Source organism: Anser anser, assembly GCF_964211835.1.
Source record: "Anser anser genome assembly, chromosome: 2".
NCBI lineage: Eukaryota > Metazoa > Chordata > Aves > Anseriformes > Anatidae > Anser > Anser anser.
Genome location: NC_139721.1, coordinates 135,544,087 through 135,688,265, shown reverse-complemented (window position 1 = coordinate 135,688,265; position 144,179 = coordinate 135,544,087). Strand labels below are relative to the sequence as shown.

General features: G+C 38.5%; 4 protein-coding genes and 1 long non-coding RNA gene across 11 annotated transcripts in view; 3 read left to right on the top strand and 2 right to left on the bottom strand.

Moving 5' to 3' along the window:
* COL28A1 (collagen type XXVIII alpha 1 chain) overlaps window positions 1-27,201 on the bottom strand; it is a 64,960-nt gene extending 37,759 nt beyond the window's left edge. Inside the window, exons 1-16 of one of the 2 annotated variants that reach the window (XM_083826911.1) lie at window positions 26,875-27,200; window positions 25,827-25,983; window positions 24,681-25,240; window positions 22,916-22,936; window positions 22,210-22,266; window positions 20,815-20,868; window positions 20,233-20,274; window positions 19,504-19,530; window positions 18,493-18,537; window positions 15,827-15,871; window positions 15,143-15,196; window positions 4,679-4,747; window positions 3,986-4,054; window positions 2,606-2,674; window positions 1,592-1,660; window positions 2-70 (exon numbers count right to left, since the gene is read on the bottom strand). In XM_083826911.1, the coding sequence (XP_083683037.1) occupies window positions 2-70; window positions 1,592-1,660; window positions 2,606-2,674; window positions 3,986-4,054; window positions 4,679-4,747; window positions 15,143-15,196; window positions 15,827-15,871; window positions 18,493-18,537; window positions 19,504-19,530; window positions 20,233-20,274; window positions 20,815-20,868; window positions 22,210-22,266; window positions 22,916-22,936; window positions 24,681-25,240; window positions 25,827-25,959 (1,383 nt within the window). In that variant the 5' untranslated portion in view covers window positions 25,960-25,983; window positions 26,875-27,200. Of the gene's footprint in view, window position 1; window positions 71-1,591; window positions 1,661-2,605; window positions 2,675-3,985; window positions 4,055-4,678; window positions 4,748-15,142; window positions 15,197-15,826; window positions 15,872-18,492; window positions 18,538-19,503; window positions 19,531-20,232; window positions 20,275-20,814; window positions 20,869-22,209; window positions 22,267-22,915; window positions 22,937-24,680; window positions 25,241-25,826; window positions 25,984-26,874 lie in introns of both variants that reach the window. The other variant, XM_083826912.1, reaches the window with a different exon arrangement.
* On the top strand, window positions 26,002-32,527 carry LOC310895481. The gene is made up of 3 exons (XR_014580729.1): window positions 26,002-26,300; window positions 28,879-28,952; window positions 30,549-32,527. It is a non-coding gene; the product is annotated as an uncharacterized lncRNA (long non-coding RNA).
* Window positions 32,528-37,531: 5,004 nt separating this feature from the next.
* On the top strand, window positions 37,532-50,525 carry MIOS (meiosis regulator for oocyte development). 5 transcript variants are annotated; one of them, XM_083826914.1, is made up of 11 exons: window positions 37,532-37,708; window positions 38,529-39,895; window positions 40,101-40,199; window positions 41,129-41,386; window positions 42,568-42,737; window positions 43,625-43,690; window positions 44,317-44,475; window positions 45,317-45,469; window positions 46,612-46,816; window positions 47,928-48,057; window positions 48,295-50,525. In XM_083826914.1, exons 2-11 carry the CDS (start codon window positions 38,599-38,601, stop codon window positions 48,389-48,391), a joined length of 2,634 nt encoding a protein of 877 aa, XP_083683040.1. In that variant the 5' UTR covers window positions 37,532-37,708; window positions 38,529-38,598; the 3' UTR covers window positions 48,392-50,525. The 5 variants fall into 5 exon arrangements, with proteins under 5 accessions (XP_083683040.1, XP_083683042.1, XP_083683039.1 ...); XM_083826916.1 differs by having other exon boundaries at window positions 38,465-39,895; XM_083826913.1 differs by having other exon boundaries at window positions 37,532-37,762.
* A 5,882-nt stretch (window positions 50,526-56,407) lies between these two features.
* Window positions 56,408-59,366, bottom strand: RPA3 (replication protein A3). The gene is made up of 4 exons (XM_083826921.1): window positions 59,201-59,366; window positions 59,048-59,122; window positions 57,456-57,564; window positions 56,408-56,978 (listed from the first exon to the last, which is right to left on the bottom strand). The coding sequence occupies exons 1-4, from the start codon at window positions 59,300-59,302 to the stop codon at window positions 56,896-56,898; spliced, it is 369 nt and encodes a 122-aa protein (XP_083683047.1). The 5' UTR covers window positions 59,303-59,366; the 3' UTR covers window positions 56,408-56,895.
* Window positions 59,367-59,394: 28 nt separating this feature from the next.
* Window positions 59,395-140,092, top strand: UMAD1 (UBAP1-MVB12-associated (UMA) domain containing 1). Of its 2 annotated transcripts, none has more exons than XM_083826919.1 (4): window positions 59,395-59,509; window positions 65,493-65,605; window positions 120,371-120,456; window positions 138,501-140,092. In XM_083826919.1, exons 2-4 carry the CDS (start codon window positions 65,524-65,526, stop codon window positions 138,756-138,758), a joined length of 426 nt encoding a protein of 141 aa, XP_083683045.1. In that variant the 5' UTR covers window positions 59,395-59,509; window positions 65,493-65,523; the 3' UTR covers window positions 138,759-140,092. The 2 variants fall into 2 exon arrangements, with proteins under 2 accessions (XP_083683045.1, XP_083683046.1); XM_083826920.1 differs by lacking the exon at window positions 59,395-59,509 and adding an exon at window positions 59,657-63,264.
* The last annotated feature ends 4,087 nt before the right edge of the window (window positions 140,093-144,179 follow it).

Sequence of the window (144,179 nt, the reverse complement as noted above, 5' to 3'; positions counted from 1 at the left end):
CCTGGCTTCCTGGATTGCCTATCCCTGGTGGTCCTGCCGGGCCCTGTGGTCCTACTTGGCCTTGTTCACCCTGTATTGTATAAAAAGTATTCCAGAGAGCTAGATTGCAATAAACCATGATAGCTGATTAGTACATTTAATTTAAACACAGAGTGGTAGTCCCCAAACTGTATGATCTTGAAGTTTGCTGCTTCTGTTTGAGTTAAATGAGAATTTTGAATGCCTTAAAGTCTGCTTATGGCAATTCACCTAACACAGGTAACACCTCTTCCTTCCTGCAAACTCTATTTCATTTATAACAGTAAACAATCACATCTAGAGGGATCTGCATCTTATCTTTTCAGACTGAGATTAATTTTGCAGATTTTCTTGTATTGAAATATACAGTTGCTTGCACAGCACTCAGAAGAAAATCTTGCAAGTGTAAAAGAGCAGCTAGAGGGTATTGTTTTTAAAGAGCAGCTAGAGAGCATTGTTGAAAAATCTTTGTCAAGTGGTATTGTAGAGGTATTGCACAGCACTTGAGGATGGAATAGAGGAATTACGGGAGGTCATTTGGGTATTGGAAGTGGCACAGATCCATGTAGGTGTCCGGCAAGTGGGACACCAGTCCCTTCAAAGCAATAGTTAGTTTAACTTACACCAGAAACCCTTATGTACTGAAATGGTCCCAAACACTTACTGCCCTGGCCATCACTGCATTTTTCTTCTACACAGACATGGGAATAAGACAGCTTGTTCCTTCACAGGTCATCAGTCTTCCTGTACCTAAAGCCTCGAGCGAGATGGTCTGGCAGGTGCTCATTGACCATGCTTCTCACAGATAGACCATCTACGTTGCTCTGAAGATCTTAGAGATCCATTTGACTGGACAGTAAGATGAGTAAGTTCAAATCAAACTCCCCACATCTGAGAAACATACCCTGTTGACTAAGCTGCACGTAACTCCATATGGGAATGTCATCTTCCCCTCTCACAGAAGCCAAGCGTGGGACAGTGAGGAGAGCAGGAGTCATGGGGACATGAGGGAAGGCATAAAACAGGGAGTAGGAATAGGGCTACATCACTAAACCATGAGAAGGAAGATCTGGATCACTGTCTCTGCTCTACATGACATTTGGGCATTTTTCATCAGTCATCCTCAAGACCTATGCAAGTTACAGGCCAGAATCTCCTCTGGCCAAGGGAATTACAATTGTTCTGGATTCTTCTTTGAGAATCTGGGTGCCAAAAAGCTAACAAATTTCAGAAGCTAGCATGTTCATTGCCTGTCCCAGGTCCGTTAGACTAGATAACCCAAGGTTTATTTAATTTTTTTAAAATATTTAATTTAAAATATTTTAAATACAATATTTCCGAGATAATTTTAGGAGGAAAGTCAATTTCTTCCCCCAAACTCCAGCTGCATAGAATACCGTCCATAGTGCAGTTAACTTGTATAGATGAGTGCTATGAAGTTTGTGAAGCTGCATTGAAGTAGTACCTCAGATCCAAGCTAAAACATATTCTCATGTTGTTGTGTGAATAATTCATCATTAATTTACTATAAATATAACTATAAATATGATCAGGAAAATACTCTGTGTCTCACCTTGTCACCTTTGATTGATTGACCTGGCAGTCCAATTGGACCAGTTGCACCTTCAGAGCCTTTTTCACCCTAGAAATAAGTAACAGTTTTGTAACTGTATATGGGAATTTATGAAGGAAACGATCCAAGACGAACTGGTCAACACAATGTGGGTAATGAGGAAAAAAGTATTCCTTTGCAAACAAACAAGAAAAACAGCCAACGGAATTATTAGTTTTACAGAAAAGCAATTCAGTTGCAATTCATAACATGCTTCATCTGTATTCATTGCGTCGTTGAACACAGGACTTCAAAGGGAGAAAATGAAATACTATGAAGTAGAAAAGTACATTTTGAGAATGCAATAATGCGTTCATTTTGTAAGTAGATAGCAGGTCAGAACCTTCTGGTGCAAGGACATGGCTAACGTCTTTTCCTTAAAAGGAAGAAAAATCTGCTTTGCTTAGTAGCTCAAGGCTCTGGAGAATCTTGAAGCCACTCAAAGAGGGATACACTTTGATGAGAAACCCAGTTATGATTTTACCATAACTCTTTGCTTGTTTGTACTTATTTTTAAGAAAAGGAATGTTCACACATATTAAATTGGCACGTGCCCTTATGAGGTAACTGTCCACAGAGACTCATATAACCCAAGTTTTAGCTTCCAAAAATGGTAAGACAGAACAAAAATACTTCCTGAATGTTTGCTTCCAATAAAAAACATAAATAGCTAAATAGTCTTTCAGAAGACAACTTATCTCATTAAGCTAGCAAAAAAAGGTATCTTATTAAATACATAAATAAGAGAATCATTAACTTATTACATTCAGAGGGACACTACAACTCTTTTGTAATCATCTTAATAGAGCTTTTGAACTAGGAGGGGTATTCAGAGAGCACAGTGATTCAGAAGACCAAGATCCACCATATGATATTTTGTACAACTAAAATGATCAGTGCTCTTAAATAGCTTAGGCATTAAAGCAAATTTGTCCTATGATTAAATAATTTTAAAAAACATTTCCATAAAACTACCTTTTGTCCTTGAATGCCCTCTCCTGGTAGACCTTTCTCACCTGGCAGACCATCAGGGCCACGTGGTCCCTGTAAGAAAAGAAAAAAAAATCAGCTGATATTAGCAATTACATTTCTTACTGACATTTTGCCTAATTTGCTAATATAGTTCCATGCAACTCTTATGACACTGATAAGTAGCAACACTTACACAACAGCTGGCTGAGCCCAGGCAATTAAATGAAGTGTAGTAAACCTTAATTGGAGGATTTAGATAAGAAGAAGGTAATGCTGAAATGATCTGAGTGACATAATGTCTAAAGACTCTATCCTTAAAACCCAAATGAAATTGTGGGTTAATTTATAATAAATATATTTACTGCTTTGTAATTTATTCCTTATAATTTCATGTACCTGAAATGGTGAAAATCATTAATTTGAACTTTTTTTTTGTTTTTTAATACAAAATGACTGGATAAACATACACAAAGAGAAAATGCCAATTTTTGTTTACAGAAACACTGAAATAATTCTTTTGTTTTGTAATATTTTTGGTTCTTCCAGAAAATTCAGCTCTTTTATTATTTAAAGCTACTGAAGAGTTTTTAAGGATGATCTTGATTAAATAAAAATGTTCCTACATTTTTTGTGAAAAATATATTTTATAGTCACAAGGAGACTTTCAAAAATAATACTAGAATGAATTCTAACAATCATCTACATTTGTGGCTTCTTAATTAACAATCTTGTGATTATTAATGAAGTAAGAAAACTACCATTTTATACTCTAACCAGCAGGAAAAAAGAGCCACCAGCAAGCACTAACTTAACAGTGGAAGAAAGAGTACAATCCTTTGCTAAAATTAAAAGCAGCTTCCAAGGAGGCTATTAGGAGAACTGTTTCTCAGAGCTACAAAGAGCTTGCTAAAGGTAACTTACTGTAATTCAGAAGAGAAAGATGTAATTAAAAGCATATAATTTGGATCTTTGTTTCTGATGCAATTCAAATTACAGACTGGAGTTGAGGAACATCTCAGATCTTGGATTTTCACCGTCTTAAAATTTGATTTTAAACGATTTTTAAATATCTCCTTAATTCAAACTAGGAAGGGTATGCCTATTAGTATACAACTCCATGTCCGTCTGAAAACTGTATGCTGTAATCTCGCTCACATGGACCATGCAATTTTTTATTTCACCAAAACTTTTTTGGACATGACTTAATTCTCCTACTCCGGCAATTCATGCACAATTACTGTTGCAATATTAGGCTGGCATAGCTGCTGCTCTAAGCTGTGTAGAACGGCTTATGGAATCAGTACCCTATATAGCTGCTGTCATTCAATTAAAGTTGCTTAGACTTATTTATTTTCACTTCCAATTCATCTATCAACGACTTACAGGTAATCCTGGCTCACCAGTTCCAGGAGGTCCTGGGAATCCAATTTTACCTTCTCGACCTGTAGCACCCTTGTGAGAAAGAATATTACTAAGTTCAGTCTTAATTCAACTTGACGCTTTTGAAAAGCTTAACATTTATATATAGATGACTTAATCGTTTCATTAGAAAAATCGGAAATCAAATACTTAACATCTCTTGAGGTAAAACAAACATAAATGATGATTTAGAAACATTTGAAAGTACATTTCAATTAACACTCAGAACCTTAGATTGTGTTTCAGTCCTCATGCCAACAGCAAAGGATTTAAGAATATCAGTTCCCTAGTGAAGAAATAGCAAAGCAAATCTGTCACTTGATTGTATATCACAGTGACTGAGATGTATTTCAATGCCTTGAAGAATGATTATTCATTAGTGCAATCATCTGCTAGTGCTTGACTCTGATCTCAGGTATTTAACCCTCATTTAAATGGCATTATTTCTGGCCTATTGTTTCAGTGGAATCATAATCAAAACTTGGGGTTGAAGGAAAAGCAGGTCTGTCATCTCCATTCTACACAAATACACAAACCAGTATTATACAGGTTTTATATTTAGATTATAAGAGTTTGATAAAACTGCAAATGAGAACTTTCATCCAAAAAATGACTGCCCACAGTTATCACTTTCACAGACATATAACTGAGACTTACCTTGGGTCCTGGCTGTCCAACACCAGGGAGTCCTGGCGGACCATAGGGACCTATAGGACCTTGTTCTCCCTAGAGGAAAAAACACAGAAACAGATTATTAAAGCAATAGTCTCTTTTCGTAATCAAATTCTCCCAGAGTATCTGTCCATCACAACCATTCAGGGCTATAGAAATATGTATTTAAAGTAAAAAACAACCAGCCAACCAAACCAAAAACAAACACACAAACAAACACACAAACAAACAAACAAACAAAAAAAAACCACAAAAAACCCCACAACTGTTTAAAGCTAAATGTTTTGGTTAGTAGCAAGGCCAATATCCTGGCCATACAATTTTCTGGGATAAATAATAAAGTCATAAAGCCATTCAAAATGTGTTTCTTCCTCATATATCTTTGGTCTTGATTTTACTCAATAATTTGGTATGTGCTTCCTTCACTCCTTTTCTTGCCAGGAAGACAGGCATTTGGAAATCCAGCTGTATTTATGCTTTATACATAGGACTAAATAATTTTCCAGTAGCAATGGCTACATATCACAACTGTTGCTCCTATTGCTGTCTTTGACTGAAGCTCCTCTTGTTACATTTCTACAAAGCCAATGTAGGGTCAGGTGAAAATAAGCATCAGATCTCCCAAATTAACAGGCATTTGGAGGCATAAGCAGGAGTGAGGCAGATAAAACACTTTGAAGATCTGAATTTCATTGCCTGGAGAACCTGTCACAGACTGATACTACAAATACTAGTTCTGACACATTGGAGGATACATTTTGAAACCATTGACTCAGAAAATAGTTAAGATCTAATTTAACCTGAGTAATTTTCTGATTAAAACGTTGTATACCTAATACAGTAATGATTTCCAATCAGTTACAAATTTAAGTGCTTGACAGTTCTCCAAATCAGAACAAATCCAGACAGCCATTCACAAATACATATTTAATCCATGCACTTCACATAATACAACCACTATGATGAATAGGGTCTGCACTTTGATCTATTTCGAAAGTTAGTACAACTGCTATGATATCCCCTACGTGCATTTGCTCTAGGACCCTGATATAGAAAAGGTCTTTAAGCATGATCTCACTGGACCTACTTGTGTCTTTAAATACATACTATTTCTTCTATGTAGGAACACTAAAATCTAAATACTAACAATTTCTTCAAAGCTTGATGATTAGACGGAAACTGAAGTATTATAAGAACTGAAAACAGATGAAATCTGCAATATTGCTGGGACAAAATTCCAAAATACTTCAGCCTCCTCATCTTAACAACAGTATGCCTCAAGTGCATTTTCACTGACTTGATGTTTATATATTATATTCACTTACAATGAAGACCTGCAAATTCAAAGATTATTTAGAATTCCTTATAAATATGATAGTTTGGGAAAATAATTGTTCTAAATAATGGAGAAATTAAAGGGAAAATATCTTCAGGACCTGCCTTTTGCAGGAGTAAGTGCACTAGCTTTAAGTCATAAATGACAGATTGCAGAATAGCTTTGTGAGTTTAGCTATTCAACATGCACTAAGGGTTACTGTGAGGGACACGTTATCCATGGAAATCTCTAGGCAAACTCTAATGCTTGAGATCAGAGTCTTCACCTTCTTTGTAGCCCTCCTTTGGATGCTCTCTAATAGTTTTAGAGTGTGGCACCCAAACTGCACACGGTACTTACGGTGAGACCACACCAGTGCAGAGTAGGGAGGAAAATCCCTTCTCTCAACCTGCTAACAATGCCATGCCTGATGCTCCACAGGATACAGTTGGCCTGTTTTGTTCATAGCTGTTTTTTTTATCTCCTGTGTCTGTTTTGAAACTGACCAGAAAAAAAAAAAAAAAAAAAAATTCCTCAAATGGCCCATCATCTAGACTTCCAGTTCTTCCATGGAATTAATTTGGCATTGAACATGCTGTCCTCTAAATTCAGCTGATCAAAAACAATTTTTATTAACTGTTTCCCATCAGCAGGAAATTTAGGGAAGGCCAAGAATAATACAACTAAAGCTAGCATTTGCATCCTCTTTAATTCTCTTTTCAAGCTCTCTGTTTTAACATCGTTGTACTTTAGCTGAATTTCAGGGCTTTCTGGGATGATTCTGTTTAGACAAGAAGTAGGGAAAATATGTAAGGAAATGTTTATTTCTTTAGAAAATGATATACACTAAGAGCAACATTTTCAGGAGGGTTTTCATGACTTAGAAACGTCCATTTCTTTTCCAACCATAGCAATTTTGACTACTGAATTTCATTAATGCTGACAGATCACAATCAGCTAAGTATTGATGGAAGTTCAGCTTCTGCATCAGCATGTAGAAGTGCATTGGCCGAACGGTACCAGCAAAGTCCAGTGCCCGCTGGTGTGCTCTGCTTCCCAGGCAAAGGCATCCCTATGGGAGCTGCACAGGTAAAACTGTTGTATTAAGGTTTCAGTAGAAAGTTTTGCAAACAAATTTCCATGCATAGAGACACTCTCCAGGACAGAGACACTTCTGCTGTGTTTACCTGCAGCTGTGCTTCTTGCAAAGGTGATCAAGATATACAAAACATGGCTTTTGGAAGAATGTTAAGCAAAGCACAACAGCCTAGTGCCCAAGAAAATTTGCTTTTCAGCTTGTAGCCTCCCATAACTCACTACCAGCTCTTATTTCAGTAGCTCTCTAATTCACTAGTGGAGCTAACAGATACAGCCTCTTGTGGTTTCAGGGTCTGGTTATAATAAAGTTAGGGATGGACTTCTCCACCTCAAGGCAGAGGTGCCTCAGACAGAAAGAATGAGACACAGACCACTGTAAATGCTGGCACTTTTAGAGTGGCAGATTGGAAAACTGACACAACATAAATAGTTGATAATTGCTACCTTCCAACTTCCTGAGTCTGATCAAAAGCCTACTGAAATCAATTCATTTTGATTCAAAAGGCTTTGGTCAACTTGGTTTCTTTGTAGGAATAGGGAAGTCCATAAGGTGACAAAGCAGTTGCTTTGGCTTTTCTCTCTCCTCCTTTATCCATTGCCACTAAGAATCTCTCCCAGTACTCTTTTTAGTATTTTGCAAGATTTACTTAAAACATGCTAGTGTGGTTACCATTCCTCCTACTAAACTCACATGCTGACAAGATGATCTGGCTTTGACAGCTGCTGGAGGTGGATCCCCACTCTGGCTTCCAGCCTGAGCAGCCATAGGCTCCAAGAGGAAACACACATACACAAGAGGTGCCCTCTCCCACTGCTACTGCAAGAAATGGTGCACACATATTCACACACAAGCCAGCTGTAGCTGCTGCTGGACTCACTGTTTGTTTTCCCTACAGGCAGAGCTGTAGATTCATGTTTTGACGAGGTGCTTCACTCCTGTGCCCTCTCACTCATTCATTCACACAGGTATGGGGTGGCAGCCATGGCCAGGCAGTGAGCAAAGTGTTAGCTTTTCAAACTCTCAGTCGTCATCTCTACCACGGAAAAGGCAGCCTGGGGTGTGTGTTGTGCCAGGATGAATTAGCATGCCACAGAGAAAAAATGCAAAAGATATGTGCAAACTTGAAATATATTACATAAATATACCAGATTCCAAAACAACAACAACAACAACAAAGGAAAAAGAAAACCAAAAGCCAAAACCAAGACAGCAGCATGCTAGCCTACTAGGCATAAGTAGGCTACTTTCAATACAGCGAAAGCCACTAATCACACTAGCTACATTTGTCAAAACTAAACCTAAGAAATCGTGTAGGAACTTGTTCCATTCTGAAAAACAATGTTTGGTAAATAACATCCTCCTAACTCAGCTGAAATAATAAACCATACCCCTTTGTTGTATTTGGAAAGTGTCTTCCAATTTTTTTTTGGCCTGTTGTCCAAACAGACATCGTGTTTCATATCTATTTCTGACAGCTTCTGACAGAACTTTCCAAGGACAATAACTCTGAGGAATGCTTCCTATTACAATTTATTTCTTCCTGCCCAAGTTTACCCACATGCTAGGGCTATGCTAATGCATGCACTGTCTTGATGGCAGTCCCAGAGAAGTTAACATTTTTCCAAAAGCTCTTCTTTAACCACGATGAAAACATTATCTAGTTTTTTTTTTTTCTCTCCAATAACTGATGTCCTTTAACCAGCTTCGGAGCAGCTTTTTAGTTTGTTTGTTTTTCAGTAGGTACTGGTGCAGACACTGTAAGTAGGCATTATAATAAAAAGAATGTAGAATAGCATGAAAATTTTGGTTTTGTTAAATGTTTTACTCCCTGATAGGGGAGGATGTCTGAAGATTAATGAGGGGAAAAAAAAAAAAAAAAAGAGCCTTTTTCCAGACAAGGTGCAAAATTGGAAACTTAAACTATTTCTACCTGTTTTAAAGACTATATATCAATCATATGTTCATATGGCTATTAGCAAGCCTCTCTTTTATCTTCTACATAGTGCTACAAGAAATGTGAAATTTATTAAAACAACAGAGCACTGCCAATAATAACATTACCTACACTCAGAAGGAAAATTCTACTTTTCAAAATAGCTTCTTTGTAATCATTCTCTTTGTTTAACATTCCACTCAAATCCTTTTTTCTCTTTCTATTGGGATTTTCCTTCAAGTTGCATTTAATATCAGCTAGAGCAATAGGAAGGAAAATTTCACTTCATCTGAGATCAACATTTTTACATATTAAAATTGTACCATTTTAAGCTTGGAAAATACATAACAGTCTACCCCCCAGCAAACAGTTTGCTATGTTATGATGAATACCAGTTAGTGCCAGCATAAATGGCTTCTTTACTTTTAGGAAAGCACATACACACTGCAAGGCACAAAAAGTCTGTATGTCAGAGTCGATATTAATGACTAAGATATAACAAATAAGCTATAATGAAAAATACACTTTCAAATATGATGATCTTTTTGAACATTTGAAACAACAATGGAAGCAGATACAGATATTTAATATATATTACTGATATTTCATATTTCTAAGGTAGTTGTGCTACATTGAAACTATACTTCTTTATAGAGAAACTGGATTTTTCAGTCTCCTGGGAAACATATAACTTGCCAGATAAGTAAGGAAAGAATTTGTAAGTCATGAGAGAAGCAGGAACCCTTAGCAGTTCATTCTGGGACACATTTTCAGGGAAATCTGCAACAAGGGATTTTTCATAGAAGCATTATCCCAAGATGTTTTCATGGAAATAAGTGCTTTGAATACCCACATTCAAACTCAACTATCTCCTTAAAAGTCTGAATACACATCTGTTCTTACAACTTTAGCTGGTAATTCTTTGAGAGTTTTTGTTAAAAGCACTCACTTTAACAGTGGCTTTTAAAGAATGTGTTGTTCTCAATCTTTCCATGAATATATCAGGGTTTATAGAAATGTGTTATTTATTGCCAGTAGCTGGTCTAAGAGTTTAAGCAAACAAACCCAGTGTTATTTTTGAAATGATAACCATACAAATTCCCTGTTCATTACTTCCTTATGAGTGGCTACCTTAGCCACACAGGTCATGTCCACTTCCTGATTTTATGCCCCAACTTTATAATGTGTAACCAAATCATTCTGTTTGTAAATTGTCCACTGAACTTTTGAAAATTCAGTCCCTCACTAATAGATTTTCAAAATTGCCTTGAATACAAACACTCTTACAGAACCTCACTTGTGCAATTTTACAGAATGTGCTTTTTTAGATATTAAAAAAATAAGCAAGTATCTAAATCAATTAATGAAAAGCTCAGTAATGGGCATATGCATGTTGCAAATTCATTTATCTACCTCCAAGAATACTAGGAAAATGTGGATCCGCACATTTTACATTTTCAACCCCAATGAGATACGTTAGCTTTGCAAAAATGTAAGCAGCAAAAACTTAGGACTGAGAAGTTTTCTTGATCAAAATAAATGGCATTACATTCACTCTTAGAATTCCTCTGTTTTCTAGAAAAATCATGGTGATTCTATTTCCTTTTAGAGAGGAAACTAAGATGCACAAATGTTTTCTGTGTTAGAATATTTACATTTTTTTCTATAACCCTTTGTTATTACTATTGAACGGCATAGGTGTCTTCTAATAAGAATATAAGAATATAACATAAGAGGTAACAAATAAATCCGATGCAAGTAAATGTCGTAGCCAGTTACAATGCTATTTTCCTGTATTAGCCAATGCAGATAAGAGATATGTAGAACAGCAGCTCTTAAATCACACAAAGCAGGCTACTAGAAATGTTGGAAGTGAGATGGGATTCTCTTTGGATAATGCTTCTGGACATTGGTGCTTAGGGCAGAATATATTACATTTACAGAGCAAGTAAATGTTTTGTTTTCATCTATAGAGAATACTAACTTTACCTCCTGTGTCCCCTTACGAAAGCCTATGCCTTCCTGTAATAACTTCAATGTGATCTTTGAGAAGCTAGCCTAGCAAAAGCAAACACTACTGATTTAATCAACATACCATCTGTTAACAAGCCATCTAGCCGACTCCTGGCAATCCAGGCAGCAATATAGGATATTACTGGAGCAGAACCAAGCACAGCATGGCTTTTCTCTTTGCTGACTTTATATTTCTAGTACTTTTAATCCTTCTGTAAGTGAGATCCTGTCTTTTCTTTGTTTCTTTGTTTGTCTTTGGGAAACCGTTGTTTGCATCAGCCAGCAAGATCATACTGTAGGCCAACCATGCTTTCATAGTGAGACAAAACACAATCAGTTCTTTACTCATACAAGCTGCAGTTTGACAAGAGTCAAAAATGTCTTTATCACAGGTAAAAGTTACAAATCAAAGTTCTGCAATTTAATTAATTGGGTGTGGTAACTTCAAAAGAACTACAAAAGCTTTTTCTTTTTCTTTTTCATTTTTTATTTTTCTTTATATGTTCTACAGCTGGATAGAGTATGTAGTACGCTTTGATGTAAGTTTTTGTTTCACGTTAGAATGCAGATAATATGTTGTGGTTGATGAAGCTGAAGTATGCCTTAAAGTGAATGACCTTCAGCAAAGTTGTAAGAAAATATAAAGCACAGCCGTGAATGGTATTCTTTCTTGGTATTTTAAGTTAGCGAGAGAGAGAGAAAAGATAATCTAGACGTTGGCATTAACAATATAATTGCTCTTTCGTAAATTTAACGTCTTCCTAGTGAAACATCACTGATAAACACCAGAAAGTCAGTACAAAAAAAAAAAAAAGAAAAAAAAAACAACAAACAAACAAACAAAAAAACGGAACAGGGAACAGGCCCAAAATGACTGCTCTAGAAGACAAGAGATACAGAGTGAAATTAGCCAGTTCCCAATTCCTAACTATTAATAAAATTTCCTGTTCCTCTCTAATGTTTTTCTTTTAAAATGATCATCTTTTATAATGAGTTGTAAGTTTCCTGTTATCATGTAAGTTCAACATTTGGTTAAATATAAATATATTTAGTCAGGGAAATAAATAATAATATGGCATAAGGAAAAGATGAGTTAACATGTATTATTATTTATATAGAAGCAGGGTTTAAATTTGTCATTTTAAATGTCTCAGCATCTTTATGGAAAAAGTTTATATAGTAATAAAACTATTTAGATTTATTTGAGATGCTATAACTTTGCAGAAACGCAAATAGAGAAAGCTTTTTAAAATTTTACTTAATAACAAAAGCTGGTTTTAGTTAATATCACTGAACTGTGTTCTATGCAGCATATAGGCTGTTCTACAAATTCATATATGACCTTGGAAAGAAGGCAAAAGTAAGGTGACACAGTTTAGTTTTGTAATAAAGAGGTTATTTCAGATAAGGGCTAATTGCAAAGTGCATCAGAAAGACTTTCAGAGATTTAAGATGTGGTTCAGCTTCATATGAACACCCCTAAACTTTGGTGTCTACATGGAAACAGGCTACAAGTGGAAAGCTGTTCAATGTAAGTTGTGGGACTTTGCAAACAATTCAACTGAGCACTGGCAATACAATAAGGCAGCCTCATATTGTGCAAACAGCAAGAATTATACACTGACAGATTAGGCAGCATTTTAAGAGAGAATAAGAGAATGCAGATGGATAACAAAGGAAATAAGTAATGAAAAGTTCCTTCTAGTAATTTCTTGGATGATGTTTCTGGACTCTATGCTACATTGCTTCAGACATATCAAATTTAAGCAAATAAATTAAAGTTGCAAAACCAGCAACCTTCTCCTGCTGGTGTCTGCCAGAGCCAGCAGCACAGACGACACCATCCCCAACTGTGTCCGCCACCCAGCACTGCAAAGCAGAAGGGTTATGGCACAGCATTATGGTCAGGGGTGGACTGAACTGGCCAGATATTTGAGTGAACTGTAGACTTCACAAATGAGACCCAAAACATCTGTAGGCTGAGCTTGATCTGGAGTTTATATTTTTAGGAACTGAATCTCTCCTTTCAAACCTCAACATGGCCCACCAACAATGAATATAAATGTTCAGCAGTGGTGTTCTGCATTATGTCATATTGATACTAATGCCATGAAACTGCCTTCAGCTCTGCTAAACCAGGGTGAAGTCACTAGCTCGGCTCAATAAGCAGAAAGTATTAGCATGGAAAGGCCACGGGTACAAGGAAGTGCACTAAGAATAGCCTTACTTATTTTATACGAGATGGTTATAAATAACTGCTACTTTTCAGATATATTGTATTATGTGTCATGAAAACTAATTTTAAAAGAGCAATTGACTAATCTTTCTGTAAAGACAAAAGATATTGGAAAGATCGCTATGTGTCTGAACCAAAAAAGGCCTTGACCTTTACCAGCTGAATGGGTGTTTATTAAGCTATGAAGAACTACTGATTATCTGTAGTGATCATTGAAAAATTTTTCACTCATCTCAGATAAGCTCCAAAATGCCAAAGGTTGGCTTTGGCACTAGGTAGGGTCAAGAGATAACCTCTAAACATACCTATGTTTCCTCTATATTCTTTAGCTTTAAGTATAATTACATAAGTGCAATTAAACTCATCTGAGAGTGTTTTTATTATCATAGATGTCTGAGCCTGAAAAACCTCGGCTAGAGATCTTAGTCAGCAAGTTGCTGAGTTGGAAGCTGAAAAACAAGGAAACTTTCATACTGAAAGTCTGCAGCAAAAATGAAGAGGCCATAAATATTGCACCCAGGTAGAAGAATTATAGAAAGCCAGCTACAGGTATTTTACAGATAGGTAAGTGTATAAAAAGACTGACAGAACAACAAATAACATATTACAAATATGGTTTAGTGTACAACAAAAGTATCTACAGCACTATCTTGGACTCATCAGTGTGAAATGACAGATAAAAAAAATTACTGTCATTTGCCGCACTGAAATTAAAGAGAGGCATGACTTTTCCACCACATTCATGAATAGCTTCTTTCAGACCCTTTATCCTCTTTCTTTCCTCACTTCTGAAATATTCTGTAGCAATTTTCCTAATCAAGCATTTTGTGAAAAGATGAAGACCCAAGAAGTATGAAAAAGCACTTGTCAGGAAGAGGAAAATCATGGTGGATGCCAGTATTTCAACCTTTTTACCATAAATATTTCCCACATCTAAGTTTATTTCTGTGAATCTTCAAATTAACTTGTTGCCTAAGAAACAAAACATGAATGTATAAATGTTGCATCCTTGGCAAATTGTTCTATGTGAATTCAGTTGCCTTGTAAAACTTAGATATGGCATTCTACTATTCATGCAGTGGTAAAATGTCCTTGTCATTACACCCCATATTTTCAAACTGATACATAAAAGATCTTTCTGTACCGAACAATGATGTTAATAACTGTCCTGTGGGCAAGATAACTGTATTCACATAAAGCAGTTTGCCAAAGGTTTGAAAGTCAGAAGGCTGCCTAAATTAACCGGATACCTTACCCATTTTTTTTTGCCCGACAAGCTGTAGTCATTATCTCCACATGATCTATTTTCAATATAACTAAGGCATTAATCGTCACCAATTCTTACACCCTTATCAATTTTAAAGTTGTCCTGAGCTTTTACAGTATATAAGCAATATAAAAGATAACTTTAAAAACTCAATCTCAATATTTTATAACCTCCATCTAAAATCACTTACAGTGTTTAAGCACAAGGCGTTTTACTCAAAGATATTCTAGAGAAAACTTCCCAAGTGATGGCAGAAACAAAGACATATTCAGATGGTTTAAGTTCCAAATTCAGTTGCCGTGGCTCTAGGTCCCTAGTAGCACCCAACTGTGGCCCTACAAAATGCTCTCCCAAGCTCTGATGGCTGGGCTCAAGGACCCAGGTGGAGCTGTATGTCCCAATGAGACAAAGCCTACATACCACAATGACACTACTGTGCACCATGCAGGTGATCTACGTAATTTTTGTGCAAGGGACAGCACTAAAAAAACCTACTGAGGAAAAAAGTGCAGTATAAAGATTCCATGTGGATTTTCTGCATCCTCTCTCCTTATATAACACCTACACATACACAACTACATCTTACCTTGCTGCCTTGAATGCCCTTCAGGCCTGGCTCACCTGGAGGTCCACTGACACCCTACACAAAAGTCAAAGTAGAGAATGAGTTTTCTTTGAAGATGCACGTAATGTTTCTCTTGAATTTGGCCTGAACAGGATACAGTAAAATATAGCACAATGCTAAGCTCTGCTTCATATTCTGTAAAGTGTCCAGCATGCTGGAACTCTATTATTAATGTTCATTAACCAATGCTGGCAGAAAAGATACTCCATACGAATTGCATCATTTTTCTTACTCTTTTCCCAGTTTTTTAATTAATCATGTCAGATTTCAGTCTCTCCAACAAAATTCTGTCTCTCTGGCTGCCTTGTATTTCAGGAAGACCATGTTCAGGTTTCCAAGAAACATATAAGATGGATTTAACAAGTTAGGGTATGACTGGGCATGATTTTACACTAAGGGCAAGAGGAGAGCTCTACAGTTGGAAAGCCCAAATGCACCACTCACCTCTGAGAAGTTTTAAGTAGCAGGAGTCAAAAATTTTTCTTTGAAATTTATCTTTAAAAGACAAAATTTGCCAGACTCTGCCATCTTGGTGCCTCAGGCACCAAACATACTGCTCTCCACAGAATTGTCAGGTTGTATGTAGAACAAACTTACAGAAAATAATGTTTTTTCTTTCTATTTCTTACCTTTTAGTTCCCTTACCTGAGGTCCCCGAGGTCCCCTTGGGCCAAAAGGACCTTCCAATCCCTGAGAAAAAATAAGATTCAATTATCATATCAAAAACAAGTTGCAATTACCTGCTACAAAGTATTGAAAACTGCAGTGCACATGTAGTCACCCATCTTTCTCTCTCTGTTCAAGCATTTTCTAAGGAGTCTGTTTTCTCTCCACGATACTGCTGCTCTCCTTCTATATTCTGTATTGTTGGTTACATTCCATTTTCAATAATTGGCTAAAATACTTACAGAACAAACATTGTGTGGATGGCTACTTAACGTCTTAGCTATTTGGTTAACTGGTTGTTCTTTGCCACAGGTCTTGAAATTATATTTCTACCTGTATATTAGATACAGAATTCTTATTAAAAAATAAATAAAAATTATAGTGCTTATACCAGAGGAACTTCAGCTAATTTTGTCTCAGTAACCTAAACTATAGCAAGGTAGAATCACACTAATAGTTTGCAAAAATCATTTTAAAATGCCATATTTAATTACTCCATCAGCTGTTATTTCTCCATTTAAAGAGCTGTTACCAGCTACTGCTACTGCAGATAGCTCACAAATCTTTTTGCTGCACTATTTTTCTTCAGTCACCAGAATGCTTTTTCTATGGGATTTCTCTTCCAGTTGACTCAATACTCAGATATAACTTTTCTAATGAAAGAATAGTTCTCAGCAGATGGGGTACCTGTCTTTTCTTTCTTTTAATTACTGATATCTCTGAGTACAGAGGCATCAGCAGGCTGTTGCATTTTTCATAGCACATGGCACATTTTGAACCTCTAATAGCCCTAGCAAATTTATCAGTGACATCTATGCAACCAAACTCCCTCTACTATCTTCATGTACAGATTCAGAAGTTCTAACAATTCTGTACTCCCAGGCATTAGCTCCCAGGCTGAGTGCCAACTGTCATAGAGCGGACAACCCCATGCAGTTCTAGCTCATTTTACAAAAACCACACAAGCCATAGATGGCACGAAAAACAATATTTTGGTGTCATGATACTTTTGGTAGAATAAAAACATATGATTGGAGGCAGTTTTTATTTCAAAGCTGAACACAAACTTTCTGAATTTCAAGCTTTATCAGCTTTTAAAGAAACTGAGACTGATGGCATCAAAGCCTCTGCCAGAGTCAGTTTGATTAGTGGGATGGGAAAGCTGGTGGTGGGGGAATGGAACATCTTCAAATCAGACAGTGCTGCCAATTATGCTTTAATACCCATCTCTGCAGTTTAAAGATCCAGCTTAGGATATTGAAGCTATTCTTCATCCATTCGGGCCCATCTGCTCTGTTTCTGATGATTTTGCCTGGCATAAATTTCTTTCATAAAAAGGAAAAAAAAAAAAAAAAAAAGAATCATTATGTTCTATCTTCTGCATTTTGTAATGTGAAGCTGGGAATTATGGAAGTGACGATAATTCTCATTTGCTCGCTGAATTCTTGAAGTCCGTAATCCATTTTAACATCTGATCCTCTACAGATGTCAAACTTTTTTTTTTTTTTTTAATCACTGTCCTCAACAGAAATGAAACAAGCAAATTTCCAGCAGCCCTGGCATATGGTTTCTACATCCAGATTTTTGGCTGATTAGATTATGTTCTTTGCCAGTTTCTGAACAGCTTCCTTTTATCTTAGTACGCATTTCACATAACCCCATGCTATTTCTCACATATTGCCTGGATAAAGAAGTTAAGAAATTATGGTATTTTTTATTCTTGTAAGAAGGCAACTCTTTCACATTCTTAATAGATGTTTCAGCCTTTTCTGACTCACTTGCTGACATTTTGTACCCCAGTATCTCACAACATACACAAGATCTTTCAATTTTTATTAGTACAATTTATTATTTTCTTTGCAGCAAATACTGCTGCTTTAGATATTTCCTAAAGCCTATCTGAAATTCATCATCAAATAGCAGGTGCCAGAAATAGTGAGCTTTTCAAGTTGGTCTTTGATAATGGCAATCATAACGTGGATGCTAAAACTGAATAAATGTTTTGACAGAACAATCAATTCTTAGCTAGTTGGTAGTACCTAACGCTAAACATAAATCAGTGATTTGTAGAACTTGCACAAGCCTCTTTACATGAACTCAACATACATGATTATCCCTATCAGGACTTCACTATCCTTCCATCTTTTCATTGTAAAATCCATGTAAAATCCACATTCACCTGAATGAATTTTGCACTTCAAGTTAAAAGAAGAGAAACAGATAAAAGTGTAAATACATATCTGCACAGAAGGTCTGACAGACTTCTCCTTAAAGTTGTTCAAGTTGTATAAGAATCTGTTTCCACTGTAATGTAACTACACGCTTGAATTAAAATTTACATTTTAAGGAAAAAGATCTAGTTAACTCTGTAACACCCTCACAGTCCTTTGTAAACAGAGCTTGGTGTTAGTTAGGACAGCCTTCGTTTTAAGTATATGACTACATTTCTTTTGCAAAATGGAAAAAAAATATGGTAAACTGGAGGTTCAGTTTCTATGAACAGGATTTTTAGCGTGAATATACCTCTACTACCAGGGAATGTTCAATTTTTACAGTAATCTTTATGAGCTATGTTTATGAGTATGTCACATGATTTTCTAATATCTCCATCAGCATGCAATAGTTTAAATAAAAATTGTACTTACTCTTTCGCCTTTTATTCCTGGGGATCCACATTCCCCTCTTTCACCCTTAATAAGAAATTAATAGGTTAGCAACTAAACAAGACTTCTTGATTACATCAGGGGAATTAAAGACTGTGCAAGCAGTTCAGCAGTAAAAGAGGTTTAGTAGATTTTGAGGACCTGAGAGTTGCATCCTTAGATGCCACTGTGGAAGATATGGTGTGCTGTACTTATGATGCATGCTTTTGCTCCCTGAAAATACCTACAAAATTTCCAACCTACATAGCAAAAGGGTAATGTATTAAAATCTAATACGCTTTTCTGTATTTTTCCACCTTGCTGTGCTGTCTCCAGAGAGCCTGTCTCTCTATATATTTTAATTTCATTACTGTGATGTTCAAGATTTTCCTGAGTAACAATTACGAGATTGTATGAATGGAATGAAGAAATAGAATTACTTGTCAAAATGGGATTATCTCCATTTCTCTAATGGCCATGATGGTTAAGACTGCTATGATAATTTTGGCTTTGGCATTAGACAAGTCACTGAACTATATAATTTTTTAGCTCCTTGGAGAGCCTATCTTGATATTTGGTTTGGCCAAGCATTAGCTCTTTAGAGAGACAGTTAGCTTCCTTGTGGTAAGTTTTTTAAAAGCTCCCAAGTGACACATCTTTTTTATTTGTAATATACAATTTCACATTCTTTCTATTTAATTTGTTCTTTGATCCTCATCTTTCTTATTCTTCTGAGCAGCTTTATTTCTGGTCTTTTGACATTTTTCATTTTATATTTAGATTGTATTTTTAACCTTTTACTTTTTATTTATTCATTTATGTATTTATTTTAATTCCAACAAGCCACTATGCAAATTTAGGTAAATTACGTAAATTATGACTTTACTTCCAGGAATTGCACTGGGAGCTCTCATGACAAAAAGACGAGACTAGCTCTTGTTTCCATTTTTTCACATACACTGTCAACAAATGACAATCCATTCTTACACTACTTCCATTCTGTAAAAATCTTACCTTTTCACCCTTATAGCCAGGAGCTCCCTGTTTGAAAAAATGAAAAAAAGGGGGGGGGGGGGGTGGAATCATAAAAGAGAATGCACAGGCATAACACACTGTTAATTTACATAGGAAAAAACAGTAAAGAATTATGTTTAAGAAGTTTAACTATTCATGAAAATAAAATATCTCTCTGGAATACCTCATTTAACTTGTAATTATCTGAAAATTCAGAAATGTGTACTTTTTCCTCATAACACTGGACATAAATGTGCCAGATTAGCAGTCTTATTAGATATACACTACCATTTTAAAAGGATTTTTAAACTGAACTGATCTTTTTTATGGAGCAGTGTTAATCTTTCTACTGCGAATCAACAAGAATTCAAGCTTAGAAATATTAGATATCAGAAGCCAGAACTACCTAGATGCTGTTAGTGATGACATCTTCAGTTTCTTCAGGAAAATTATAATGCAAGTCAATGCAAAATCACCTAGCACCAGAAGTTCCTTTTGTCTGTAGCATCGTAACTCTACAATTAAGCACGTGGTTAGACTAAAGCAATTTTTAATGTGTTTTCCTCAGTATAGATGCTTCTCTAAACTAGAACTTAGTTTAGGTGTTCTAAATAATTCTGTAAAGTGGATGTGTGAAAAATTGAAAGAAAAAAAAAGTTTGTTTTCAATTCAGTGGAGTTAAACTGTTGTATCCTGTGATGTCACTGTGATAACTGTGATGTCACATACCTCTTCACCTTTTTCTCCATGATCTCCTTTTTGAGCATCACCCTATTGGAAGCAAAGGAATATAATTGAAATATATAGGGCTTTTTTATTTATTACTATCACACTAAAACCTAGAACACTGTTTAAGGATCAGAAAATGCTTTTCCTATTTAGGAACATCCCACTTCCTCCCACAGTCAAGAACACACCAGTTCCCAAACATTAACACAGTCAACTACTGTCAGTAGATGACAGAAATCTCAGTCACCAGAGCAAGCTGCTCCATACAAGGGATTTGTGTACCGTCAGAAAGCTCTGTGGAGCTTAATGAGCCTTCAGACAGATGCAGAGATCTCTGCTAATAGAGAAATACTTGAATGATAGGCATTGTTAACTTGGTAGTAGTTTAGTTTCAAATTTTTCTTTCTGCCTCCTGAAGCAGCTAACTAAAAATCTCTCACAGCAAAAGTCAATCTTTTAAATCACATTTTACCGTACCTCTTCTTTGCTATTTTCACCTGTATGGTTTGTACAAAACTGGATAGAAATTTGCTTTGTTGCTTTTTGTTTAATTCTGTGTTTGTTTGTTTAAACTCTCTTTACCTTGTTTCCTTTTGGTCCAGGCTCACCTTTTTCCCCCCTGTTTCCAGCACTGCCCTGAAACAAAGCAGGAAAATGTTATTATGATTGTATGGAAAGAATTCCCTGTTCCTCTAAGACTGCAGCTTTGGGGCAGGCCAAAATTATTCTTGAATAAGTTAAGGTATAAATCCATACTGATTGAGGTATGGCACATGTGGCACTATTTTCACTTAGTTAAAAAATTATAAGGTAACTGTGATTTATTTATTTATTTATTTGTCAATGTTCAATGATAAATACATTTTCTACCTTCAACTTTAGCAAAACAGAACATTTCAAAGTCTAAACAGCAAGGTGTCACAGAAAACATGATACAGTTTCTCCTCCCTATTTTTACAGATGTACCCATCACTATCTGTTCCCCTCTACTTCACAAAAGCTGTGCATAGAACATCTTAGTGTCGATATTCATCAGCTCTAAAATAAAAAATTAGTAGACACCCTTAGATCTGTTTGGAGGATCATGAAGGCGTGGAATAGAAAGCTCAGTGTATACATATACATACATATAAACTAATTTATATGTACATATGTATATATATGTATAAAAATTGTATATTAAATTAGGTTACATCTAATCACTTTGCATAAAATACCTAAAAATTTCTGGATCTTAAATTATCAACTGGAAGAAGGGGTTTTAGTTCCAGGTGGACATTATCCAGAGGCAAAAGACTGGATGATAGGCCCTGCTGTCATAACCTGCTATGGATGTTTGGTCAGTTGCTTGGGGTCCAGGGAGAAAGGTAAAACCATTTATATGTACCTTGGCTGTCTCTGGGGAAGCTATTAAAGATACAAAAGGGATCAGAGAGGTCATACGCTCTGAACTCTCACTTCTCTGTTCTTTACCAGAGTCAAGAAACAGTTATGTGCTAAAGTGGTACAAGAGACAAGCGAGTGTCAGAGGCAGAGTTTTAGACTTTTCTTCACATATGCCATCACTCTCAATCTTTTGAACCTTTATACCTACACAAATAGAAACTGCTGGTGGAAACAACCCTTTGTCTAACAGACCTTTTCTTCCTTGTATCAAGTTTCAAAAATAACTTCTTGATTTGGGATTCAAAATCACGCATAGAATGTTTACCCAGTAATATAAATGTGTTTCCAAGGCAGTATGTGATTATAGATAGATACATATATCTATTTATTTATTTATTTTAGCTCTTAAAATGTCAGTGGCCTTTCAGGAGATTTCAGTGATATGCTATGATACATTACTTTTGCTTACCCTATATGCACAGCTAATGTCCTGCTTTTATAGACATAGTAACCCATTATAGTATTTTGAATCATTGATCTCAATGATTAAAACATAAATTTCCAAGGTTTTTCAAGTGAATGCATACTTACAGGATCACCTTTGTCTCCTTTTATTCCCTTTTCACACACACAGTTCTTCTGCATACACTAAAAGGTTGATAGAAACATTAAGTAGAACATTTCCAAATGTATTATTTCAAATTTTGTAAGCAAAAAATCTGCTTTTGCCTAGCGACATGGTACAGAACATAAAAATAAATAATATGCTAATAACTATCTCCTTTATAATCAACATTACACTTCTGTATAGCTCCACCAAAATCAGCTGTTTCAATCCCAAACTTTATTTATTACACAAACAAATAAATCAATTACTATTGTAACTACAAATATTTAAGGTTGCGTATACCTAGTTTATAATGGTGTGAAATCTTATGCAATTTCTGGACAATTTTGACATTGCTATTTTTTTCTAATGTGACAACTAATGAACTTTCATGTGTTATACCAGTCTTACTCCACTTCGTTAGGAAGGGTTCTTTATGCCTTTAGGCCTTACTACTGACATTACCCAATAACAAACAGAAGCTGTAGATTTATCAGGAACAGGGGGGCAGAAATGGATAAAAATGTGAACAAAAGCAACCATGGTAGGAAACTCTACTCAGGAAAGGAAGGGTGGTTAATCTTACAGCACTGATGCATCACAGGAGAAGCAGAGATCAAGAGAAAAAGATATGCTCTGGTATTAATAAGAGTAATCAAGAGTAATAAGAGTAAAACTCAAAAAAACTACCTGCTTCTGAAGTAAGGCTTCCTGGAAAGAAAGAAAAAATATATATATATATTATTTCCATATAGATTTCATTTAGCAGTGTAGTAATTTAACCATTTTTCCTCTCTAGTTTACAGAATTTGCAAGGTGAATGGTAAAGAAGGTGAACACCTTCAAGCATCATCCCTTTCTTACATGGTTAATTACCAGTCTATGCAACCGGTCATACAAGAAAGGATTCTCTGGTATGAGGAGGGAGTTGCTCCATCTGACCCACAATGACCAGAAAGCAAATGGACAGCTAAATAGACAATATTAAGAATCAAAGCTAAGAATGGGAATATGAAAAGACTAATGAGCAATGGAAGCTCTTACAAGGATAATAAGTATGGGAAGGACTCAATGTTTTTATCAGTGTTATGCATGACATCAATAAGCTTTTAAAGTCTTAACGTGCTCACAGACACGCTCCATGTGCTGGGAAATACCCTACCCTTCAATGGTTATGACAGCAGCTGTGCTATTATTGTCCAAGCACACAACTCCTTGGAGAACATCTGGAAGGAGGAAGCTCCCTCAGTCCTGACTATTAATGTGACAGAGACATACACCACAAAAACATTCTTCCCCAGAGCACCATTCCCTGAGATCTCTGGAAAGAGTTTTCATTCTCTAAATGTATAACTTCACAGGTATACACGTGTAACAACATGAAATATTTTAGAAATGCCTTTTGCTGCCTATATCTGTGAGATCTCTAGCCATGTGCACAACCTAGTCATTTGTTTTCAAACATACCAGCTAGCAAGTTTCCATTTCTGATTTTAAATTTTCCAAATCAGTTTTACCACCCTCAAGAGAATAATAAAAAAAGACATAAATTCTGTATTGACTATTCCCTTAATTGAATTCCCTAGTGAATTTTCTAAAAATTATTTTCCTCCAAATTATCTTAATTTATTATGTGCAAAGTCTTCTCTTACTCGAAAGTACTTTCTAGCATTTTAAAAAACAAGGGGTTCCTAGGCCACCCTAACACTTTGCACATTAGTGCTTAAAAGCCAGAAAGATCATGTCCAGCTGATATCTATCTTACTGCAACACTTTTGTTTCTCCTAAACTAAGAAATTAATTAAGCAGTATTTCTTACATTTTCTTATGTGTGTCTTATGTTGCGATAGAAGGGCAGAGAGCTAGGTGCCCTTAAATAAATAGAGTGGTAGATTTAGAGTATTTTGGAAACCTGATCCCACTGAAGTCAATAACAAAAAATTCCTGTTGCTTCAGCAGACTTTCCTGAACTGCAGTGGTGAAGGCACCAGCTTTTGACATATTCCAGTGACTTCAGTAGACATACTTCAATACAATCTGTAAAGAGAAGTCTGCTCACATCTCTTCAGGATCAGGATCATACTGCTTTTGTTTGTTACCTCTTATATCTGCCATGAAATTTGAAAGTTGATCACTCTGAGTCCAGAATGAATAGTTCTATCACTACTCTGAGTAGTAGAGTTACAAGCCTTGACTATGGTCAAACTAAATTGTCAATCTTAAGTTGGTTCTCAAGCCAATAGTTACTGACCTTCTCTGCTACCAACCATGGAGCCCATCTCATGCAGACATCCCACACAATGTTTAAAATCTTCCTGAAATCCCAAGCCTGAGGTCAGCTCCAGACCCCGTTTGACCTGCAAGTCTCTGCACTGGGTTCAGGACTTATCTATCAAAGTTAAATGAAATCTGCCATGGATAGATGGGGAACAAGATTACAATCAGCATTACTTACCAGCTCTGATGCTACATCATCTATCAAGTTATTATCATCCAGGCATAAGACTTGTTTAGAAGATGAATCACCAGATATCATACGCAATTTTTCTTCTTGAACGTTTTTCTTAGAAAGGCCAATGGTGAAAAAATATATTCCAAGACTCCTAGCTGCTGCAGCTATACCCTGGATATTAGGGCTGTTTGGATGATCCACACCATCAGTCATCAAAAAAGCCACTTTTGCACTTCTTTTACGACCTTCAGTTTTAAGCAGCTGAGTGGCATTGGAAATTGCATAATAGGAGTAGGTTCCATGGCCAATGAAGCCCAGAGCCTTGATTTTCTCTTTAAAATTCTGCACATTTTTCCATGCTGTAAAGGGAAGATCAATGCTGACTGTGCTGCTGAACTGCATACCTGCTAGTCTGATATTGTACTTCTGAGATTTAACTGGTTTCATCTGGAAAATGTTGTCAGTTAAGTTTTGAATAAAATTCTTCTGTAAATTAAACAACTGATTTTTGGCACTTTCTGAACTGTCCAAGATAAAGACTATATCAATTAGACACATATCACCTGTAATGAAACAAGAAAGTTTTATGAGTGATGGGCACACCTGCATGACAGATTTCAGATAATTCTCTGCAACAAACCCAGTCCTAAAGCCATTTCCCAAATAATTCCTGTCTTTCCAGTAAAAATTCCAAGAAGAAATTTCATTGTAAATGCCAAGAAAGTCTACTGAAGTCAAGTAATTTGATTTAATCTAATTTAATTCATACGAGTATTATTAAAGATGTCTATAGACTAAGACTTTCATAGCAGTATTATTAAAGGTCTATAGACAAAGACTTTCAGATTAGGGTCTTAATGGGGTTGTGTCAGCATTTTAATTGAATTTGTATAATTTTTCCACATGCAATTTCAAATAGGCTACTTATTACTTATCTTAAAAGAGGTATGAGGGTCAATGAAAATCATAGGTCCAAGTGGAGTGCCTGAACAAGTAAATGTGGGATACACCACTGTTTTGAAGCCCAATAATCAGAATAAATCATATTTTATAAATGCATGCATAAGTTTTCAGTTACTAGTTAATTATCCTGAAATATGAGGAGGCATGCAACATGGTCAGTCAGAAAATTTAAGAAAACTGTTTTACCCTCATCGTTTTGCACAAGAGAATTAGATTTTTTTCCTTTCTTTCTGTTTTGCCCATATACTATCTGGTATGTTGTCATAGCCAGAAGTAAAAAGCAAAAGAAAGAATGTTTGTTCCACATAGTGACTTTCATCCCAAATTAGATGACTTTTCCTTCCTGTTATAAGAAAAAAAATAAATATCTATGAATAATTCATTAATAAATAAAAATAAGTAAATACACATACTTTACAGACAGAATACAGATTTGTGGGAAGCACAATTCTAGAGGCAACATCTAAAAAACTATTATAAAACGTCACGAGGAATGTGATTTAAGCCAAGCAGCCAGTGCAATCCCAGCTGTAGCTCACATGTATATTATAGCCTGTTTTACTGGAGAATAAATACAGGTACAACACAGTGCTCCCTTTTCTTTCTAAAAAATGTCAGTGCTACCTTTACACCTCAGAAAGAAACATCTCAGAAAGAAAGGTAAAAGAAATTTTTATTAACTTATACTGCTTTTAACATATTTTGCTATTAAATTAATTATATGAAAATAGCAGAAATATTATAGAAAACATTGAATATAGTTTGTCTCTAGAAATCCTTAACTGTTAGGAATAAACAGATCTGGGTGTTTTGGAATGAGATAAATTACCCAGGGCTGGAACATCAGTATGAACAATTTCTTATAAAAAACAATAGCTTAGTAGTGAAATTCAGTACATGAATGTATCATTAATATACAAGGCTGTAGTAGAATGTGTGCAGTATTGCCTGTAAAGACAGTATGCTATTATAATGACAATACACACTAATAAAATCAATACTAGAATCTTTAAGTCAGTGATTCAACATATTTCTATAGAAAATTGATATCTATTGAAATAAAAAATGCCTTTAATTCACAGTAATTAATTCTAGAAATCATTAATAACAAATACGTTACATTTAAAAGTCTTTCCTAAATACTATCTCCAACTCCATCAAGCAGTTACATATACAGAATCCATCCGTGTAATGCTCTAAAAATATGAAAAGAATAACTTTATAAGTCTCTTACCTTCAAAGTCATTCAAAGAGCAAACTGTGGACTGAATAAGCTGTCAGTGTAGAAAATATGTCCAGCAGGTCATACTGGAAAGTATATATTTTTTAAGAAAATACAGGAATCTGTACATAGTCTATCCACTTGTAAATGGCTCTACCTTGCATCTAGATCCTTTATGGTCCATTATTCCTGTTTAGTTGACCAATGTTTAAATGAGAACAGTCAGGCACTTAGCCAGTGCTGAGTATTTTGTTAAAGGCACAGTGTCAGTCTAGGAGCACGAGTGTTCTCCCACGTTACCAAACTGAACTTTTACATTAAAATACTTGCTTCTAAACAATTCGCATCTTTATCTATCACTTTGTCAGCTACATCTCTTCAGCTTCTCTACATTAATGTCACAGTACTGGCTAGATCAGAGATGTGACATTAGTATATTATCGCTTACAGAATTTGGTTTGCAAACTTGCCAGGAGCATGAGCACGTCTCAAAGGTGGTAATTGCATTAGCAATTACAATAATAAAAGACAATTAAAAAAAAAAATCTTCCGAGCTGTTTTCCTCAGAATTTTCTAAACCCTCTTAAAGGATCACATGCAGGCAGGTCATCCAAAAATAAGCTGTCATTTTGGTAATATGGGAAGGGAGCAGAAGTACTGCAAGAGAGGACTCAAAGAATAGCCAGGTTCATTGCAATAAAGAGAAATACTGAGAAATCCTCATTTTTGATTTTTTGGTACAGTTACAGACCCTAATATCAGTGTATTTGAATGTCTTATAGGCTAGTGTTTCTCCTAAATCTTCAACAGTTATTGCAATGTTTGATCTCTCTGACCGCAGACACTGAACCAGGTTGTGTTTGACAAGCTATTGCTTTTTTAAAATGGTGTAGATGAACACATTTTCCTATTTCTTTTCAGTTCTCTTGTAGAAAACTGTATGAAAGCATGCTTGTTTTGCTTAAAAAACAGTAATGCAATATGCTAACTAGGATCTTCTAAGTAACCATAGTCCATTTCCTGCTGATCTTATTAAAATTTCAATGAAGGATCTATTGGGAAAGAACAGAGGGGTGGGGATCACTGACCAGTGAGCACAAAAAGGTCTCTGCCTTCATTCAGGCTAGTAGAAGCACTCTTTAGGAAGGGTCTGAAGATGATCAAGGGGCCGGAACACCTCTCCTGCAAAGAAAGGCTGAGAGAGCTGGGGGTGCTCAGCCTAAAGAGAAGGCTCTGGGGTGACCTCATTGCGGATTTTAAGTACTTAAAGGGGACTCATAAAAAAGATGGAGAGCAACTCTTTGCTCAGTCAGATAACGACAGGATGGGGTGGAATGGTTTTAAACTAAAAGAGGAGAGATTTAGATTAGAGGTTAGGAGGAAATTCTTCACTCAGAGGGTGGTGAGGCACTGGCACTGGGTGCCCAGAAAGCTGTGGATGCCCCATCCCTGGAGGTGTTCAAGGCTGGATGGGGCCTTGGCCAACCTGATCTAGTGGGTGGCCACCCCTATGGCAAGGGGGTTGGAAGTAGATGATCTTTAAGTTCCCTTCCAACTCAAGCCATTCTATGATTTTGTGATTCATTTAGCACGGGAGCAAGGTCTCCTCTGTTGTTACAGCCAACATTTTCTGTATCACCTACTTTCTGCTCCTCCATGGGTAGGTCCCTTCTTTTGAAAGATACTCAGCAGGAATTCACAATTTGGCAATAATTGCCGGCACCTCTCAGCTGTGTTGCTACAGAGTGATGCCAGCTCCCCTGTCTCACAAGCCAGTATCTTTCACTGCTGAGCCAAATTAATGACCGTTTGTTGTGCAATGTATAACTTCTTCCAAACTTGCAAATCATTTATGAATGTTCTTCACATTCTGTTCCTGAGGAAAAACAGGAATAGGGCTAGGGGGTTTCCTTTTCCTTCTGAGTGTATATTGTAAATCTTAATTAACAATAAGGTAGAAGAAATTGTTATCATTGAGTGCTGTTTTTGTCTCCATTTTATTCATTTCTGAAAAAGAAAAAGCTATGCAACCAGTTTGGGGAAAGCGGTCTAAAGACATCTATGCAGGAAATTTACTACATAGTAAACAGGTAAATGAATTTACAGATCACTATTTCTGAATCCCTTTGGGTATAACTTTTACGCTAAACAGCTTTAACTTCTTTGAAACTGTAAGTGCTTTATCCCTCCTACGCACAGTTGTGAGTCCACTGTAGCTAGCAAGCCTTATGTTCACACTCCAGCTCTTCTCTGCTTAGTTTGCTTTGGATGTACAATCAGGATCTTTATATTTCTGTAACAGGATTGTAGAATTAGAATTAAGTGTTTTATTTTTTCTCTATTCTTGCCAGTATATAGCTTTATATTCACTTAGAGACCAACTCTAATGGAAGCAATGTCTTCATATAGATACAGCATCATTTTTAACTCAACTACTACTTCTTGCTAAGCTGTTCAGCACTGTTTCAATGGCTGCGCTGAACCAACTACAATTTCAGTTCAGTGCATCTAGATCCCCATGGTACTGAATCTGCCTAAATGCACTCATTCCATGATCACACTAAAGCTCTCGGCTGCAATAAAGGTTTTATCTGTGAAACTTGTCTTGTATTGCTATTGAATTTTGAGTCCTGCAAAAAAAAAATTCCTCAGTTTCTGCATTCATGTTAAATAACTTTTTCTATTGGAAAAAAAAATAAATAAATAAAAATCATATATCGGCTTTATTTCCTTGTACAATACCTGTCCTCTTTAAATACTTCCTGCTATTCTACTTACTGCAACTCAGAAATGATAAAGAAGAAATAAAAATAAACAGAGAGAGGTGAAAAAGATGAGAGAGCTTCTGAATGAAAAGAGACAAATTACGTTACAAATCTTTCACTTGGACAGCCACAAATCAATGTGAGTATGATGCAGATATATAAAACCATGAAAGAAGGTTACTTATTACAAGAATGTCATATGTCAAAAGACTTGAATTTTAGTTCTATTTGGTCAATGTTGTTAACCAAATTTGACTGCCCTAAATTTACTTTTTTTTTCCTTTTTTTTTTTTTGCCACTAAGTTCTTCACTCAATGAGTGAAAGAATTGTAAACTATAAAGAATTTGTAAATTAAATTGTAAACTATAAAGAATTGTAGATTTTTTCCAGCTAGGAAATAGCTAATTGATGTAATTTAAAGTACACATTTTAAATAGTTTTTAAAAACAAAACAAACAAACAAACAAACACTGTACCTAATGCTTCAGTTATCTTAACTCAGTGCCATTGTTATTCACACACTGTGTAAGGTAAGGCCTTTTTAAAACCGGACTGCAATAAACATAGCAAAAGGATCATTTATTTGCTCAATTCAACTTATGTAAACTATAAAAACCTGAGATATTATTCATGCTGTCTAAATTCTGCCCTCTGGTGTATCCTAATGATAATGCATTATGATTACTCATTGGGTGACACATTCAGCATTTGATCAGGACACATTTAGTAAATATGGCTACTGTCTGGGTAAAATATATGTCTCCTTGTAATAGAAGGTTAAAGCTGAAGACTAAGATACTAAAGGACTAAGATACAAGGATTCAAGGAGGGAGGATATCTCCTGGAACAACTGTTTTCACTCTTTAGTTCCTATCTGATTCTGATAAACTAAATACTCATTTCAGATACTTCTCTTTTAGATACACAGACTGGGAGTCCCAGGACCTGATATACGGATGTTAGATATGCAGCATTCTTACTGAACTCTTAATGGAAAATTCAGAAGCAGTTAAACGATCCATGACACCAATCCTACTAAGGATTTCTCAGGATCAACAAAACAAAGTCTTGTGCTCCTAAATCACATAGGTCATAACATCCTAACAGTTTTGTTTGCTTGTTTGTTTGTTTGCTATAAACCACCACCAGCTATAGTGTTGGAGTAAGTCTCACATGCATTAGAAACAGTGAGAGCAAGATTCACCAACAGCAGTGGTAACTGCATGCTATGAAAGAGAAGTTGCAAGTGGAAGTGATTTGTGAGTTATGTATCCTTTTTTGCCACAATTTGTGAACCTCTTACAACTCTTTTCAGGTTACTCAACTAACTCTTCTTCAAACTGTAGAGTTAAAGAAACACATTCTTTTGTTCCCCCTGTGCACACCAAAACAGCAACATTTGCAGTGACTGTGTTTTCTACCTCCTCTCCCTACTCACTATGTAATGATGCCTATAACATTATTGCCATTGGGCAAAAAGCAACATATGCTCTTACTAGTTACACTATATGTTAATAGCATGCTTGCACTATCATTAGGACTCAAGAAATGAGTAAGGTGTCAGGTATTTAAGTTGCTGATTCCCTCATACCTAAAGAACTTCCTCTCAAAATCAAAGTTAGCTAACATGATTATTGAAAGTATTAACTAAACTAATTTCCTATACTTTCCTGTGAAAAGTGTTAGGAACATACAAACTGATCCAATCTTTGTTATAAAAAGAAACAGCAGGTGATTATTGGAAACAGATGTGAAAAAGTCAGTATGTCTGACTCCAACAGTAGCAGAGGAAGTGATATGATGAAAAATGAATAAGCAATGAAATTATAACCATTAAAATACAGACTGCCAAATTTTATCTTCGATATATGATATAGTACTCTATTTGAATTGCTTTTAATTTTTCCACAAATTTTGGCCTACCTCATTTATCAAAATCATTGCTGAGATCCTAAAGATGATCATAATTAAGGAAAAAGTGCTGTGTTTTCATGAAGAAAATGCTTTTAAAATGGAAGGAACATAACGATTAAACCTAAGTAAACTAACTGTTGTACTATTAGACCATGTTTGTGGCTCAAATTAATAAACCCTCTGATATATAACTCATGAAAAATAACTTCTTATGTAATACAAATTCTCCAATATGTTTAGTGGTAAGAAGAAGCAGCCAACAAACAGTAACACAAATGATGGGAAAAGCTACTCCATTCACATGTTTGCAAACTAGAGGTACTGAGTACAGGCAGATTATTAGAAAGATGGAAAAACAATGGTCTATCGTATGTTTTCCTTTAGAAGTTTTGCAAAGCTGTAAAAACGTTGGAAAGACCATTAAAATGATTCAAGAGAGAAAGTAGGAAAACATTTAATCAGGAAGCCAAAAACGTTTCCTTTGTTTTCTTAAAAAAAAAAAAAAGAAGGAAATATGAAAGGCAGCTAAAAGAAAGAATTAAGATCCTGACTCAAACAGAGCCAAAAAAAGAGTAAAAAATGTGGCAGTTAAACATTTCCAGGCCAACTATCAGTGTGTGTATCTGAAGTAGTAAGGTATTCAGAGAGAATCTGAAGTGGTCTAATTAGTATTTCAGCTTGTAATTTCTATTTCAGACAATTTTAAAGAGAGTAATAAGCAAAGGAGAAGAGGTAAAAAGTGTACTGCCTCATGACCTACAGAAAAGCAGGTTCTGAAATGCTGAGCACCGGGGAACAAGGAAATCCTTGTTTTGTGTTTTTCCAGTTAATTTGGAAAAAGCAGTCTTCCCTTTCAGCCACATGACATATGGTTATTAATGCACTGTAAGCAGCACATACAGGCACATCTTCACGGGCCTAGTGCCTGCTGCAGAGACAGGCAGTCAGTGCAGCTGGTCAAGTCACCCCAAACATTGTGCATTGCTTTCACTCCTCCACGTCTGCACAGACAGACTTCGTGATAGACTTGGAGGTGCTGCTGCTTCATCAATTCCAGTGGGTCCCGGGAGCCCAATTTTTCCTTCTTGGACTCTTTGACCCTTAACAAAATGAACATTAGAGTCATTGTTGTTTGAGATGGATCTTCTTTCTACGTCACAGAACAAGACTAATCTCTTTCTTGAAAAATTTGATTTCTTCTTCAAAAAACAAAATTTGGCCCTTTCGAAACTACAGTTTAGCGGAAGTCAACAGTTGGAGTGTTAATTTAGCTTAGGATGCTTGTGCAAATATGAAAATTTGGAATTACATCATATTTAGTTTCAAATCTTAAGGACCTGAATTTGATGCATTAGAAAATAAGAATGTTCATTAAAATCTTACTTTGTAGAGACAGCACTCGGAAACATACTGCAGCCGATTACCTTAGGCCCTTGACTTCTTGTGGCAAGGAGTGCTGGAGGATCATAAAGACCAGGGGGCCTTGCTATCCCTGAAGGTACAAAAAAAAATAGGAGGGTGGTGTTGACTTCAGATAATCTGCTCATTTGTTTCCTCCTTTGGTATTGAAAAGGTATCTAACTATGTTTGTGTTTGATTGGTAAAAATGGCTGTTCCTAAGACCGCTACCACTACTTCCATTGAGAGGACCTTCAATCTGCTTGCTTATAATTGTAACAAACGTAATTTTGGTACTAACACTTTTGACATCATGGTCCTGGTTAAAGGTTCTTCCTACTCTCCCAAATATTCCAAAACAACTTAGTAAAGCTGGGGTTCTTCACCATGAAAGTATTTTCACAACTTTTTCTTGTTGAACCCCTCAGTGAGTGCCTAGAAAGAAGAGCACTCACCCACCAAGAAGTTACTTTATTTGGTTTTCTCCTCAATTTGTAGCTCCTGGCTTTACTTTCTGCTCATTATAAAAATAAGACTCTAAAGGAATAATTCCTAATTTCCACATGGGTTTTCCTATGTGTATCCTAAGCCTTATGAAGTTTAATGGAGGCTGAGGAAATGAGGAATAGTTCAGCCTTATGTTACAGAAATTAAAATTAAAAGCTTTCACACTTTCTAGGTGTTCTGCTTGAGATTTTCACATTTTAAAAGGATTCTATAGTATCATAGAAATGGCACTGTCCACCATAGGGAAAACAGAGCAACGTTCCTTTAAACTATGCAGAACGGATTTTAGAACTAAAGGTTCATGTTCTGACCCAAGTTATCTCTCCTTTAGTCTCTACCCTGCTCTTCACTGACTGTACTGTTTCATCTGCTCCAGAGATGCTTGTGTTCAGGCAGTCATGCATAAGTGGTGTAGGAAGATTCCGTCCTCACTTTGCCAACATACAGAGCTAACAAAACATGACAATGTTTATGAAATCTCTGTCACAGCAAGCAACTCTCCATAGATTTCTGTCTCCCCTCCAAAAAGACTGCAGAAGTTAAAATACCCAAAAGGAGATAAGACTCCTTCCATCAACTGCAGACAGAAAAAAATCAGGGACCTTATATCTACAGTAGCTAATGAAAAAAAAAAAAAAAGTGTTGGGCAATTACTTCCAAGGGTACTCTTCATTTTGATGGGAAGGGATTTTTTTTTTTTTTTGATTCAGCACAGAATTATTTAACAAGCTGTTTTCAGCCTGTTTGAATGGTTTCAGTCTCTTCATCTGTTGGAGGCGTACTTTGTCAGTCATCCTGGTACACTATGGAAGCTGCCACTTTGGCTACTTGAGGAGCTTGCCAGAAATTCCAGCAGCGGGGGAAATGAACTGGCAGGTCCTCAGTAAAATGAAAAACATATCACAGCACATATGGAGGGCCCAACTGAGCTGCCAACTGTGCCAAAACAGCTCTGTGACCTGCGCCAGATGTGAAGCAAATTCTTGGAATTACCAGAATGCATTATTTCTGCCTCCAAAGGTGTACCATTTATCAACAAAAATAGATTGCGTATGAAACACAAAATGAACTCTCAGAAAACTGTAGGAGTATTTCTGTACCTTACTTTTCAATTACTTGAGGTCCCTGAGGTCCTTAAGAGCCAAACGGACCTTCCAGTTGCTACGTATAAAGAAAAGATAGAAATAAAATATATTAATTTATTAACACCTATTAATAATTACTAATCATAATGTTGGATTTTCAAAATTCAAAAAATAAATTTAAAATAAAATGCATTCAGCATTAATTCTTACACATTAGTTTAACAAAAAGAAAGAAAAAACAATTTTAAAACAATATGCCAATATTCTGCATTGAAATATCCTGAATCATCCTCCTTCATAACTATTCAAATCTTTTGATGCCATTTATAGCTTCTTCTTAGTTCATTATAGTTTCTGACACTTTATAGATGGCAAGTGCTTGTTTCATAACTATGTTTTACAGGCTACATTAAAAAAAAATCCATAATTGTCCCCTCTCTCCCCTGTAAGATTTTCTTATCTGCTTTTTTACATTCAGAAAACATTATGAACATGTCTTGCATAATATCCTGTTGTCTCACAAAACACTTTGGCTGCCTAAAAGCTTCTTACAAGTTTAAGGTGTTTTATGCCTTTTTCATATGAGATGAACTCCTTCCTCTCTTGAATGAAGTTTCAACTTTTTTTCCCTATAATAATTCCCTTATTCCTGAAGGGATGTTACAAACCCCACAGAAGGCAGAGTTTCTTATGCCTTCAGAACATTACCATGTCACAGCCTCATTTTTCTTTTGACAAACCTAGTTTGCCTTTAAGCTCTTTATTAAAATACTTTTCTTAATGACTGTTCTTGAGGAATTTACACACACTTTCGTGTTGTCTTTGATACAGTATATAGAATGAAAGGAAAAATACCTAGGATTACCAAAGAGAGGATTCAGTTATGATTCATGTGATCTGAGCAATGACAATACTTATTTTTCAGTATTTCGTACTTAGTATAATGTAGGCAATTTAAAATTTATCCTATGTGTCTAGATAATGAGCGTTCAGCTGTTTCTCCTCTAAGCATTAATGTGTACAAAATCAAAAGAAGGCTCTTGTTTGACATCTACAGAGCTTGGATTAGACTCCATATCCACTTATAATTCCCTTTACAGAGCACATTTGAAAACAGTGAAGCAAAGGACACATCTAGAGAGCATTTATAGAACACATGTATAATTACTGGCAGGCCATGTAACACTCCCTTGTATTAAGGTTGCCCAATATTTCCTATTTAAGGCTCTGCTTTTCATTGTTTATAGTTTTATGCAACTTTAAAGACATAAACTGAAACTATTTGTGCCAGATGTCTTTCTAAATTTTAGCCAAAGCAATTCAGTCATTTACAAGATGAAAGCTAACAAAAAACAGGTGTTTTTCTTGAGTTAAAAGTATTATTTTAAAAATAAAATCTCCACCCTTAATGTTTTGGAGCAGTAAAGTATACTTTGGAAAGTATATGGCTTAAGGAGGAGAAAGAAGATAAAAGAACGATGTACTTGCTGTAGCTCATATGCAAATCTACTGAATTTTGTCCCAAATGTAAGCCTTTGAAAAAGGTAATCTGAACTCTGTCATAAAACACTTAGACTAGAATGGGGAAAGAACTTGGAAAGAGAGGAGATAGAGGGACAAAATGCAAAAAGGTTGGACATGCAGGTGACCGCCACAGTCTGTCCTTGGTGGAGCATATTCCTCTGTAGCGCCTGAAATCAGACGTTTTACCCAGACTTTTCCATCCCTCTCTGGGGATTGTCAATATAAATGCTAACAATCTCATCTTCCTATCTTCTACTTCATTCACTCTAGAGGTGGAAGACCTCAAACATTACCGAAGGATAAAATCTGATCTTAGTGAAGTCACTGTTTTCTGCTGTGAACATAGCTCTAGTAATAGCAATTCCTTCTGAAATACAGGCTTTTTTCTTCTGAAGAATCTCTTCAAAGATGCTGAAGTACAACATAGTTCATACCACCCAAGTGTTTTAATTTAAATGTGCAACTTACTCTGTCCCCTTTTAGCCCCAGTGGTCCACATTCTGCTGTTTCACCCTATAAAAAGCATTAGTAAGTTTCATATTTGAATGGGATTTTTCATATAATTTTTTCATCTGCATAGAATATAATGTTAAAGTTTATTTTAAGGATTTCTATTATCCTTAATAATCTTTAAGTATATTTTAATTTTCTTTTTTTTTTTTTTTTAACACGTTCTTGTAATGCAAAAAATCTGGTATTTAGGGAAGACTTTGTTCAGCACTGAAATATTTCACTTAAGATGTAATTTTTTTCCATCACACGAACTAACAACCCCTACAAAGTTAAAGAACAGCGTATGTTGTAATATAAAACTCAGATCTTGCAGTCTCTTCTTTTAGGCCAAGCTCCCTTTGGATGATCCCTCTTGACATTTATATAACAGGCTAATTCCCATGGTATTTGTGGCCTTTGCCTGGGTGAAATTTGTGGGGACAAAATACTTGACGGGGGGAAAAAAGAGAGTTTTCCTGGAAATGAAACTGCACAAGACTGGTTACAAGGAAGGACTAAGGAAAAGCTTGTGTCTGCAAAGGGAGAAGTCCGGCTGCCACAACCTTCTTGGCAGGCAATAACCAGAGTCCTCTTGGCTGTGCTGCCATTTGCAACAGGTGTGCTGGTTTTCAATCACACTTATTTTTGGTGTTTTTTTTTTTTCAGTTGCACTATTATGTCACGATCACTATTAAAGAAAATAGAACGATTCCATACAAAATTAACATTTTATTTAGGACCCCCCCCCCCCCCAAGCGTCCCACCAGAAAACCTCCTGACACCGTTTCTTTATTATTCACAAACGGCTCCCTCTCCTTGTTTGCAGGGGCTTATGGCACACCTATGAGGAAATCTGCACGTGCTATGCTGCCATGAGGAACACACGGAGAAAAACAGACTCCAGCCGAGGCACCGCTGACAGAAAACCTTTATTTTTGTTTTTCCATTGAGCCACAGCCGAGGGCCCACAGCCGCCCTCCCGGCACCGCCTGCCGTGACGTCACCCGCCCGCCGCCATTTCGGCCGGCCCCCGGAAGCGATCGCGCCCCGCGGCCGGCGGTGCCCCGGCGTTTCCTTCCCCCGCTGCCCGCGCAGCCGGAAGGCGCCGCGCGGCTGCCGCTGGGTCCCCCCGGGCCGCTGGGGCCGGAGCGGGGCGTGAGGTGCGGGGCGGGCCGGGAGCGGGGCCCCTGCGCCCCCCGCAGCGGGGAGTGGAGGTAGGGGGAGGGCTGGGGGAACCGGGCGCTGCCTTTTGTCCTCCCGCAGCCGTGGGGGTCCCGTGGCGTGCGGGGGGCGTCGTGTGCGCCTGTAGGGGCGTGCGGTGGTTCGGGCTGCTGCAGGCGGCGGTGGGAGTCGGCGCGGTGTAAGTCTGTGTTTGCTAGGCCGGGTGTTAACGAAGGCGTGGGGACGCTGTGGCAGAACCGTGGGGTCGCAAAGGTTGGGAAAGAGCCGAGATCGGCCGGGCTGAGGTGGAACTGGGAGCAGTAGAGCAAGATTAGGAGCGGAGAGACATATATTTATACAGCTCTTCAAATAGGGTCAGGCTTTAGGCAAAACAGGGAGACTGGTTTCTGTCAGCCAGCGCACTGCAATTAGGCAGAGACGTTTTCTACATGTTTTAGGGAGTGGCTCTTTACGGGCAGCACACCCACACACGGTGCCACACCGTGTTTTGCTTAATCCTTCCTTCCCTAATAACGAAATAGTTCTGCTGCGGAGTTTGTAAACACAGCAGACCCTGTTGTCTGTTTGTAGTTGGCTGTGTTGATTTTTTGCCTCAGTCAGCGTAATCAAAATCAAAGCGTGCAGCAGGGAAAGGGGTGTGATGTGGGGAATGCTGAGGGTTTGGGCCTGAAATGTATACGTGACAAATCCTGGGGCTAAAAGTAATCCAGAACCGTCTTTGTGTTTGCTTTAAGATGATCTCAGATGACAAAGGAATTGGGATTTTGATAACGTTCCTACAAATTATTTTCTCAACAGTTTCCATATGAATGGATATCACCTGAGTCTTCCTGCAAGAGTTTAAATTGCTGGTAAACTCACCCTAAACATGAGTGGCTCCAAACCTGATATTCTTTGGGCCCCACACCATGTCGACCGCTTTGTTGTGTGTGATTCGGAACTGAGCCTTTATCACATTGAATCTGCCGTAAGTTCAGAACTCAAGGCAGGGTCCTTGCGGCTGTCAGAAGAAACTACAGCCACGTTGTTGTCCATAAATTCAGATACACCATATATGAAATGCGTGGCTTGGTATCCAAAGTATGATCCCGAATGTCTTCTTGCCGTTGGACAGGCCAACGGCCGAGTGGTACTTACTAGCCTTGGCCAGGATCACAACTCAAAATCTAAAGATTTGATAGGCAAAGAGTTTGTTCCCAAGCACGCACGGCAATGCAATACCCTGGCATGGAACCCACTAGATAGTAACTGGCTTGCTGCTGGATTAGATAAACATCGGGCTGACTTTTCAGTACTCATCTGGGATATAAGTAGCAAATATGCTCCAGAGACTGCGGTTGCTACAGAGAAAGTGAGGCTTTCAACAGGCGATCCAGAAGTGGGACTGGTAGTAACAAAGCCACTTTATGAATTAGGGCAGAATGATGCTTGCCTCTCTCTTTGTTGGCTTCCACGGGATCAAAAGCTTCTTCTAGCTGGAATGCATCGAAATCTGGCTATCTTTGATCTGAGGAATACAAGCCAAAAAATATTTGTCAATACCAAGGCTGTCCAAGGAGTGACTGTCGATCCATATTTCCATGATCGTGTAGCTTCCTTCTATGAAGGTCAGGTTGCCATATGGGATTTAAGGAAGTTTGAAAAGCCTGTTTTGACCTTGACAGAGCAACCAAAGCCTTTAACAAAAGTCGCATGGTGTCCTACAAGAACTGGGCTGCTAGCTACTTTAACAAGGGATAGTAATATCATTAGGCTGTATGACATGCAGCATACTCCCACGCCTATTGGGGATGAAACTGAGCCTACAATCATCGAAAGAAGTGTCCAACCATGTGAAAACTACATTGCTTCGTTTGCCTGGCATCCCACGAGTCAAAATCGAATGGTAGTGGTGACTCCCAACAGGACTATGTCTGACTTCACAGTGTTTGAAAGAATTTCTCTTGCATGGAGTCCAGTGACATCATTAATGTGGGCTTGTGGACGACATCTATATGAATGTACAGAAGAGGGAAAGGCTAATTCCTTGGAAAAAGACATAGCAACCAAAATGCGGCTTAGAGCGTTATCGAGGTATGGTCTTGATACTGAACAAGTTTGGAGAAATCACCTCCTAGCTGGAAATGAAGATCCCCAGCTGAAATCACTTTGGTACACTCTGCATTATATCCTTTATTTTACTGTAATTTATTTTAAGAAGTAGCCTACACTTTATATGTAAACCAGTTATATGAAATGCATGAAAGTCTTTGAATATAATACAACATCCTCTAAAAACTTTGCATATGTTATTAGGATATGACTTTTAACTTTAAAAAAGTGTTTTTCAAATGCTTGGGAAAAAATTAAGGTTCCTATACATGTAAATACTTATGAAGCAGTATACTGAAGATATGGATCAAAAACTTACAGGAAACAAAGGTCCCTTAGTTTATGCTGGCATTAAGTCTATTGTGAAGTCATCTTTGGGTAAGAATATTCCAACTTTGATAAGTTATATTATAGTATATTTACAGAATGATGCACTTATGGGTTTGTCTTTAAAAAATTATTGGAAGAGACTATTAAAATATATCAACAAAGTATTAAAGTTTGTAATTTAATATATGTAGGTAAACAGTTTATCTTACAGTAATTTCCTGAATTTTTGGTTTTCTTTGAAGGTCAATGATCAGAAAAACAAAATAACCTCAGAGGTAAATCTTCAACTGAACTATTTCAAACATTCAGTGATTGACAGTGACACTGAAAAGTCTTGCTCCGCACGTAATTGTTTGTTACAGTTCTCAAAGCTCCACATGGGAGCGTAGTTCTAGAAGGCTGACTTCGGTGTAGCCAAAGTACATTTATATAACCGTGTTTAAATAAGCTATCTTGTTTTGAAGTGGTAATCACCTCTTGTGCATCACATTACGCCTCTTATGCTCAGTGAAGTATTTTTCAGTGGCATTTGAATCTTCCCTGTTCATTGTGTGTCTTGTATTCATGCTGCTTGGAGCAAAGGCAACTCCTCAGTGGTGGGAAAGCTTCTAGCGCGTTGATGATTGCTAAGAAGAGGAGAACTGGTAGAGCAGGTGCTTGGCTGTATTTTGAAGTTGGACACGCTGATCATATCCTGTCAGCTCTGTAACAAGAACCTCCAAAAACTTAGGATGGTGAGGAAAGAAAAAAAGACTCAGTAGGGAATAAATGTCAAGTTTAGATACATGATTATTAGGAGATCAGAATAAAATTGTTTCATAATGCTGCTCCTTACAACAGAGTTAATAGTGATGTTAATTTAAAGTAGTAAAGTATGATACTTCGCTTTTCTCTCAGCTTTATGATTGAAATCAAATCACTGTGGCTGCAATTTAAATTGTGATTAAAGCATATTTTAACATATTTCCAATTTCTAGGAACAACAGAGAACCTCAGGCACAGCAGGAGTGGATCTGATAGACAGGCAGATATTATTCAGTATCTGAGTGAGGAGAGATCCTTGGCTTTGCAGCTCTGTGGGTGGATAAAGAAGGGAGCAGACTTAGATGTGGAACCTTTTTTAAATTCATTGGAACAGGAAGGAGACTGGGAACGAGCTGCTGCTGTAGCACTGTTCAATTTGGACATACGGCGAGCAATACAAATTCTAAATAAAGGTGCTTCCTCAGGAAAAGGTGTGTATTGCGTTTTCGCGTTGTCTTTTGGAGTTACATCACCTTGGTGGATTTTTCTGTAAACAGAATTCTGGAAGGTGGTAGGAAAAGGTGTGTGCTGTCTTTTAAAGTACTTACTTGAAGTAGCTGGATTGGAGCCTCAGAATCTGACAAATCTTGTTCTTTCACTCCTCAGACTATAATATGCCTTACTGTCTAATTAAAATGCATTGCATGTTTTAGAATTTCATACTGATGCATGACACAGAAAGTGTTACACACAGAAGTAGTGGGACTTTTTTCTTGCAATGGAATTGCACGTTGGTCAGATGTCATGTATGTCCCCTTCAGTTGGGCCGTATGCAGCTTTCTGCCAGTGCAATGGCTGTGGAATAGCTAAAATATAATATTCAGGATTTACAGAAGACGTTTGTTTTGGAATAGTATTTGGGAAGTGTTACAATGTATGAAGGAAAAGATAATCATTTTACAGCTAAGAGATGGAGGTATTTTGTTACGTGTTCTTGCCAGTATTCCTCCTACATCTCCGATTTGCATGTGTGTTCTCTTACTAAATTTAAAATACTGTCTTGACAGTGTTTGCCCGCTTTAGAATTGCGGGAACTATGTATGTGTTTTCTGTAGGGAAGGTTCAGAACAGAGACTGGCCATCTTTGCATTGAAAAAAAGAAAATTGAACTTTCTGACAATAAATATTTAGATAAAATAGATTTAATGATTTTAGGAAATTTTATAACTTAAAGCTGTTATATGCAGTTGTCATCCACCAGCATGGTCTGTTAAGTAATGGTTATGTGTATATTCCAGTACTTTCACTTCTTGTGGATATGAATTATGGTAATGACAACCTTTCGTGAAAGCAATAAGAATGCATGTAGCAATTCAAAACTATTGCAAAACACCAGAGCTAGAGTGATGTTGCTTAAAGTATAACTCAGGTTGTCATGCATGTGAGCTCGTGACTTTGAGAGCAGAAACTGGGTCATTGAAAGCAGAAACTGCAAAAAGCTAGCATATGTAAAGTTGTTTTAGCTCATGATAATTCTACCAGATTTTGTCATGTATTCTGTAGAATATTCTGCTTCAAACTGATGTGTTCAATTACAGTTTCAATTGATTTTCCAAGTCCTGAACTTGAATATTGTTTCATTGTTTCATTGTTGTTTTTTTTAATAAATCAGGTGATCTGAACCTTAATGTAGTAGCAATGGCTCTATCAGGCTACACAGATGAGAAGAACTCACTTTGGAGAGAAATGTGCAGTACTCTAAGACTGCAGTTGAACAATCCCTACTTGTGTGCTATGTTTGCTTTTCTGACAAGTGAGTCTGGTTCATACGATGGTGTTTTGGTGAGTAAATTTATGTTAAATTCCTTTAAATAATAGGTGTTCATATATACACCCGTATGTAGGGGAAGTGTTACATACTCCATGAATTAATCAGTTCAGAATGTATTATTTTTTTCCTCATACTGGCAGATAGCATTTTTTCTTCTAAACAGAGATCTCATATTAACGAACATTGTGTTAGTGTACAAACTGTGTAAAAATGGGTGTATCCAACAGAGTTCACACAGTTCTTAGAGGAGGTTTGTGGTTGTTTTTTTTTTTTTTTCGTGGCATGGAATTCTTGAACCATTAGAACTGTATTATCAAAATAACTTAAGCAGGGGAAGAAAGCAGGAGAAAGGTTGATGAACTGGGAGGTGCTGTCGACTCCCTGAAGGGAAGAGAAGCCTTGCAGAGGGATTTAGATAGATTGGAGCACTGGGCGATCAGCATGGCCTGAAGTTCAGCAAAGGGAAATGCCGGGTGCTGCAGCTGGGATGGAGCGATGCCAGGCCCAGGCTGGGGGACAAGTGGCTGGGGAGCAGCTCAGCAGAAAGGGCCCTGGGGGTGTCAGAATATTGTGCCAGAAGCACGATAGCCCAGCCCTACGTGGTTTGGAAATCCGTTTCTAGAGTTTCAAAAGCCACGTATGATGTGTTGAACCAGCCTTTCCTGCCATATGAGTAAATTGCTCCTGTTAGCCTCAGTCTTGATCTGATACATGTATCTGAATATCAACAGTTTGTCTGATATTCAGTGTTAGCTTTCTTCAGGTGCTTTCTTTGTACATAATCAAATCCGTTAATATTAGTTATACATTAAGGTAAATGTTCTGACTTTTACAAACAATGTATTGAAAAATTGGAAATTTGTATGTGATGGTAGTATTCCCATTTTTCTCTCCGAAGTATGAAAATAATGTAGCTGTACGAGACAGAGTTGCGTTCGCTTGCAAGTTCCTCAATGATGCTCAGGTAAGTCTATGGTCGGACATTGAAGCAAACTATTAAGCTGGGCTTTATGTAGAGAGGGAAGAAGATCTGGGGTGAAGAGGTGATGAACAGTGGAAGCAATGATTCATGAGGGATTTGTTTTTCTCCTTACACAATAGGATATAAGCTATGGTATAATCTGATCTTCAGTTTGTAACTTCAGCTTGATTTTTGACATTTTTAATAATAATATTCATGACCATGCTAGTTTTTAAAACTGTTGTATGGCTTGTATGTCTCTCTTAACAGAGTGTATATTTATTTATTTGTTATTTATTTCCAGACACTTACTTTCTCTTGAATAAAGGTTTCGTTTTGCAGTAGGAATGTTTAAGTGCTTAAAAAATAGGTGACCTCGCCCTTTGCTCTTTGTGTCAGGAGGTTTAAAGTACATAGATAAATCTGTAAATTCTTGCAATATAGTAGATATTGCCATATAAATTTTCCTGCGTCACATGCGGCAAGCAGCATGTTCTGTTAGCAAAAGACACTCTTAAGGAAAGCTGTTCAAATTGTAGAAAGTTTTGCCATATGTCATAAATGAGTTACAGGGGGATGAACAGACAGCAAAAGTTAGTGGGCTTTTTGTTTTGTTTTGTTTTTTGTAGCTGAACAGGTTTATTGAAAAGCTGACGAATGAAATGAAAGATGCTGGGAATTTGGAGGGAATACTGTTAACAGGGCTGACAAAAGATGGAGTGGACTTGATGGAAAGTTACGTTGACAGAACGGGAGATGTCCAGACAGCAAGCTATTGCATGTTACAGGTTAGTGTTTCACTCAAAAATAAATAGTTACTTAAGAGAACTATAGTTTCTTTAGCAGCATAGTACTCAATCTTGCGAACTGAAAAGTATTTTCTGTAGTAAATTTTGGCAGCATATATCATGCTGTGGTATGTGGATTTTTATGATCGATATATGGATGATGTTGTGGAATCATCCAGACCACTTGAGGTTAACTACAAACTTGTATCTTCGAGTTATCTCAACCAGAGAAAGTAGGGAAAAGAGGAGAAAAAACAAAAATAGCTGCACTAAGAATACCCATTCCCCTGCTTATTACTGGTGCATTTTCTGGTAGGTTCAAAGTATGCTTTTTTTGCTTCCAGGATTTTGATGGAGAACTGAGGTGTGCTGTGTTTTTGTTTGTTTGTTTTTGTTTGGTTGTGGGCTTTTTTGGCTGTGAGTATTGCTGTTGAGTTTATTGTGGTTTTTTGTGTGTGTTTGGGGGGGGGGCATTAGTTGGGTTTGTTGTGGTCCTTACTGGCACAGTTGCAGCTACTTCCAGCACTGTGCATGTATCATTTTTTATGGTTACATATGTTACATATACACGGGAATATGTGACAAAAATGTATAATCCTTTGTTTGACAGATGCAAGTGTTTAGGAGAACGTGGCAGCAGAAGTATTCTCAACCTGACAGGCAGACTGAAGAAAAGTTTTATGAAACTAGGGTTAAATTTTAGCAGATGTTGTCTTTCTCTACACAAATTACATTATTTCTCATACGTTGTAGTAAGCTTTGTAAAGACTTTTGAAAACGTGAATAATATGCATTGTGTATCTTCAGTGTGTGACTGGCATTTTTTTCCTACCTGCTTTAGGGTTCTCCATCAGATGTACTTAAGGATGAGAGGGTTCAGTACTGGATTGAGAACTACAGAAATCTTTTAGATGCGTGGAGATTTTGGCATAAACGTGCAGAATTTGATATCCATAGGAGTAAGCTGGATCCTAGTTCAAAGCCTTTAGCCCAGGTAAATTTATTTCTTGTATGAAGTATGACCAATCCAGAAAGGAATGCAGCATGGTGCTTCTACAGAAACAAAAATGATGGCTGCATCTTGGTTTTCATGAGGGTTCATGTGCAAAAGAAAGATTTAAACCAAGGCTACCCTAAAAGGGTAACCATGTTTGTTTGTTTTTCAAAATAGTTTGGAGAAAGGACTTTTAACTGTTTGGTAGAGAGCAGGGAAATAGGGTAAACAAATGTACTATTTTTTTATATCTAATCAAGGAAATGCCATTCTTCATCATGGTGAGGATGATGCTGAAACCAGGGAATTGAACCGAGAACCAGTTCAAATTGACTTTGTTTTAAATGATCTGAACCTCAGCTATTTTGAAGCCCTTGAACCTAAACTAAAGTGAACAGCACCTTTTATTATCAGTTCAGAACATAAGCTAAACTGAAAAGTGACACCCTATACAAATGTTATCTGGTAGCATTTTTTGCCAATGTGGTCTGGCCACAGCAACTGAAACTCGCTCATATTTGCTCAGTATGTGCATTACAAGCTTTAAGGTCCCAAGGATTTTTAAGGAAGGCTATATTTGAATTCACCTGTCCTTCACTTCACAGCTGTTTAAGGAGAGCTGCATCCATACTGTTGCGAGTGGGAGGGAGTTGTTTATTGCTCCTGCCTTATGTAAGCATTGTAAATAACCCCTAATGAGTGTAAAGTCTGTGCTTTCCTCTATATCACACCTCAGCTTGTGGCATTAAACGTGCAGGTGAAGATTGCTAGGAAAATCCTCATGTTCGGGACTCTGGAATGGATCACCCGAACAGAAAGAGGGAGAGGCCAGTAGAGTAAACTTAATTTATTTTATACCTTCACATATAGCTTTTTATAATCTTAGGTAATACCTCTCCAAGCAATAGCAATCGTGCATGGTGTTATGTGCTGTTGAGGTAACTGGGCATTGTTAAGGCCTGCTTCACAAAACTGCACGTCAAGTCTACAAGCCAAGATGTTGGCAACGCCTTCACAAGAGAGTAACTTTCCAGTGCACTATCAAGAGTATCTGGTAAATGAGCGTTAGCTAGCTTGAACAAATTCACTTGTAGCAGAAGTAGGACGAAACTGAAAAATTAATGAGCTTTTGTTCTCTTTAGGTGTTTGTGAGTTGCAATTTCTGTGGAAAATCCATCTCGTACAGCTGTTCAGCCATTCCTCATCAGGGGCGGGGTTTTAGCCAATATGGAGTTAGTGGTTCACCAACAAAGTCAAAAGTTACGAGCTGTCCTGGTTGTCGTAAGCCCCTTCCTCGCTGTGCACTTTGCTTGATAAATATGGGAACTCCAGTTTCCAGCTGTCCAGGTATGACATACTGGTTTTTAGCTATTCAGCTAGAGTAGTAGTTAAAGGCCTAATTAACAGTTGCTGTAGGAAGATCTTCTGTTGCACCTTTCTATTTGTTCTCATACTGTAAGTATTCATACCCTTAATTATAAGGGGGAGAGACCATAGTAGAAAACGTGTTTACATCCCATCTAATTTTATGATAAAACCTATGTCTCAATGTGTTGGTGTCAGATAGTATGCAGTTACCTGGTTTTGACCATTTTTACCAGTGAGGTTGTCAGTGGAATCCCATGGCTTAAACAGACAAAAAGATTCAAGTATCATAGTATTTTGCATTACGAGCTTTAAAATTGAAAGAAACAGGAGGTATGTTTTTTTGGGATGAATTGATGGGAAGCTGCAGAAATCTTGGAATGTAAAACAGTTGATTTTTAACTGAAAGAAGAAGAGAGAATAAACATATACTTTCTGTGGCCAAGCATGAAAGAATTTATGGGTGCTGCTGGCACATCTAAGAAATACTATCAATGGAATCTCTTGGTTCTAAATGTTTTGGGCTCAGCATTATATAAGGTTTAAATGAAACTCATTTTGCCCCTATTTTTAAGTCAGTCTTGTTAAAGAGCTATTGACAGCTGTAAAGTTGTCATCTATTTATGTATCTCCTCTCATTCTTTCACTGGTCTGTGTTATGACTTACTGTTGCAATTGTTCTAATTCGTAACTGAGACTTTGTGGATTTCATATATTTGCACACACGTATATCTATTTTAAAGCCAAAAATCCCATGTGCAGGAAAACAGGTGTATAATTCACTGGGACTTAAATCAATCACTGAAACATAAATCACTGTTGAAAGAGACTGTGTTTCCAAAGTTTGTTTAATAGGCAGGGGTAGCACATCCATAGAATGCAAAGCATTAGCTGAGCAGTATAATTCTTGTTTTGGTTTTCTATCAGTTTTTCTTTCTTTAATAATTTTATCAACTTCTCTTTTAAAATCAGACTACTTCTCTGCTTGAAGTTCCTAATTCCAAATTTATTGTAATACTGTTACTGCAATTGCAGTATAAATGAAACAAAGATTTACAGGCATAACTTTGGGGATGGGTTTGCTTTTGTACAGGAGGATCTAAGTCAGATGAAAAAGTGGATCTTAGCAAAGATAAGAAGCTAGCCCAGTTCAACAACTGGTTTACTTGGTGTCACAACTGTAGGCATGGTGGACACGCTGGGCATATGCTTAGCTGGTTCAGGTAAGTTGTTCAAATCTCCTGTGTTTCACTCATGCATGCTGCACCAAGTAGGACACGACTTCTTAGTTTTATCTACAATTAAGATGTTTTGTTCTAGAACACTTGCAGAGCTTACCATGCTGCTAAGTGTTATTTGAGATACTGTGTTCCTGCACATCCTTAAATTTATAGAATGCAAAATTCTTGTTAGTTTTATTTTACCTGTTTTTTCTTTTTTTTCCTGCTATTGCTGTCTAGGGACCACACTGAGTGCCCTGTGTCTGCCTGTTCGTGTAAGTGTATGCAGCTGGATACCACAGGGAATCTCATTCCAGCAGAGACTGTTCAGGCATAAATACTGCTTGAAAACATGGGGCTCTCTAATGGATGTCCATCATAGTCCAAGCATATATTTTAGACAAAGGTCATTTGTGACTTACTGTGAAAAAAATAAATTTGCTGTCAGATTAGTAAAATAATGTGCGTATGATTATGCTTGGCAGAAACTGATAATCGTGGAATGAGCCTCTGGTGTGGGCCTTGTTCAGTGAATTTAAAAGTTTTAAAGTTTAAATTTAAAAAGCACTCCTAGTGGCTTTGTTAAATTCAAAGAACTTTTAATGAAGTTTTCAGGGTAATGCTTATGGGCCCTTTTATCAGTTTTCTAAACAAAGCAGTGTTTATATACAGTGCTTAGTAAAAGTGAAACTTCAAAATAAACAACTGAAAGTGTTGTTCTCTAGAGGATGGCAGAATGATACTGTAGCATCCTTTCACTGATTGATCACACTTCCTCGAATGCAGTCATTTCCTTGTAAATTAATTGGGTGCCGCTGTTAATTGCATTCTAAAGATATTTAAAGAAAAATCCATTTATGTCTTTCCTCAAGTTTTGTTAATAGTAAGCAATATCTTTGCAATTCAAGATCTTATTTGATGTACCTATATGACCTAGCTGATGTGAATTTTAATGCTAAGGAATTCAGGAGCTTTGTCTCCTAACAAGGTTGATATCCTAGAGAAGAGTTTGCTGAACATTCATGTGTAACTTCGAGTGCAGAATGCAGGTGAGCTACAAGAGGTTTTATTTTGAACACAGTACTGTGAAGATCTGAAATCTCAAGGACTGGAGGCTTGTAAATATTTAAGTTTTAAACTATGTGCTGAGTTTTGACTACAAACATATTTGAATTTTTAAGACTTTGGGATAAACAGGATTTTCCTGCACTTCTGAAACATGCTGGGATGTGCGAAGTGAACCAATTTGTATCCTGCTTCAGGTCACTGCTGGACACCAGTGTGCTCCCAAAAGGCTGCACAATTTTAGGTCATTGGCTAGAAATGGTACTAGGTATGTTACCAGCTGGAATTAAGTTATTTATTAACTTGAGAGTCAATGATATCTTGCTAATGCTGTGTGAGGACCTAATCAGTATTGTTGTCCTTGATTTTGTAGGCAACAAAATTCACATAAATTAGGGAAAAAAACCTGTTTTAAGGTATGTGAAAATAACATCAGTTTACTTGGTGTGTGTTTATTTACTATTAGAAACAGTATGAGTTACTTAACACTTGCGTGCTATGAAATACTAAATGGAATGCTAGCAATAAACTGGTACCATATTGCCAGGACTGTGAAATTTGTTGTTTTAAAACAGAATATATTGTAATATACCACTGGTTCTAAGTGCTGTAGTGTAGTTGCAACAGGATAAAATGTGGAAATGTTTTCTGTGGGTGTACATGATTACATTTTGGACTTTCAGTTATATTGTCTAATTAATGTTGTAATACATCTGCTACATTTATTCTGATCTACGATTCTTGCCTAATTGACAAAGATATTTTTAAAGTTAAAATCTAAGAGGTACTTGATATTTGTAGTCAGACTGTCGTGGGAGAGCAGTTAATGGTTTTTTGTGTTAGAATATTTATTTCTCTTTCTAGTATTTTTGCACACCTTATGTTGCTCTTGAAGAGCTCTTTAAAATGTTCACCATTAATAAATGTAAACTGGGGTTTAATGTATGATACCCTATTTATATAAACACAGGCAATAAAACTTGCTTTATGAAAATAAGGATTTGTAAGTGTCAAGGATATATTTTTATTCCTCTGTAATACCACCTGTTACTAAATTTTCCAGATAAAATTCCATGTCCAGGAATGTACGTACTTAACAATGTCTAATTTTCTTATGTAAAAAAATGCCATATTTGTAACAGTTTTGACTTGACTGTATCTCTTTTGTTTCAATTGCCATCATTAGATGCTTACTTTGACATTCAGCATGTCTTCGAAATGTTTTGGATTATGAAACATGTACATATTCAGGTCTAAAGTATCAGCTTTGGCTGTTGTAATGGGTATTTGGGGTTTCAGGCCAATAATTACACTATTTGCAAAACTTATAAAATAAGAGGTGTATTTAATCATCTTTTTTTTTCTTGTTTTTGCTTTTAAATTAATAAAATCATGCTTTTGGGGGAGATTTGTTGTTTTCTAAGTAAACTATAGCTATAGCTATTTTATGAGCTGCAGTTACAGAACCACAAAATGGACAAGGTTGGAAGGGACCTCTGACGATCATCTAGTTCAACACCTCTGCTGAGCAGGATCACCTAGAGCATGTTGCACGGGATGGAAACCACGTGGGTTCTGAATATCTCCACAGAAGGAGACTCCACAGCCTCTCTGGGCAACCTGTGACAGTTCACTATCACTCTCACAGTAAAGAAGTGCTCTCCCCTATTCAGTCAGAACGTCCTGTCCTTCAGTTTGTGCCTGTTGCCTCTTGTCCTGTCACTGGGCACAACTGGAAAGAGACTAGCTCCATCCCCTTGACACCCTCCCCTCAGATATTTATACACATTGATGAGGTCTCCCCTCAGACTTCTCTTTTCCAGGCTAAACGGTCCCAGTTCTCTGAGCCTGTCCTGGTACGACAGGTGCTCCAGTCCTCTCGTCATCTTCATCGCCCTCCTTTGAACTTGCTCCAGTAGTTCTGTGTCCCTCTTGTACTGGGGAGCCCAGAACTGGACACAGTACTCCAGGTGTGGCCTCACCAGGGCTTAGTAGAGGGGGAGGATCACCATCCTTGACCTGCTGCCAACACCCTTCTAAATGTAGCCCAGGGTGCTGTTGGCCTTCTTGGCCACAAGGTATGTAGCTTGCTCATGGTCATCCTGCTGTCCTCCAAGACACCCAGGTCTCTCTCTGTAAAGCTGCTTTCCAGCAGGTCAGCCCCCAGCCTGTACTGGTGCCTGGAGTTATTCCTCCATAGGTGCAGGACCCTGCACTTGCCCTTCTTGAACTTCATGAGGTTCTTCCCAGCCCAACCCTCCAGCCTGTCGAGGTCCCTCTGAATGGCTACACAGCCCTCTGGGGTATCAGCCATTCCACTGAGCTTTGTGTTGTCAGTTGACTTGCTGACGATGCACTCTGTTCCATTGTCCAGGTCGTTGATGAGTAAGTTGAACAATACTGGACTCGGTACTGAACCTGAGGGATGCCACTAGCTACAGTCCTCCAAGATCGGCTCGAGTTAAAAGGGACCTTAAAGATCATCTAACTCCAACCCCTCTGCCACAGGCAGGAATGCCACCTGCTGGATCAGGTTGGCCAAGGCCACATTCAGCCTGGCCTTGAACACCTCCAGGGATGGGGCATCCACAGCTTCTCTGGACAACCTGTGCCAGTGCCACACCACCCTTCCACAGTGAAGAATTTCATCCTAATGCCTAGTCTATCCTCTTTTAGTTTAAGACCATTCCCCCTTGTCCTATGCCTTCTTACGGGTAAGAGGTATAAATGGTATAAAACAGGCCCAATTTTTACCCAAAACGGAGCTCCTTTTGTCTAAGAAGCTTCCTGTGCTGCTCTGTGGAGAGCAGCCCATGCTGGAGCAGTCCATTCCTGAAGGGCTGCACGCTGTGGTACGACTCCCGAGGTGGCAGTTCTCAGGCCGGCAGGCATTTTCTTGTGCCCCGGGCTCAGGAGACTTTCTGTCAGCCTTTTTCCCGTTAGGGCCTGGTCACATTCATGGCTGCTGCCATCACCCAGCTACCCGATCCCATGATAATTTCCCATCCCCCAAAATGATTTCCTTCTGGGTTGCTTTTTAAGATTCATTTTATTTTTTTCTTTAAACGCGGGGCCCAGCCTGGCGGCCTGTGTGGTCGCCAGCCCCCGGTTCCTCCTGCTGGGCCCTTTGCATCCACGACGTGTCCCTGGAGTTGACGTTCAGCGGGGACCGGGACCGTCTGCGCCCGTCCTGCTCCCAGTGCCAGGAGAAGCTGCGGACGAGCCGTCGTGGCGTGGAGGGGCTGCGGTCCCTGCGCCTGGGCGAGACGCTGCGGGACCTGTAGCTCGAGGGGCTCCTCCGCCGCTGCTGCTGCCGCCGCCCCGGCCCCACGTTAAGTTGGGCCCTTCCCCGGCGCCGGGCGGGCGGCACCAGCCTGATGATGGCAAGGATGGGCCGCCGACAGAGCGGGCAGGTGGCTCTGTGGGCGGCCCAGGGCTCGATGCACTCCCTGCAGAAGGAGTGCCTGCAGGGGTTCAGTCGTGCTGCATCGGCCAGCGGGCTCAGGCAAATGGTGCAAGTCTCTTGTCTGGGTTCCTCCGCCGGCAGCTCCCGGCGTGGCTGGCTCATTGTGCCTGCGGCTGCTCGGGCGTGGGGATGCTCGTCCTCCGCGGGACGCTGCTCCGATGACGAACGGGTATCAAGCGCCTCCGGTCCTCAGCACCTCCCTCGCAGGTCAATGGCAGAGCCTCAAAGACTCGCGGTCCACCAGCGGCACCTCAACGCCTTGCGCTCCACCAGAAGCACCTCGGTGCTTTGCCTGCAACCAGAGAGACCTCAGCATCTCACGTGCCCCCAGAAGGACCTTGACATCTCCAGTTCCACCAGCAGGACTGGGGTTCCTCACCTGCCACCCAGAAGGACTTCGCGTCTATCGTGTCACAGGAAGGATTTTGACGTCTCGCGTTCCACAGGAAGGACGTCGACGTCGCACCTTCCACTCGCAACACCACCTCGCACGTTCCAGCAGTGGGACCTCAACCTCTCAAGTGTCACCAGCCGGACTGAACGCAGGCTGGACGCTCAGGGCATTTATAGCCAGCTGCCTTTTGTGAGGTCATCGGGTGACAGCGACTCTGTGGTGATATCACACGGCTCTTGGGGTGCCCCTGATGGCAGCACTGGTGGGGGTAATGTGACTGTTGTGAGAAAACGCTGATGTGAAATGGCTGCTCCATGCTGACAGGAGCAACGTCTGCCGGGCTGGGGTCCAGGCTGGGCACTTTGTTTTTTTCCCCAAATGGAGCTCCTTTCGTCTGAGAAGCTTCCTGTGGTGCTCTATGGAGAGCAGCCCGTGCTGGAGCAGTCCGTTCCTGAAGGGCTGCCCACTGTGGTACGGCTCCCGGGTTGACAGTTCTCAGGCCAGCACTTGCTGGTACCGGTGTTTGGGGTTATTCAGTCAATCCATCTCCCTCTCTACTCATCTAGCCTGCGCTTCCTGAGCTTGCCCACTGTTTTCTGCAATCTTCTTGACTCTGATAGTTAGCTGTATGAAGGTGGCTTTGCATGCCAGAACTCCTTTTTAACCTCATGGTTCATTCCGATTATATTTCATTACTTTCATTATACGTCCTTGCCTCTCCTGCCTGATTAAGCATAAACATTTTCTCATCTTATGCAGAGGATGCTTGCAAATGAGCACAAAATAACTGAATGTTTTCTGATTTGCTTCACGGAAAATGATTGTGGTCCCATGCTGCCGGAGCAAGGAGAGCAGAGCACATCTGGTGATAGTGACCAAGGTCAACCGCGAGTCCAGGTATCACCAGACAAGTCTGCAGTGACCAGGCACATCTGAGGTCAGGCTGGGAAGTCCTGTCAGCAGGAAGGGGACACCAACAGGCACGGGCAGATGCAGGTATCCCTGCGCGGTGGCTCAGGCCAGGACCTTGCCAAAGGACCATGAGGCAAAGAGGGGGACAAGGCTTTAATTTGTGGTTTTTTGGGCTGGACAGCTAAGACAGACTGACGGTTTTGAATTGTTTCTCAAAACACAGCTCTCCCGCTCCAACACAGTATTACATAAAGACTGCACCACCTCGCAGCCCTTGCAGCAAGGCAGGTAGCCTTATGCTGCCTCTCATTTTTGAAGTAGTTACTAACTTCTGCCAACACCTAATTTCTCAGCTGTACCTGAAGGGAGCCTGGCCTGCGACCTGCTCAACCCTCCCTCCACCTTTCCTACAGCTATCTTGTCCAGTCTGTGCTTCCCAGTGCTTCCAGCAGGCATCCCTTTTCTTATAAACCCAAATCTTTTTTTTCCAATCATGCTTACTCAGACCAGGGTCCTGGCAATTATGCCAGATGTTCCAGGAGGAGATGGCAAGGCAATAGTGTGTCCCTTGCTGATATTGGGATGGGCACTCCAAATATCCCCTTAGCAACAGCACAGGAAAATGTGCCGTGCCCCTGAAGTTGGTCACAAATATGGTGGGAAAAGTAGGCTTATTGTCCTGCTTCAAATCACAGTTATTGAATATGGGGCTGAGTGACAGGAATGCCTCCCAGTCAGCCCTGGCATCATTTAGTTTATATCCCCTTCTTTCATCTCCCTGTCTTTGCCATACTCCTGTCCTCCCAAAGAAGCTGTTAGCTCCAGTTTACACTTCCACTACTGGCCCTATCATTGGCCCCAGCTTTGCTGGTGCGATATCCTCCTTTGGCATTTATGACATGGTTGCCTTAGTGAATCCCCTTCAGCCAGCGACCCACTAAGCCACCACCACTTCCCCTTTTATTATTTATAAGGACAGGCAGGTTCTCCATTTATTTTTTGCAGTCCTAAGCGAGGGGTAGCAGCGCAGTGCCCATGGTTATTCCTTTCTCTTTGATATCCAAAATGTCTAGCAATTTAACACATTGCTATCCTGCTAAGTGCACATATGACCTGAGCATTAGTTTTCCTTTCATAACAAGAATATTCCATAGTTCCTTATTAGTATAAGCCATATACTCAGGGTAGGCTGTTTATTCACAATATTTGATGCAGTGTAGAGAAGCAGATTAATGAAAAACACCTAATGAAAACTTTTAGTTTTATACCGCTTGCCTGACCTCATATCATTGCTCCAGGACAGGATGAAAGAGAAGTCTTGACAAAAGAAAAGTGTAGCATTTACCACTCAGATGCAATCAAATATTTACACTCATGACCACATATCCAAGGATGGTCTCTGTGTCAGGGTAAAGTGCTATAGCCATCTAGTGGTGGAATCTATTCTATCAGGCCCAGATAGGCCTTGCTAAGAACTACTTGCACGTAATATTTTACAGAATATACATACACAAGCACAAAATACATCTTTTCTAAAGTAGAATAATTCAGAAGAGTTAAATGCTAGTTAAATGCTAGTAAAATAAGCGTGTAGTTAGTAACAATGTAACAATGTAACAAAGTAACAAAGTAACAATGACTTTTTGCTGGACACTGCTAAGCACTAAAATATAGCAGGGACAGCACTACAGGACAAAGCATGGTATTGTGCCACTGGGACCTTCTTGTTCTGGTTTGCTGTACAAGACTGACCCACACTTCAGAGGTTGTTCTCCCTCCCAGTGACAGTAACTTTGTCACTATCTTCTAAGTAGAAAGTCGAAAAAACAGATCACTTGTTAACTTGATCACCTACCCCGTGGATGGGTGAACTAATGATCCCACTAATGATTTGCACAAATTAAGAATAGGGCTGTCCTTTGTAGTAACTTTGATAAATAAGGAGTCTTTAAAACACAAATTCCTTGACTGAAAATCGAGATATCCATAAATAAGCACAATGCTAGCAATCTTAATAAGGCATTAAATTTAGCTATTAAAACTGCAGCCTGTTTCTCTGAAATGTTAATGAACATGGATCCAAATAAAAGATTTATTTAAAATGCTTTGAAATGTTTCACTTTTTACCTCACAGTAAGTATTCCAGAAGTTAGATTTCACTTCGATTGTGTTACTTTAAGAGGCGTAAGAATTCTATGTGCTGTTAAATAGCCTGGATAGTAATGAAACTGGGTATTGTGTGGAAGTTTGTATGATTAAAGTCATCATGGCATGCCAGCTGAATCCTGGTACTTCTACCTTGACATCTACCAAGAATGAAAGTTGTGACGGGAACTCAATAGCACTTGAAATTCTCAAGCCTAATTAGACACTTACAGCTTTAGTGTTTAACATCAGTGCAAAAAGCAAGTACCTTGTACTCCATTTTGTTAAATTATGTGTGCAGGTAAAATAGAATAGGAATCACCCTGTATCACTGAAAATAGCACTCAAAGATATAATACTGACACAAGTAGTTAAACATAGTCAAAACTTTTTTTTATTGTAGAAGTGACCATTATCAAGATGCAAAATAAAACTCCCCCCCTCCATGTTTAATAAATTTATACCAAAGAAAATGAAATTAAAAAATATTTTTACATTAAAACCCCACTGAATGTCTTCAATACAAGTTTTGTGTTAAATATCCTGGAACCTCAATAAACAACAACAAAAAAAGATGCCTACAAAACTTCAATTTCTAGCAAGTCAAATCCTGCAAGAGACCATTCCTCATGAATGCAAAAGGGTTAAATATATACAGACAGTGAGACAGCTACAGAAACGTTCTGCTTCTTCCTTTTCAATTTCAGAGAAAGTAAATTTCACTAGCCACAGGTGGCGCATACAACAGAAGCATCTTAGTATATTTGGTGGAAACTGATGCAACTGTTATCAAGCTGTCAGGCAGAAAAGCTAAGGTACTGTTGTACCCTCTGAAGCTCTAAATATATGCTAAGAAGAATCAATTGTTCCTCCCGGTACCGAATGGGAAGTATTCGGGGAATTCGTGAATAATTTTCAGTGCTTCATTGTAGAGTTCCAGATCTGAAAGAGGGCAAAGAAAAACTCGTTAAATACCCCACTAGCAAACGGCAGCATTAAAGCACTGCTTATTTTAAAGCAGTACAGCTGAGTGTTTTCAGTCCCTCTCACCCTCCGCAGTTTTCCCAAGCCTGCCACATTCTCATTGCTTTCTACCTGGAGGATTATTTTTAGACCTGCTAACTGGACAATCACAAAAGGAGTACAAGGCAAGGGAAGACAAAGAACCCGGGACTGGGAGAATGATCAGACCATGGCAAGGACCTAGATCAGCTCAGGCCTTGAGTCAGTCCCTGCTTTTTGCCTGTAAAACAGCATATTCAGTACGTAATTCCCACACCAGTGTCCATTTACTATTTTTCACAGAGCTTGAAGAATAACCTTGTCCGTAAGAGGGGATAATCAAGCTCTCTCTTCTTACTTAATGAAGAAACGTTCAGAACATAACATTAATTTCTCTTAACATATATCCTTACTTACCAAATGGACTTTTATCTTCTCTGAACTGGACGTATGACATGCACATGATGGTTGCCTGATTTGTTACCCTTCCCACCACTTCAATAACTCCTGAGATCTCTTCGTCTAGCTAGAAAACATACCAGAAATTAAATTAGTATCACCAAATTAGCTGCTGTTTCTGCTGCACAGCACTTGAGCTAGGAACAACAGATTCTGTTCCATGTCAAGCAATACACTACTACTGGGGAAACTACTGGAAGCATGGTACTACTTCAGTTATGTCCTTCCAATGTAGAACTCCTGCACGTTATTTCTGCACGTACCAAGTTTCTTCCCTACGTACTTATTACAGCAGTGGAACAGGCTGTGAAATGCCTAACATCGTAGCTACGTATTTATAAAATTCACCCATTTACTCTCTCCCAGAAAGCTGTGGAATCACTGGTTGGATGCTGACATGCAACGCTTTAACAGTCCGACACAGGAAACCTTTTCATGGACTCAGGAAAGATTTCAATACAGGGCAGAACTTGTAGGAAAGACATTTTCTCGCAATTTGGAAATGAAGATAGCAAGTTTCACAATTGTAAGACAAAACTCCTCACCAGAAGAAGCTGCATTTTTTTTTTTTATCAACAGGACTCAAGTCTTGAAAGTCAAGGTATCACGTGCAAATATTTCATATCAAAATGGACAGACTTGCCAGCATTTAATGACTCATTCAGCGGGAAAGATGGGATGACTACTGACATGCTCAATTTAGCCATCAAAAGGTGTCATAACCATAATAATCCTTCAGTCACAACATTTCTCAGACACAAAAAAGAAAAACACACAGAAGAAAATGCCTGGTTCTTATCCCTTTACAAATATTTGATACTGAAGCAATATTTCTGCGCGTTAGTTATAATGCAATGGGTATAGGAATTACTTAGTTGCTTTTTTTAACCAATTAAGTAATTCCTATACCTTGAAGCATTCCTATTTTCAAGGATGGGAATGCTATCCATTCTTAATAAAGAATGCTTTGAGCAAACTCTGAAGTTTATTGAAATGCTATGAGAAGTATTTTAGGAGGGGGGTGAAAGGTCAACTCAACAAACTCTCAAGAATATCATATTCTTGAGTGGTTTTTTTTGGATTATATTTACAAAATAGTCTGTTGGGGATAGGAAGACGGTTGATAAAGAGGCAAAGGAAAAAGTGCAAGGAAAATGAAACTAAGATATGTACTAAGATGGAATAGAGTAAGACAAAGTAGCCACACAGGGATGTGCTTGAAACGGAAGGAAATGTCTCTCTTAACTCCAGCCGAAAATTCATAGGCTTGTATGATGGCCTGAGCTGGAAGGGACCCACAAGGACCACCGAGTCCACCTGCTGGCTCCACACAGGACCACCCCACAACCAAATACAATTGGCAAAGATAATTGATTATTATTAAGACTGCGGAAGCTAGCTTGAAGATGAGTGGAGCAGGGACGGTGCAACGTGGGTGGAAAAGCGAGAAGCGGGAAAATTTTGTCCGGGTTTAAAAACAGAAACACGCAGAGGTGCGGAGGGGCCGAGGAGGGCCTTGCCGCCTCCTCCCGGCTGTCCCCGTAACTCACGGGCTCGTTCAGCTCCACGGTCGCCTGCTTCCCCTCGCCGTCCACCAGCACGAAAAGCTTCCCGCTGGGGTGCACCTGCAAAACAAACCGCGTGTCCCAGTGAGCCCGCAGCACCCCGACAGGCCGGGCCTGACCCCGGGCCGGATTACAGACCTTCTGGAGCCGCCCCACGAAGCAGACGGGCCTCCCGATGTGCTGCGCCAGCTGGGCGGCGGCGATGCGGTGCCGCGGCGCCTCATGCGCGTCCTCCATCATGGCGGCGGCACCTCCTCCATCATGGCGGCCGCTCCTTCCCGCCCGTCGCCCTTAGCAACGGGGAAGCGGGAACGGAAGGGGGGAAAGGAAGAGGCGAGGTTTGCCCGCCGCCTGCCAATCGGCTGGCCGCGCTGCTCTGACGTCACCGGAAGAGCGGGCGTTGCTAGGGGACTCGGCGAGGCGGAAGTGGAGGCGGCGGTTGGGCCGGTGGGTGACCGCGGGCAGAGGCGGGGGAGGCCGGGCAGGGGGCCGGGACCCCCGGGAAGACGGGAACCGGCCGGGCCCGGCCGGTTCCCGTCTTCCCGGGGGTCCCGGCCCCCTGCCCGGCCTCCGCAGCCCTTCGCGACGCGGGTGTCGTGGTCTCAGCGCTGTCCCGTCCCGCCGCCCTCCCCACCCCCCCCCCCCTCCGGGCTCTTGTTTCGGGAGGTACCGGGAGCGGCTCCCCGGTTGCTGTGGGGTTTAAAAGCGGCCCCAGGTCTCGTAAAGAGGGTCTGGCGGATGTCGCGGTTGGCGCGAGGTGCTTCAGTCTGCTGCAGCGTCCCTGCTAGGGCTCTTCGCGTCTGCCGCGTCTGAAGGGCTAGCCTCTAGGAAGAAGGGCTAGCCGTCGGGGGGAAAAGGGCCAGCCGTCGGGGGAAAGCCAAGCCGTGAAAGTTGTCACAAAGACGCGTCCGTCACGCTTAGTTGCCGTCGAAGGTTTGCAGCCCAAAGAGAACTGCTTGCAGGGAAAGAAGCGGGCTTCCAGCCTATTGGCTCTTGGATTTTGCCAACGCCTGGCTTGCTCTTTTAGTGTTTTCTAGCTCCTTGAACATTATGAATGTTGGCATCGGTTTGAGTGCCGCTATTTCGTTCCTGGCTGTGCCTTCGTCACCTGTGCTTTTATTGTCTGGCTTAATTGTGGTTGCTTTCTGTGACTCAGCATCTCAAGAGTGTAGTTAGATGGTGGTAATTTGGGTTGCGCTGGTGTTGGGTAATTTGAGTTCTTGGTATTTCTGATTCCCTTCAATTTTAAAAACTATAAAAATAAATATTCATATTGAGTTTAAGAAAAAACGTCTTCCTTAGTGTTTTGTTAAATGTGTATATGTATATATTTTTGTGTTTGTGCTTCTCTTGGCACTTATTTTCCTTTCTTATACTTTGAAGAAGCATAAACTACAGGAATATGACTGATGCTAATGCCAGATAAAGAAATGATCTGTTTAAATTATTTATTTATTTTTTAATTCTTCAAATAGTAACTTATACTAGGTTAAAAGCTTTTAAACCCATCTCTTGGTGTCACAGAAAAATCTTTTTGACGTGCATGTTCTCGACTCTAAATTGGTCTGTTTCATGTCATAAGCGGGCTGTGCAGTGCTATAAACTGTACAGTCTTGCTGCTCTTGCTGTGAATTTATTGATGAATAACAGTGGGTGTTTATATGAAAGAGAGAATTGCCCTTTTCTTCTTCCATAGTCTATATAGCTTAAACAGCTGTGTGTGAAATTAGTCTCTTTCTTTAAGATCAGTTTTGCATCTTTTCTGAGCTCATTTCGTCATTTATTTATCAGCAGTGCCACTGCAATTCTGCTTTGCTGAATTCCCAAGCAGCCTCTCTTTTTCTTGGTCTGCATCTTTGCTGTTTTTAATATCGAGTAGTCTTTCTTCTTCTGTCACTTGTGAACATGCAGGAAAAAGCTGAAAGAAATGCTAGGGTCCTTAACGTATACAAAAAATGGTATTGGGATATAACATATTGGCTTGGCTCAAAGGTCACCCATATCTCTTGTCGAAGGAGACCGGCAAAGTGCACCAGGAATAAATTAACCCCTTTGTGCAGCTCTGCAACTCATCTTCGCCCAATCCCATGTATGTTCTTAGAGCCTCACGTAAAGACAAAATATTTCTTGTAGCCTCACAGAATTGCTATAGTTCGCAGTTTATTACTTGTTAATGACTGAAGCAGTGCCAAAAGCATTATTCTTAACTATTAACAATTGAGATTAGAGAAAGGAAAAAATTATGCTCGCTTTTTGGTGAGGGGGAAACATGAGGAGACGGGAATTGCATATTCCTGCCAAGGGAGATTTTTATCTTTAGGCAGTGAATTCAATTTCAGGTCTCTTACAGAAATACAATTAAACCCATCTGGAAGTGGAAAGTGCTGAGCTATATAGGAGACATTACTGCAGAGACGTGGTGCTGTCTCTGACTGGTGGATGTGTTTTCTGTGATTTTGTGCTGACTGCTTCATTTAAAAAAAACAGCACGAATAAACCCACCACCATTGACAAAAAATCCTTAAATAATTTTCTCTCTGGTTTATGTGAACATGTATCCACATTTGCAAACTTCAAATTTAGTTTTTACTCTGAAATTAAATTTGTGCAGAAATCAGTTGTTTTCAGCTTTAGTTAAACGAACCTCAACTTATCTACAAGTAGTAAAACTCAGCCTGATTCTGTAAGTGCTTCAACTGTGCTCGTCTCTTCCAGAGCACGAGTGTTTCCATTCAACTCAGTGTTTCTTTGTTCTGTTTTTAACATGTAATTCAAGAAACTTAGCCTTTGCATTTCACATTGCTGGAGAGATTTGTTTGCTTTTGAAGTACCACCGTTGATAAAATTCTTAAAGAGGGCAAATATCACAAATGCATTGCCCATCTAGGACTTTTCCTTTACCTATACCATACTTGATACAGCTCTACTTTTTGTTTCTGTGCCCCCCCCCCCCCCCCCCCTTTTTTGTGCCTCTTATTTAGTTTAAAGTTAATTCTGTTCAGGAACGATACTGAAATATGGCAAGTAATAGTTGGTGAGTTCCTGCCTCCACATCAGTTACGCAGACCTGTGTGATCTACAAGTTTTGATTTGAAGTGGTGAACACCCAGAGAAGGAAATGGCCTCACAAAGCATGCTAGTCTGTTTTAACATGCAGATTCCTTACCACCCTCCCAACATTCACAATCCCCAAATACAGCGTATTTCTCACTGCTGGCCCAGTGATTTTATCAGAGTAAGAATTTGAGGCCCGCGTTTATAGGGATACTTCATTTCTTTTTCTTTTTCTGTTTCAAACAAAAAGATGTGGTTTTTTCTTCTTGAGAAATACTGCTGGCGGTGCAATTTAGTTAAAGAAGCTACTTCAGAAACCGGAAGCTACAAAGTAAAGTTTGAGCCTTATGTAGATAGGATGAATTTCACCTTTTTCTCAGTATCCAATTTTTTTTGTAAAAGGTTTGTCTTTTGTCAACAAAAAGAAAAAAATGAGTATGTGAAAGTGCTTGTAATGTTAATTTGGCTAGGTCAAGTTATACCAATTGTTAATCTACTCTGAATTGTAATGCCAGCAATGTGGTGTTTTTTTTTTTAAGCAGTGAAGATTATTTTAGATGTGCAGGATTTAAAAGATGATATTCATGGTTTCCTATACAACTTTATTGTGCAGATGTTACGTATATATGAAGTACAATGCTTTTCCGTGCGCAAGAGAGGGAGGAGGGAGAACGGTGCCTGATAGAGCTGCAAACTGTATAGTAACGCAGATCTCCAAGAGAAAAAAATGTGACTGGAGCAATTGCAGCTCTGGCACCTTAAGTGGCTGGCTGGAGTCTGAGTCTTTACCAAAGCTACCTATAAGATTGTACACATCAAGTTGATTTTCCTTTTTGTTGCGTGCTTAGGAAGAAGGTAAAATTGCATTTTAAATTGTTCCACAACAGCCTCTCCTTCATACATCATTGGAGCAGAAACCTGACTCTGGAGCATTGCAGCACAGGTTTTTACCACTTGAACTATGGGACTGACAACCCTAATTGGTAGCAGCAGAAGACTTATTCCCTAAGGGCTAAAAAAGGAATATGCTGCTGGCGCCATGTGTTGAGCCCGGGCGTGGGGGGAAGGTAAGGAATAAATGAGGCAATTAGGAGTTGGCGCTACGCAATCTCCATGGGACTGGAAATATCAGTATTTCACGTGCTAAGGTAAGAAAACAAGCGCACAAGAATGAAGTGCGGATAATTAACATTTATTTTTGGTATTACCACATACCTGAGACTGGCTGGCTCTGCGCGTGCTCGCGTACCTCGATGTAGTTTGTTTGACTGATAGAAATTCCACTGCGTCAGCATAGCAAGCAGTAGCTGGCCAGCCTCTGGGGTACTCTGTTTCATTCGTGGGTATCAGCCCACGGCTTGAATCGCTGCTGATTTTTGCAGCGTGCTATTTATACGCCGTTCTGAAAGCCAATGCTCACGCTTCAGAAAGGGCTTTCTGTGATGTGCTGCGTGCAAGTATTTGATACGCTTGTAACGGCAGGGTGCGAGGCGGTTTATACGCGGTGAATAGTCGGTGCTGATTGTCAAGTGAATCGCTGCAGGTCACTGGCCAGGGCACAAAAGTCTTGCTTATGGTGTCGTGAATACTTGGGTGGGAAGTGAGGAATTTTGGCAAATAGTTAATCCAGGGGGTTGTTTTTTTATTTTTTGAATATAAACACTACATTGTGGTCGTCTGTGGTTCACTCATAATAATTCTTCCTTGTGAAATTTAGTGCAAAACAATGTTATCATTAGTATGCCTCGTTTCTTTAGGTTTGACTTTGATTTTCCTGGAGGTATATGTTAGGGTGTATGCGTTGCTGTTGGTTTGTCAGTCCCTGCACCTTGAAATGTGTGTCGGGGAAGTTAATCGGGATTCTACTCAAACTCTGCTTTGGACTCAAAATTACATTCATCAACTTCCCCTATTTGATATTGATATTTTAGAGAGAAAGGCTTTCTGTACCTTTCTTAAAACCTTGGCGGCTGTTTGACGCCCAGCACTTTGAGCCAGACCGTGTGCGGGCCGCTGCGCAGGGCAGCGATGTCCAAGGTCCCATGGCAGCACTCGGGGCGCTCCTCTGCCAGGGAGCCGGAGGAGGGCTAATAATGTCCAAGTGGCAGCTGCTGGCAAGTGCTGCTTTCCTTTTTTCATCATCTCAGCTCTGTAGAAGTGAGCTGCTGTTGCTGGAGGAGGCAGTGGAGAGTTACAGCTGCTGCATTGAATGGTGTGCACTTTATATAGAGTACAGAAAGTAGGTGGTGGCACATTAGTAGTCTTCTCAGTGAGCTGAACCTGTACATACATGCTTTGTGGCTTCTGTTGTTTGGTCTTCAGAAGAGTGGGGCTTGCTTAGGAAGTTTTTCTTGCAAGTTTGTTATTTAAAGGAATGAAACTTCCTCCAGTCTGCACCTTAAAGTTCACAATCATTAGAGAATTTGCTTAGAACAATGTTTCTTGATTTATCCAACTGTACGGAGGGATGCATAGGACTTAATTTGGTAAAAGCTGGCCCGTTTGGCCATCTTGTGGCTAATGCTTATAAGGTTTTTCAGATGGATTTGTCCTTTTTAAGCTGTTAACATTGCTTCAATATTGTCTTCCACTCCTGAGAGAAAAGAGATGCTGAGCATGATCTTTTCCAGTTAACACTTCCATCCCATTCATGTTATTTGTAGCTGAAGTCACAGTTCCGAACCAGTTTGGAAGATTATGAATTATTGAGTGAATTCTTGTTACGAAAAACTGCTCAATAATGTTGCAGCTTCTTTTAAGGGAATTAGTGTTAATTTGATCAAATACACCAAAGTTTTAAGGTGTCTGTAGGTTTACAAACTTGAAAAATGAAATGGATATTTGCAAGTATTGTGTATTTTGTTCTTGTTTTTTGTCTTTATAACTGATACACAGACACTGAAGACTGAGTTTCTACTGTAATTTGCTTCATTCATTTGCTTTCATACTGCTGCATTATGAAGCTGCATTTCCTGTAGGATTGCGTTTTGGGCTTCCAAGTTTAAGAACTCAAGAACTAATTACGGTTAGTTTGTGTAACAACAGTTTGAAGTAGCAGAAGAACACGAAAAAGTGCTTGGTAAAAGCTGACGGTAGTTTCTTTCTTTCACTTTCTAAAGGAAGGATTGAGGTGTTTTTTTATAGTTCTACTCCATAACTTCATAGAAGACCCTTTAGTAATTTATTCTTTTTGCCTGTTGAAGTCAATTGCTACATCACCAAGGTACTCTGTCTGATGTGCAAATGCCTGATACTTCAACTCTATTAACAGAGATTTAGTTGCAATATCATGTATTTTGCATTCAGAGTGGTGTGAACCTCTTATGCTAAATTCTGCTATCTTGTATTTACTTAACATGTATTGTCTTCGTTTTAGATAACAACTTAGAAGAAGAAAAAAAGAGGCTATGTTCGGCTTCTTCCGAAAAAGTCAAGATTCAAAGAAGATTGCAGTGCCAGAGAGAGAAGCAGATGGATTTGTTATTGTGGGTAAGTGATGCTTCTGTATGAAATGACTCTTGTCATCTTTGAAATGTAAAGAGGTCTTTGAGATGCTTAGATCAAATAAAAAGAGTTAAAAGAACCCATGACAAAAATCACTCAGAATTGTTACTGTTCCTGAAGGAGTTTGTATGCCTGCCCTCATTATACAGACTAAATAGCTGAAACTTTGTTTCTTCATGTTGTTTTCTGAATAGGTGCAAACTCTTAATCAATATCATTGAAAATGCAATTTTGTATTTTCCTTTCATCTGATAAACAAGGAGACCTTATTTCCTTACAGAGCAAGAAACCTCAAAGCTGATGCTTCTAGCTTTATGGTTAGAGTTGAGAATATCTCGTTGCAGCTGTTAGATGACTTCCTTTATTAGTTTCCCTCCTTTTGGTGTTACCCCCAATGTCTTTTTATATTAGAAGGCAAGGTGTGTAGCTGTTCTGATTTAGAACATTACTCTTGATTAGTTTTAAAACCCTAAACTGCTTAATTTTCGTCAAAATCTTTTTGTTATTCAAAATTTAATCTTAAGTGTGTTCACCTGTGAACTGGCCAAATCTGCAGTTTTAGGTAAGCTCTTTCACAGTCCTGTAGGATGGCTCGAGCATGCAGGGGATACAGAATTTATTACTGCTAAGCTGTAACCGATCCTTTCCTTTTTCCTCTTTTGAAAAATTGGGTTTTCCTCCTTGTAAAACTGTCGTCATTAATACTCAGTTTCTGCTGCTTTAATTTACTGAGTTCTTATCAGGAATCTTGCAGTGTTTACCTATGCAAATGTTGCTAGAGCATTCTGAAATTGAGAGAGCGCCTGGATTATCAAAATCTAATAATACGAGAGACTACTGGGACTCATTCTTAGGAGAGCTTACTTACATTCTTTGTAATAGTTCTCCATTAAAACAAATATCCCCAACTATCTACCAGTTGTTAAAATAGATCTGGTTTCACATGTGACTCTGTGTTTTGATGGCTACATCAAACTGATCCAGCACTTGCACTGTGGAAAGGTGGAAGGGGATACACCATCACCCAAAATTTGGAGGCTATTCAGAGCTTCAAATTGTGTAATAGGCAGAGAGCTCTGCACCTGAAGATTGCTTATGTGCCATAACTGCTGGTCTCAATTCTGTTTTTAATTTAGCTTCATTCCTTTTTCCTTAAATGCTCTCAGTGACTATTTAAATGTTGAAGAATTATCAATTATGCTTTAATTTTCTGTTATTTCTATTTACTATTTTTATGTTTGGACAGCAATTAATTTTGCAGACTGTGATGAAACAGACTGTCTTTTCATCCTAACTTCTACTTGGCAAAAGAATTACTGTCAGTCTCACCAGTTGAGCATATTGTCTTGCTGTGTAGAGGCAATTGCAGAATTAAGTACATGTAAGTACATCTGTAGAAGTTTTGTTTGTCTACAAATAGAGGCAGTCCAAAAACCTTAGCTATTCTGCTAGTTTGTTTTTTATTGCTCAGATGGGAGGTATTGAAACTTTTTAAAATTTAGATGTAAGTGTTCTAGAACACCAGCACTAAAAGTTTGCAGCTAATCTCAGCAGTAGTTATAGGACAGCCATCTTTAGAACTGCACCTCCAGGTTGTTGATGTGAATACTGCTTTAGGCAGTGAACAGTGTCAAAGGGGGGTAAGAATTAAGTTTCATGTATTTTAGGTTGGTTCCTAAATCCAGTCTTTCATTCAAAGCATAAAAGAACAAAAAACCTTGTCCACTAATTCTCTGTGGACAAGTGAGGAAATTCTTTGCTTCTCTTTCATGGATCAAAAAGAGAAAAATGCATCTTCAGGGGATGCTTTCTCCTGATTTCCACCCTTGCAATAATGAGAAGCTCGTCTGTCACAAATTCCTTGCAAGGCTGTTCATACCATGCACCACTAATAAGGGCATTAAGGAATCTTACTGGGGGTCTCAAAGAGACTTATCAAGAAATAATCAAATGCTGTGTCCTTTACAAGTATAAAATAAGTCTATATAATAATGTAATGAGAGTACTTGGCATCCCAATTCAGTGTAGATGAAATTAACAATACGTAGTTATTTTCTCTCTCTATATCATCTGATTTTTGAAAATGGGGGAAAGAGGTTTGATGCTTTTATTGAGAAAGTACCACCAGAGCTATCCCCTGTGAAATCTTGAGGATATTTTTTGCTATTTTTTCATAACTCCTCCAAGTGCTGTTATGTATTTCAATATTTTAAAAATATACTTGTAGAATATTTATACATTTGGAATTTCAATATCTGAATTTAATCTTTCTAGTAGAAGGACAACTCATAAAAACATCAGAAGCAACAAAAACCAACTTTGCAGCATAGTAGCTCAAAGAAATTCTGTATCTTACTTTTAAGGAGAAATCATTCTCTACAGAGGAGCTAAGAAAAAAATTATCAATTCACTCTAAAAAATAAATATAAAATGTGATTTTAACAACAGAAACCGAAGCATTTTTATGCCTACCTACCAGTTCACTCATTTTCCAGATAACTGGTCATCTCATCTCTTCGTAAATCTGAAAAAGCGATGCTTGTTTTGTAACAAGCACAGCTATTATTCTGAAAAATATGAAATATGCACAGCACGTGCAATTGATTTTGAAGCGTGAATCAAACAAAGATATGAAAAATGTTTCAAGGGTTTGTCTGATCATCACAAATTGCTTTTCAAGTTAATGTTCTGAATGCCATTGTTTGTTTTGAGTTAGCTTAGGGTTCTTGAAGAGTAGCTATTTTTTAAGGATTTTTTTTGGCTTTTATTACACAAATTCCAGTCTATCATCCATTCTTATTATTGCTAGCCACGTAGAAGAAGACGTATTAGTACTAGTGCATTGGTTTGACACACGGCTGAAAATCTCCCATCAGATATCAAAGATACATGTGATTGGTACTCCTAACATCTGTCAAAGATCAGGAATTGAAAAATTGAGGCAGCAGTGCTGTTTCTATTTGTTTTTTGGCAAGGTGGTGAGAAACTCTGTAAACATCCACATAATGCTGATGATGGGTGGTGAGTGGTTTTTTTGTTAGCTTGAAGACAACTGAAATCTTACTTGTTGCAGGATATTGTTCTGTATGTTCTCTTCAAAAACTACTGCTAATTGTTCATCTTGTTTTCAGGTTTATTTTAAGATGCTGATGTGCAGGGTCTTGATTGCTCTTGCAGCAAAATTAGAAAGAAGCCAGTGTGCAGGAGCAGCGAGGGCGGCTGCTCCACAAGGCGGGTGAGCCTGCAGCCAAGCGAAGGTGACAAGAGGACAGGCAGGCGTGGGCAGAGACGTCACCAAGGAGGGGCACAGTCCTGTGCTGCCTGAGCAAGGAGAGCAGAGCAGCTCTTAGCTGTGGGAAAAATCCTGGTCCATGTGCTTTCGTTCTGCTACATCCGTGCCATCCTTGGGCACGGACAGCCAAACCCCTGGATCTGGCGAAGAGGCTGCAGAGCCTGATGGGTGTGCTTGGGGCTGCACGGAGTTGACTGCCTAGTATTTGGAGGAGCTCTTCGATCGTGCCCAACTTCAAGTCTGCTTTATCTATTTTTACTTTTGTTTTAAAGGCCGTTCTCGTTCATGGATTTAAGAGTTGTTTTACTATTTTGTTTTGTTTCAGGGGACTTTTTTGTGGCAAATTGGAATGGAGTAAATGGCTTGGAGAAATAGTTCGGTTGCTGATACTGATAAGCCTGATCTGTAAAAGTACCTAACTTTTAGGGACTATTATTAGTGACTTAAACGTGACTGTCACCTAGGGGTCTTTTTCTGAGATTAAACAATTTAGTTGTAGAATTTTTCAAAGATTCAAGAGTAAGTACCCAAGGAAAAAATGGCAAGGCATGGGATTCTCAATGGAGTGGAATTACTGTCACGGTCACAGAGAAGCTATGATCATGGTGAGAAGGGTTGGTAGGAATTTTGAGAAGACACGTCTATTCTGTAAGCCTCACTTTTCCCTACTGTGTTCTCCTAGATTCTTGGAGGCCATGCAGAAATAGTAAACAACTTCTGAATTAATACCTATTTATTATGTTTATCATTACTGTAGTAAGCGTGATTTTTGCCTGTTACTTTTCTTCTAAAGAGAATACAAATAATCGTAGGCCAAAGGAAAAAAAAGTGTTTTGAAATCTTTTTACCATTAAGGAGAAGGACTTCTGATATTTAGACGAATCCAGGTGCATTGAATTAACCACTGCATACCTTCAGTTTCAGTGCTCATGTCTAAAGAGAAGGAGTTCAACAAAACAAGTGTGGTCAGACTTGCAACTAGTTTGATAAATTATGATTTGGACATATTCTTATGTCCAAATTGTGGTGGTCAGTTATGACATCCTATCTGAAGCCAGTCTCTGCAAAGCAATTGAACTTCGGTTTTATCTGCAGTGAAGTACTTGAACCTTCCTCTGATGTACTCAGAATGTATATTACTGAGTTAATTCAGTATTATAACTCCTTTATATGGACTTATCCTCATCTGTAGGCAGAAGCATCATCATTCAGCTATGAGACTGTGAAAGGTATGATTTATAGCCACCTGAATGTTTCCCTGTGTTAACCATAGTTATATTGCAAAATAACATCCTTAACAAATCAGGAAATCTTCTGTACCAGAGATATAAAACAGTAAAATGATCAACACCAGTCAGTCTTTAGTTTTGGAAAACAGAAAATCTGTTTTTTTGTTGAGTAATATTGCATATATTGTTCCTCTCATCATTTCTGTTTCCATTAATTTAATCTACATACAGATATTTTTTGAGGTTTTCTTTATTTCAATCATTTCTTTATTGTGGAATGAAGAACCGGTTGTTAAATTGCATATTTGAATTAAGGGACACCCACATTGTCACTCGACATGTAAATATGTCTTAAAATCTGTATTTTTTTACATGTTGATCTTACTAAAATAGGTCTTTACGTATGTTTTAAAGATCTTGAATTTTTACTTCTGAGAGAAATCTGCAGTTTTAAAATTTTCAAGAGTGAATATATTATGACAGAGAAATATACTGATCCTTCCAAATAAAAGGACTACTTCCATACTATTTTATTAGTACAATTCAAATAGTTTTTTGGCTTCTCCCATGTGCATGTATACCTCGGAGATGAAATACATCAAGAAAGATTTGTAAGAACTTGGTGTTGCTGCTGCTGTTTGTTTTCTATGAGTTCATAGTAATGTGTAGTAGATTCCTGTGAATCTCTACGCTGTTCTTTCCATTAATATTTGAAGAGCTTTTAGTGGTGCTAGTAAGGAAGGCTGGGATGCTACAGTGTTTTAAAATATGCTATTACATTTAAGAAATGTACAAGGCTTTGTACCAGTTGGAAAAAAGCAGTGGCTCACTGTCCTTTTACTTTCTGCATCAATGGGCTTATGTTGTTTTTTTATATGTGTTTGTGTATCTCTTTCCAATGTTGCAGTTTTCAAAAAAAAAAAAAAACCAAGCTGCCATTTCGTTTTCTTGTTTACATTTAAAATATTTAATAATAACTTTACAATAATCTGAGATTTTAGGGAAATGTATTATTTAGATTTAAAAAAAATACTTTATATATGTTAACTTGCACCAAGGTAAGTGATTGCTTTGGTGCACTCCAAGAAGTTGCTGTATTAAGTGACCTTTTTCTTGAAGTGCTGCTTTCTGGATTTTATACTTAAAAATAGTCAGTAGCTCATCTGGGCATTGAATTCTCCAGTTAGAGTTGACTGAAAAGAGAGGGGGAAGAATTCAGAAAGAGAAGAAACAGTCCTCTCCTGTTACTGATCGTTAGCTGCATAAGGAGGTAATGGCTACCCTTCATTCAGTAATGAAGTCAAACTAATCCTCCTGGGTACTAATTTTTTCACAAAAACAAACTGCATTTTTCCATAGTACCGCTAGATGGTGATTTCTCTTGTATTCAGTAGTTGTAGTGCTTTTCTCTGTCTCGTTCAGACACCCGCGTGCGTGCACACAAAGTCGAGCAGTAGTAATTATCAGTACACCATTTTATTAGACTGTAGGTTTTCATCAGATTTATAAAAAGCTTTTAAAAACCTAATATCAAATTTATAATGGCATTCCGAACTAATAAAAATAATGAAGCTTGAAATGTTGACAGCATGTATCTAGATGTTGGCTTGTAATTCCTTCCAAGCAGATCTGTTGAGGCCCATGTGGGACCTAAATAACACAAAGAAGTAAATTTGCATATTTTACAGCAGGGGGAAAAACAGAATGCAAAAACATGAATAATTAGGAGCACAAGCTTCATGCTATATTAATACTGTTGAAAAGCATGTGTTGATTGTATTCTGAAAGCCAGTAGTGATTTGGTTGAGTGAACTCAGCATCTCTTATGCAGATTAAAGGAACTGGGTTACAGAACAACTGAAATACATTGTTTTGCTGCATAAGTAGGTATATTTCTTAAAGGAAATATTTTTCCTAGATGCTGTACAGTGCAGAAAATCTTTTTTTTAATGCCTCATCAAAGTGGATTTTTCTGTCGACAAAGGACTGTTCAATTGTTCATTTACTTGTGTACTTCTAGATTTTAAAATAGTTTTCTCAGTCACAGATCAGATGTTAGAATGTTTAGCACTTTAGTGTACATGACCTACTTTTCATTTCATTACATTTCTCTTTGCTTTCTAAGGCTTGAGCCCCTGTAAACACAATTATGATATGTATTTGATTTTTTTAATTTAAATTTGCAAAAGTGCCTTTCTTTAAATGTTAGCGTACAGATGATTTTTGAGTATGAATAATGCAAATCATTGTGTTTATGTCTATTGATTACAATGAAAGATCTATAACATACTTTTTTATGATAAAAATGCTTTAAAATGGTAAAAAGGCATTAACATATTTAGCCTAACCAAAGAAAAAAAATGCTGTCTTGGCCCCTTAACTCACAGCTATATTAAAGTTATCTTGTTTTGAATTTGACTAAAGAAGGAAGATAAATACTTTTTGTTTAACTTTTATTGCAGTTTTATTCCTGGGGAGGAAAAAATAAGTTTAAATATTTGGTGATATATTAGAGGCAATTATTTTGAAGCTTTTAAGATAGATGAAAGTGCACAGAAACATTTTTAATTAGTCTTTAAAGTACATATTCTTAATTTGCATAACCAAAGGGGGAAAATGGTAAAATGTACCAGTCTTTTTAGAAATTGATGTAATTGTAAGAGGTTAAAGAGGCATCTGGCAAAAGGTTGTTTTGAGGTCACACATGCATCTGACAGTTTGCTGCCAGCCCTCTAAGAAAATATTGGTTGGAGTTGCGTTCCTGTTTTTCGTATTAACTGCCTTCTGACTTGATATATAATAGTCATTTTCTAAGTGTGCAGGTCTCCAAAGTGCTCCTGAGAGGTTTGTTCCTACTGATTTTAAAACTTGAAAATAGTGATGGAAGTAGAATATGCTTAAGAAAATCCCCTTCCCCCCACCTCTTTTACTCCCCCCTCCACTTATCCTCAGGAAAGATGTGGGCATTCCTTGGACTTGACAGTCCTGCAGCTATGTATTTACATAGTTGTCCTCGTGTTCTTTAACCCTTGTTCATAGTGTTCTGTTCGCTTCTGACACCTGGATTCTGACAGTTTTACTCCCATACGTAGTACACTACCAAGTAGGTAGCGCCTTAGTCTGGTGACGGTGGTCTGTATAGCGTTCTTAAATCAATGTGCGGTTGGAATATCAGAAAGGAAAACCCTGGCTGCTTATTGTAAGAATAGCAAAATGCAGTGTAAAAGTAGGGATTTTCAAATGCTGGCTGTAAGCTTTATTTCCCAACTTATGCTGGTCATTAAATCTATTCTAGCAGTAGAAACTTCTTTGTTTTATGATGCAAAGAAAATTGTTCAAGATATATAGGAAAATGAGGCTTGGACTAAAAAAGGTATAAGATGAACTTACGGCTACAGCTAACTGAAAAACAGAGTGGTGGAAAATGTGTTCCAGGAGTGTAAGTTGCTATCCTGGCAAATGATAAATTCAGGTTGGAGTCTGTCTTTTAGCAATTTACAGCCTAGTTAGAACATCATTCTTTCCAAAGAGAGCCCTAGTCATTAGCCCATGCAATCACTGTCTGTCTGGTTGAAGTCATTCAGCCTTACACAGATGTTAACCACTGTTAATTTTCTCCGAAGGAAATGTCATGTTGAGCTGATTTTACACACGTCCCTCCCTATCTCTGGCAAATGTTTTGGTGCGTTTCTTCAGTAGATGAATTAAAAATACTTTACCAAACTGCAGACTGCTTTACCCCTTTTTATCTGAGAGACATGAGAGCCTGAGAGACAGTATCTTATTTTTATATTTTTTTATTTAGGTAATATAAAGAAACTCAACAAGATTACTCTTTGTTTCACAAATGTTTCAGGTCACTTACATTGTAGGTATCCATGTGAAAGGTGACTTGTCACCTTGTGCGTAAAGGTGTTTTTTCTCTAGCTGCTCTTTCTTGATTCACTAGTTAGTACCTTTCAGTAAGGGCCAAAGAAATTAAAGGATATGGATGATTTATCCAGGCAATTGTTTTGTACTTCAGTGCTATTTCATCTACTTTTGCCATAACGCATCTTTGGTGCTTGCCAAAAATATAATGTACTTTCTGATCTCTGCTCATGCAGACGAATGATCTTCAGCTTCTTCATGCTGCTTTCCCCCTGCAAATGAGGGCTGCACGGAGTCGGTTCTGAAATTATTCTCTATTCCAGCAGTCAGAAGTAAGCTTTTGCTCGCAACGTTGACCATGGATTACTGTATGGATAATATCCCCAGCTAGATTTTTGGTTGTTTGTTTTGGGAGCGTGGGTGATCATGATCACTTCACTTTATGATTTTTGTATGTTTTAATAAATTATTCTTGTAATGCTACCACTGTTATGAGGATATCCTGTGACATGATATTAAAAAAAAAAGTTTAAAAAAGGTGTGTGGAATGAGGGATGCCTTGGAACAGCACAAGGAATTTGAAAAGTTTGTGCAGTGTTTCTATTTCTGTAACAAATTAGCACACAGTTTGATGTTGTTATAGTTAACTGTGTTAATCACGGGTTGCAATCACAATCTTAATTCTGTGTATTGGTTCCTCAATTTAAGCTTGGTAACTTGCTACAAAAGCTATGTGTGGGGCAAAAATGATAATGGGACAGAAAATCATGTAAAAGCTTAAGTCAGTTGAAGTCAGGAATATTGTTAGGATGTGAATGTCTCTGTGTTTTGACCCCTTCTCAGCAGTTGTGATAAATGTGGGACTTCAAATACACTCAGCGGATGCATATAGCCTTTTATGTCATTGTTTTTTGTGTTGTTGTTGCTGGCATGGTGTTTTTTGTTTGTTTGTTTTTGTAAGGGTATCTAGGTGAATGTGGAGTTTAGTATTTTGTCTATGAGAATGAGTACAAACTGTGGAGAGAGCTCTCAGGGTCAGTATTAGTAAGCTGTCAGCTGTGAGGGTGTCTTTTGGTTTGTTCTGGTGTTTTCTTTTTGTTTTTCTTCCAGTTACGCCCAAATTAATGATGCGGTCTTTAGCATCTGACCACCATTAAGCGCATACAATATATTCATTCCTTTTTCAGTTAAAAACAGGCAAACTTCCTTAAAATGATTCAGAGTCCCAGGCCTTTCCTGGGGGAGGCTGGGGGGGAGGCAGGGAGAGGATTTTTCCTGACAGGCCATATCATTCTAAAGCTCTTTCTGCTCAGACCTGTCTGGACCAGGAATATACTGCAGTTGCGCAGGAGTTCAAGCTCATAGCTTTCCTGTTTCAGGGTGAGTAAGGGGGAGGAACAACATAAACCCCCTGGGATTACTTTTTATCCTTCTTTCAGTTTGTATAAATTTTTTGGCTTTTTTTCTTCTTTTTCTTTTTCTTTTGAGAAGGAGAGAATAGGAATTCATGGCTATTTCTTTGCCATTTATTTTTTCTTAAAGGAAACCTGCTTAAATTTCTTCAGAATGACTTCATATTTGGTTCTTGCAGCTGGGGAAGGCTACAACATTGGAAGATTTGATTTACAAAAGCATTAGCATAGCTGTTGTAGCAGAAAGCAGTAGGTATTATCTTTAAAACATGGATATTAAGCACACATACCAGTGCACCCTTCATTAGGATAGAGAATAAGGAGAGAGATTTTTTTTTCCTATAATTTTCTTTTACTAACTCACAAATTAAGTCAACACAGTTATGAAGAGATGCGCAAGGAGGAGCTTTGCTAAGATTTAAAGGAAATTGGATATACTGACTCAAGTTGAATATAAACTTCATATTTCTTCATATATAGAAGAATATAAACTCCATATATTCATATGTATATACAGACTCTGAACTTACAAAAATTTATTCCTGCTTTACTGCTCTGTGAGCTAGAGCTGAGACCCAGAAACAAGCCACACACAGTTTCCAACTTGTGCATTTTGTTATAGAAAATTAGGAAAGAGTGAGCCGATAAATTGAATTAAACATCTCTGAAATTCAGCTTACAAAATGTTTTGAGCATATTTGCCTAAAATGATCCACTAACCAAGGAGTAAGCTTGAATTCTTGGTATGCTCTGGAGCTGAAGTGTTAGAATCAAGGCACCGTACATCAGGCACATCTGTCCACTTGATTCAAAACCAAAAGCTGAAGTTACAGAATGTTCTTGAAATGTGTTTGGTGTGTGTTTGTGCTTATTCAAGCATTCATCCAAGAAGTAGGAGACCTCAAAATCTAGTTCTGCATAGGCTTAGCACATCGTCTAGCATCAAAGTCTAAAACAGCCCAGATGGGAGCACCACCACTGTTTATTCTGGCTGCATAGTGGTTCTACTTCAATAATGCACAATGTAGGAACTTCCCTGATACTGCATAACTCATTGAGCTGCAGTGATCTCAGAGTAGGGAAACTGGAATACTGGTCTCTGCTCCCTAGCCTGCGTATGTTGTAATTTTTGTTTTCTTTAATTGAGATGACAAAAGGTTCAAAACAAAAAGACCATAAAACAGTATGAAGAGACATGAACATGTTGGCATCTCTTAGGCATCAGGTTTGGCCCCTTTCTGGCTTGGCTCAACGCTGTCCAAGTTGACCATTCCTTTTTGTATGAGCCAGGTCCAGCTTCTAATGGAAGGGGAAAAAGGTGCCCCAAGCAAACTCAAGTACAGGTGACCGGGAGGGCTCTTTGTGATGGGCAGGACCCTCAATACCTTCGGACTGTGGGGCCCAAATCTCATGTTCATTGCATCTAGAGTAGGCCAATTACAAGGTGAGGCAAAAAGTGGGATCTGCTCTGGTTTCCCCTGTTTGTTTCCTTCTTTTTTCCTTTTTTTCAGGAAAAAGGGTGCTGGTTATGCATGCAGCGTGCCACAAGGGAGGCAAGGCGAGGCAGGAGTTAAGCTGCTTCCTGGTCAGATCCAGGACACTTGTGTTCATGTGCAGAAGCTACAGCTAATGAATTTAGATCTGTAATGCTTTTTGTGGCTTCTGAGACAGCTGCTTTTTTATATTATTGTTTTGGATATGCCTTTCCAGACATCATACCCATCCTAATCTTCTTGTTGATAGCAAAATATGTGTACTGTGTGAAGATAATGAGTTGTGGTTTGTTATAATATGCTTTTGATTTTAAATAGAACTTGACTGCAGTTTAGTACTGTATTATCAGATCTTTGCTATTAGACTAAATTACCATTTTAGAAATATGAAGAAAATATGAGGAGAAAAAAGGGGGAGAATTTTAAGCAAAGCAATTGAAGGTCATACTTTTTGGGTGAAGGTGATTGAAGATCGTACTTTTTGGCAACTTGTCACAGCCTTAAGCTGGGACGTGTGTTGCAGGCACAGGTTTCGAGCAGCAGAGCTCTTCTGGGCTCCCTCTGCTGCCAGCACTGAGACCTGACCAGTGTGGACCTTTTCCAGCTCCTTGGGGGACTGGGGCTGACAACACTGGCTTGTAAAAGAAATGGGGTTGTCTTCTCTTTAAAACAAACAAATAAATAAGTAAAAGCTGTCTGCCACATTCTGGTTCTGTGTGTGATTGTAAGAAGTTGTTCAATATTTTACATTTTGAAGTTCTCAGTAAATATTTATCTGCATTTTTTTTTTTTTTAAGCCTGAAGCAGGCAGTACTGCTGTGGAAGTTGTTTTAAAATAGAACAGGGATTTTCCCTGTTAGTAAGGGTCTGGAGTACAAGTCCTATGAGGGGTGGCTGAGGGAACTGGGGTTGTTTAGTCTGGAGAAGAGGAGGCCCAGGGGAGACCTCATTGCTCTCTACAGCTACCTGAAAGGAAGGTGTGGGGAGCTGGGGGTCGGCCTCTTCTCACAGGTAACTACTGATAGGACTAGAGGGAACGGACTCATGTTGCACCAGGGGAGGTTCAGGTTGGAAATGAGGAGACATTTCTTCTCAGCAAGAGCAGTCAGGCACTGGGATGGGTTGCCCAGGGAGGTGGTGGTCACCGTCCCTGGGGGTGTTCAAGGAAAGTTTGGATGTGGTGCTTAGGGATGTGGTTTAATGGGTGACATTGGTGGTAGGGTGATGGTTGGACCAGATGATCTTGGAGGTCTTTTCCAACCATTATGATTCTGTGGTTCCATGATATTCTCCTGATACCTTTTACTGGTTGAGCAACAGAAGCTTAACCTCAAGCAGGTATCTTTCAGCTGCCCATCTTATTCGCTTACCTTCGTAGCAGCTACTCTTGAGCAAGAAATGCTTTCTTTTCTAGTCTCTCTTTGATAAATCAGATGGAAAGCTATAGATGTTCATGTTGTTCTTTTGTGTTCTTATTTGAGAAGGCGTGGTATGTGTGTTTTTGCCTACTACCTCCCTTCTCTCCTCTCCCACCCTCTCCCTTGGGTCCAGTGAAACTTCCGAATCCTCTGCATGTTCCTGGCAGCATAAGACATCTGTTTGCTTGCAGTCTGTACGTAAAGTCAATGAACTTCATGTGCAGAGAATAAATTACAAAGTTAAGGCCTTTCTGATGAGGACATGTCTAGGAACTTCTGATCTAGACTCTGAAGATCAACCTCAATGTGGGATAGAAAGAACATGTTACTAGGGGCCCTTACTTTATAACCTCTCTTTCCGCTCTACTACTGATGGCTTTTCTCAAATACATCCTCTGTCATCTTTGCCAAATGGAGAACAACCAACAATTAATTTTGTTGTCTTGTCTATGTGACTTAAAATAACAGAAGTGCTTACATGTGACATTTGGAGTGTTAAGGGCCAGCCTGTCAATCTCATGTGTCAGAAGTCCAGTGTGTTCTGCCCCTTTTGAAAGGACTGAAAGGACAGTGTGCCACAATGATGACCTGCAAGGAGAAGATGATAGCTGGTATACTGTGGGATGTTATTTGACTTTTGCTCATAGTTTTACTCTGTGAGTGCGTCTCATGTGTTTTCTGTTACTGTTAAACAACTCAGAAGAACAGAACTGGTGATGAAGTTAAAAAAAGAGCAGTTGGTGGGGACTTGGGGTGTATTCTTTAAGATAATTAAACAGATAAATGCAGTATAAACTGCATCCAGAAATAATCTGCAAGCTGGAACAGAATGTAACATTGTCCTTGTCCTTCTTTCCTCCCTCCAAAACACCCAGCACTTCTAGCTGGGATGCCATATTCAGAATTATAAATTGAAGGTCCTGTATGAAACGTAGCTGTTGCAGTACGATGTGCAGGTATTCAGAATAAGTAATATGACCCTCACTGCTTTAGAAATGTGCTGAATTGCTAGTCAAGCAGAGGCAGAAATATCCTGAAGTGCATTTAGTATTGCAAGTTGTTAAAATCTTGTCTACTTTTAGATATTTCTAGTTTCTGGTGTATTAAAGACAGATAAAAGTCTTGGATTGTATGTTTGGCAGACAAAATGTATCCAAAGGAACATTTATAACCTATATAACCTATATAAATATATATATTTAAACATATCTAACCTATATAAATATATGCACACACACTAATTACATTTGATGGGGTGCTAGTTAATACAAAATAATTTTCCTCCTTAAATGGAAGCATGTCTTGACATCTTATTTGTACTTACTGAAGCACCATGAAGCTAAGCACGATGGACTCTCACTGAGATATCTGGTGAAGAAACTTTGGGACAGTTTGTATATTCCCTTGAAACCTTAAAAAACGTGTGTATTGAGGGTCGTGGTCATGTCTGTCACCTTCTTGCTTTCCCAAGTTGGATTTATATGCAATTATTTTTGTTGGTTGAGCTCTGGGGGTTCTCTTGATGGTGACGGTAAGTCATGATACAGTTATAGTGGAAATGCTTGGATGTTTTGGATCTTGACGTAAATTTTGATGTAGATGAATAAATATAGCTTGAATAAATATAGTTTGAGTAAACAGCACTGTGGATGGGGGAGGCTGCATTATACTTAGTTTGATGTAAACTGAGTGCCTGGTTACCTTTTTCCCCCTAAAATCTACCCATATTTTAGCATTGAAGGATAATTGTTGCCTTTATTTTCATGTTTTACAAAATGCAGAGGAAATATTGCACTGTGGAATTGATTCTTAATGAATGTTACTAAAATTTTGCTGCACTACCTGCTTCTGAACAAAATATTTTTAGTGCATTAAATGTATATGGTTTTCATCTGCCAATCTGAGTTTAATGAATTATTTTCGTCACAGTGAATTGAAGAAGTAGCTTCAATTTAAACAAGTGTGTGCACTGGAGGTGGTTTTGGTATAGTATTGAAAAGATCAAAGTTAAATTCTAAGTTAATCAAGTGAAGCAGAGTTCCAGTTCCTGACTTGTTGCTGTGAGATCTTCCATTGAACATCCTCAGGCAGTCAAATAACAGGTAAACAGAGTAGCAAAGGAGAAAAAGGGTAAGTATCTGGTCCAGTCTCATAAAACCATTTCTTTCTGGCGTTTGCTGGAAGAATGCCAGGATGTATTAGAATCATCCATGATCATGGTCTCTTGACAGAGGGGAATTTCAGAGCATTAAACACAGCGTATGATGGAACCACTGCAATTAAATTCTCTGTAAATGCCTTGGAACATGAGAAGAAATGGGGAAGGGACCAAGTATGTCTTTAATTTACCCTTGAACTAACCAAATTCAGGTGGCCTGTCCACTAGATCAGTTTGTCCGTGTAAATTACAATGCCCTTCTGCCCCTAAAGCTAACAAATTTTAAAATGAATAGGTAGACGGGTAGAAAAAACATAACTTACAAAAGACATAATGCAAAGTATTAGCTATCCCTGTTCAAGATTCATCTTCCGATGCTCAAAAGACTTAAATCTTAGAGAAACCAATAGCTTTTGGCCAGATTCCAGACATTTGGGGGAAACTTTAGGTTATAATTATGCTTTACAGCTTCTTTTAATTAAAAAAAATACAAAACAACTTCATGCTGCCAACAATTTACTTTGTATCTAAGTGCTTTCATTAAAATAAATGTTGTACCATTCTGGAAATTTAGTTCTTAAGAAAATGAGTTTAATTGTTTGTAGTTCTTATATGTGAATATATTCTGCAGAGATATGTGATAATCTATGCAAATTGTTAGTTTCGAGATCTGGTCACAGCAAAGTTCTCTTTCCCTGTGTAAACTGAAAGTAGTGTTAGCGTACTTGTTAGTAAGGTTCCCTACTAGTTTTTGCACTGGATGTAAGTTGAAGGCTGATGACATCTATTTTGTATGCAGCTGTCTGTGCATTTTCAGTATAGGAGGAAATACAATCAGTTCTACATGACTGGATTACTATAAATAGTTCTAGAAAATACCTTAATTTCCTCTCCAGATTTATTTTTGTCATATGCATTACTGACTCTTTAAAAATCTGTGTGATGTAATGAAAGTTGAATATGATATATTTATTTTAAAAATTTGAAGTTGTGGCACAGAATGGTGCACGTGCTCAAGAAAAATAGTAACAAAATAAGTGCATTTTATCCAAAAAAATTGGGCATGCTTTGCTTATTGGTTTTTAGGGAGGTAAAGAATTTACTTATCAAAGATCAGTCATGATCTTTGGGCTAAAGTCATACCTATTTTGGTAACTAAATAGTACACTTCTGCATTGATAAGAAAAAAAATAGTAGATTGCAGTCTTTTTTTCTTTCCAGAGGAAGCTAATTAAATAAAAACTAATATATATATATATTTACAGTATTTCTAAAATACTATTTATTTTTAGGTGTAAAAATTGAAGTTCTAATAGGATAGTTATGCTCTTTAAAAGTATCATCGTCTACTAAACTTGTGGCTTGCAGGCTTCTAACTAGGTAAAAAAAATCATGCATTCCGTGAGACAAATGAGTGCTGTACGATGAAATACATAATGCTTCCGAAAGGAAAAACCTTTCAAAATAACTGGTGGTTGCATCACGAGCAAAACCAATACAGTCTAGCCTCCTATGGCTTTTTGTCACATGCTAGTCTTAGCTAGCACGTAACTTTTTCTCCCTCAGTCCCATCCTTTTATCCACGAAGCTCTCTCCTTTAACTCTGGCCTTACAGCGTGGCAAGAAGTGGCGCTCTGGAGACAAGCTAGCGTGCTCGTCCACAGTCACGCAGCCACGCATCTCAGCCAGCACTCTCAGTCTGGCAGCACGCTCGGCTTTGGGCTGCCGGTGGGCAACAAAGGCCCCGAGAGGCTGCGCGCAGTCATGCAACCCTTGGCTGTGCTGAGCTGGTTTAGCAGCTCCATTTTAGAGACTTTCCTGAGGCTTAATTGACTCAGATCAATGATCATAAAGTTATTAATGAGTAACAAAGGAAAACAGACCATGCAACTGCAAAAGCCTATTTTTTTTTGTACCTATGAAAGGATATCGTTACTCTAAACTAACCTTTTCTCTTAGAAATAATTTTCAACCTTTTAAAAATCTTTTCATTTGTTGCAACTTTTACTTAAGACTTTATTAAAACCAGGAACAACCTTAAACTTTCATGACTAGCTGCTGTTATTTTTCTTTCAAAATGGGGTGGTTCAGCACTGTATTTTATTGGTATAGCAGTGTTGTGCATATATACAAGACTAGGTAGTTAAGGTTTACAAAAACTCAAGTGTTTGTAGCTCAGTTGGTTTCACAGCACAATTGCAGTCTTGCTATACTGTACCTCTTTTGGTTTGGTATGGTGTTTATTTGTTTCTGTTTTTTTTTTTTGTTTGATTTAGAATAGAACAACAGTTCAGATGGACGGGCCATGCAAAGACCATGGAGTCTCTGCCTGACCCCTTCAGGGCTGACCAAAAGCAGAAGCATGTCACCGAGGGCATTGTCCAAATGTCCCTTGAACACTGACAGGCGTGGGGCACCACCCACCAGGACGCCTGTTCTGTTTGTTTGTCTGGAGTAATCAGATTTGTCTTTTTCACACCCTAGGGTGGGAACAGTTGAGAGATTCCTTGAAGGAAAAGTGCTGGAGTGTGCAACTCTTAGCATGGTCTGCCAGTGTGCGGAAGGCATTTGTTCCCATTCCCTAATATCTCCATCAGGGAGAATAAAATTCTGTTCACATCACTTCATAAGTTCTGCAGCTTTTTACCCCACATTTAATCTTGTTGTTTTTGTTGTTGTTGTTAGTGGTCATTGTTTGTTTGTTTTCAAGAAGTCAAGTATAGACTTGCCTTGGTAAGAAAGGAATTTTCAGGAGTGCCACAAAAAGGTGGTTTGTTTCAGTTGAGAAAAGCATTAGCACTGGTGGCTCCCAGGGACTTCATTCTCACTGTTCCACGTGGCAAGTCTGTTTTTCATCATTTGTGCCCATTCCAGAGGAAGTTGAGAAGCCATCTAGCTCTTATATAAACCTGGGTGTTAAGGGCTGTGTTTTCCTGATAGGAAACTTGCTGTAACCCCCAAATTGAAGTAGATGCAAATGTGTGCAAGACATCAAGAAGAAAGCCCTGAGGGAGCACGCAGTGAAACAAATGTGCAGGAACGTACATCAGGTGGGGTGACTGCAGAAATAAAGCTATGAACTTTGCAGTCCCTAAAACATCTTACTAGGTGAGTTGTAAGTCTGTCACTAGCGAGCTCACAGGCTTGAGCAGGAACAACTATAGGCAACTTGGCTGAGAGCAACCATGTGCCAAAAGCCACCTTGAGAATATGTAAGCCAATGATGGGTCACAGGTGCATCTTTCCGTAGCAGAAAGTTGCTTGCTTTTGCAAGTATCTATGCTAGCTAGATACCTGGATTATTTGATATCTCAAACGGAGTCCTCTAAAAAGGAGTAAAGATAATAATACAAGAGAAATGTTTTAGAACAACGAAGTTTGGGGATTTTAGAAGTCCCCTGAAAGGGGGCTGCTTTGATCCTAAGAACACAAGTTTCCACCTGGGATTATAGTGAAGGTGACTGAGAATACATGGATGAAGGTGATAGGTAGTAGAAAAAACTAGACAACTCTACAGAAGTATTGCTTGATAGCTTCAGAGCCACCTAACTATTAAAACCAAGCATCATCCAAAGAATGCAGATTCCTAAATTGATGATTGATGTTGGAGAAAATACTGATGTAGTGCTTGTATGTGTATGGATGCATCTGCATAGCCATTGCAAATTTGATGTTTAAGCTGGTAGATTTCAGGGTGTTTTCAAGTGAAGCTTAGGTGGTTTTGCTGGTATGTTTAAGGTGCTTACTACAACACCTGGATACATTTAAGAAAACATGTTTCTTAAATTAGAACTTTTTTTTTTACAAGTGGAGTGAAAGCAGTTTCTTTCACAGGAATTATGTACATATGCTGTGTCCCACGGCGAATTCAGGTTGAAGAAGGTTGGGAAACTTATTCCAGTGCTAGTATAAAAGATGGCTGATTAACAGCAGACTCAGGTGAAGTTGGAACATTTTGTCAGGCTGCAAAAAAAAAATAAAAAAATCTGTAAATCTTCAAGAAAAGTAGAATTATAATCTGTATTTCTGCTCTCTATATACAGACTCCTGTTTTTTCTCCTTCCTCCATGTTGACCAGGTTAGCTTTCAGTAAGAATTGTGAAGTCTTGATATGATTAAGTGAAGTTTATAGAAAGTTAAACAGTTTTGTATCCTTAGCACATTGAGATAAGGTGCTTAATATTGCCAAAGATAGTACCTTCAAGTTTATTTTTAATAAAGTATAAGTGCTTAAGAATTCACAAGTGCTGAGCAGAGCATTTGTCACCTTGAAAGTTTACAGTGGCAAGTTGGTACTTAGCTTGTACCAACTCAGTGGGGAGGAGACATCTTTTAGTTTTTCTGTTCATCGTGGTGACTTGTGAGTATAACACAGTGTAATTGGTAGATCTGATTTGATATTGAAGGAGTACATCCATCTATGTTGTCTCCATTGCTGTAAATCCTTGTAGTAAGTAAACACTGGTAATTTTTGGGGGCCTAGAAAATACAGAATAGAAGCATGTAGCCTTTTCTGCTGTAAATTCAAATGTATCTGTATTTGAAGCTTATTCTCAAGTGTGCCACCCACAATTTTAAAGTAGATTTTGGGAAATAGATGATTAAGGGCAGAGCAAATACCAAACTATTGCCCATACTTTGAAATCTTCAGATTGTTCATAGATTCAAAGCAAGAAGAACCTGGATAAAGTCCTAGTGGTTGTATTATGTAGGAAGATGGGTAAGGTGAATCTCATGTTTTTTTCAAATACTAAAATTCAACAAGACAAAGGATATTTTATTTTGCTGTCTTGCACAGATTTTAATTCTAGCATTTATCCACATGTTCTCTTGTTACATTGCTTGTCTGGTATAGACCAAATACTGCAGTGAATGGTAAGTTTGGCTAGATTGACAAAGCTGCAGTTAAGATGAAGATGTTCATATGCCATGTGTAAGTCAGGTTTGCTGTGCTTCATCTTTAAATTATGTTTCCGTAGAGGTGACTGGAACATTATCTTTCTGTTTCTTCACCTAAAGCTCTGCGGAAATGTCAGACTATGGAGGTAAAGTAATACAAAAAAATATTTGGTATACAAGTAAGGGAGCTGCAGCAATTCATGAGATGGATTGTGTTAAGCAGGGAAGTTGAGTGTAGGTCTGGTTGTGTTTGCTCTGCTGACCAGAGCTTAATGCTATTATCAGCAAAGAAAGATTGATTGACTTTTCCTTCCCTTCCTTATGCACTTCTGTTCATGAGGTCTTCTGTGGCATTTGCACAATAGTAGAGCTTCGTATTTTGGTGTCTTTCTGGGAATGTAAATAAGTCTATTAGTACTTCTGGATCTGTATACTCATGTGTTACTGATCCAGATCTCATATGATATGTCTGCACCAATTATGGATGCTCTTTCACACATTGCTGAATTCCATCCTTTCCATGTGCAAACTGAACTCTAGCTCAGTCTTCCAGTGCCACAGCCGGTAAGCACAGCAGTCAATGTATACGTCTTAAATTAATTGTCCTACGTGTTCAGCACAGTGAGTTCCAGAAGGAGAGCTACCCCTGCCCACTTGGCAACACCTTGACCACGCTGATGTCTCACAACCTACTTACTCTAGATGGTCATGCTGCTTTTGCCAGTTGGTGCACTGAGGGTGAACATTTTGTAGTTATTGGAAGACAAAAGGAGCTAGGTCGATTCTAGAGGGGGACTTCCCTGTTCTAGGTGGAGCAATTTCCCTTCGCTGTACATAGTCCACCAGGGGGAGATGAACACCAAAATTTGCCAGAAGAGCACATGAGCAGAAGGTTTGGCTAGGCCAGCCTTTTTTCGTCTGAGTACAATACCTCATTGCCACTCCTGTGTGTCAGAATCCAGATGCGAAGTGGTGGGTAGTTCCTTGCGCTCTTGAACAAAGAATAAGGCCGTCACTGTATTTTTAACTTTTTGCTGCTGTGTCTTTGCCCCAGTAAAACCTTATAGGAAAGAGAATAGCAGTGATACTGCCGTGGATTTTCTTAAGCCCTTCTGCCTGGATGGTCTGTGGCTTTTGCAGTTGATTTCACTTACCTTCAGTGTGTCTGGGTTTGTCTGCATGGATAAGCCCAGCCAGATTCCAGTTCATTTTGGAGGTAGGTTTTCTGGACACGGGACTTCCACACTTATTTTAAATGCAACGTTGTTTATCTGTGCCTAAGCTAATGACCCCTGAGAGCAAAGTTTTGGTTACCTTGAACCTAGTGACACAGTAATGGAGCTACATGGTTCAAGTTGGAGCTGCCTTGACTCCTGCTGGTGTAGAAGGGTTGGCAAAGGAGCTTGTCTGCCATCGTATAGCTATATAGATGCATCCTCGGTCTCAGTGGCAAGTGTGTTACTCATTTGTATCTTGTGTCCAGAAACCATGTGGTTTAGAAGATTATTGAGGTGGTACTTCAGGTTCGTAAGACCAGTAGAACTTAAATATATAGCAGCTACTAGTCGTATAAATTTATACCGTAACTTATTTTACATTGTCAGTCCAGTAAAATATAACGCAGGGAGGCTGCATTTGAACTTCAGGTCACATGTCTTACAGTTGTTTGAGCAGATTCAAGAAAAGGAAATCATACTAAATGCCTTTTTTGGGTATCAAAACCCAATCCAAACCTGTTAGTTTAATAATAAGTTCACTTAAATCTGTTGTCAGCTGTTACCATTTTCCCAGTAGAGATTATTTTTAGTGAAGCATTTTGATTGCAATTGGGCGCTTTCCTTAAAGCCTAGTATCTAACTCAAACAATTATAACAGTTTGTCGTTCTTAAAAAAGCATATGCTGTGATAGACTTTCTTCAGTTATGTCTCCAAATGTCATCTTCAGAAACTGAAGTAGAGTTGTGCTTTTTGAGTGTTTTCTTTCTTATTGCAACTTATTGATCAAGTGGTCAGAGACAGATCATTTGATTTTTAGAACAACCATCTCCTTCCCTGTGCATTAGTAAACAGAAGAAATGGGAAAAAAAAATAATGTAGATTCTACCTAATTTTAGATCTTCATTGGCAGATCATGTACATTATCAAGGCACACTATAGCATCTTACATGGCAGGGTATCTGAAAATCTTTTCCTATTCTTCATGTTGTGCTTACCAGAAATCTGCTGTTTTTATAGTAATGTTGTCTACAGTTCTGGCCCACTCTTCAGATAAATAGATTGTCCAGAATAGGATGGAAACAAACGTCTGAGGATTTGGGGACTTGCCAATAAAATAAATCGTTGACTTCTCTGCAAGGATATGTTTAATGCTTCCTTAACCAAAAGAAAAAAATAGTGAGTAATCTCTTTGGTGGCCAAATGTGCTGGATATGAATACTTCCTTGATTGAGAGAAGTCAAAAAAGCTTCTCCTGCTCTGTGATTCTGGTACCAGCATATGACTTTGCTCAGTTTTTACAGATGTATGTTGTTCAAAACATCAGCTGAGTGGGGATGCGTAGAAATATTCATTTAGCCATAGGTGCTGTCACGTTCTGTAAAGATTTATTTTAACACTGTTAACATTAAGACTATAACCATTTGCATTTTATCTTGGTCTAAAAGTGTTTCATATATATTTGTAGTTGACAAAAAAAAAAAGTTGGAGAGAGGACAGTGATTTTTTTTCCGCATTTTGTTTAAAATAACAGCAAAATTAGCCAGGTTGGCGGGGCTTGATGTTAGAAGTCTAATGAGGAGTTTTCCATTAACTGGAAAATCCTGTAGATGTCAACTTAAAAGGTAAAATAGTTAAAGTTGTATACAACATATCGTAAATAGTTGTCAGATATATTTACGTTTGATTTTTCTGGCCAGCTGCTGATTTTAGGAGAGCCACTAAAATTGCAGATGTGGAATATTTTGAAGACTCTTTTGGTTTTGATTTTTTTTTGTTTGCTCAAGAAATATTTTCTTTGACAGATAGCATAAGTCTGCTGTAGTGGAAGGCTGTACAGTTGATCTGTAATAGTTCAATCTAACTGTTTACTAAACAGCTTGTCTGATTCTTTGCTGTTTGTTTCATATTAAGGACCACATTTACCAACTTGGAAGGCATGGGGAAATTCAGACTTTACCACTAATTGTTTCCCTTTAGAATTTTATCCTGATTTGTGCATGTTGGTGGTTTCATGTTTGTTTGGTGTTTGTATTGTAAATTTATATGGTGAACCATGTTAATTTCCCACTACATCCTGTGATAAGCATGTTTAGCTAGCAGAGAACCTCATCCTTGATCTTTTTCTTTCACTTCTGTGTTTGGCTGGTCCTGAATAACGTATTAAAAATGAATTCACTGAGATCTCATGTTGACATTTATATTCAGTGAGTCACTGTAGTGTGTTGCTGTATGATTAAGATCTATTTTGGTTTTTAACCATACATCCATGCAGTGTAATCTTGAAAACGATTATTTGAACGTTGAAAATTCTGATTTCTGTCTTACCAATTTATTGAAGTCTAAATCTCTGTAAGATATAAAACTTAGAGGCTCTCCATTGGCTGAATAAATCAGGACTCAGCTGTAGTGCACTTCTGTGCAGCAACAGCTCATCACTTTCGTTGGTAATAACACAGATAGTTTTGGTGACCCAGTACAGACCCCGTAGTGTAGTAAACAGAAGTTTTCATCAAGTGTGCCAATTAAGGACACTCTTAGTGCTTTACAAGGAGACATCTAGAATCTAAGCTTCAGCTAATTAATTTCAGATGACGCAAACAACCTGCTAGAGTGGAGAGTAACTTGTTCCCTCAATTGTGATCGAAACAATTCCATCATTTGGTTACCATGTGAAATAAGAATAAGGAAAACCCCAAACCCACTTGTTGTAAGACCTGGGGTAAGTAGTTTTTTTGTACATGCAATGTTATACTGTCTGTAAAATGATTGTAGGGTGGATACAGTGCATATATAAAGCAAATCAATGTGTCATTTGCCAAATAACACATGTGGAAATTTATATTCCATTGTTTATAGTAACTACTCCTAACCATGACATTTGCTGTCTTGCATGCTATTTTGGGAGAGGCTGGCAGATTGTTTTGTGCAAGCCTATATGTGTAACCCCTGAAAAGTAACAGCCACACACGTTCGGTGTGGCAACGTTACTAGCGTGGCTGTGCATAGGTTGGGTAAAGAACCGATCAAGGAATCAGCTCTGTGTCGGTAGTCTGGCCAGGGTGGTGATGCAGTGGCAGTGTGGCCTTTTTTTCTGCTGCAGCTTGTACTTCAGTTGGTCATATCGACTGCGGAAGCAGCCCTGGTGGGCACACACCTATGTGTGTACTACTAAATTTTTGAGAAGAAAAATGTGATGAGGAAAATCTAGCACAATTTATGACATGATTGTTACAATTGTTTGAATTTTCGTTGTAAATGCTCTTGTTTTTTCATGTGTGAATTCTAGGGTGGTTTGATCAGAAGAGGTATGTAGGCAATGCAAAGGAGGCTTGTTTTCAGTAGTAGTTCTTTTTCTGAAAACTGGCCCCTTTTAAAACTCAGAGTAGGAAAAAATACCAAGAAATAAATCTTACAACTAAGCAGAGAATATGTTTAAATAAATGAAAACTCGATTTGAGTTAGTGTATCATCCCTGTATTGATTCCATGGACACAGTAAGTCAGTAGTTCACCCTCTGGGTGCTGGTCTAGCTTGATAGTCTTACTGAATTTTATTGCCTTTGTGTTGCACAGGTAGACTCAGCAGGTTAAACAAGTGAGGAGGCAGAGATCACGATACATCTGTATGCAGATCTCTGAGGGGCATTTGTATGCATTTAGGCTTGGTTAGAATTTTCTGTAGGTGCAAAATTCTGTTCTGACAAAGTTTAAGGCAGATACAGGCCTTGGTTTCTAAGTAAGGAATATATTTTAAGCAACTGATAGATTCTTGGTATTAAACTAGAAATTTTTCTTCCATAAAAATCAGACAGCCTGAAAACTTCTAATTTCTGAGTTCATTTATGGCATGTTTTGTCAATTTTTTATGACTAACGGTGTTTTTCGTGCAGTTTCTTTTTATTTTACTTTATTTTTATTTAGTTGTTGCAATAGAGTATCACCAAGCTGGGTAGATTAGTGTATTTTTAACCTTAACTGGTTTACTGTATAGTGTTTAACATGTTGGGGATTTTAGGCATTCTCACTTAAGAGTTTAAAACCAGGACATACTGCTTCATAAGAAATCTTAAGAAATTAATGCAAAAACCCTAGTAAAACTAGCTCCTTCCTTGCACTGTGCTTCAGTGTTATTTGCAGCTTTGCTTAAAATCACACAGATGTAGATGGTTCTTAAATGCCAACCAAGATGGATCTGCACACTTCTCATAGGCATGGTGTTTTACCTGTATTTGCAGTAATGATAAGGAAGTTTTGAAGAATACAATATTAATATTTTTGCAGGTTTTAAAAGAAAAAGGTTGTCTAGTTTGCCTAATGAGTTGATTGGGACTTCCTGTTAGGTGACATCATTTAGAAATTTGTTTTTACCAAATAGTTCTGTCACATACAGATATTTTACAGTATTTTGCAGATTAATTTGCTCCTTAAAATGGGGGGGGGGGGGGGTAGAGAGGGGGAAATGGTTAAATGGATATCTATTTGATACCTACAGAATGTACAGTTTTAATTGACCAATCTAAAGCTTTGGGTTTCAGTCTAGTCCTGTATTCAAATCCTAGCCTTCACAGAGCATGGGACTAGGGGTGTGTCAGTTCAAAACAATTATTCAAGTACTGTCACTGCTCACTAACCTTAGGAAAACATGCAGATACTGACACAATATGTTACCAGTATAATATGTTTTAGTCTTGATCAGACATACTTTTAAAAACCTGTAGTTTGTCAAGAATTAAATCTCACTTAGAGATGCACACGCACATTAAAAATCTGTAACCAATTCAACTTTCAAACAATGTGCAAGTAGCCAATGAAGAAAACTACAGAATGAAAGAGAAAAATCGCCTCCGCTTTAATGTATAAACAATGTTCTCATAGAGCATTGGTCAAGTAATAAATCTTCATATTTACCAAACTTTTATGTAATAGAAATATATATCCAGTTGATAAGAGTTTGTTTTTTATAGCTTCATTTATGGCACTATCACCATCCCCAGAACTCGGAATGTAATAAATGACTCCCAGCAGCAGATCAACTGAATTATAGTTTAATGCAATAGTGATGGGTACAGTGGAGGAGTGATTACGCTGTGCCTGAACACTCCTGCTGGCTAGTCATTAGAGGAACGGACATTGGATTATTTTCTTAGAGTCTTGTTCTGAAGTCCTTGCTGAAGCAAAACTCTTTTTTTTAAAAAAAGATTTTATTGGGTTAGTTCAGGGGCTATAGCTTGAAAAGAAACAGTCCATTAGAGCAAAATAAAAGGTAATAAACTACCTTAATTTCTGTATTGGACACGGACATATTAAAGGCCAAAGCCAGACACTTTTCACTTTAGGGATGCAATAAAAAAGGTTGCACATAGCTTCCAGAAAATTACAGCTGCAGTTACTTATTCTCTTTTCCATCTCATCCCCTTTGTCTTTGTAATAAAAGCTATATTTCAGCTTATATTTAAACAAAATCATTGTATAGCAGTAATTCCTGTTGAGTAATAACTTATTTTTGTCTAGTAGCCAACTGTACAATACAGTGATATGGAAGGTGTGTGCATATCACAAACTTTTTTGTGATATGCATACCCCAAGAATTTGTCATCTGAAAGATAGATAAGAGATGCATAAATCAAGAAAAATATGGAAGGTTGTGGAGGTGTTAGTTTTTGTTTTCCTTTGAAATAAAGTTGGGATGGTTGTTACCAAGTGGCAATTTGGTCTACATGTTCCAGGGAGCAGGATTTGGGGAATTGTCTTGAAAACTCTTATGAATATAGTAAATTGGAAAAGAAAAATAGCAGCAATAAGCATGGAAATGGTTTATTCAGAGGAAGGAGCTAATGTGGAAAGGGTGGAAATGAGATGGAGTCAGAAAAGGATCTCAGAATGATTTTGGCATCAGCAGTAACTTGGTAATTACCTGGAGCAAATCTTCATGGTCTTAGCTGTAAGGATGCCTAAGCCATGCACACAGCAGTCGAGGTGGGGCCGCACCACGCTCAGTGCAGCAGGAGGGAGGATCACCTCTTCTGGCCGCTGGCTGTGCTGTGCTCAGGGCACCCCAAAATGGGGTTTGCCCTCCTGGCTGCCAGGGCACGCTGCTGGCTCGCGCTGTGCCTGCTGCCACCGGCACCCCCAGGTCCCTTCCTGCTGAGCTGCTCCCCAGCCACTCATCGCCCAGCCTGGGCCTGGGCCTGGCATCGCTCCGTCCCAGCTGCAGCACCCGGCATTTGCCCTTGTTGAATTCCGTGCCACCGATGACTGCCCAGTGCTCCAGTCTGTCTAGGTCCCTCTGCGAGGCCTCTCGTCCTTCCAGAGAGTCAACAGCACCTCCCAGTTTAGTGTCATCAGCAAACTTGCTGAGGCTGCATTCCACTCCTGCATCCAGATCACCGACAGAAATGTGGAACAGGACTGGCCCTACAACTGAGCCTCTGGAGCACCTCTAGTGACCGGCCACCAGCCAGATGTAGTCTCATTCACTGCAACCTTTTGAGCCCTACTGTTCAGCCGGTTTATCACCTCGGATAGCATGAATCTGTTCATCTCACAGTTGGCCAACTTGTCCAGAAGGGTGCTGTGAGGGACAGTATCAAAGGCCTTACTGAAATCCAGAAAGGTTTTATCCACTGCCTTCCCTTCATCCACCAACCGGGTGACCTTATCATAGAAGGAGATCAAATTACTATCCGGACTGTGATAACATGCAAGGCCATACGTGAGGTTTTGTCCAGATGGTGTCAGTTATGGAACCGAGAACCAAACTCAGGAAATGCACAAGTTAAGGCTTGATTACACTGTGTTAACTGTTTGTCTGTACACGTCACAGTAACGGCTCTAATTAATGACAACAGGCTATTTTAAAACAGAAATGTTTAAGATGTGACTATGTGGTGCTTTCTGTGCTTAAAAATGATCTTTGCCTTATGCTATGAATTATTTGGTCTAATGTCTTTGAACTTAAAATTGCAGAAATGTAATTGAATTTGCTTCATGTTTCAAAAGCAGATTAGTCTTTGAATTTTTAGTTCAGATTTTCTCTTGCTAAATCACAGTATATGAAAACATACTTGCATGCTGTATTGCAAGCTTCTGTATTTCTGCCCTACTTCTGAAAGGCAATGCCGAACAGTTGGAACTGTGAGGTAACCTGAGCTCTCTGCAACTAGCATAGAGTTTGTCTTTCAGGATTATTTTTTATTCATTTAGGTTTTATTTTACGTATTTTTATCTGTTTGGTAACAAGCCTTGAGGCAGGACAACTGTAACAGGCAGAGGTAATATCTCCTATTAACCACGAATGTCTTTACAAAAAGCTAGACTAGGTTTTTGGAGAGACAAGCCCTTCTTCAGGTGTGAAAAGGAAAGCTGTGGCTCCTCAACCAGATAGCATCTGAAACAGTGGCTCAAAATGTAAACAGCCCCATCCTGGGAAGAAGATGGTTGGTGCTTTTGAAAGGGGATAAAGAGCTGATGGGGTGGGAAGAGAGATGACAGGGATTCATTTTTTTTATAGGGAGAAGATAGGCATTTAGAATTGCTGCAAAACAAGGATCTTTTCTGAGGCTATGTTTTTTAATGTCCATCAGATAAAATTACAGATACTATTTACAAACTGCATGTAAATCTGTAGTCAGCTTTAAACAATCATTTTGAATTTGTTTCTCATTTTCAAAGCTATAGCTTCCAGTTTTAGGCTCAAAGGGTGTCTGAGACCCAAAGCCTAATATTTCTGTCTACTCCAGTTGATCTAATAAGATATATTACATTACCTCTGCCTATAGACTTTGTCCTGCCTGCTGTTCTTAGACCTTTATAACTACAACATCGCCACAGTTACTTTCAAAAGTCACTTGTTATTTGTCCATGGTTTTATTTTTATTATGTCCACAGTTTTATTTTATTCTGGTACCTACCCGTTTTTTTGTACTCTGTATTTCACTGAGACTTTAGGCCTACTCATCCAACTTTTTTCTCCATGCTAAAATTGAGAAAATATACCCCAAAATCCCAGACTAAAAGATATATTGTAATAATCAAAGATCAGTCTGTATACAATTTTAAAGCTTTGTTGCATCATTCTGGCAGTTTTTTCATCTAGTTAAAATCTTTGCTCGTTCTTGGTTTAATCTCCGAAAAAGGAAAAGCTGCATCTGTTACCTTTCCTCCTCAATCTGGCCTATCTGTGCCTTTGAACCTTCTTGTTTTCCTTCCAGCATTTTGTTAAGAAACTAATCTTAAATAATGCTTTTTGACTGACAACCAAAACAATTTCTGTATTATTACTTGATCTTTTGGCAGTTAGGTATGCTAGCTCTTTTATTTTGAGTTCACATGCTTTAACTGTTGTAAAAGTAGTACAAAGATCCTGTTCTTCTGTGGCAAATCAATTTTAGTTGTCTGAGTGTGTGCATGGTAATACTAAGAGGTCATCTTGGGTATTTTCCCCTTCACTCCTACTTGACCAGCCATTTTACATCTACCATAATCTAGTACGTGGGTTCTCTGGCAGGTTTGGGATCTCTAGCACTTGTTTTTCAGTGAGATAAGTAGACATTATTATCCCAAAGACAGATCTATTATATTATTACTAGATCCATTATATTATTATTAGGACCAAAGCAAAGCATGCACTTCAAATGGCAAGTCGAGCTTATTTAAAGTGCCACCCCAATTTAACTTTTCTCGCAGTCCTACTAAATGCAGCACTTTTGTTTGTCCGTTGTTTCCAAGGCAATTATTCGCATACGTTTAAAAAGCAATCAGATCTGGTCTGTTAGGTCAAGATAATATGAACATAAATGCACGTTCTTACTAATAAGCTTCCCTAAAATATAAAGTAGAAAAACAAATGTAGTGTGAAATGTTATGTAAAACGCAGGCATGGCATAATTAGCAAAGGACAGTAGAAATGCTGTTTGTTAGGACTTGAATAGTAACAGTCAATTAATTTCTCACAACGGGAAACAGCAAAGCATTTAACAAAGAAACATCTGTCTCTGCAGCATGAAGGCTATACAAAGAATCACAAAACTGAGACAATTAATAGATCAGAAGTCATGAAGTTGTTTTTTTAAAAAGAGTGTTTCTTTGCAAATAAATCTGTGTATGTTTTAATAATAGATTTTTTTAAGTAGCAGATGAGTGATGCTGTTTTATATAAAAACAAATACATACACAAAACATAGCTAGGTGTGTAGGTTGTGGTAAATGTGATTGTAGGCTTGATAATCTAGGTATAGCAATTGTCATTCAAACTAACTGCAAAAATCTCAAATTATCAGTTGAAAGTTAGCAAGTAAGGATATGATTAATGTTTCTTCCCTTCCTTTTCCTCAGTAGCAGAATAATGGCAGTGTTCTAAGTTGGAAAAACAGGGAGGCAAAGAAACATTGTTCTGTTAGATGCAGAGAGAAAGCTGTTACAAACAAATAAAAAGCTCTTGTAATAGAGTCAAATCTTAATAAAATTTTTTAGCTTTTCTACTTCAATACCTTGAATTGCCCCCCAGAAAGCATTGGTGACTGTGTTAACTCACTAGGCTCTAATTTAGGTACTTTCATTGAATTCCTTGTAATGGATCATGTGGTTATCTGTGTAATTATCTGTGTAAAGCTCATTTTCAGTATATAGATAGTAGAACCTTCCTCCAAGAGTAGGCTCAATCCTGTATCACTAAAGCTGCCTACTTTTCATAGGACTGGGATCAAACCCCATGAGAGGATACAAGGATATTTTAAAGGTAACACAATTAAGGGAAGCAATAACACTATCTGAAAACATTATCTGGAATTTCTGGCTTCTCTGCAGCTTTTCAAAGCATCATGTGTCAGGGCTGTTGGAATAGTACAAATTTCCATTTAGTCTCCAAATCACATGGGGATCTGTGTGGCATTTTTTTTTGTAATGGGGGTTATTTTGAAGAAGACTGATGCCAAGTAGATGTTCAGGAGAGTTTTAAAAGATGTGCTAAGTTTGCTAATAGTAACAGCTGGTCTTTACTCTGTTTACTTAATGATTTTAAAATTTCTATTACAAAGCATACATAAATTGGTAGTACTCCTCTGGTTATGAGGAGAAAAAAATCCTTCCCTCTTTCCCCATCCAGCATTAAAAAAAAAAAATAATAAAGGAAGGAAATATTGGGCCTCATTTAAAATGGAGAGATAAAAATGCAGTCCTAATGTAAGTCAACTCCAGAAACAGTGAACAGGAAGGGAACAGAGTGGGGGGAAAAACAACTTGATTCTGCATTGCCTCTTTTACCCACAAATGAATGATGCCAACAAGAATATGGACTTGTTGGAAATTAAGTAAAGCGATCCTTCTCAAAGCACACAAAGAGTAAAATAAATGTCTGAGTTGTAGGCGTTCTGGATGTGGTTTTTATCTGCTTCTGGGCCAATACAGTAGTTGTTAGTCGCTGCAGCCTAGCCCAAGGACGCCCAAGGACCATACGTAGTGTAATATTCTTGATCTAGTGGTGCTGCAGTCAGATAAGAGCATGCAAACCTTGTCCAACAGTTAACTGTTTTCTCTCTAGTTTGCATACTTACAACTTTTTTCTTCTTCTGCAGTGTTTTAAGACCTTTGTCCACTGTAGAGGTAATTTAAGTGTAATGTTGGGCAATAGTGGCAACATCCTAGAAATTGTGAATGCCCCAAAACACTTGGTACTCAGAGTTTGAAAATGTACTAATATTTTAAGGAATTACAGACTCAAATGCAAATGAAATTTGGGGTATGCACAGCATGGTGTTTTACACTGAATCCCAGGTTGCAATTTAGAGAAGTCATTTGGATTCCATTGGACATGCATGAAGTGATTTTTTAAAAAATTCCTCTCTTTCATTTTCAGCAGAGCTATAATAGCTTTTTTTTCCCCTCTGTGGGGGTACTGCTCTGCCATTGCAACTATAAAATGCCAGTAGCTTCTGCTGTAAAGAATTTTAAGGAAATATTCTATTTATGGGTAATTTCAAAGCAAGAGGAATTTGAAAACAATCCCTCATGCCTGCCCCTGGAGAAACCCATCACAAATATTTAATATAAAATAGCACCAAAGAAATGGTGCTTTATTACTGGTGGACTTGTGTATTAAAACTTTGTGCAGTAAACACTGTCCTACTAACGTGTAGTAAGTGATGAAATTTTAGAGCTCAATGGATTGCTGTTTTTTGGTTATTATCTGAAATTGTCTGTAATGTTATCTGCCATAATTGTCCTTCAGTATTCACACACACCCCAGTTCTGAGGCACAGTCCAGCACTAGCTTCAAGTACCATTCTTATAACATCCTTTTGTTTAAAAAAAAAAAAAAAAGAGGCAAGATAATTTGTGAATAGTGGAGACTAATCTCATGGGGCTTCACCCAAGAGGCTCCCACTTAAGGTGTCGATAGGACTGATGAGTTAATTTAACAGATCTGTGTCACCAAGAGGGGCTTGGCCTTTTCTCCCCTGCGCCTAGAGTCAGTCTCGCCACTTGTCTGATTTCTTGGTAATTTGATTCATTTCGCTAAGCTGGTGAAAAACAAGTCACCCCCCCCCCCCCCCCCCCCAACACACATGTTGGGGTTTCCTGCCTGCTTAGCAAACTGAACCATCAGCAAAGCGTCAGGTGAAGAGTAGATAACGGTGTGAAGGGCCAGCTCTTCTGGTAGCAGCAAGGACTTAATTTGGTCCATAATTTGTAAGAAACAAAGTCGTGTTACTTCAGGTAAACACTTTGTAAAATCAGCTTGAGATACCATTCAGAGGTCGTGCATTTTGAGCTGCAGTAAAAATGCAGAGATGCTCTGCTGCTGTTGAACAAAGGTGCAGCAGTAATGAGAGCACAGAAAGGAAGTGGCAGAACTGCACAGAAGAGCTTCATTAAGAGTAAAAAAAGACAGGAGGTGTTGAACGAAGGGATGACTTTTTTTGTTCTGCTAGCAGTAGCCCTGGAGGATGAATATTGCTGTCAAGAGCCTCCGATCTAAGCCATGGGGAGTATCTTTTAGCCCAAAGCAGCACAGTCTTCCCAAATGTTAATTCCCATTTACCTTAACTTGTAAATGGGCCCAAGCAGCATTATGGCATATTTTTCTGCTGTACCATAAATAATTTTCTAAACCTTTAAGTGTTTTATAGCCAGTAGCTTGATGTTTGCATTGCTTCATTAGACTAAAGAAGCAATTGATCACTAAACAAATGTTTTATTAGTTAAATGAAAGTTTGCAAACAGCAATATGCTGATTTTGTGTACTAGTTACTCACTAGTTACATCACTCCTCTAATCTCAAAAATGTGCAACTGATAAAACCAACCTTTGACAGTTCTCTGAAATGGTGCAAATTTAGCAAGAAGTATGACCAAAAGTATGCAGAAGCCACTTGGCCTCCGATCTAATGCTGAGAAAGGAGGTCACCATGCAAACTGGGTGGTGTCTTTGTGAAATGTGACAGTGGAAACTTGGCCACACAGTGGCTCTGGTAGCATAGACTGAAGCCTTTGCAGGCAAGTTATATTACAAAAACACAAAGCCTTTCCTTTCTTCTCCTGCTCTGTATGTCAGTGACTTCAGCCTCTCAGTCTTATCTTCCAGGTCTGTAGCTTGCCACTCACGCTGCCTCTTTCCGAACTGACTTACTACCTTCTCAGGGCAAAGTTGTGTCACTAAGTGCTGTGTAAGGAAATAAAATTGTCACCTATCAGGATCGATAAAACAGAATGCAAACTATAAAGCACATCCTTCACTGACTTTATACGCAATCGCTGCTCTGGGTTGCTCACCCATGTCTTGAATGTTGGGGTAGAAAAATAATAAGGGAATGAGAAGGTAAACTTCATGGGATATGGAAAGTGTTCCATCTCAGTAAAAAGATGCTAGTGTTGCTTTTTCATACATGTCCACTTATTTTTAATGTTAGCGTAGCAGTACTGAAGCTAATCCATTGTCTCTTGAAATTGTCTCTTTCAGTTGTCCAGACAGAAAAGGACTTGTATAACTTTTTTTTTTTTTGAATGGAAAAAATGTGGTGGATTCTGAATCTGGAGCTGTTGTACGTTTCCAAGCATTAGTATCAGCACTGCTATTTTCAAATTAATGGAAGTGCAGATGACTGAGAACAAAGGGTTCATGTGATTTGAATGGTTTTAATCCTGGATTATTTTAGTCAGAACTCGACCTTAAAACATACTAATACTAAGTGGGAGGAAAATGCATGGGATTTTACTGCTTTTCATAGCAAGTGACAATGTATATAGCTTGTTCAAAACATTTATCAAGATTTACTTCTAAACAAAGATTATGATAGTATCCAGTTGATTCCATTACTGCTAGGATATTTTATCAAAGTGGGAATTCAATCCAAACACTACCTCTTGCCCCTTGGAATACTCTTAGGTCTGTTTATTTCTGCTTCTGATATTATTTTTGATCTAGACTTTGGAGATTGTGCCTTGCACTCTGTCACAAAATCCCCATCAATCTTAACTAGCTGGGATTTCAGAAAAGGTATTTTATCGCCTTGTAATACCCAGCACAAACCTTCATACCAGCTAAATGACTAACAACGACTGCTGGATGTGTATGGTGCATTTTGGTGTTCATAAAGTTATATCGATTGTGGTTAGTTTTTATTTTACTTTTCTAAATGTCTGAACAAGGTTAGCTTCCTTTTGAAGTAGCTATTTACGAAGAATGTGTTTGTAAGTGCAGACCTCAAGACTTTTTTGAAGCTGACTCATTTTTGACCTTAGTTTACATGCTCTTTACTTGCTTTCTCCTGAGCCCTTGAGGAATGTCACCTGATTTATCTTACCAACATTGCTGCAGTAGCAGATCTTCCATCTGAGTGAATTGGAGAGTATTATCAAAAATAAAAACTACAATAGTAGTTTCATAATAACTCTGTTATGGTTAAAAACAGTTTCTTTATTTTGCATCCTAATGATTCTGCATTTCATTTAATTCAGAACCTCCTGACTGGATAATGTTCTTGATAATGCAGTTATTACATTATTAAAGATCAGACTCTTCTCTTAACTTGCTCAGTCTCCCTGTTAAGAAATAGTCAGTTGCCAAACAAATAATCCATAGAGTGCAAAAATGGTGTCACAGGAGGTGCACAACATAATACATCAAATGGATTTTTCACTAAAAACTTGTAGTATTTGTCTCTCCCCACCCCACTCTCACATGTTTGAATTCAAGTGAGACATTTTCCTGCTGGGCCCACCCGTGATTGAATGATGAGCTTTGAATCAGGGGAACAGCCAGCAAAGAAGTACCTTGGTCACTCTCTAAAAAGCTTGGAGAGCTTGGAGTAGATAAGGATGCGAATATTCAAAAGCGAATGTAGGTTCAGTAAGTAGGTCCTGAGGGTCCTGTCTGTCCCTCCTTCTCCCCCTCTGCTCCTTGCACATGACAGTTAACCTAAAGAAAAAAAAAAGTTGTTGAGAATGAGAATTACGCTGGTGTTTTTCACGAGGGCTGGAATTATTGCTGCCCTGACTCCTATGGATTTGTCTCATGTTTTATTGCAAGATCTGGCTGAAAGTTTTTCTGCAGTTGGAGTGTTACTTTCTGTCTGCCCCACTGCTTTGTTCATGAAACTTGTGAAGATGTAATTGGTTTTGAGACTTGCGTCCATTCGTCACTTGGTCGAAATGGCTGGCTTGTTCCTCTTAGAAGACCACATTGAAATAGCGGCTGTTGCACGCATTGTGTTGAATGTGGTTTGTTTTTTTTTATTTTTTTTCAGTCTTAACATGGCCTGAATATTGCTGGAAACTGTACTTTGGGGAAAAATTTTAAACACTGTATCTCTTTACTGAGTTATAGCGTATAGAGTAATGTGCATAATTCTCCAAATACCAGAAATTCAGCAATGTTTTCATGTGAGAAGCCTTTTCCTTGCCAGGTGGGCTCCACAGAGCCTGAATTTTCCTTGGCTTCTGAAGTAACGGCGTTGAAAATGGAAAGCACAGCAGGATTCTTTTCTCTGTCTTTCGATAAATGTGTATGCTAGAGTGAAAATCAAATGCATTTTCAATGTGTTAGGCTTTGTTCTTGGCATTAGTGTAGAAAATTCATATTTCTCTTTTGTATGCAGTCTTATTAAAGTGAAAATATTGTTTGACAATTACTAAAGAGTAACTCTAAAAATGAAGTAAAAAAGTACTTCTGTTTAACAAAGTTCAAAATTCATGCTGAATTTAACTGCTTGAAAGACAATTAAAAAAATGGAAGTGGCAGAATAACTTTGTGACAGGAGCTGCAGTTAAACCCTTGTAAATCCTTATTTTTCTTAGGGACAAAACTTTTCTGTTAAAAAATAAAATAAAATACCCAAACAGATCAGTTCTGTGCCGTGGAATATAAGGTTTTCAGAAAACAGTCATTCCTTTGAAATCTTTATTGTTTGTTTGCAGATAAACATTTACTTTCTCTTCATCTTTCACAGTGTCTTTTTTCTTTATAGCAGAGACTAAAAAAAAATCTTTAGAAGCAATTTACAAACCTGCTAACCTTTTCATATGGAGTGTATTGATTTGTGAAGCAAAACCCATCAAATAGTTTGTTTTCAAAATGCTGATTTTTTTTTTTAAATACTTAAAAGATATCCAGTGGTGGTAGTTTATTATCCTCGGTTACTACTCTCAGACTACATTTTAAAAGCAACAAAAATTTTAGTTTTGCTTGAATTTAATTTTGCTAAAATGCTGCAGTGATATGTATAGCCTAAAAATTATCCTCATTAATTGGTAACACAAAATCAAACCTTTTCCAACTCCTAAAGATAAAAAGAAAAGTAAGGTAGATTAAGTTTTTGGTTTTCCTCTTATTCTGTGCTAAAAAGATAATATTCTGATGCATTGTATAATGTCTACTCTGTATTTAACCTGGTATGTCTTAATCTAGCTCAAGTACAATAGGAATAAAGGCAAAATAAATTAAATGGTGATAGGGAGGCTACAGACAATATTTTAAAGAAAATTCCCTAATGAAACTCAACTTTTTTTTTATGACTTAATTTGCCCCACTTTGACTGTAGCGAGATTATTTTATTTCATATGCTGTAGAAAAAACAGGTAAGTTCTTGGAGTGCAAGTGATCAGGGGTTGACTGATATTTTGTCTTGATGAATAAAATTATGGCTTCTTTCTATCATTGTGTTAATACATATAAATAATAGTTATTATTATATCTCTCTTGAGTTATCGTATCACTGAATATGGCACTCAACAGCATCAGTAGTGATCAGCTGATGAGCAGTATCTCATGGGATATTTTTTTGTTTAAAGTTGAGCACTGCTGTTCCTATTTAATAAATCTGCAAACTTGTTGTAAATAGTTATTAAGGGCATCTCCAGGAACCCATGGGGTGCGTGTGTGCATGCTTGGGGGAGGGGTTGTTTTTGGTTTTGTTTTTTTTTTTAATTCATAGAGGAACACTGACGTAGAAATCAAAAGTCCAGACTAAAAAGAAAACACTTGTTTCCAGAATAGAGGAGACCTTTTTTCTTCTTCGTCTTCTTTTCTTTTCTTTTTTTAAAGTCTTTGACAATTTGGGAGTAGTGTGGTTTGTTTTTATTGTGAAAACTCTCAGGAAGAACAATTCATAGTCGGTGCCATTCTTCCCAGCTGAATGGTGCTCGGTTTGTGAAATGGAGCAGCTGCGGTAGTTTTAGCTTGGCTCACAAAACCATTTGCTTTTTAATCAAGAACTTCAGATTCTGCGGTGGTTGTTCATGATGGAGATGGCCAGCCATGCCCTGTGAGACAGCTGTAGTATAATTGAGGCAGACTATGTGAAGCAAATATAAATGCCGAATGGGTGTCTTAAAAGCAGAATATTCCCTAAACTGTTACTGAATTTTTAAAGGGTTGAGAAGCATTTATACAGACAGGAATTTACTACGCGATGAAACATTTTACATATAAAGATGTTCTTAAATATATTGCATAAAAAAGGGTTTAAGTCTTCAGTATTAGCATGGAAGTTATAGCATGGAATAATAATGCAGGTTTTGGTGACAATGTGTGTGTGCACACCAAGAAATGCTCCACTTTTCCAAAAACTTTGTTACAAATATAGCTGAGGTCTCTTTCTTAAATTGTCTGGGATGTGTTGTTTGTCTGCATGGCAATACTTTAATACATGTTACACTTTAATACATAAGCTTATTTTAACAAATAAAGTTGTTTGTATTTTATCAGGTGGAATAGAAGGCTACTGGAGGCACCAAGGGCAGTCATTAATCTTCAGTGGCAGTTACACATTTAGAACTTTTTGAAGCAGGTTAAGTACGGGGAAATAAGTGTTCCATCCCCTATAATGTGAAACCTCAGACTGACAGTTTGTTTTAGAAGGGAATTTTCTAAATAGCAGTGTTTGACCGAAACAAAAATATCTTGTTTCAGATCACAAATCAGAAAGTGCTGCCCATGTGAAAGAAAAAAAAAGAAGAAAAAAAGAAAAGAGAAGAGAAAAGAAATTGAGTTTTAACATTTTGTAGTAATTCTATAGTCACAGCTAATAAGTAGTTTGAACTTGAAGTGGCCAGTTGTATGTTTCATGCTGAACTATACATTCCTCATATACGTGACCAGTTTGCTATGGATCTGTGGTTAATTATACAGATCAGAGTGTTTCACTCTTTCCAGACTAGCTATTTCATTCTGTTGATGCCTTTTACATAACATTTAGCCTAACGTTTTTAAAAAAATACTATTTCCAATTGTATAAAGGGACCCCTGAAGATAGCAGTCCTTGTGGCAGATACTGTCTTTCTCCTCGATGTCCTCCTTTGTTTTCAAACACTTTGTCCCATTTTATGTTTCCGATGTGTGCAGTCTCTAACCTCTTTGATGCTGACTAATTGGGGGGGGTGGGGAAGACAATGTAAAAGGGTTAATCCGTTACACTGGTATTAATGAGTCAGCTGGATCCCTGCCATTCTCTCTTTTCTGGTTCACTTAGCACCGATTATCACAAATGACACTTAGTTTTGTGGGGAGCAAGCTGGGAGGATGGCAGGTAAAGCAGACCTCGGACAAGAACAGCCTTGGTCTCAGGTTAATACAGGTAAATATATCCATGCCATGTGGGTCGAGATAAGAAAATAATCCTGTTTTCCTGCTGGACCCCTGGGATCACTGGAAGTGTTGGTAGGGCTGGGATATTTTAAGCTTACATGTGGTAAATCGAAAAGTGGTCCGGTGGCGCTCTGAACCTCCCTTCTCTGATGCGCTGCTGGAGGCTCTGGCTGTGGGTGTGCTCACCTGGCACCGTGTGTTAGAAGTCAGGTGATGAAAGAAGAAAACCATTATTTGCATAGCTGTGCAACTATTTGCAGGGTCTGCGCAACTGAAAGCCCCTGTCTTAAACCCAACATCTCTTGTGACATTAATACAGCGGTAATGTTTCTATGATCTATTCTGAACTTTTAATTTATGATTCTGGGAAAGTAGTAAAGAGACGCTAATTCCAAGATGTAGTGTGTTTTCATTACTTTTGATTGCAACTACTACAATAAACTGATTAAAGCAGCAGATGGGAGAAGGAAGTCATGCTTCTGAAGGCTTTTGTAGTTGTTGCTTTTTACGGTGCTTTTTATTAATTTAGAAGCAAATTCAAGCAAGGCAAACTCTGAATCCCTGTCTTATATGTATACGTTGGAAGAAGCTTTGAGTCCAGACAAAGCATCTGCTTCTGTCCCCTGCTGCTTCTGGCTTGGATCTTCCCATGATTAAGGCAGAGATCCATGTTCACAGGTCATTCTTTCACTGCAGGCATTGTTTTGCCTGCACTGATGCCTAAAAGGAAGCATATGCGGGGCGGCAGCAATTTGGGATGGACCTCAGGTAGCTAAAGGGGGTGGGGGCATCTCTTGTGCTCTGAAGCATTTTCTTCTTCCCCAAATCTCTTCAGTGGCTGGGGGCTGTCGAAGCATGCTCACATCCCCCATCTGAACTTGCTGTCAGTATAGCAGAGCTTTTCTCCCGATAGCAGCCTTTCAGGAGCACTGCCTAGATAAGATCTCCCTTCATGCTGCAGAATGCCGCAGGAATCAGCAATTAGATCATTTACAGGAGTGTTTGACTGCAGATTCCTTCATTTGGGAGCAGTTCTTCCAACTTCGTCACTGGATGGAGAGACACTTCCCTGCATATGGAGCAGGTGTATAATTTAGGTGCCTCCTTGTCACCTTTTGAAGAAGTCTATTAGCAACAGCAGCATGGTCTCCTAATTTAGGTGTCTGTGTTGAGCTGTTCCCTTCCCCAGTAAATGAGCCCCAAAGTGGTCTGTGCATTTGTACACCACACCTACATTTTAGCACACTCTAAACAGGCATGGTCTTCTATCTTCCAAGATGCCTAGAAGTTGGAGACTGGTTTTGAGGCCTTAGTTCCTAATTAATCCCTGTAAGGCAGGATGGTAAAGCAAAGGAATTTTGTCTAACGACAAAAGCTTTAAAGTTAACTACTGTGGGATATCTTAAAGGCAAAATCCTTTATGTCATCTTCTCTCGTGTCTGATCTTACTCGTCTTAGAGTTGTTTGGCCAGTATTGGTTTTGAGAGAGAGGATAATCTGATTTTATCAGCTTGCTGCCACCCAAAATCAAAGGTGCTACTTTCCTCCACTTCAGTGGATCTTCCTTTGCCTAAAGCTCCAATGTTTCCTGGACTTCCATGTAAATCAGCTCAATTCTCAGAAAAAAAAGGTGTGAAGATTTCTGCTGGGTTAGGTTGCAGCAAGGCCAGGGCCTTTGAGGGTGAGGGAAGAACAACTCCCTTCCTCAGTGGCAGCAAGCAATTCAATCAGCTCTCCTGGTCTCACAGAGCTTATCCAAGCAAAAATTGAAGACGACTGATCATATTGCTCACAGCAATAGTTGCTCTGTTGAGGAAATCTCCCTGTCTTAGGCTAGCTCTGTATAGACCTAGGCTGATCTTATGGCCTCTTGACAGAGGGCCAGGTCCTTCATCCCACTGCAGACTCTGCAGTCTTTCCATTTGATTTTCTGCAATTTTGTGAGCTGTTTCTCTTCTGGGTTAGTGTTGTGTTGTCCTAGCAAAGGGAATTGGCTCAAAGGGGTTGAGTGGTAGAGCCAGGGAAGGGAAGAGAGAAGACAGAGTGCTGATGAAAAGGGAAGAGTGAATGGAAACACATCCTTGCGCATGGGTGAGCTGCTCAATTACCTCCTAATGTCTCCTGGGGCAGTACTATTCAGGTGCCTGCTAGTGAGCTGGATCTACTGACTAAGATGACAGCAAATTTAGCCAGAAGAAAGAGTCCCTTGGGATTAGAGAGCTGAACCGAAGCCCTGAGGAACAGGACCAGCTCCAAAATGGCTGAGGTCAAAGGCAAGAGCAAACAGCCCGAAGCAACGAGGAAGGAAGGGCCCATACACTGTGGCAGCACTGAGTTGGCCCGATGGCAGCCATGTGTGGTATGTGTCCTGTGGCAGTGCTTGTGTTTGTAGGCCTCTGGGCACTCAGCCTGCCTTCCTCACCCCTTCTTAGAAGGAAATCTGTAATCATTTGCCTTCGAGGCAGATGCCATGTTCTTTGGGGAAGAAACGAGTGTCATTTTGAGCTCATGGCCCTGGGTTTTATTTTTTCTCCTATTTTTTTGTCACATACCAGGCTGCAAAATGATTGTGGGCAGGTTGTGGCACAATAATTTCAGGTTCCAAATACAGGATGTGCTTCTGAGGAGAGTACATGTAATACAATAACTTCATTATGGAAACTGAATTTGGTCTTGTTTGGGGAAAATCATTAATCTACCATAGCAGCTGCCTATCAGATACAAACGTTCAGGTCTTTATGACCTAGAAATTCAACTGCTAGTCCTCAGCCAGTTGAATAGGATCCCTTTGTGTGGGCTGGGTTAGTTTGCTGGCTTGTTTTATATGAAAACAGCACAGTGATAGTGTTGGTCTATGCTTTTCTCTAAATGAGTACTGAATTCAAAATTAAGGTGGTTAGGAATGTGGCTAAAAATGGGAAAGAATATGGCTATCGCTGTTTCGGTCTCAACTTTGCAAAATTCCCCATCTTCAGGGTTCATTTAAGTGCATCCTAAACAAAACTTATAAAAGTTGCACAACCTTACATACATTTTTATTGATATACCAACAAGAAAGTACTCGTCTGGGCTCTTTGACCAAGTACAATTTCAGATTTTCCGTAAAATTATTTTGCCTGTAATAATTCTTAAAGCCAATTTGCCTAAATTCTGACAGACCTGTCATCCAGACTAACGTTGTTTACTTCAAGAGGTGGATCCTTGAACGCAGCGGTTCAGCTTTGCATGGTGGGTGTTGACTTGTCTGGTTCCCAGGGGCTGCCAATGCAAAAGCTAATGCAAGTTTCTCGAGAGGATAAGGCAAAAGACTAGCTGTGCTGTTGACCGCTTGGGAAGAAAAGGGGGAAAACTAAAAATATTTATTTCTCTCATTTCTTACAACCCACTGATATCGGTAATCTGTTCTGAAGAAAAAACGAACAAACAAAAATTCCTCATATAATAATTTGTTCATTTTTTTCTGTTCTGGTTCAATGGGCTGAGGTGGCTGACAAGACCTCAGTGGGAGTCACCACAAAGACAACTGCAGGAGCAGCAGGGCATCAATGGGACCAGGGGATGAGGCAGGGCTGCTCCTTTTGGCAGCACTGAGCTGTGAGCCTGGCTCAGCCACGTGGTGAAAACTCACCCTTGGGTAATAGCGATCGTGCTACAGATTGAATGACACTTCTTCAAATAGCAGCCAGATGGGAGTTGCCAGATGTGTGTGGTTTGTTTTTGTAGGGTGGCCTTGGCTGTTTTCGGTGTGTTGGGTTTCGAAATAGATACTCAGTTTTCATGCAATGACACAATCATTCTGCAGAAAAGTTGCATGTGTTGGGCATACCTGGGAACTTGACACTGAGCAAGTAGGTAAGCTGGAAAAATTTGTACATCAGACTCTGAATCAGTCTGCCCGTTGGATTTGGGGGAATCTAGCAGCCTTTGTACTGCTGAATCTTGCAAGCTTGACAGCCTGGGACAGCTTCATCTTTGAACATTAGGATGTTTTTCTCAGAAGATCTGGTAACCCCCGTTAACATCGCTGAAACATTGCCCTGCGTCTCGGGCTCCCATAAGCCTGAAGTTCATTGGAAACCCTGGCTGCAGAGCATGAAACCCACTGCGGGTCACCCCACCAGGTCCCAAGGGCTGCTGGGGAGGTGCGTGGTTGCTGCGTCGGGAAACCAAAAGTGCTGCTTGTCAAAAACTGCCTGTCTCCCTTTGTGCTCTTGAAGCTGGCACGGTCCTACATGGGTTCCTTGTCAATGGTTTTGGACAGTTAAAATGCTTTGGTTTCAGTTGGAAGATGCCATTTCCTTGCAGAGTTCAGGGAAGGGATTAATGTACAGTGTAGGCATAACTTTGTATATATGATCATGTCCATCAGGCAATTCCACAGCATGAATGGTTGGTGATAAAAGTTAGAGCCAGCTGTGGTCTTTGTTAAGTTTCTCCATGTATGATAAGAATACAGTACAAAGCCCTGGCATATTTTTTTTTTAATGAAAAATTGAAATACTGAACGTTTTTTAAAGTCATTTCTTCCTCTTTGCTTTGTGGGCAGTGTTAATATCACTTTTTTTTTGTGTGCATGCAAATGTTTTGATGTTTCATTGAACAGCATAAGCAAAAACATTCCAGCTAGACTTTTTTGATCTGTTATCTTTGTAAACAGATATATTAACATTTTTTTCCTTTATTTTTCAGACTACATAAACTATGCTTCTCTGTCTCTTCAAAAATTCTTGTTTGTCACTTTCTCCCCCCACTATTTCTTTAATAGCTTCTGCCTTCCTCTTTGCATGATTTTAAAGAATTCTGCTAGTGCTTTTTTGTGCTGATGCTTTAAATTTTCACAAATCTGTGCCATTCTGTGTAAGACAGAAATGCAGTTGAAGGCCCAAGCGGTTAGTGGTTAGAGGGCCCATTCAGTGGTACTGAATCAAACATACTAAAAATCTGTGAATGTTTGATGCTATTTATCCCATTGTCTTCAAAATCATGTAGTCTACTGATAATATGTTAAAGTGAACATTTCCATGTTATTTACCTACAAGTCAAAAGTAAACAAGAAGTTCTGTGCCATGGTTTCTTCTACAAAGATGGATTTAAAATAAAGTTCCTAGAAGTACTAAACCTGCTTAAACCACAAAAGTAATCGGAAAATAACACTTTAATCCTACTTAATCCACATTATTGACCTATGTGCTCTAAATAAATAAATAAATAAAAATATGCAGTCCTTTAATCATTCATGTGAAGCTGGTTATTCACGAGAGAAGTCTGATCCAAAGATTAGCTACTGTGCTGTTTTTGCCATTTCTGAGGACAGGTTAAATGGATAGGTGTTTTATTTTGTGAGGAAACTGCCTACTTGTCAACTTCTTTCGTTAGTTTACTTTTCAATTTTATATCTCTTTCCTAAGATTAAAGTAAAGCAGATAGTGGTAGCAATACAATAAAATTAATGTTAGAAACCAAAACTAATATTTCAAGAAGTTTTGGAGGCAGAGACGCTTTGCTTGTTTCATTAAACAATGTATTATAATTGCTTTTGGATGTAGGTTTTCCTTTTTTTTATTCAGAACCTCTTTATAACAATTTTGAGTGTATTCATAAACTTGTGTTTGTTACTATGCAAACTCCTAACAGAGAACTTACACTTCTTTTTAGAGGAAAGCAAAATATGCTCTGCTCTTAAATATTCTGCAAGCCTGTGTCTGAAATGCAAAAGCAGCAGTGGATATAGCATAAGTTTTTCCACTTAAAATTGATGTTATATAGATTGTCCCAGTGATAAAGGATTCCAGCAATCAGGCTGCCTTATAGAAAATCATTGGGAAAAAAAAAAAAAAGAGGGGAAGGGAACTTTGTGAGCCAGAATATTTATAACCCTTGTCTAAAGCACGTTGGATAGAAGCTTGGATATTATGACTTAACTTCTGCATCAGGTGTATTGGCACGTGTGTCACACAGGCACATACCCACTGTGTATCAGTGCATTCGTATAACTTTATGTGAGTTGTTTGTTTTAAATTCATTCTGCTTAACTTTGTTCTGGAGTTGAGTGAGGGACTACCGTGTCTTTGGGACCATGGTAGCACTCTAAATTGGAAATGGTGATGACTTCGGAGAAGATTTTTTACAATTACATACCATGAAAGTTACGTTAAATGAATGTTCTGTCTTATGCGTTAATTCTTCTCCCAGGAAGTATTAACTCAGCTTTCAGGGTTTCAAGAAGACAAAAAAAAAAAATCTCAATAACTAACAAAAATAACTAACATGAATGTCCTAGGTAGCTGCTCATGCAAGGCAGAATAAAACATGGTGTTCCCTGGAACAGGGGAAACGCTGGCACTCAGTTTCTCAACAACCTCTTTGAGGATTGCTTAGTCCTACTCCTCTACAATAGCCATAGCTATTTCCCTGCATTATTTAGGGACTTTTGCTTCTTGCCCTTCCCTTGCCATCATTCACAGGGACCAGCCACAGTAATATTTGCTAGTTGTGCTACCAGCAGGCCAAGAAGAACAGAGAGTGCAATGGGTTTTTCCTTTAGCAGCGGCATTACTTTTGGTCTCTTTTCACTACCCAGCTGCAGATGATTATATTCTGTAAAAATCTGGTTCTTCTGTATCTGTGCCAGTTTGAACCACATTTGACAATGTTTTCCTGTCTTATCAGGGATAGAAAGTTGGTCATGTAAATCCACTTCCTTAGGAAAGCAGGTTAAATTTACATTTACATCAGGTTTTCTAACATAATTTGCATTTATGTAGCAACTTTCACATGCAAATATGCGACAATCAGCACCAAAATTTTTGTCAGGCAAATCATTTCAATGCATGCTGGCCCTATTGGCATGCAAGTTCAGTGTCTGACTGAACAGGCAGACCACGCTGCAGATTTTTAAGTGCTAGGAAAATGCTCTTCTGTCCTGACCAAAGTGGGCTTCAAAATGCTGTTTTTATTCTGGCCTGGATTGCCTTCAGAACCACACAGTGAATAAAATGGGGGGGGGGGGGGGGGCTAACCTCACAGTGGAATGAGGATAGTAAAATAATCTTAATTTCATAGTGAAAAGTAGAGTGTTATAATAAATGTTTCTTTCTCAGATAGGTTTTATTGGTTAGTTGAACTAGTAGCAAGGAAATGATACTGCTAAAGGTTTCTAAGGGGAGGTTGCTCACCAGCTGTATACTCTGTGAGCTGTACTATTGTCTTCAGCGAAGTTTGTTGTTGTTACTGTTTCCCCGTAGCCTTTTGCCAGTCATCAGGAACTGAAGAGGTAAAGTCTGTTATTGTTCTAGGTTTAAACTTCTTATCGTCCTTCCAATTCAAGTAAGAAAATGCAGGAGGGATTGTGATGATCATGTCTGTCATATCCTCCTCAAAGGTAAAGATGGAGTTAAGCAAGAGACATAGAACAAATAAAGGCAAATAATATTATCTTTACCTCCCTCCCTTGAAAAAGCGAAAAGGAATCGTGAAGAGACTGTAACCTTAGGAGGATGTCTGGCTTTCAGACTGCTGCTTCTTTTGCTGTTGCTGCACACCAGATTTGCCATATAACAAAGTTGGATTGTGCTAAGTCACTACCCAGGAAGCAGATTTGAGGGTGAGGTGGAAAGGAAAGAGATAATTTAAGTCTAAATTTCTCCAAACATATAACATTTTAAGGGACTTCTTGTTTTATTCTTCACCTTAACACAGACTAGTTATTCTAGGATGGTTGAGCAGGTCTAGACGGCCATGACAGTAAATTCTCAGCGATTATGTAAACAGTAAGTCTAAAGAAAGAAGTAACTAATTTATTAAAAAAAAAAAAAAAGTAGGTTAGATGGCTTACTTCCCCAGTAAAGTACGATTCACTTGGGCTTGAGGTTGCGTTTACTTTGATATGAAGAGAAGGGGCTTTATTGACAGCTAGAGTGAATGACAGGAAGAATTGAAGATTCTCTAGGAATGTCAAGAACTGCAACTGAATGCATGTGGAGACTGGCCTGTGGCACCTAATCTATGCCTTCCAGGCAGTTTTGTAGATTTTTTTGTAGGGGCAACATTCACGAAAAGTGCTAACACATAATAGATATGGCGTGGCTTATACATAAAGCAGTATCAGTAGCAGTAACACAGGAAGAGTAGTGAATAGTTGTGAAGTAGTTGTTGCCCTTAGGCACGGGCAATGCGCTGATAACAAAGAAAGGTGCGGCAACATGTAGGGTAGTGAACTCAAGAATGGGATTTCCAAACAGCAAAATGGATGAGTGAGGTCTGCTGAAAGTGGTGAGGGGATTCGGTGTTTCTGTGGGCCACTTAGAAAGGTTGGTAGGAGAGCATAATGGGGAAAGTAATTGCATGGAAGCATAAAACAGAATGGTATTGATCCTTAGCCTTTCTTTTTGCTCGACTTGGAAGTATCATAAGTTCGTTTTCTTTTTTTCAAAAGGGGGGGTAAAACAATAAATCATAAGGAGGAAACATAATACATCACAATGAAATCTACAGCTTTCTTTGAATGTGTCTGTGGGTTGGAGGGATCAAATAGTAAAGGGATAGATTTAAATGAGAGCTGAGAGGCTGTGGAATCTGTATCTTTGGAGGCTTTAAAAATTCATCTGGACAAGGACCTGAGCAACACGGTTTAACTTTGAAGTTAGCTCTGCAATGAACTGGAGATTGGACTAATGTGACCTCCAGGGATCCCTTCCAACCAAGATTTCATTGAATATTTCAATTAATCAGTTTTCTCAAAGACCTCACCACCCCTAGAAGAAAGGCAGGTAACTGTAGGGAGAGGGAATGCTTTGGTCTCAGTGAAGTGGCTGATGATGGATTTGGTTTTAAGCTGTAAGGGTCCGTTGTCTTAGGATCCAGGAAAGCTTTGAAAGAAGTCAAACTTTAAGAAGCTGGATATAAATTATAAAAAATAAAAACACAGAAATAAAAAGCTTTTTGCAAATTTAACAGTATGTAGATCTGTGATACTGAAACTCTACAGGAGATACATGAGAAACTCTTGTAATGTTTTTTCTGTTGCCATCTTCTAAGAGCTACAGCTTGGAAAAAAAAAAAAAGTCTGTTGGGGAGTGTTTGATCTGTGGTCTTGATAGTGGGATGCGGGTTGAGAAGACTGACATAATTGTTTAGCAAGATGGAGACTGCATTAAGATCACCTACAGAAGTATGGGATACCAAAATGCAACCAGGTGGAAATCTGGAGTTGCACTCCTATAATCTTTGGTGGCATGTGCAGAGGTTTGATTTGCTGTTCCTCTTAATAAGGACTGGACCTCTTAGCTTCATATCTGCAAATGCAAGAACATTTATGATAATGTTTACCTTGTTACATTTTCCTCCCTTCCCTTTTTACAAGTTTGAAGAAATGAGTCTTTCTGGGTCCTCACTCTGCAAAGTTTATACAGATTTTCTCATGGTTCATCAGAATAACTAGGGTAGATACTAGTAAGTTTTACTACTGATAAAATGTTCATTTATAGGACCCCATAATGTCCAGCTATAAAAACACTGTTAAAATTCCATATAGGGCTGCCAAAACCCTAGTGTGGGCCTGCTTAGACTAACACAGACCTGTGCTTTAGCATGGGCTTACTCAGACTTCCTTCTCTTTTACCCATATGCAGCATAAACTCTTAAACTTTTGTTTTGCTGAAAATTGCAGATGTGGAGATTCTTTTTGCTGATATATTGGATTTTTAGGAGGTATTATTAGCTTGTTGAAATGAAACTGCTGTTAATATGAAAAGCTTTAATATGAAACCAGGATGAGGTGACCTGAAACTAGGATGACCTCATTGTTTTGCCAACTATACATAGAAGCTAACGAGAGTTAATGTATAGGTTGTACAGCACTAATGCTGTACAAAATGGTTGTTCCACTTTAAGAAAAGAGAAGAACCACTCGTCCATCCATGCCCTATCTCATGCATTGAAGAGGACAGCACCTGGTCAGTGCCTTATTTGATTCAGGTGAATCAGTGAGTGTTACATTAATCTGTAACAGCAAATATCAAATCAAAATTTTTTCCACTTTGCTGTATTTGTATACAATACGTGCTCATTAGCAAAGATTTCCAAAGTTCTGGATACTGCCAGCTTTGTTCCCTGGAACCACCCCACTACAGCCCACAGCTCATTCATTGGGCGAGTGGTGCCTGGAAAACTTATATCTGGAAATATATATATGGAAAACATCTTTGACTGATGTTCTGGAGTGGCAGCTCTGCACTCTTCTTTGGTGCTAAATGTGGCTGTGGACTCTTCTTAAAAGCAACTGTGGCTATTGAGACAAGGTTTGAGGATGGAAATGGCAGGAAGGAGAACAGCAGCAGCTTGGAGTCCATTGCTGATTGCCCGTGTGTTGTGTGCACAGAGAAAGGAGAAGAGGAACTTTTTACTAAATAAGCTCGGATCTGGAAACCAATGGAAGTTGAAGTTGCCGGAAGCTGCTAAATGAGGCTGAGAGAAGAGCAGGGCTGAAAAGCAATACTATCAAACCACACTTCTGCACACAAGTGAGATTGTAGGCAGACCTGAGAGTCAGATGATCGGAGGGGAGAAGGAACTTCGGTACTTCCTAAACACCTCCCTAGGTTGATAGTGTTATAATGGTGCAACTGTTGATGAACTGAAGCTTGAAGTTCTGTGATTGACTTAAAATTGGTGTGTCTGGACTTCCTTCCTTATCTGAGGGAAGGAGGGGAAGATTTATGAGTAGGAAAGAGGGTCAAGAAACAGCATTAAAACCTTTATGTTTCCATAGCATCAGCTTCCCCCATTTTCAGATCCTACTAATCCTTTCTTAGAACTGTTTGCCTTTTTGTTTCTAAGCATAAGCCAGAATACTAGAATCCTGCCGTTTTTAGGTAGGATAGAAAAGGCAGTGACAGGCAAGAAATAGTTAAGCAACTAACTAAAGTATAATGGAAAATAACTGTCTTCCTTTTGAAGCTGAATATGACGTGGAAATTTGTGTATTTGATATCTAGTTACTGCTTGCTGTGCTGCGCATGGTTCGCTTTCTCACAGGATTCTTGCACAGAGCAGGACAAATTGCAGACCAAGTTACTCTAACGTGTATTTACAATTCTTTTCTCTTTTCTAAGCTGAGGGTAGGATAGACTTTTAAATGCAGTCTGTTGATCAAGAGACTACACAGCTTGAGGATGACAAAATGCTGGAAGAGGAAAGAGTATAAATAGAAACCCCACTTCCTTGTTGAGTAGAAGCCAAAGTTGTGGTTGAACCTTTATATACAAGAGTTTGCTGAGGTCCAGGTAAATGCCAATTTTTGAAGATGCCAAAAAATCTGAGAGGGGACAGGGGGACGTACCGAGTACATACTGTAGACTAGGCTGTGTGTTTCTTTCCTGGGTACCACCTGTATGCAGCTCATGGAAAAAGAAGGTGCCAGTGAAACTTGGGGAAGGTTGGTGCAAATCCAGCACCAGCTCAGAGGAAGGAAAAACCTGTCTCTGACCTTGGAGTGCAACATCATTCATTTGGACCTGCAAGAGGCTTAAAGTAACTTAAAAACAGGACTGAGGACTCGAAATACATCCTCATCTGGGCAGTAGGATAAATGTCTACTGCTCTCCTTTCAAACGTGAAAATATATTTCCATTGATAAGTAAAGGAATATTTTACAGGAATGAGCATGACTATTTTCCTGATAAATTCCCCCAGTGATGTCCTGCGTATCATGGATTATGCGGCCGATGTTTGAACCACATTACACTGCACACGGCATCCCTTCGTTTCTAATTCTTATGTTCTCTGAGTAGTGTATGACATTTGAGGTACATGACTTCATTTTTTAATAGGAGTTTTATGACTAAAACTTTGCATAATGCTTTTAAACCAAGGGATATATGAGCCAGGAATCTAATTGTCTTGTAAAATGAATCATTTTGCCTGTTATCTCTTAATTAAAATACAGCTTTAAACTTGCTCTAGTTCAAACAAATTAATTCAAGAAATCTTATAGCCTATATTTATACAGGAGGTTAGGCAGGATGATTACAGTGGTCCCTCTGGCCCTGATTTGCTATTCAGTTCTGATGAAAGACTGACCGGGGGGAGGGAGGTGAGCTGGTAGCCCTGCCGACTAACGTTATGTGCTCTTGATTTTTTCAGAGCCAGATTCCAGTTGCTTAGCTTGGCAAAATTATAATTACATACCTATTTATGTCAGGATTGTGTACGTTTGTTGTTTTTCTTTTTTTTTTCTTTCAGTTAAAAAACTGCAAACCTGGGGGTGTAATGTGCTCAAAAGAACCCATCTTAGTTCCTGCTCCCAAGGCTGTCTGTCTCATCAGCATTCACCTTTGTCCGCCTTCCTAACATCTAGGTAGACAAGAATAGAAGGGTGTAGGGCTGCAGCAGAGAAGAGGAAAACCAGATCAGAGGGGGAAGCATCTGAGAGGCAGAGACTGAAGAGGGAAGAGAAACTGACTTGCAGTGAAGGAAGAGATTAGAACTGAGGTCAATAGGAAACCAAGGCAAGCTGAACAAAACATTTGGGTGTGGTGAGACAAGATGCATCGGTTATGGCTAGCATAATAGGTTGGGAACTGTTGGAGCTGGGAGAGGCTGGGATTGGGGAGGTATGTGAAAGTCAATTCATCACTTGGGCTAGTAGAAATAGGGTGATAATAAGGTTGATTAATCTATTTGGATATTTGAGAAAGGAAGTTGTCAAAGAAGTACACCAAGAATATTTTTTTTTTTCTGTAGAAAACTATTCTATCCTAGTGGATGTCTTAGGTGGCTTAGTGTGCAGCTGCCTATAACTGCTTTAATTCCATTAAGTCAAGTAATACTAATTATGCGAAGATTCGTAGGTTATCTTTGCAGGACCATATATGTATCTAAAAATCTGGGAAGATGTTGAGGTTTTCTCATTTGCATTTTTTTTTTAACAAGGAGATCTGCATTGAAGTTCAGTTTACAAAGTCAGTCCAAGTTGTGAAACACCAGATACCATGAACTTCCCACCTGTGGGAGTTGGATGTCAAAGTTCTAAGTCAAAAAAATGTTTAATTTCTCTCCCAATGAGCTGTCCTTATTCCTCTTTTCCTGTGAACATTTTTACATTTTTGACCTTTTCGTACAGATTTCAAGCAACGATTTCTTTTCATCTTAAGGAAAACCAATCACAGGAAGAAAAAAAAAAGTATATTCTGGATAGCACTAACACATATCAATTAGGTCTTTTGTTTCTTCGAATATAAAAACTTCCAAGTGCTTTTCCAGGAACAGTATGTAAAGATGAGGAGGAAGAAGTTAGTTCGTGTGTTTCTTCGATCTCCAGTGTAACTCTTTCAGTATGTTTCTGCATACTCCCAACTTTACCCAATATGAGTCCTCTCGTTGATTTCTATTAGCTGTCCCTTTGCTACGGACAGGCTACCCGGCTCGTCCCTTAAACACTTGCTTAGCCTTTGTCCAGCAAGCTGCAGTCTGCTTGTACCGCATCTTCACAAGTCTCCGTGCAGCCAGCATTTGCCAGTTCCCTTGACAAATCGTGATCTGAGGGAGGGGTATCCTGTGTTTTTCCTCCCGCATCTTTCATAGAGCACAGGACTAGGAGGGAATACAAAAGGTCATTCATCCTCCTTGTCTTGGCAGGGCTGAAGCCATTCGTAACAGATGTTTCTTCAGCCTCTCTCCGCAGCCCTTTAGAGGGGGACATTCCACTACTTCCTGAAGCAGTTGATCCAAGCTCTCAGCCAGCCTCACTTCTGGAGAAGCTGATTTAGCCTCAATTTGCTACGATTTCAACTTGTTTGCACTCTCATCCGCAGCAAATGTACCAAAAATATGTTTTATTCTCCTCTTCATACATCTGCCAACTATTTTCATGCCTCTCCAAGTTTTTGCAATATTTCATTGCAGATGGCATTTACAAGACCTCTAATAATTTTTCTTTGCAGACCTCTACTTCAGTACATATGTAAACTAATTGGGTGACATGATTTATTTTAATGGCAGTTACTTATAATCTTATAGGTGCTTACACATTTTATTTTTCACAGTGTCGTAGGGAGGGATTGAAGATGCTCTGACTCCCCTTCTCTTGTGTTCTCTTCCCACTTTTTTCGCACTTCTCCCCTGCCCTCACACATTTATCTTTGTTTTAAAGAGATGATGTGAATGCAAGTACTTCGGGGTATTTTATGTAGAGAACTACAGGCTAACTGAGAAGCATTTTTCAACTCCAGGAAGGTTCTAGAAAGGTGTAGACACTAATGGAGTGAGTAGGCATTAATGACCTACAACATGTATTTACTGACGATGCTCCTGACACTGTTGACACTGTTAGGAATTATCCTAGACTATTAAAAATATACCCGATGACTAAACACTACTGCTAGATTTCGTCAGGTACTTTTCCAAATATTGCAGTGTACCCAGGGGTCTGACCGTGGGTCCTTGGGGGTGGGTGACAGCTTGGTGCAAGCACGCGCAGACCGGGATGCCACCAGCTTCCAGGCTGGCTGGGCATGGGCAGAAGCTGGCTGCTGTTCACGGCAGCCTCTGCCAGGTGCACCACTCCTAACCAAACCTCTGGAGAAAATGGCACAGGAAAGCCAAAAACACAGGCTTAGCAAAGGAGTTAAGCTACAGTAACTCGAACCCTTTCATTTAGAACTGTGGCGGCAGGACTTTTTAAGAAGACAGGCTTCTAAAATAATCCATTACAGAAAGCACCATCAGTTCAAATAAAAATAAAACCAGAATGACACAACTGAATCTTTTTTCATCTTTCTAAGTTGTCTCTTCTTACCAACTATTTGCTGAGTTGCACTGACAGCATAAAGAGATAATCCACAACATTTTTACAGTTTCTTGTATGACATCCCACAGTCAAAGACAATTAGAGAAATAAGTTAGTTAGATTTTTTTTTACCATATCTGAGAAATGCTGCTTTTTTGTTTTACTGCCTTTACATTTTTACTAAAATTACTGATGTAACTTCTCTCTCTAAAATAAAATTAATACTCTGCCTCTAGTTTATTGCTGTGATCTACCCGTCTTAGATTGGTACCAGCTGCAGCTTTTGGGAGATCGTGTCTCATCTGCAAAATCCTAGAAAGAGGTAGCCACGTCCATGCAATGGGATGAGGTTAATGTCCAGCCTGCCCAGTAGTCATTTTCCCTGTATGGCCAAAGCCAGGGAATTTCTTTTTTTATGCCGCATCTCTTTCTTGACACTTGTGCACAGATATCTCCTGTACAGAAACTAGGTTGTAAATGAGGATAGAATAACCATGCGCGTGTCCTCCTAGCCTGACTTGGAGGGACGTGACTGATGCTTGTACCGGCTATGGCCTTTGCACCGCTACATCTCCTTTGCTTGACACTTTGCCATTATTAGAATTTAATGGTCAGTCCTAAGTGTTCAAAAATAGGGGGGCCCTTTTTTATTACTTTTTTTTTTTTCTTTTTCTTTGTTTTTCTGTATTTTTCACTTTAACTAATTGAGACAGATTTACTCCCGGTTTTCACAGACCACTACTCAGTGTTTGTTTTCTCATGTTCAAAACTGTAAAATATAAATGTGGCAACAGAGTTCTCCCTTTCCCAAGGAATTGTACAAGCTCAAGATCTTTTCTTACTCCCTATAACACATGAAGGATTTCAGTGATTTAATAGGTATTTTCTTTCTTTGCTAGGTGAGACAGCTGATGATCAAAACAGAGAGTCAAAGGACAAAACTTCGTTTCCAGAGACCAGACCGACCTACAGTCAACCTTCACAGGTAGGGGATTATCTCTTTACTCATGCATGCTGAAACTTTGATAGCAGATCATTTAAGAAGTATGAATGTCCTGCAGGAGAAGGTCTCAATACATTCACATCCTCTGCAGACTAAGTGCCTACTCAGCCTTTCTTGCCATCTATCATAGAAGAAGCATTACTAGTAATTAGATGACAACACTGTTAAGGCCACCGATATTGATTTGAAAAAAAAAGAGTAAGAAGGGAAGGCTGGGCTGTGTGCTGTTGCTGTTTATCTCATTTTTATACTTGAGATTTGCAAGCATGGAACTGTAGCTGGAGTGTTAATGAATTGCATACAAGTATTAGTGTAGTGAGCAGTGATGGAAAATGTCAAACGTTTACATAAGTTATTTATTTCCCCAGTTACCGTTATACGTTACATGTTGTAAATGTGTGAGTATAATAGACTGTCTTTATTGTGTATTTGTTTTCTGTTTCAGTACTGTGAGGCTGTAAATCTGGACTTCTTTTTCTTCATCTGGTTTATTTAATATTTAATCTGTGTATGCCAAAGAGGGCTTTCCGGAAGATTTTTGCATATGGTGTACACGTATTTTTCTTCTCCACCTCCTCTGAAAATGTTTTTGCAATGAGTATGAGCCTGTTTTCCATTGCTGTATAGTCCTAGATATGTGCAAGATAACTATAAAACATTTTGTTTGTATTTTTACGCTTTTGAGGATCCTTTTTCTTTTTTTTTCCGTAACCCATTCTTTATCTCTCTCTTTCTCATTTCTAACCTTGTAACTAACTCTGTCTCTCTCTCTTCTCAATGACATTGTAATATATATTATTGCTAAGTCCCTTGATATATCAGAGGTGTGTGCGTTGATGTTGCTCGTCTAAGAATGCTCAATGTGTGTGTGGGTGTGTTTTACAGTTCCATTTTTTAATTATAAATTAAAAACTGGGCCTGATACAGAAATCTTTCATTCATCAAAACTTTAATCTGATTTCTCTGTCTATGCACATCTGAGCAAGGTGTTTTGCCACTGAAGTCGTGCAATTTTGAGGCACTAAAATGCATTGGTATTGTTGTTACTGCACAGATATGGTTTCCCTTAATGTGGTGTTGCTAGGTATGGTGAACTGCTGGTTATTATAGCATCCATGGTTTGTTCACTTCTGTGGGGATTCAGAAAAACAGGAACTTGTATAATATTACGGATTTTAAGCGTTTATGAGTTAGAGAAAAGAAACAAATTTCAAAATAAAATATCAGATATTACCATGAAAATATGTATTTATTTTAATCTTTATATTGAAGGACTTGTATGTCACAAAAATGTTTGTACAAATTTACAACATCAACTTAATTAAGATATATTTTAATTCCAGTCTCTGGATTTGGGTGTTTGGACTTCACATTTACTCAAAGGAGTTCTCAGTTTCTCAAATTAAATTTAGTAACTGAGGATCATCAAATGAAATGGATGATTTGGGATATTAGGAAAGCAATATTTCCATTTGCAGTAATGAGTATGATTTTATAAATTTGTGGCAGAAATCTACCAATTTAGCGAAACTGGAAAAACATTGTATTACCTACTCAATATGTCGTTGAGACATAGAACATTAATTGAAATAATAAACTTGTTAGCATTAGAACAAAAATACTTCATAAACACAGTGCACTATGTTAAAAGATATTTGTTCAACTGCAAAGTAGTACCAGATATTTGTCGTGCATAGTTGAAAGAAAAGTGTTTAGTTCTTCAACTGAATCTTTCAGTTTCTGGAAACTTGCTTTTGTTTTTAAATATTATCTATTTGACATCTTAATAGATGTCAACTTTGTGGAACATGAACAAGTGCTTTTAGAAATGTGATTTAAAAAAGAATAAAGTAATACTTTGCTCATGGGTCACTTCCTTAGTCAAACGGGAAATGAAGCTGAGGTTGATTTTTGAACAAAATGTTTTCTGGAGTATTTTTTGTAACTGTCATCATCTTTGGAATTTCCCACTTACTTAGGTACTACTGGAGTTGTTTTCTGTACAATTATTGAATTCTCCAATACATATTTCTGTATAATATTGCTTACTTCATGTAAACTACTGCAGAAAGAAAAGATTGTAACAAGACCATCTTGCTGCAGCTAGAAACATTTAACAGAACCTCCCATAAGAATTGCAGTACCAGCAGTCTGCACTGTTTTACGAGGTTTTCACATTGCATGTAGTGCTGTCAGAGGAACTGCAGATATTTAGAAACTTGTTGGAGGGAAGGTGTTCTCAGCTTTAGTCTGAAAGCTTATCCTTCTGCTGCACGGGGTGGGAGCAGAAGCTCCTGCCTTGAACAGTCCCATGTGGAGCATCCTCTCCATCGCCAGCGAGTAGACAGAGGCTTGGGAGGGTCATCTCCTGATGCCAGGTTTGTCCTAGGGAGACTGGTCGTCCTGCAGGGTAATGAGTGCTCTGGGCCTAATCAAGCATGTACGATCCCACTGAAGTTGCTTCAGGCTCATGAACTAAAAGTTAGACGTGCATTTAAGTGCTTTTCTGGACGGGGGCCAAAATGCTTAGCACTCTGCAGGACCGAGAAATTAGTCTCTTTGTGACTATGAAATGCAAAGCTAATTTTAACAGTGCAACACCATCATAATAGAAACAGATAATATGGTCTTATTTTTTTTCATGCTTGTGGGTTTTCCATTATTATAGTACAATTTCCAGATAATTCAATCTTTATCTGCTTTCATTGGGAATTTAAGCTTATAGAAAGTAACCAAATGGAAAGGTTAGTTTTGATATATGAAGAGTGCTGGAAACTCCAGTAATGTGGTGGGGTTATTTTTGATAATGAGCTATTCCATTGGTAAAGCAAATTAGCACAACCATATTTTTTTGTCCTACTGTGAAAGCAATTATGTAGCATATCTATTAGGAGACATAAAAAATATTTTTGACAGATGGTATGGCTGTGAATTAGGATTTATGTAGATTATTGTACGTCTGGTGTCCAGGGCACCTGGGATTATTAAATTGATGCAAGAAAGAAAAGAAAAATAATCTGATAATAGCTGCAGTGTTTTGCATCTCCATACTGTCACCTTAAGAAGCAGCTCGTGTTTATTTGATATTGCACTTCTTGATAATCTGACATGCGCTCTTTAGCCAACAGATGTCAGCAGATTTAATGGGTGGAAACTGTACCAGTAAGTGTATTAAAATAAACTACCAAAAATGAGAGCCACATTTAGATTGTAAATTAAGATTTTCCTCTTACTGTGTGTTGGCTTTTGGTTTTCTTTATAGTCTTATTTCTCCCTCAAATACTTAATTGCGATTGCCTTCTATCTAAGGAGCTTGTTATACGTTTTCTAGGGCAAGAGAGAATCCTCCAAGGGACTGCTTAACCCATAATTATCTAATTTATATGTTGCTGTTATAGCCACTCTTAATTATATACCTTGCTGTTATACTTATCATTGTAGGACATAGCTTTTGTTATGAATTGCAGTTGTTGTGTTATAGTTCTTGTGACCTTTCTGTGCATAATTTGATACTACAAACTGAGAAGTAGCAGATAGAATGGCCATGTTTACTGACCTAAATTTAAAACTATCTGTGGCTTTCTCCATATAGATACTACTGTGCGCTATTTTGGCTGAGTATTCAAATTAATTAGAAAAAATATTTTTATACCAGAAGGTGAGGAAAATATTCTCATTAAATTGATCCTTTTTAAAACTCTGCTGTTTAAGAATTTTGAATAGATGTAGATAACAACTTCTTTCACATTTGTTTTGGGGCAATACTGTTCAATTGGGAAGACAGAAATACTATAAGATATAAAATATCAAGGAAAAGATCATGCAAGTTGTGAGTGCATAGTATAAAAGTGAAAAAAAAAAGAAGAGTTTGTTACTTTTAATCTTCTACGGAAATTAGTAAGTAGAGCTGAAGCTGATAGACTTTTAAGATCTCCTTTTGGGCAGATCACCTGGCAATCATCTGATATAATTCCAGTACATGAATAATGCTAACGCTGCCTTGTTGTCTTTTTAAATATATATATATATATATGTATGTATGTATATGTATATTAATTAATCAGTTCTTCCAGACGTGTTATTGTCCAATGTTTGCTAAAGCTTGGCTGTCATGAATATTTTTACAAGTTACCAGAAAAAGAGATGCCAACTCTTAGGTTATGGTTCAGAAGGTTCCAGATTTAAAAATTCAAGAAGGGTGCTCTGGGCTAGATTTGCTGCATCATTTCAAATTCCCTACTTTTGCTTTAGAGTAGGTGGCTGATATTTCAAAATTATCGGCCAACGTTTGTAATTAGTTTGCTCCATTTTGACAAATGTTAATGTTTATAGAAAATGTAACAGCTTAGATTAGCAGATTAGGGTTTTTTGTTTCGTTTCTTTTTCTTTTCTTTCTGTATTTTTTAAAGCCCTCTTAAGCTAGGATTCTAGTTGTGGCCTGGTTAGATTAACTGCTTGTCATATGTCATATTAACTACAAGTACTTCTTCACCTATAAAGCCCTTAAAGCATGTTGCTCCATATTTTCTCTCTTCTTAATTGGGTATGTAAGCAGTAATCACTTAATGAAATTATTCACTCTTAGAAGGGACTGGAATAAGACTGTCTGCATCAGGTCATCAAGCACGTACTTTTCTCTGAATGCTGGTACCTTCAGAAGAAGGTCTTATGTTTCATTCAACTGTTACGTAGGATTATAAGCTATAGGAAGTGATGTTTTTATGTTACTTTTAAAGAAGGATGAATAGTTCTCAGTATTGGTGGTTGCAGTGGACACCTTCTTTCTTAGCTCCCTGCCTCCTTTGCATGTAGCTGGCAGTTCTTTGGGGGACCTGCATTTACCACACAGCCTTAGGCACAGACTGAGAGTGCCTACAAAGCAGAGCTGCCATATGATAAGAAGGTTGCGGTATATGGTTGTGACCTTACTGAGAAAGAAGGTAAATAGCCCAGTCAGCTAAAAGTCAGCAATTACATAGTAATAGGTATTTACTTCATAGAGCTTAATTACATCGTAACGTTCATATTGCTACCTGTTTGATAATTGCTCGAAATACCTAAGAGGTCTTAGGAAGACCAAGGAAGATCTCCCAAGTTTGCTGACCCGTGGACTTCTTCCTGCCCTCCACAGTTGGGCACCCTGGGGTTTGCGGGTGTGTACATATATTATGTATACATACATGCACGTGTAAAATTTAAGCAACGTGATCATCCATAAGAAAGTCTGCTTATACACGTCACAAAGGATAAGTTACTGTGGCCTTACAAAAAATACTGTATGAACTCTGATTCAGGTGATCTATCGACCTAGAGTCAACCAGTAAGACCTGGGCATGTCTTATAAGAGTACCACCTTGTAGGTTGCTTTTTCAATTCTGAAGTGAATAGTTAGACTCAATATCTGTGTAACATGATATACAGTTGGGGTTACTTCAGATACTTAGCAATCATAGTAACACCAAGAATGCTATGTCAATGGTCTTTTTTTTAAGGGAAGTATTACATTTTTAGACATAGGGAACTGGAGTGGGAATGGAGAGATGTGAATTAACGTGTTTGCTACCAGCTTCCTCTCTGAATTCATCAAAAACTGTTCATTTTCAAAAAAGTAATGCAGCTTTCTTACAGAGCATTTTCTTACAGCAGTTTGCAAGTTAACTGCTACTTGTAACATCATCCCTTTGTTTAACTTATGTTAAGATTTCATTATGACAAGAACTGAGGATGCTTAACATTCTTTTAAGGGGCTTGAATGTCCTGCCTGGTTAGCAAATGCTTGTAAGCAGAAGCCAAGCACCAACACGGGCATTTGGGACATCCCTGCCTCCCACTGCCATGCTTGGGGAGCTGAGAGCCACTGCTGTGATGGGTCTGTACCATTGGGGAGGTTTGCACAACACCAGAAAAAAACACTTCCTGCAGAGAAAAAGTGGCCCACAAGCATGATATATTTTCATTGTTTACTGCCTACAGATAGCAAAGAAGTTATTATTTCCCATGTAGAAGTTACAAAATAGCAAAATTGGCCTGATTGGCAGCCTCTTCAGTTTGAGAGCTAGGCTTTAGTAGAGGCACGTGTACTCCAAATAATGACCAAGGCACGTGTATCCAGAAGCACAATTCGCATATCTCGCTATTTAGTTTGCGCAGAGACTCGCTATATGCTTAATGAAATTGCGTGCTTATTCAGTTACACTGGCTGGTTATTTGTAGTAGGACATGCTCAAATTAGGTGCCCAGATGTTCCCACTCACATTTTTTAGCCTTTGTCTAATTTTGGAATCTTCTGACTAAGTTAATCCCCAGATAAAACTACTGATTATCCTGTATCTCTTGCCCAAACACATGCGGTTGGACTAAAAGCCAGTAATGCTGGTTCACTTTGCTGCTGTCAACGCATTGATCGGTCAGTCATCCTGCCTCTGGGAGTAACCCTTCTGGGCTTTCAAAATATTAAAATTGATCTAAAATACAATGTAGATCATACATCATTTGATGAGACAGCATGCTAATATAGCCTGATGGTACAGTGATATTTACAACATGATGCATTAGTGTAAAATGGTGGCTAAAAGACCGTGGTATAGGGCAGCTTATTAATAATTACTCTAAACACCACGTAAGGAAAGTAACAGTGTTCTTAGGTTAGTTTCACTGCCACTGTCGGAGGAAAACAAAACAAACAACAAAAAAAAATAAACAGCAGTGGCCAGTCCATTTTAATGGAAAGGAAAAAATCACACAAAAATGCCTCGTTTCAGTCCAAAATGCAAGATTGGTAAGGCAGGAATATGTTTTTCTGTACATAAGTGTGATTCGATGATTTTATTCATTAATTCTTCATAATGTGCTACTGCTTTAATTTCTATCTTTAAAAAAAATCCCCCAAAACCTCACCACTTCTCAGCTGCATCAGATTTTTAAAAGACTGTGCATTGGGTAGCACACAGTCAAATTTTGTTCTAAAGTACTTTTTAAAAATGCATCAAGATAAAATGGGTTTGTTTGCACATTTTTTTGTTTCCACATTGTTACAAATTTTAAGAATACTTTTCTAGTGTTGCAATGCAAATAGATCTACTTGCTATAGGAACAAGTCTATTTTAAACATTAAGAAATTACATTTCTTCCTTTTCATTATGGTTCAATTGTCTTCCTTCCACAGAAAACCAGGAGGCTAAAAGAGGCCTACATAATCGAAAGAGATGGCCAATATCTGTTTCTTTTTGTTTTATTTATTTATTTATTTGGTCCTTTTCTGCTTTGGGAGTCATCTTGCTTTTATTCCTGTGTCTCAAAAGCCTAAGCAGTAGGTGCTGAGGACAACTCAGTCTGTCATTACCGTTCGTAGATCGAAGCTCGACAGACTCTGGCTCCTGGTAAACTCTTTGCTGATGGTGCTCTTGACGGGTGCTCCAGCTACACACTGTGTATGGAGGAACTTGGAGTCAAATATCTAGCCTTCCTTCCTCTTATTTCTCACTTGAATCTCTGTGGGGAGAGCAGGTAGAATGTTGCATTAGGCAACTTGCCTAATTCACTATTTCAGACTTAGAATATTTTTAATTTTGAGATAGAACATAGTGCTACTCTTGCCACACGCTTGGGTTTATATATATGCAGCAGGAAAAAAAAAACTCAGAACAAAGCACTTAGTGCAGTCACTTTTATTCACACATCTGCCTGAGGATCCATTTGTGTTCTTCAAGACTGAGAAGAGGGATTTCTGGAAAGATCTCGGGGTTCAGTTGCCAAACAAAACTTTGCGAAGGACTGCGAAAACATTGTTTGCAGTTATCACTGGAGAAAAGCTTCACCTGGGTTCAGACTAGTAAATCTTTTCTATGATCACTCTTATCAATTAGCACTTTCAGAAAACCAAAAGACCAAATCCAAGATAATTTCCTTTTTCTTTCCTCTTGTTGTAGATGGAAGTTACCCATCTGTCTTTTTCCTCTCACTGATACTTACATTCTAGGGAGACATTTCATGGATGTCTTCGCTACTGTGACAACTCAAGGGGAGATTTACTTTTCTTGTCAAACAATAACATCATTTTAACTTCACATTTAGGCAGCTTTTCCCACTTGGTCCTATTTGCTGAAAAAATTACCGATTTCTTTTGTGAAACTGTGTTGGCTAAATATTTTCCTACTAGGCTCTTATTTTCAATTGACTTTTCTAGGTTCTTTTCTGAAGTTCACAGCTTTCTTTCCCATTCAAGTCCTTGAATTTTCATACATCTAGTAGAATAACAAGAATGCAGTATTATCCTCTTTTTTAGAGGTTTTGCTCCATGGCCATCTACCATCTCAGAGAAAGTGTCATCTTTCTCCTGTCACAGTAGGTTACTGTTTTGGAGCTTCTATGATAGCAAGGGTTGGGAACGAGGTAAAGACGTGGAAGCAGGGACTCGGTTTGTCTGAGCTCCTCCTGTTCAGGATGGCACGTGCCCAAAAGGTCTTATGGTTTTATTTATTTTTTTTTGCCTGGAGCAGTATAGAGAAACTCAAATCTTGTCACTACAAGTGACCTAGAGATAACTACGGTGACTAAATGTAGCTGCTAAATTAAAAGAGATTATTTAAATAATATTTATTTAAATATGCGATTAACGTTTTATGGGAAATTAATTTCTTAGTATGTTCTCTGGCTATATCAAAAAGTTAAAATATAAACAGTGCTCCTGATTTCAGCCCAATTAAAAGAGCATTTTCTAGGGGGATAAGTAACATTGTCATTCTAGTTGCTCAAAAAATATTTCTCCACGTACAAAGAATTCATTCATGGCTCAAAGCTGCTTCAATAGATAACTGAATTTTAGGAGTGAATATCAAAGGTTTGTATTCCAGCAGAAATGAAGGTAGCAGCAAAATAAATGTGAGTATTTTGTGCTTTGGGATGACACTGAAGTTACAGAAGAAATCCATTATCAGCATTTATCAGACTTCTCTGATCATTTTGCAGTATGTTGCCTTGTCCTTCACCTCTGCCTTGTGGCTGAGGAATGCACTGCTGGATGGCCGGAATTGCCCGTATTTTCAGTTGCAGTTCTTCTGGCTGGTAGTTTACTCACTGTAGCCATCGTCATGAACTTTTCAATCTTTAAGCATACATGCTGCAGCAAAAAGTATAACAATCTGGCCTAGTTAGCAACGTTTCCTGGCACTGGCACGAGCACAACGTGTTGAATATTGTTCATGTTGCTTATTATACTGTATGAGGTCTTAGCTATGAATAGCTTGCATAGCGCTTCAAAGGAACAGAGGAACTAGATAAACTGTTCCTTACTGAACCCACATCTCTCTGTCTCTTCTAAGATAATTCTTATCACGGTATTCATGTTGTAAAGGGGAAAGTTGTCCAAAATTCACGTATTAGGACTGTGCCCTGTGTTCAAGGGCCTGCAGAGGGGTGCAGGAAGGCAGCAGGAAAGGGAACCCTGCTGCTGAGGGTGTGTGAAGGCTGATATGCATCTTACATTTTCACATTCAAAAGTGCTGGAATTGGTTGGGATTGAAGTGAAGATAAGGAAGGGAATAAAGTTTTGATTCCAATGCAAATGTAATTGTTCAAAAATTATTTTTAGCATAAAAACATTTTGCTGTAGAAGGATCCCATGACACAGTATTGTCCTCAGACAGAAGTGAGTTCTGACATCTTAAATTGGTGACAAAATCATTTGTGTGCTGGAATATCCCTGGCTGCAGGAAAGGGGAAAACAAGAAAATGAATTCTATTATAGAAAAAAAAAAAAAAGAAATTTGGGCACTAAAAAAAAAAAAAAGAAAAGAAGCTGGGGCCCTACCTCACCTACATAGGGCTTAATGCAGAAACTAGGGTTATATGGGTTTTTTTTTCATCTTTTATTTCAAACCTCTCATCATGATCAGCATGAAGATCAGGCTTTCTTTTCGATGTGGTATTTTTCAATGCTGAGTGACAAAGCTCCAAATCTGTGGCAGGCTCAGAGCAGTATCACCTCTTACTCAGATCAGTTACTATTTTTGGATCTTTGAGGTTCTGCGTTTTGGCTTGTACAATTTGGTGTCATTTTCATTGTATGGAGATCTAGGTGTATTCATTGTAAAAGTTATATAGTCCAAATTCATGTGCCAAAAATATTTTAGTTATGGTGGGAAATTAAGTCCTATTTTTAATTAAGATTTAGAATTATTTTCTGCCTTTTTATTATTTTTGCTTTCTGTTAGTTCTACAGTTTTTCCTCATGTTGCATCCCTGTTCACAATTATGTAATTTCTTGTTCTAGATGCCCACATTTGAGATGTTATGATTTTCTGTCTTTAAACAATTAATGAATAAAACAGTTAAGTAAGATAAATGGTATTAGGAATAAATGTGTAGAAATAGGACTTAGAAATAAAAATATCATTATACAATCTCAGTTATATGAAGTTCAATATCTTAGCTAAATTTATCACCAAACACCCTCCAAGTATTTCATGTGTCAAATCATTATTATAGGGGTTTGAGTAAAACAGAAGCTTAATCTTATTTCAGTTGGAGTTTGTAAAATTGTTAACTAAGAAAAACAATGTTTTTCTTCTAGCATTAATAAGGGGATAGATGCTTTAGACACTAGATATGCAGTCTTTTGTGTTACTTAATACTTTTCAGGGTGGAATTGCATTTTACAAGTGTTAAGAGGCATCTCTAGTATTTACTAGGATAATGAACACACTTTAACCACGCAACTATTCGAAGTATCACAAGTTCAAATGGCAACCTTGCAGTGCTTCCCCTCTATGGTGATTAACAGTTTTAGCTGTTTGAGGGGGCAAGGAACATGTATTAAATACAGACAGCTCATTCTGCATTTAGAATATCAAATTGTTCCTGCATGACTGAAAAAGCTAGTTCTGAACAATTATACTTTTCTAATTGCTTTAAGGCCAATAAAGATGTAGAAATGCATATCATTGCTAATGCAAAAGCGTGGTTTAGCAGAGATTCCCCTATTGCTGTCGGTGTGCCAGGATACTCTCTGGGGAGCTTTTCTATAATAATAATAATAAAAAAAAATGTAGAATGTCAGAGGTACTTTTTACTGTTTCTTTAGAATTTTATTTAAGATCTCAGGAACATTAACCTGACCTTGATTCTGTCCTAGTCTAGGAAACAGCTGAAGAGCATGCTTTAAAGAGGATATATAACTAAAATATATGTCATAAATCAGTAAAAAAAATATACTTAAAAGCTTATTTTAGAACCTGGTTCTGTGTTATTCTGAGCAGTAATATTGATAAATGGAGAAAAAAACATGCTCTGTACTAAGACATGACATTTGTGCAGGTAGCAGGAGCTCTTTAAGAAAGACAGATCGGTGCTGTATTACAGACTATGAGTCATGAAAAGTTGGGAAATGAGAGCCCAAAGCAAACAGGAAAGCTGATTTCCATTGACAGCCATTGTTGCTCTAAAAGCCTCTCCAAGGACTCGATCTTAGCCAGGAGCTTTCAGCGTGCAAGTCGTCCCCGTTGGAACCAATGACAACACCGATCTGAGGCTAGGATTACGATTACATTCGCTGCATTTCTCTTCAGAAAGAAATACACTGACCAGAAGCCATTACCGTACTGCAGCCAGCCACTGCAAGGTCTCCTGCACTTTTTCTTCCACCTACTATTGTAGTTCCAGAGCAGAAACAAATTTCTTCTGGAGTCCCTGGAGGGGATGCTGAGTAAACTTTCAGTTGAGCCTCGAAAGAATAGCAGCTCCCAACATTCACGTGAAGTTTTCTGAGCCTTTTCAGTGGCTTCTGTACTTTACTAGTCTGGGTAAATTCTGTAAAGATGTAGGCCATGTACTTATTGGTGTATATTGGGTATGGGTTTTTTTGTTTGTTTGTTTCTTTCTTCTGTTTCTGTTGTTTTGGTTTGTTTCTTTGTGATATTTAGAAAGTCTCATGTCATGTACACTTTCCCTCCCCTCCAGCAAGGTTTTACTGATCCTTTTCTCCTAGCTTGAACTTCTGAATACAACATGCTAAACATTCAGTGAGCCTTGCAAGTAGTTTTTCTTTTCCCATCTGTTCCTCTTTTCAAATAAGAAAAGTAATGGCAAAGATCATTATCATCAGTGGTGATGCTCACTCTGGAATTCCTACAAATTTTCTAAAAAGGCCCAGTGAATATCTTAAAAGCATCAATTGAAACACAATTGGAAGAAGAATCCACTGAGACAATTTCCATTTCTAGATACATCAGAAATAACTGCATAATGCTACCTACGTTGTAAGACACATTATGACACACTATGGGCTCTAATACCGCAAAATTGCCTGAATTAAAGATAATATTTCTGTATCAACATCAGTGTTGTAGGTCCCTGTCTTTGGCATAGGTATGATATTGTGGGGATATTGAACATACTGCTTGTTTCTTAAGGCTGGCTTTTTAAGGAAAATTGATCTGCTTCTCACAAAAAAAAAAAAAAGCCTCTTTTACAGAAAGTACACATTTCTTGAGATAAATCACTTTTTGGTAGAAAACCTTGTTCAATAATTTGGATGATAATAATGCTGGCACTGATCTTTGATTCTTCTTCAGAGCACTGTAAATCCAGCTTCCCAGTACATTGTAAACTGCATTTTTTCTTCCTTATGAGGCTCTTGGCAGACTTTGCGGTTAGCACACATAGATGCAGCGAATTAGATGTTTTTAAAGGTATCTGAGGAATATAAAATATAAAGATATAAGAGCGTAAGAGGAGGAATTTACTTTAGATGATAATTTTATACTTTGTTGGTTTCGAAATAACATATAACACCCTTGCTGCCACAATTAGTAGCCAGTAGCCAGCTACAGCTACCATCTATGTTTCCATACTCTTTCTTTCATCCCTCTTCATTTGGGTTCCAAGCCAAGAACGAAGAAAACACCTTGCTTGTTTGAATTAAATCTAGTACCATACCTTCTGTAATTGTAACTGATTTTTTTAACTCCCCGATGCTTGGAGAAACGTAAATTGTTTGGTGATATTCTAAGTGCATTCAATTAATATTTCTCATAGCAGGATTGTGTGTCATAGCGTTTGGCAGTGCTTTGTTTAGCTAATGTCCAGAGAATATGCTCTGAATAGATTGTGTTCTGGATAAATAAGTTAGACGTTTAAGTAGAAAGCAGTGTGACTAATGTGAGATATCAAATTCTCTAGGACTTGCAGTTCTATATGTGCATGAGAACATAAGCCATTTCATAACCTTGGCTTTGATTGCATAACACAGCTTTCTGCTGGTGTTTGCACTGTAACCAGCTGGGCTGATTTAGCCCTGATGGGTGATGGATGTTCTCTACTGGGGTGTCCAGTTCTTCCTTCCAGTACCACGGACACCATAACAACCTGCTGGTCAGGTTGGCCCCATCAAGCTCTTTTCACTGATGTGGGTTCTCCAGCATATGAGTGAAATACGTCTTGGCCCTTGTATAGGATGCCTTTATGATTAGGAGGCCTACAAATACATCTAGCTTGGTAAGGTCTTGCACGTGAGGCTATTATCTGAATATAATTTTAAGAGTGTTCAGAAACAATTCCTCATAGCAAAGGCCAACAAGTGACTGCAATGACTGCACTGGACAAAACTGTAAAAATACTTCGTGCAACCTGAATTTTTCAGGACAGGAACTTTTTGTCTTTGTATGTAGATAGCTGGCAGATAATGGGCACTGCCATAATGGACATGAAACTGTGTACCAGGTAAAAAGATGGGGTCCACAATATTCAAGGATTTAAACTGCAAATGTGACAATTTTTCCAGCTGTCCATCCTCAATGCTGGGCATTGCTTATACTGTCTAGCGTGGCCTCCATCTCTGTACCCTGGAGCAGTTGTTCTTGCTTTTGGAAGGGGACAAAGTGCCCGAAGAGTCAGCTTTGCAGCACACTTTAATGCTGCCCCTTGCATTTTTAAGCCCTGCTTATCTGAAGAGCATGGGAGCAGTGAGGTATGACCAGGTTGACTTTGGCCAGTGTTTTTCTACCACACGTGGGTTTTGCACACTGCCTTGAACAGCCATCCTCCCCAGGTTATGGTTTTTTCACGTTGCATAATTTGCAGGGAAGTCAGTCCAATAAAGAAGTAACATGAGATGTGACTTTCTATAAATGAAAAAGTGAATGTGAGCATTTTAAGATAATTTTTAAAAAATAGCTTTTTTTCTTGGGAGAGTTAGTAGTGGTTTATGCGTGGAACTGAAATAAGAAATATTGAGTTCTTTTCTCATTTCTGATGTAAGCTCATGATATTGGACCCAAGACCTTCTCATGAGGGGATGGGTGGACTGAGACCCAAGGACTATTGGATCAGAGATCAGATTATGGCATTTGTTATAATGACCAGACGCTTTTTTTCATTGTTTCTGGCCCGTCTGCACTATGTTCTTCCCATACCTTTTAGTCTTTGTTTATTATATTGTTTTGATTATTTAAATAGTATCAGCATCTACAGACTATTAAGAACTTCACAACCTTATATAGAGATTGAGTATGGTAAAATGACATTTAAAAATAAAATATTTCTGATGTAATTCATCCTTCCTTCCTTTGAAACATGGAGTGGGACTGAGAATAAGGACAGCTGGTTCTTGCCCTGTCTCTGTCAATACACAGTATCTGCTGTGTGCAGAAAGGGTTTCATTTCTGAGGCTGCCCGTTTGGCACCCTTCTAACAACTGCAAGGTTCCTGGGAGAAAAAAGAAGATCCAAGATGCTTTGTGCTGTCTCCCTTTTTTTTTTTTTCCCCTCTTTGAAGTTACTTTTGCCACATGATGGTCTAATTTGCATTGTAAATTGTGTTCATCCAGCTTGAGGGACAATTAAGATAGAAACAGGTGTTCTTAAATGTATAATTTGCCAAACAAAATAAACATTGCATTGTAGGGATTTCTGATTATCATCCGAGCTATGGGAATAGGACAGCAAGTGAGAGATCATTTTTCCCTGGAATGTGGGAGTGGGGGAGGCAGGAGGTCCTTTGAAGATTTTGTTTAATTGAGTCCTAGATGTAACCTTTTCTTGTTTTTCATTTTGGGCTTTCTAGCTCTGCTCTCCTCTTCACAATACAGGACTGATGACATACAAGCAAATACCAGCACCTCAGTAAAAGCTCCGCCAGTTCTTTCTTTCAGGAGGGAATATAACAAATTTGTGCATAGTAGACTTTACAGGAAAGCTTTGAAATATACAGCATCTACAAGTTTAAGTACATATTTGAAGTGTGCTGTTTCTTGTTTAGTTTTGTTTTTCCAGATAAACATCATTAACATAAATATATGTTCTGTGTGTTTGGTAGTGTTCTTAGCAAACCTTCATGTCTATATCAGAAATATCTTCTTGAATTTGTTCTGATGCACACCTTGAGCCTATTCGGCCATGACAAGAAGGAAGGCTTCCCTGTAAGTGTTGCTAATTGATTAGCGACTACAGAGGCTAAGATCTTTAAAGTGAGAGCTGCAGGTCTTCAACTTGGAGATAACTGTGCTGATCAGAAGAGACAAATGGAAGAGGTTTTAGGGTTTTTCCTGAACTTACAGACTATGGTGCTATTGCTTGTGGTGGTTTTTTTTTATTATTATTATTTTATTTATTTCTCAGAGCTTGGAAAGCTGCCATAGGAGAGCTATGCAGGCTGTCTTTCTAACTTCTCTGCTAGCTTTCCTATGTTCCTTACCCTCTAAAGGTACCAGAATCAGCAAGGAAAGCTAAAAGAAATCTTTATCAACTCTTGCCTTTACCGTTGCGTGTTGCTTTCTGAAGTGCTGTTAGGTACTCATAAGAATAAAGAAGAGAAGAAAGGAAAGCTGAGGGATATGAAAGAAAGACCTGTAAACTGGAACTGGAGAAATTATGTAGTACAGACACGTCAGCATTACAGAGGCTCAGAGGCAGGGTGCAGAATATTGTTAAAACAGGAGAAACCCAGCCATGTATCTTTTTTATCTCCAGCAGGCTCTGAAGTGGCCTGGAAGAATAGGCAAAGATGAGACTACTCTGTCCTTTCTGATACCTATTAAATAAAGTAGTTTAGTAGCAATTAGCCAGAAGGTGATCTGAAAGAGAGGGGAAGAATCAAATAGGATGTATACTGGGAAGCAAGTCGCAGCAGCTCGGTAGGAAGCTGCTTTCATTATTTGCCTGCTATGGAGCTCTTTTGCTCCTCTTCTGTATCGGGTGATAATCCGGCAGTCATTCCTTATATTAAAACTTCTTAACCTTAGGGAATTTTACATTAATATGCTGTGTCATACTGGTAATGGATCTTGGGAAGCTTAGCTTAAGCTTTGGATATCCAGTCATTGTGACTATCAACAAAACCTTCCAAATCTGGTCCGCTTCAGGGCGTGGAGCACCACTAACCCCTTCTGTCCCTACAGCGCATGGAGCAGTGGGCTTCTTCCGCTCAGCAAAGACAAGTGTTTGGCTTGGATGGGCAAGATGGTCTATCTGTTTAACTGTTAACACTTTAATAGAAGGTTTAATGTTTGTTTATCTGTTCTACTAGGTGAGATTGTGGACTGTGTAAGGAATGACTAGTTCTTAGTTGCACGCAAGTCAGCTCCAGCCCTTCCTTTACAAAGCAGATGGAGCGCCCTTTACATGGCTAAATGCTTAGGTTATGTACTCTTCAAGCTAGAAAACAAAGAGCCCCACCACCGCCACCTCACCACCCAAAACTCTCCTTCTGCCAGACAGCCAGGGCCTCGGATTGTCTGTACCAACCACGGTCTGTAACGTTCAGCGCTAGCACAGGTCAGATCTGGAGAAGCACAACTCACCTTCGGATCGTGACACAATTTAGGAGGAAAGCAACCTCCATACAACTAAACCTGTTTAACTCTTACAATCAGCTGAACATCAGATTAGCAAATTTAAAGCTTTTGGTGCTTTCCCTTCCCTAATAACAGTGTAAGCTTTGTGTAAGTGTAAGCTTTGGATTTTTCTGGATGTGTGGGTTGAAAGGAGTAAGTCAGGACTGCAATCAGAAATTCATGTACAATGTTTTTAGCTCTGACGTGACTTGTTAAGCACTTCTGAACAAGTCAAATTTAAATATTTGCGTGTGTGCTTATATGTAATAAGTCCCTGTGGCAATCATCTTACTCTTTGAGACAATTGGTTTAAACAGCACTTTGCTGCTATGAATAGTAAAGGAAGTCAGATTTGCTTTCAGAGGCGGAGTAGTAAATAGTCTTTTCTTTGTTTTTAAAATGGTAGAACTTTTAGGATAGACACTTAATAAGGTCATTTTGGTAAGCCAATATCAAAGCGTGTAAAACTGTAGGGTCCAACATCCTATCTGATGGCATTTTCCGTAAATTATATTGATTTATTCTGTATGGCAGAGCTTTTTATTTCATTGTTTGTTTTGGTTTAGGGGGTTTGTTTGTTTGTTTGTTTTAGTTTTGTTAACTGGGCTTTTCTAATAATCTATAAAGCACATATTTGTCAACGCATAAATTGACATATTACAGACCTCACCGGCTAGCGAAACAACTCTGCTTCAAATTGGAAATCAGTATCAGCAATACTTGGAAAGAATTAGGCTAGGAGGATTTTGTTGTTGTTGTTTTAATAATCAGAGTCCTACATTTGTAGGACAACTTCTGAAAGGGGGTAAGGAGCAATAAAACTCTATATTTCAGAAGGTTTTTCATCAGTTTAAGAAAGAAATTATATGGAGTAATTTTCCCTAAACAAGACTAGACTTGATGACAAAAAGTCCCATCAGCCTTTGTTTTCTTAAATGCAGAATAACATTAGATAGAGAAATTACACTAAACCATTCAAGAAATAAAATGTTGTTTTCAGCCTTATTTAAAATCAGCATAACCCAAAGTCTCATATCAATATGCATTAGGATTTGCTAATTCAGATCTACCTGAACTAAACTTTGCAACTATTTTTTTTAATTATTATTGTTATTCATTAATAGGTCATGATGGTTCTAAGTAAAAAGCCTTAGCTGCCTGGTCTGTAGTGTCTAAGTTATTGTTCTTCTGTTCTCTTCAGACGAATACTGGGCACCGATCGCAGTTGACGGTATCAAGTGCAGAGATGGGAAATGGAAGGAGTCAAAATTTGGAAAGCAGCCCTTTCATGTCAGATCTTCTGAGTGACGTACCCTTTGCCCTAGCACCACATGTGTTAGCAGTACAGGGCACCCGTAATGACGTTCCTGACCGATTGCTCACCTATGACATCAATGACAATTTATCAAGATTTTGGTATGACTTTACACTTGAAAATTCAGTGCTTTGTGATCTGTAATGTTTTCTTGATCTTTTCTGTATGTGTCAAGTCTTAATATGAAGATAAAAACTTGTTTTAAACATCTTGATATTTTGGGGGCCTACCACTGGATATGAGATCCATTGGATCCAAAGGATTGTTATTCGGTACTACGTTATATTCTTTAGCTTTAAGTGAACTGTAACTTGCTATGTTAGGTATTCTGTTTATCTCCAAAGAAATCAAGTAAAGCTGTTTCAGCCCGGGCTGGCTGTTGGTATCTACTTCCCGTAGGTAGGCTGTAGGCGCAAACATTTCATAACTTTAAGATGAAGTCTATGCACATCTGCACTGTTTTGTTATTTCACTCTGATACTAAGCACATATATCCTGTTCTACATGTTCCTTTAAGATCACCTTTGATTTTCTGCAGATAGGAGCCAGTATTAACGTTACAGCAATGCTTCTTTGTTCTACTGGACAGAGAGCTTCCCAGCCAAAAACTTTTAAAACCCAGACTTAATTCTGGCTACTGAAATAGTTAGGAGTACTTCACCCAGTCAATTAAACTTACTGATTTGAAAGTGACAACCAGTTGCCGCGCTGTCTTCCCTGTAGATGGTATTTGTGGCCTCCCCATTTTGTGCCGCTCCTGTTCCCTGGAGAAGTCCTCTTGGGCTGCCTGTTGGCTGCTGTTTGTTCTCACTGCCACATGTGTTCCTGATTTATACACGGATCAGCTTTTCCATTTTAACCTCTTTGCCCCCTAAAGAAGGAAATCTCAGGACACGTACTTTTAATGGTCACACCCTTCTTTTTTTAATTTGTGTGCCAGAGATACAGATGGCAATGTTTAACAACAGGAAAACATTACATTGTTCCTTATCCAGCTAAATTAGATGGTTAAGTACCTAAACATGCTTTCTCACAAACCACCATGTCCCCTGCTCACCACCTTCGGTTTTTTCCAACTAAAACAAGAGTTGCTGTTGTAACATCACAATTTGCGTGAATAACAATCTGTGTAGCTCGAAAGATTACACTGTTTTTCTCTCTTGGGGTAGAATATTTGCATTGTGCCAAATGCTAGTAGATATTTTCATATATTTTCTATGCTCTGTGATAGCTTAATATATGCAGATTTTCAGACTTGTGTCCTCTTGTGTTAGAGATAAAAACAATAAATGATGGAGAAATTACATTGTGAATGTCTTAGGCTGTTAAATATATTTTTTTTTCCAGATTTTTTTTAATGTATGTATTTAAGTAAATTTGTTAGCATATTTTTGACAATTTATGTTCATAAATGTTTTGAAGTAATTGTTTCAGGGAAAGTATCTGTGCTGCACTCTCAATAAAAATGTGTTAAATAATGTGTGAGAGTTTAACTTGTCTTGACCTGTGTTGTTCTCTATAGCTGTGACCATTCAGGCTTTATAGGAGCTTGAGCTTGCTTTAATTTGGAATTTATTTTTTTTTCAGTGCCATTTAAAAATCAGGGTCCTTTTGAACAAGTATATCACAGCTTTATCTGATGTTTTCTGTATACTGTGCTGGTGACCTGCAATAGTTTGTTGGTGTCCATGACACTGTTCTGAGAATAGCACTGCTGTGAGCTAGGAAGTGCTCAGACTTCTTAGAAGGATGAAGTATTTTTACAAAGCTGCTTTGTACTGTTTTGTGTGCTGAGTTTTCTAGTTAACAAGTACCTGAAGCATTAACTTTAATTTCCATGTTTGTTTTATATTTAACCTTTAAAAATTAACCATTCTGCAAATAGCTTGTTTCCATTCAAGCTGTTCATTTCAAGTCTGAAATGTTTCCCTGGCTCTAGAAGCAGAACTGCATGACACTGCTGGAAAGCCAACAAACTCACAATACTTGTTCTTTCCTTCTTAGCTGATATAGCATATAACTTTCTGGCATTCATTTTTTATTAATCTTAGATAATTCATCTAAAATAATTATATCTTGTCAAAATCATGCTCTGTTACATTCACAAGCCAATATCCCGTCCTTTCAAAATAAAAGAAAGTGCAAAGGAGGGTGGGGAGGAGGCTTTATTCACCCATGATGAGAAATATGGGCGGCAGGTTAAACATTTGGCCTGCATCCTTAGCCATGTTCCATAAAGGGTAAAATTTACACATCGCAAGAGTACTCATAATGAGCAGGGTTACCGGGAATGTGTCTCCTCGCTGCCCTCTCTCCAGCAAGGGTTGGGGCTCAGATCTCTCCCTTGCTTGACATCATCCATAAAAAGTGGCTTGAAGCCTAATGGTATCCAGACAGCAAAGGTGAAGTTCTTCCCACTGGGAAAAGAAAAAATACACTTAAACTGTTATAAATTAGTAAGATTTATGGATATTACTATTTGCCCACTAATAACGTGAAGATGGCACAAAATCTTCATAAAATGAAAAATTTCAAACAGTCTTAATTCATATAAAAATATGTGGCACTTGTGTATGGTGTAGTTAGCATTGTATGCTAGGTGATTATTACATAGAAAAAAAATGCCTCTGTCACTGTGAGCAAACACTGAATGGTTCTGTATAATGGCCTTCAAACATTTCACCAATTATTTAATTGGTCAAAATAATTAAATAATATAAAATTATTATAATCAATACTCAGATCAAAATACTAAAACGCCCTAGCAGTCCTTTCTGTATGTTCTATATATAAAAATGAGAACTTGAACAGAACTGTTTGCTTTGTGTTATGAATACACATGTGAATTGTTTAGACAGACCTGAAAGATACTTCATAGCTGGTATCAGCAACATCAAGGCAAATTGTCAGCTCCAGAACTAATAATGAAAGGCTGAGGTGTGATCCTGTGCCACTGGAGTGCTGTAAATGGGAGCATCGTTACTGCCATTAGTGGACATGTTACTAGGCCTTTACTCCTTCATTTAATAGTTTATTTAGGTAGAGTTTGGTTCTTGGGAGAATTTGAGTTTTGTTTGCAGTTCTGTACATTTTCTTGCAAGAGGTGTACTCAGCTTTGTGTGATAGCTTCCTTATGGAGCTTTCCAATAAATCAAACATAACAAGACACTTCCTATTTCCTCTGGAAAAGTTGTAAATACAGGCCTCTGGAAAAGTCTAATTTTAAATGTAGAAAAAGGAGAGCGAAGCCCACATGTTCAGAGGTAAATCAAAGAATAATTGCATCCAGAACAGCCCGACGGAAGGCTGAGCGTGAGCTAGTCCCTACAGACAATTCCCTGGTGGCAAACCCCGAAGTGGAACCAGACAACGCGGTGCACAGGAGGTCAGTTGAGGAGATGGCTGCAGATCCACTTTCTGACATTTTCTGTAAAGTATGATCTGAACCTCGATACTACAGTGGTACTGCAGCTGGCAATGCACACTTGTGTGGTCACAGATGAGAGGTTTTGACCCTGGAGCAAAAAAAAAAAGGGAAAAGACAAGGAGCATAGTCTCTATGGTAATTACAATAGCTCAAAATAATACACAGTTTATTGCATTTTAGCTGGAGAACCTGTCATGTTTAAAAAAAAAAAAAAAAAAAAAAAGCAGCCTCCCCTGCAAGACAAGTGGGTTGTTCAGAACAATAGCCTGAAACTTGCGCTTGAGAAACTGCTTTTCTCTCCTCCCCACCACCTCCCTTTTGTTATGACATGACAATTCATCTTGCTTTGGGTTTTCTGTTCTCAGCCCAGTGAATATGGAGAGGAACCAGAACTGTAAGTAATAGGGGCTAACTCCTTCCCTTCTTGGGTAACTGCAACTGCTCCTCTGGTGACGAGGCAATTCCAGATTGACCAGATTTCCTTTCAAAGCCAGTGAGTGTCTGTTACAGCAACAAAGATGCAGAACCCATCGAATAACTCCTTAAAATCTGAAGGTAGGCTCCTTTTTAGTGCTGAGGGAAGAGGAAGGTTTAACAAGCCACGCTGGGTTCCTTCAGCCCTTCTGTGGTGCTGCATCTCTTCATGAGCATAGTGATCTGTAACAAGCTTGCAAAGTTAGACGTTGGTCCATCAGGTCTGATTTCTTCCCATCGATATGTCAAGTTCCTTAAAATAACGAAAATTAATCACCCTGTGTTGTCCATCGAGGCCATGTTCCTTCTTTACCAATTAGGTATTTATGTTCTGCAAAAGGGATCTGTTCGCACAGGCACTTTGTTAGCCTTCCTTCTGTCTGAATCAGAACCATTCAAGAGAAGAAATGTAAGTATTCATCCTTGCTAGAAGGGGATAAAAGTCGCTGCCCTGTTCCCGTTGTGTTAACAGTCAGTTAATTTTGGAAACATTACTGCATAAAATGCAGCTTAGATTTCTGTCAGTTTAGAATTTCATCATTTTCAGATGCCAAGAGATTAAGAATGTGATTCAGTCTAGGCATGGCACCTCACTGCCTGTTTAGTTCTGGAGAGCAAATTTGAGGTTCTGTATGTGGTGCTTTTCTTTGCTCTGTATGATGCTAATGAGTAAGACTGTTTTAATTCTTCTGCACTTGCTGATGGGCCTGCAGAATGATCTAAGAAGCAGTAAGACCTGCACTGCTTTGACCTCTGTGGGTGACATCCTTGGTGAGACAGTTCTGGTTGGAATTTCTGGAGGAAACTTTTTCCTCCATGCTTAAATGATTTTAAGCAATTGGTAGAACTCCTCAAAAATAATGTTTTTAACTTTGTTTTCTGAGACCTATCTGAGACCTTCTGAGACCAAGCTTTTCAACTTTCATGGGGAATGCTAGAGGTCTTGACTAAGCCTGGCTATTCTGCATGCAATGACTTCAAGGCAATTAAAAATTACTGGTTTTGTACAAATATCTACCTACTGGCAAATATCTGCCTACATGGCATAGTTCTCATGTGTCCATTATTTCTTTTAGTTGCATAGAAGGAAAAAATACATAGTAGAATTAAATCAGACTGGGGGAGGGGGGAAGGACAGGAAAGACATGTAGAGAAGTTTTCATTGAGCCTTATTTCTATAGCAGCTAACATTGTCTGTAACGAAAATGCAGAAACTAAATGAAGTGCAGGTGGTAACAATATGATGATAACTTCATACTGGCGATACAAACCAAGAAGCAAATTGGTACTGTGCCCCGTGGTGTCTTTTTCTGTGGTGTGTACATGTAGTAGCTAGCAAAGACTGAACTCATATTTCTTTCAGCATCTCAGGGCAAATACTTGTTTTCTGTCTGCAGCCTGCCATGCTGTAGTATTTCTAGACTGTATTTTACCAAAAAAAAAAAAAGGACAGTGAATATTAAAGTTTGCTTTCTCATGAGGCATCAGTGTAGCTCACAGAGATTTGCTGTACCAGAGCTTCAGGTGAATCAGGTTTCAGGTGAATCAGGTTTATCCAACACATTCCTTCTACAGAGGCAAAACAGTCTGAGCGTGCTGCATGGTTCATACAATAAACCAGGAGCTGCAGAGCTTTCAGCATTGTGCTGCAGGTTATGATGAAA

Excerpts from the sequence above, each read along its gene's own strand:
- MIOS (XM_083826914.1), top strand. The coding sequence starts at position 38,599 with ATGAGTGGCTCCAAACCTGATATTCTTTGGGCCCCACACCATGTCGAC. Across the intron at positions 39,896-40,100 it reads ACTTTGGTACACTCTGCATT|TTATGAAGCAGTATACTGAA; the intron begins ATATCCTTTATT and ends ACATGTAAATAC. Across the intron at positions 44,476-45,316 it reads CAAGCTATTGCATGTTACAG|GGTTCTCCATCAGATGTACT; the intron begins GTTAGTGTTTCA and ends TACCTGCTTTAG.
- RPA3 (XM_083826921.1), bottom strand. The coding sequence starts at position 59,302 with ATGATGGAGGACGCGCATGAGGCGCCGCGGCACCGCATCGCCGCCGCC. Across the intron at positions 57,565-59,047 it reads CCGTGGAGCTGAACGAGCCC|CTAGACGAAGAGATCTCAGG; the intron begins GTGAGTTACGGG and ends TATGTTTTCTAG. Across the intron at positions 56,979-57,455 it reads AGAAGATAAAAGTCCATTTG|ATCTGGAACTCTACAATGAA; the intron begins GTAAGTAAGGAT and ends GCCCTCTTTCAG.
- UMAD1 (XM_083826919.1), top strand. The coding sequence starts at position 65,524 with ATGTTCGGCTTCTTCCGAAAAAGTCAAGATTCAAAGAAGATTGCAGTG. Across the intron at positions 65,606-120,370 it reads AGATGGATTTGTTATTGTGG|GTGAGACAGCTGATGATCAA; the intron begins GTAAGTGATGCT and ends TTTCTTTGCTAG. Across the intron at positions 120,457-138,500 it reads CCTACAGTCAACCTTCACAG|ACGAATACTGGGCACCGATC; the intron begins GTAGGGGATTAT and ends TGTTCTCTTCAG.